A 128,477-nucleotide genomic window follows, 5' to 3' on the forward strand; every position below is an offset into this window, starting at 1 on the left:
CTGAGCCTTGCCCCTCTCCAAATGAGAAAAACAATGCTGGAGAGAGAATCAACCGGAATGTCGTGGACTGAAACCACTTTTCCCCAGGTAGGAAGAGGGGGCCACTGTTGCCAAGACATTTCAGAACCAGCTTCTCACATTTATCGAGGAGTCAGAAGCATTGAGCATAGTCCCCTCACTCGTCTCTGTTGTTACATACCCACTCTCTTGTTGCCGTGGCTCAAGGACATCACACGGCTGTGACTCACACTGGGAAATAAAGAAGTTGGCATCATTGATCCATAGAAGGAGATGGCAATGAGGATGAGAACACAGGGCTTATATGTGGCAGGGGCTTCAGTTAGCAGGAACAATGCCAGCTGTGCCTTAACGCTCCCATTGAGCTGAGGGTCACCGCACTTGGGGAAAGGACAGGCTGTGCCCCTCCCTCAGGATTGTCTTTCCCAGTGGTTGCAATGTCCTAACCACCAGTCCCTTTGTGCGTGATTCTCGGAGTACTAACTGTGGATTCATGGACCTGTGACTGGTTGTATTCTAAGTGCCTGTTCCTTCTGCCTATTCAGCTAGGTTAGAGATGGGGGAAAAGTGCAGGGATTCCCTGTGTCCTGAACTCGGGGCTTCCAGTGAGCTTAGGCATGTGTCATCCGGGTCTAGGCTAGAACTCTCAACTGCCTCACCCTGTGGTGATCTGATCTCAGCGCCCTTTGGGAACCCAGCACCTCTACAGTGGACCAAAGTGTGTGAGAAATTGTAGTACTCACAGAAAGCAGCCCAAATCAGGTTGAACCCGGCAGCAGAAGTGCTCATGGGCCCTGGCTTTGCATAGCAGCTCTGTGGGACAGGGCAATGGCCCTGGCATCTTCACCCAGGTCTTCATGGACTCTCCCCCAGCAAAGCACGGAATTCCATCCCCTGGCTCATTTCCGAGGCTCCCAGAAGGAGGCTTCACTTTGCAAGGCTGTGTGTAACCCCAATACATTGAGGACTTTCTCCTTCCATAGGATACAGGAGTAAATTCTAGCTCCTATGGGTCTCTGCTACCTGAGTCTTGTCTGGTGTTTCATGAACATCTGTGCAGGTGCCATAGTCACACCAAAAGCCAGTACTCTCCTGTGGAGCAGGTGTCAGTCTGAGACAGCAGAACATTGGTTCCAGATTTGTCCTCCTCAAATTGGAGCTACCATGTCCAACAAGAAACCGCCTTTCACCTTGTAAATGAGTCTCAGGGTTTTGGATTGCATTTCAATGATGATGGTTGCCCCCACCCGGCACTTACGAGTGATTTTGGATTCTGACCCTTGAAAGTAAGCTCAAGCCACTACATAGCTGTTCACTTCTGTGCTTTGAAAAGAAACTCACTCAAATCCAGCTGCAAATATCTGAAAACTCTCATTACCTCTTTCCACATTCACAGCCATTTGATTAAGGGACAAAACACTCCACTCCCATCCAATTGGTAAAACAAAAAGCATGTTGGCAACCCCAAGAGAAGGATCACAAGTTGTCTAATATCATGGTCCAGCACGAACTTTTCCGATGTCAGTTGTTGTGGTTCTCAGCGAGAACTGAGTGTGAGCTACGGCAGATCAAGGATTTCTGCAGGGAGAAGCAGTGCTGCGTGTCACGCCGAGTGCAGATGATCCTGCAGCCTCCACAGATGCCAGGCAGCAGGGAAGTCAAGGGCAGCAGGCCAGATTCCAGTGTTGGATGGAGGCATGTGGTAGAGGTGAGGGGACGGTCACTCCACTCGTGAATGTGCTGGGGGCTAGACTGAAAGATCTACACTTTGGTAGAGTCAGCTGTCAAGGAACAAATTGCAGGCAACATCCAAACTGTATTTGATTCTCACAGTCACCTTCTTGGGGTTAGCTTGTATATATTGGTCTCCACCAAGATCCTCTTTTAAATTTTCATCAGGGACACCCTGTGGAGTAGTGATGGGAAAAAATGAATTAATCAGATGGTCTGTCTTGGACTGAGAAGAAGGTGAAGAGTGCAGGCCCCAGAAGAATTACGACCCAGGGTTGTCTCCCAGCCCTGTCACTTACTAGCCAGGAGTCCGTGAGATATTCCCATGGGGGATTCGTCTGTCTTCTCTTGGCGTTCTCGCCTGGTTGACTGGAACCGCCTGGATTGGTGCTGCCTGCCTGCAGACTTGTGTCTGTTTCCCACTCACCAAGTATGTGAGTCCCAGAATCCCCTGACAGTGGCAGTTGGGATAGTAGGAGGCAGAGGCTGACAACCATGCTTACACTTTTGGTGCCCATCCATCCATCCATCCATCCATCCTGTAGGGTCTTTATTTTGGTGCCAGGAAGAGGCTGAGCCCCCAACCTCTGCCAACCTGTGTCTGATCCCCACAGACTGGGGCTCTGAATCTCACTGTCCCCTGACTTGGTCGTGGTGGGGAGAGGCATGGTGAGGCTCCCAGTGCTGCAAGGGCTCTCCCTGGCCTGAGGGAAGGGGCTGGGCTGAATCTTGTGGGGTGTTGTCTATTATTCAGTGGTGGGGGGTTCCCTCAGTCCTTAGCCACGAATGCTGGCATCTTACATCTGCCGTGTTGAGTAAATGACTTGCCCTTAATATCACTTCTGGCACCTCTTCTGTGTGCAGGCAATGGCTGTGGTCCCAGGTAGTTTGCTGGGTGAGGCACTGAAGTACCATGACCACGGTGCACTGCCCGGGAAGAAGGGTATCTCCCACGGGGTCTCTTCAGCAGCCAGATGTGGGCTTTGGAAACTTTGTGTTCTCAAAGACGTACATCACGTGGAAGAGATAGAGCCACAGCATCGAGTTTGGGTATTGGGGCTGATTTGAAGTAATTTAACTTTTCTTAATAGAGTGCTGGAATTTTCACATTTTATTCCTCACTACTAGTAAGAAATACATTTTACATCTCAAGCAAGTGTATGTTCAAACTATATAAAGTGTATGTGTGGATTATACTTATATTTGCTTATATACCTCAATGCACATATTAATATATTTGTATATTATGACTGTAACATGTATGTGTTTATGTGTATGTGTTTATGCATACCTTTTGAGCATTTGCACAATTATTTTATTAAGAATATCTAATGTGGACATTCCTGATTCACTCTTATTCTCATTCTGGTACATTTTGCATAGTCTATTAAGTGAGGTCCAGCCTCAGGTTTTACAATGAAGTGGGGGCAGAAGTTAAAACCGCCCCCCCCCCCAGCCAATCTGACACCTGTCATCTATGCAGGCCACAGACCTTCTCCACCTCCCCTGCCCAGCCCAACACCCCAAACTCCAGCCTCTCTTCTCCCCCAATGCTTTCTCATGTTTCTTGTTTAGACTTTCTTGCTGACATTCCTTCTTTTCCAAATCCCTTTCCCTTTCACTTCCTCTACAGTTGTCCAGGGTTGACGTGGCACCACAGGACACAGCCTGAACTTCATTGTTACTTTGGCCACTACAGGTGAGCTACTAAAACTATAAAGAATTTTGCAATAACTGGCATCTTTGTAATATCCTATTCCTCACCAATGAATATGGTGTTCTCCATTTATTTCTTTTTTCTTTTTCCCTGAATCTACCAGGAAACTCTTACGGTTTCCTCCATAATGATGTTGGATAATTTTCTTAGGTTTTCTTGTTAATTCAAATTTGGATTTCATTGCAGTTGTGAGCAGTACCACTTCTGGTTCATGTTCTCAGTTGCTTTTGTGTAGCTAGTCTCTTGATTTTTGTTATTTTGTTCTTAATTATGTTACCTTTTTCATTTGTATAGTATGTGCATTCCTTTATTGTCAATAATACTATTGTATTCTTTCATTTTTATTTATTTTCATATTATTTGAAATGCAGAAATACCGAGAAAGATAGGGGAAGTAGGAGAGGGAGGAGGGAGGGACGGGGGAGGGGGGGAGAGAAAGATATACATATATATATATATATACACACTCATATATATATATAAAGAGAGAGAGAGAGAGAGAGAGAGACTGACTGCTATCCGATGATTCCCTTCCCAAATATTTGCAACAACTGGGATGACTCCAGGCTGAAGTCTGTCCTGAAATTCAATCTGGGGCACCCATGTAGGAGGCAGGGACACAGGAATTTGAGCCTTCATCTACCATATCCCAGAATATGCACTAGCAGAATCCTGTGTTGGAAACATAGTAGGGAGCATTCGAACCAGCCACTCAGTTGTGGAATGGTGGTATCCCACAGTGACTAAACTACTACATCAAATGCCTGCCCCACTGCTGTCTTTTCAATGATCACATGTCTTTTTGTTATGCTTTCCAGTTATGACACTGGGTTACATTTCATACATGACCAGTAATGGTGATGGCATACAACAGTAACCAGTCCAAGACTTGAATGAGAATGATTCCAACATTTCAAAATCAGGCGTGTTTGCTGTTGATTTTATGAAATGGAAATCCCTCATCACATATACTTGAGAGACAGACAAAGACACACAGAGAGCTTCCATCATCTGGTTCACTTCTCAGTTGCCTGGTAGGGTTGGTGCCCAGAATCTGAAAATTCAGTCCAGGTTTCCCGTCTGAGTGGCAGGAATCCAGTGACTTGAACCATCATTGCTGCCCCTCAGGGTCTGCATTAGCAGGAAACTGGAGTCAGGAGCCATAACTGTGTTTTAAACCCAGGCAATATGAAACTGGACAAGCGGCAGTTAACAGGCATCCTAACTGCTATTCTGAAAACCTGTTCCCGGGGATGCTCATTGACTCTTAGTTTGCTTATTTAGGCTGAATTTCTAACAGAGGCATTTTATGCATCATAGATATGGGCAAATGCTTCTGCTACTCCATCTTGTATGTAGCGATTCCCAAATGAAAAATTTTTCTAAGGTTAAAGAATATATTGATTTCGTGCATGCAGGCTGGTATGTTAAACATGCCATTAAGTTGCTGAAGGCACTTGCTGCTGTACAGATGAACTTGTCTCAAACGTTCTTTTCATGAGTAATGGATCTTCCTGTGCTTTTGAATCCAGGAGAGCTTGCCTGGGAGAATGAGAGGAAAAGTTGCCTGTCATTGTGTGTGCTTTCAAAGACTGAGATCACACGGTGTCGAGTTTTCTCGGGACATTTCATAGAACTGGCCCCCACATCTGCCTGCCCTAGAGCATTGGTGGGTGGCATGCACGTTAAATGTGCATTCTGTTTCGGATGTGCCACTCTCTATTTGCCCATGCATCCGCTGAAGAAGGAGATTTGGAGATTTTGTCATCTACTATAAACAATCCTGTAAAATCTCGTGCATCTTTGAACCTATGTTTTCAATTTACTTGAGTAAAATTTGTGAGTATGCCAGCTGGATGTAAGGGTAAGACTGTATTTATCTATTGTAAATGTTTAAATATTTAGTCTGTTTCTTTGAAAGAGAGGAGGGATGGATGGAGGGCCAGGGAGAGGGTTAGAGGAGGGGAGAGGGAGGGAGACAGAAAGGGAGAGAGAGGAAGCGGGGGAGAAGGAGAGGGAGGGGGAGGGGAGAGGGAGGGGGAGGGGAGAGGGAGGGGGAAGGGGGCAGGGGGCAGAGGGAGAGGGAGAGGAGAGGGAGGGGATGGGGCAGGGGGGAGAGGGAGAGGGAGGGGGAGAGGGAGAGGGAGGGGGAGGGGAGGGGGAGGGGGAAGGGAGCAGGGGGCAGAGGGAGAGGAGAGGGAGGGGGAAGGGGGCAGGGGGGAGAGGGAGAGGGAGGGGGAGAGGGAGGGGGAGCAGGAGAGGGAGGGGCAAGGGGGAAGGGAGCAGGGGGGAGAGGGAGAGGGAGGGGAAGGGGGAGGGGGAGGGGGAGAGGGAGAGACTCTTCCATGTGCTAGTTGACTTCGCAATTACCACAACAGCTAGGGCTGGGCAGACTGAAGACAGAAGCTCCCAAATTCACTTGGGTAGGGAGGAAACCGCTTGAGAAATCACCTGCTGCCTCAGGGTTGCGTTAGCAGGAAGCAGGATTGGATGCAAAAATATCCAGGAATCCACCCAGGCACTGTGATATGGAATACAGGCATTCCATGGGGCAGCTTACCCAACTGTGCCACAACCTCTGTGTTTATAATGTGAGACTTTTAGAAAACTTGTAAAGCCTTTTCAGAGTTTCTGTATGCCTCATACTCAGTATCTTTAAAGTTGTGCAGTAATGCAACACCTTATTCACAGCTGGCAAGGCAGTATTCAGCCCCAGTGTCCTTTAAGTGTGCCATGATCACAAGAGGTTTCCTGAAATCTTCCACATTAATCCATTACCACAGACGTTTCTGGTGTGGTTTCTGTGTTTATACAGAAATGTGCTGTTCGACAGTGAGAAATCTGGCTGACATCATCTTCCAACCAGACTCTTAGTTTGTCCATGGCAATTAACATATACATGAGGGGATTTCAGCAAGTTCATAGAAATGCGTGTTATGGAAAAACTGTGCGTGGAATTCAAGGTTTCCCCACCACTATAAGCTCATCTTTTAATTACATTTTCTATGAAATTTTTAAAGTGCCCTCCAATATTGATCTCAGAATATTAACCCCAATCCCTGAAGGATCAGCTTTATCAACTAACTGCTAGTCGTTGAGTACAGTTGCTCTTGACCTTATTTCTATACATTCACTTCCAAAGTTACTCAGACCAGCACCATTTCTCCTGAGACCCATCACAGAGGTTGTCTCATACAATTGTCTCACAGCTACCGTGCTGTGTCATAGTTTCTGCTGCATCTGTCCTTTCTTGAAGTCCTGCATATTCCTAAAACGTGAACATCGTAAGGGTCACTTTTTCTTGAAGTCGCTACATATTTTGCAAAATGAATAGTGTCATGCAACTGCCAGTACACAACCATGCTGAGCAGTTTCATCACTTGACTAAGTTCCCTGTGCTTCTCCTATTCAAATTTCCATTCTAGCCCTCATCCCTGGAACGAACAGATATTGGTAGTGTCTCCATATTTTGATTTTCCAGAAGGTTAAGTAAGTAATTTAGCCAGCTAGACCAGAAGGGGAGGAGGTCTGTTAGGTGCCCGGGGTGCAGGGTCCATCCCTGGATTTCAGCATACCTTTCAGAGGGTCCGACCTGCAACATGTTCATTCAACTGGAAGCGACTCCAACCTTACAGACTCTTTTCTAAACACCCAGTGTCCTCCTGGGGACTTGGTGTCCATTGCAGTGGAGATGGTGACTCAGGGATTAGTTGGACAAAAGCTGCGTGGGCAGTGTGCCGAGAGATGCTCTCCCTGACTTCCCCACAGTTCTCAATGATGTGATCTGAGGAATCGAGCACTCAGTACCCGTGGGTGACAGATGCCACTCCCTGGTCATGTGGGCCACAGTGCTGGTCAGTGTAGGGACAGGGAATAGGACTTATAGGGGGCTCAGTTTAAGTATGATTCTTGTCCCTTCTAAGTAGAGCCCATCAGCTAAACCCCATGGCCTCCATTTCCTCATTTCTACATCGGGAATGTCGTAACACAGATGCAGAGAATTACAGTGACTTTATACCAGCTATCAGCTGCATGTAAAATGCCTGACCTAAATGAGGCGGCAAAGTGGAAGTGGCTTTTGTTATTCTATGCCTGAGACATAACTTACATCCACACTTTAATGTTTCTGAACCTGTATATGTCTTGTGATCCACATGTACATTGACGGGTACAGAATTTCGTTTTCCCTCAAAGCCTGTTATCAAGGAAGGTGCCTCTCTCACCTTAGTATTGTGCAGACCTGACACAAGTGGTTCTGTCGCTAGCTGGGAATACACTCAGGGCTAGTGCACCATTGGAAGGGATCAGGATGCTGGCCTGTGGGAGCTGGCCCTGGCAGAAGCTTCCAAGACATACATGCACCTGCAGAGAGGACAGAGGAAAGGCTGTGTTCCTCCCACAGCACTTTCCTCCATGGGGACTGGGGAGTCTATTGTGACCCAGAACCCGCTGTGCCTTTGTGATGAGTGTTCCAAGACATCAAGGACAGAGCAAGGGGTGCACTTTTTCTTCTATTTATCACAGCAAGAAGATGTGTAACACCTTAGAGAAAAGTACCCATGAAATGGGTCCAAATGAAGAGTGTGTGCCCCTATAGGCTCAACTGTCAGCTTTCCAGTGATCATTCCGCTGTGCCTTTCCCACCAATACCAGTCATGTGACTTGATACTTGCCCCTCTCCTAAGGAGGGAGCAGTGCAGGAAACAGAAGCCTTTGGAACGTCCTGCACTGAAGCACCCCTTTCCCCAGGTAGGAGGAGTGGACCACTGAGACCCGGACCATGAGCTGAACGTCAGAACCAACTTCTCCCATTCGTCCAGGGGCCAGCCCGCCTTCAGACTAGTCTCCTCACTGTGTCCGAAGCTTATATAATCACACTTCTGTCGCTGTGGCTCCAGGACATATCACTGGGGCCCCTCACACTGGCAAAAGAAGGAAGCTGGAATCACTGATCCACAAAAGGAGGTGGGTTGTGAGGATAAAAATGCAAGGCTTAGAGCCTGGCTTGAGACTCAGTCAGCAAGAACAATGTCAGCCACGCCTGGAGCACGCTCCTTGACCTGAGAACCACAGCCACGGGGGAAAGGAAAGACTGTGGCTGGGTGCTGTCTTTCTCAGTTCTCTCAAGGTCCGAATCACCAGTATCTGTGTGTGATCCCCAGAGTGCTCGCTGACGACTCAGGCCCTTATGACTGGCTGTATTCTAAGTACCTGTTCCTTCTGCCTGTTCAGCTGGGTTAACGACATAGGAGGAGAGCGCAGGAATGCCCTGGGGCCTGTCCTCAGCGGTTCCTGTGAGGGTAGGCATGTGTCTCAGCCAGGTCCTGGCTAGGTCCCTCAACTGCTTCACCCTATGGTGGCTTGAGCTCAGCTCCCTTTGGAACCCAAGCACCGTCATCAAGGTCCCAAGTGTGAGCAACGATCGTACTCACAGAAAGAAGCTCGGGCCAGGGTAAGACTCAGCAGGAGAGGGGCTCATGGACCACAGCTTTGCACAGGAGCCTGGTGGGACAGCACACTGCCCCTGGCATCTTCAGCCAGGTCTGCCTCATCCTGTCCTGCCAAAGCAGAGCATTCCATCCTCTGGCTTGTTTCTGAAGCTGCTACACTCTGATTGCTCCACTTTGCAAGGCTGTGTGCAACCCCAATAGCCTGAGGCATATCTCCTTCCATATGATGTAGGAGTATAATTTCTAGTCACCATGGATATCTGCTATCTGACTCGTGACTATTTTGCCTGAGCACCTGTGCAGGGGCCATTAGTCACACCAAAAGTCAGTACTTGCCTGCAGAGCAGATGTCAGCCTGAGACAGTCAAAGATCGGTTCAAGACTTGTGCTCATGAAACTGGAGCTACCATGCCTATCAAGAACCTGCCTGTCACACCGTGAGTCCCAGGGTTTTTGGATTGCATTTCAATAATGGCTGCCCACACCAACCATTCATGAGGGGTGTTCAGTTCTGATCCTAAAGATAAGCCCAATCCACTGTTTAGGTGTTCAGTTCCCAGTCATGAATTAGAAGCTCATTCAAATCTTACTGCAAATATCTGAGTGCACTCATCCCCTCTGTCTACTTTCAGTGCTGCATCCTCAGAGCCACTTGATTACAGGACCATTACATTCGACTTCCTGTCCACTGGGAAACAACAGGATGTTGGCAACCCCCAGGGAAGTACGACCAGGTGTCTATGATCATAGTCCAGAGTGCACTTTCCCAGTGTCAGGACGTTGGCTCTCAGATAGGACTGTGAGGGATGGGGGTTCAGGGACTCCTGCAGGCAGTAAGAATGCTACATGTGTCCAGGTGGCAGTTAAGGGCAAGGCAGCACGCTAGGTTCCAGGAGGCAGTTCTGGGACACCAAGGGGAGGGCGCTGCAGTGCCAGAACATGCTAGTACTGGACAGAAATGGCTACACCTTTGCAGAGTCAGCTCTCAAGGAACAAAGTGCAAGCAGTCTCTAAACTGTATTTGACTCTCACAGTCACCTTCACGAGGTCCACGTGAGAATGTTGGCCCCCTGCAGGTTCCTTTTTTTCATTGTGTAGTGGTGAGGGGAGAAATGAACTAGTCAGATGATTGGCCTTGGACTGAAAAGACTGAAGAATTCAGACCCAGGAATCTTCCCAGAAATTTCACTTAATAGTCAGGGGCCTGAGACATCACTGAGCCCTGGGTCCCAAACTTATGTTTTGGGTCTGTTCTGTTCTGGCCAGTAGCTCTATGGAACTTGTAACTGTACCTACAGCACCTGGCCCTGTGCCAGGCTTTCATGACTGACAGGTGGCTGTTACTGTAATATCGCTGAATCCAAGGGCTGGGCCCTCTGGGATGCTGCTGTTGCTGTCCTGTTCTCCAGGAGACATCAGGCAATATGCAGCTCAAAAGCAAATGGAATGATCAATCAGCCAAACAAGGAATCCTCGACAATACCAGGTAAAGATCCCCACTTAGAGGACACACTGCAATTTTCGCTTGTGGAGCAGCCTGCTGGAGCTTAAAGCTGTTAGATTTGGATCCAAGGACTTGATCCTTCCCTCCTTCACAGTTCCTTTTCCACCAAAATTAACATTTCCGCTCATTTTATTATCACTACAAATCTAATCAGTGCTTAAAATCGGCAAGGATTACTCACTACAGTAAATTTCTAACAAAATGAGCAACAGCACTTGCAGCCAGCCAGAGGAGTATCTGCCAGGGTCTTCAGGTCTCTCTCCCCAGAGAATCATCCTTATCCCTCAGGACAGCCTTGCAACTGAGGGGCATCAATTACAGGATTCTTGTTGTATTCAACCTCCCTGGGACAAGACCCCAGGGTACTTTCGGTACTTGTCCCAGGTGCAGATTCCTGTGGTTTACCCAGTATGGAGGAGCAACTGCACGGAGAATTATTTGATTGCAGACTTTTCTGAAAACAGAGCCAGACTCTCCGAGAGTCTGGCTGGCATCTGCTACCACCCAGCCTCTTCGCAGGGAACTCCCGATGAAGGAAGCGCACTTTCCCAACTCTACCACACCTGGATTCAGGAAGGTTACACTCCCACGGCCTCGCCTGGATCCGCAGATTCTCAGCCCTCCTTTCTTGGTTCTGTGGGTCTCAGAGGACATCTCTCTGTCTTCCTCCTATGATGGCTGCTGCTGGACTCTACCCTTCTCTACTAGGGTGGGTGTGGCCTATGCCTACATCCCCTCTCCAGCATAGAACCTTCCACACAGCAGATATACAACAGGTATGTGAAATATGGAGCTGTTAATTTGACATCACTGAGCCAAATTTACGGAAGAGGTAATCACTTGTGCATGTTCATGAAAGGAAGAGAACCTTTGAGTACATGTATATGTTCCAATGTTACAGGGCAGACTAAAAGGGAAAAGAAAATACAAGAGGTGTTATCTTTTGTCTAATTCGTTATCTATGCTACTGTTAATTTCTTTGCCGTTTCCGAGAACACAGCTGTTCCACTGCTATCATTTCTTGTTCCAGACATCAAAACAAGATACATTTCCCAATTTATTGATCACATGGCAACAGTCTCATAAAGCTCAAGTAGGTAACAGCAATAAATGTGTGACTACTGTCATTCAACAACCCCCATGATGAAGGCATTTGAAATTTTGTTTATCAGCCAAAATATTTGAGAAATACAAAGGTCAACGTTGACACCAAACAAATAAAACAAGATCACACAAATGGAATACCGCGTGTGTCCTCCAACCCTCCCCGCCCTTGCACTACTCAGAATGCTGACCACTCTCTCTTCAAACAAGCCTGGAAATTGGTTTAAAATGGGCGGGAGGAGCTGCTGGAAGTGAATCTGGCTCAGGCCCTGGCTCCCCCACCGGCCCCAACTGCATCTCCTGCTTGGACCCTTGCTTGCTCATCTCTTAGAGCCTCTTCATACAGAGATGCGAAGGACCTGGCATCAGTGTTACTGAACTTGGCCAAATACTCCAGGACTCTCATCTTGGTGGTTTCAGCATGGGCCCGTGGCCCCCACAAGAACACACAGCAAGCAAGATCACTGTGGGACACCTGCAAGTACTCCAGGTAACCTTCCCGCACCCATTCTTCAGTCAGGAGCTTCCTGGGCTCCCCGTAGATGTGGTGCTCCCTGTCAGCATACACCCCCATGACACTCAGAGATTCCCACAGCTCCTTCTCAAAGGCACAGTTGCCTTCTGAGAAGATCAGGCCCAGGATCATTATCAGGAGGCTAGTCTTGGGCATGCTCTGATCATCATCCAGCATCCCATCATAGGTGAGGCCCAGAGCAGTGTTAAGCTCATAGGAGTGACCCACGGGGTCTACTTCCTTCACATCAATGCCAAGGGCCAGCTGCATGCACCCACACACCTTACTGAAGATCGCAGGGAATTGGTCTTCATAATTTTTGCCGACACATGACAGCATTTCGACTTTGGTGATCGGCTCCTTCATTCGATACTTATGGAGCAGGAGCTGCAGCAACTCACCCATCTTCACTTCTAGTGTCCCCAGATGTGAGGATTCATGTGCTGTTGGGTCCTGGCAGGCACCTGTGCCATCATGGAATTCACTGCCTGTAGTGATGGAATGTCAGTCAGAGAGGAGGCTCTTGGAAAACTGAGGAGGACTCAGTATGCCAGCAGCAGACACCTCCCTTTGGGTGCCAGATACCGGACTAGAGAAGGAAGAGTTAGTGGACTCGTGTTTCCCAGCTATGGGAATCACTGTCCACAACCTGCCTGGTGCCTCTCCTTGGGCCTGGGGTTGTCCTTCAGGCCTGTAGAGCTGACTCCTCTGATCCTCATGCATCTTGGCTTTCCTGGGGGCAGCTGGCACAAGGGTGGGTAGCGGCTGGTCGATGGAGGCCACCAGCCTGGGGAAGAGAGGGAGAGCATGAGTAGCTCAGCTGAGTACCACAGCCTGGATGGTGGAGATAAAGGCCCACTTACAGGCCTTCTCATTGGGTCGTTAAGGAGCGTCTCATAGGGCTGGTGTCCTGCTGTCAGGACTGTCCCTTGAGAAGCAGAAGGTGCAATGGAGAGACATGTCTTCCCAAGGGTGCAGTGGGATTGGGTTCTTTGGGGTCACCTCTGTTCTGTGTCAGTATTCAAGGGATTCATCTCACCTTGACTCTTTGATGCTGCCTGGGCCTTTTCTTCTCTGTGATCTGAAGGCACTGCCTCAGACCAAGACTTTCATCAGTTGGTTCTTGAAGCTCCTGTAAGATGAATTGTGGGGACTCTCAGGCTGCAGACTGCAAGCAGCACGCTCAGAACCCCAGATCTGACAGCAGGATGGGCTAGACTGTAGTTTCCACTGTGCTGGAGTGCAGAGTCCCCTCTTTGCTCAACTCAGGTTTTTGAGTTCCGACAGGGTCTGCACTTCACCCTTCTGCCCGCTTGAGGCAATGAATCAAACTCACAGAGGGAACAAAAGGCTATGCGGGCCTCACATCTGGCCATGCCTGCCCTAGGGCAGCAGCAAAATGCGGCCATATTCCCTGGGTGCATGTATACAAGTGTGATGCTCTTGGTCAGTCCTCACCATGACAAACGGCAGGGCCTGAGACTCTGCCTCTGTTATCTGAAGCACCTGCGGGCCCCCATCAGTATTCTGAGCTGGGAGTACTCTCAGTATTCCCTCCTGAAACTACGTTTGACACTCAGCAGGTCATACTTTCTATAGAAAGCTTTCTTAAATTTCATAAGTACAACTTTTGGATTATACCGGTTCCTCCCACCCCAAACCATCCCACCTCCTACTCCCTCTCCCATCCCATTCTTCATTAAGATTCTTTTTTCATAATTTTTTAAAAAATTTATTTATTTGAAAGTCAGAGCTACAGAGAGAGGAGAGGCAGAGAGAGAGAGAGAGAGAGAGAGAGAGAGAGAGAGAGAGAGAGGTCTTCCATCCACTGGTTCACTCCCTAGATGGCCACAACATCTGGAGCTGCGTCGATCTGAAGCCAGGAGCCAGGAGCTTCTTCCCAGTCTCCCACATGGGTGCAGGGGCCCAAGCACTTGGGCCATCTTCTACTGCTTTCCCAGGCCATAGCAGAGAGCTGGATCAGAAGTGGAGCCACCGGGTCTCAAACCAGCGCCCATGTGGGATGCCGACGTTTCAGGCCTGGGCATTAACCTGCTGCGCCACAGTGTCGTCCCCCAAGATTCATTTTTAATTATCTTGATATACAGAAGATCAACTCTATACTAAGTAAAGATTTCAACAATTTGCACCGACAGAGACACACAAAGTATAATGTACTGTTTGAAAACTAGTTTTACCGTTAATTCTCATAGTACAACACATTAAGGACAGAGGTCCTACATGGGGAACACAGTGACTCTGCTGTTGATGTAACAATTGACACTCTTATTTAGCAGGTCATATTTTTTAAAGGTTTATTTTATTTATTTGAAGGGCAGAGTTACAAAGAGGGAGAGAGACCGCCTTGCGGCGCTGGCATCCCAAATGGGCACCGGGTTTTAGTCCCAGTTGCTCCTCTTCCAGTCCAGTTGTCTGCTGTGGCCTGGGAGGGCAGTGGAGGATGGCCCAGGTGCTTGGGCCCCTGCACCCGCATGGAAGACCAGGAAGAAGCACCTGGCTCCTGGTTTTGGATCAGCTCAGTGCCGGCCGCTGCGGCCATTTGGGGAGTGAACCAACAGAAGGAAGACCTTTCTCTCTGTCTCTCTCTCTCTGTCTATAACTCTACCTGTCAAGTAAACAAACAAACAAACAAAAAAAGAGGGAGAGAGAAAGTGAGAGAGAGGTCAGGGTTGGGTGAGGGCTGGGCCAGCCCATAGCCGGGAACCAGGAGCTTCATTCAGGTCTCCCACGTGGGCGCAGGGGCCCAGGGACTTGGGCTATTATCTGCTGCTTTCCCAGGCACATTACCAGGGAGCTGGATTAGAAGTGGATCAGACAGGACTTGAACTGGTGCCCATATGGGATGTCGGTGTTGCAGGCGATGGCTCAACCTATTATACAACTATGCTGGCCTTTTCAGCAGGTCACAAGACCATTTTGTCAGGACACCAGATCGTTCCCTGTGTTGACCTGATATCACCCACTCAAAACAAGTTCCTCACGTCCCTGGGTGCACACAGATGGAAGTGAGGTGCTAGCGCATTCTGTCTGCATGTGTGGGATTTCCAGGGATATCAGCAAAATGCAACTTTTTATGGACTAGGGGCTCCTTAGCTTCTCCTCTGCCCTATCCACCTGGTCTCCTGCCAGGGCCTGCCCGTCCTTACCCCTGCTGCTCCTGAGTTTAACTGACCTCTCCCTTTAGGCCAAGATCTCCACTCCCTGAGGACTCCCCACATGCCTGGCCCTTGCAGAAATCAGCATCCTGTGTAGGGTCACTCCTGAGCCAGACCCTCAGGATAGAGAACAGGAGGTTTTCAAACTCCGTAGGGTCCCATCCTTCTTGGCTGTGGGCCCATTCAGTGTTCACCAAGTGTCCATGCCTTGGCTTCTGGTAGATCCTGGGACTCCTCCCTCTGTTGATGGAGCGTGCTCCCCTGTGCTGACCTGATGCTTCCCTTCAGACCACAGATCTCAATTTCCTGATACTTGGGAGACACAGGTGAGTGTACATCAGCTCTGCACAAACCTGCATGAGGTTTCTCAAGGAAAGCAATTTCAGGGGAGCCTCCTCTCTCTGGGGTGTCATCCAAGTGTTCATCCTCGGTCCTCAGTGGGCCCAGGCCCTTTATGTCTATTCATGCTGCACAGGTCCTCACAGGGCCGATGGCAGGGGCAGGCTGCGGGGAGGGGGCCTTGTTCTGGAGCCTCAGCCCCCACCCCCGTTCTGGAGCCCGAGCCCCACCCCCACCCCCACCCCCACCCCGTTCTCCCTGTGCCCTTCCCTCGGTCCCTGACGGAGCGGGGCTCCCCTCCGAGGCCTCCACGGCAGGGACGTCCGTCGCAGCCTGCCTCCACGCGCAGGGCTTCCCGGGGCCGATGCAGGGAAAGCACGGGCTCTGGGGGTCCTTGGACTGGGCTGACGTGGGGAGCAAGCGCGGTGTGCCCCCTGGGCCCCTCAGCGCGGTGTCCCCCCTGGGCCCCTCAGCGCGGTGTCCCCCCTGGGCCCCTCAGCGCGGTGTCCCCCCTGGGCCCCTCAGCGCGGAGCCTCTCCGGGCCGTCCAGCTCTGCGCACCCGTCTTGCCCACGTCACTCTGAGGCTGCGCCTCCCAGAGTCCCCGGATGTGGAAGATGGGAGCCGGGATCTGCTCCACACGCGGGCCCCAGGAGGTGTGGCGCCGAGAGCAGGGGCAGGGCTGCGTCTTTGGGGCCCTCTGTGGGGGCTGGGGGCTTCCTAGCTACCCCTCGGGTCCAAGCTGGACTCCTCACAGAGCCTGGGCCCCGTGCCCCACGAAGAGTGGAACCACCCACCTCAGACGTTCCTCTTGCATCACCAGGCGGAAGTTGGGCGAGCTCACATCTTCCGGGTCGCTGGTGGGCAGAGGTCAGAGGGCATTGCTATCCCGGGGGCCTCGCGGTCCTCCCAGCGACTCCTCCCCTGGTGCTCGGCATAGCCCGGAGCCCTGGTCCTCTGCGGAATCTTCTCCCATCAGACCAAGGCGCCGACCGCCAGGGTCCCGTGACGCGGTAATGGTGAGAAGGGAGTGGTGTGGCTCCAGGGCGTCCTGGGGACCTGCAGGGCGGCAAGCAGGGCTGGGCTGAGTTGCGGGGGCGTCTTCTCTCTTCTCGGGTGGTTGGTCCCATCCTGGCTTCTGGATTAAGTGCTCCGTGGAAAGTGAGAGGTGTCCCTGCTACCCTGGAGCCTTTGTCCAGGGGCAGCCAGTGCACGAAGAGTCTGTGCGTGCCAGGCCAGACGCTTCATGGGGCCTGCGGTACCCATGGCCATGCCCATCGCTCAGAGAAGACACCCGTCTTCCACGGGTGCCTGAATCAGCCAGACACACCGGGGCACTTGAAAGGGTTCCTGCGAAGATTTGTATTGTTTATTTTATTCGCAGAAATAGAATAGTTTTCATTTATCTCAAAGATGCTATTCGAAGAACAAATCGATACCGCCATGCCCCACTACCCCTTCCTTTTTTGCTTTTAATTTTTCGATACTGTATTTTCAACGTACTTAATGATCACAGGCTTAAGACTCCATTAAGTATAGTGCTCAATTAGTGGAAAGTTGAAGGAGCACGTTTCCACCATATTCCAGAATATTGACCGATCTGTAAAAAATAATCAAATCATAAGAACTCAGTTTCACCCTTAAACATTCAGGTTCCAGATAGCTACATATAGCTGTATGTGATTTGTATTTATATCTACATCTATGTTCACAAAGACATATGTATACAGTGGGCCTTGAAATAGTCATGGCAAATGAACATCGTCTTTTCTTACCAGTAGTAGTATTTTTTCCAAAATTTTATTATTGTAAAATATACATAAGATAACGTTGACTAATCATTTCTGATTATCGATTTCAGAGGCATTAAGCATACTCACACTGTTGTGGCGCTATCACTACCAGCCACCTTCGAAATTTTTTCATCTTCACAAACTGAAAGTCTGTCCCCATTAAACACTCACTCCCTATCCTCATTTCCACAAGCCCCTGAAAATCACCATCGTACTCTCTGTCTATATGAATGTGATGCCTCTGAATATCCCTTGTAAGTGGACTACTACTGTATTTGTCCTTTAGTGACTGGCCTGTTCACTTAGCATAAGGTCCTCTGGTCTCACCCACATTGTAGTGTATATTGGCAAACCTTTCCTTTTTAAATGGTTGAGTAATATTGCATTTTGTGGATGTTAGACAACTATTTCCTCCCATTCTGTTGGTTACCTTGTGACTTTGCCGATTTTTTTGTAGTTCAGACTTCTCAGCTTGATGTAATCCCGTTGGACAATTTTGGCTTTGATTGCCTACACTTTTGGGTTTTCTCCAAAAAGTCCTTGCCTGTGCCAATGCCTTGCAGAGTTTCCCCAATGTTCCCTGGTAATTTGATGGTGTAGGTCGAAGATTTAGGTCCTTGTTCCATTTTGAGTGGATTTGGTGTAAGATGTGAGGCAATGTGTCCAGTCATCCAAGGACAGACCCTTGTTTGGTTTTAAACTTTGGGATATATTAGTCATGCTGCTATGAACATGAGTATACAATCATCTCTTTGAAACTGTGCTTTCAAGACTTTGGAATATGTATCCAGATGTGGAATGCTTGGGTCATACCATAATCCTACTTCTAATATTTTGAGGAGCTGCCAGATTTTCCATAGCAGCTGTACCGTTTTATATGCTAACAGTACACCAGTCCTCCAGTTTCTCCATCTGCCCTGCAACACTTGCTATTCTTTGCTTTTTTCATCGTAGCCCTCCACATGAATGGTTAAGTGTTTCTCATTGTGGGTGTGATTTGCATTTGCCTAATGATGGGTGAGTCACCTAATGATTAGTTGAACAGTTTTTCTTGTGCTTATTGACCACTTGTGTATCTTTGTTGAGGAATGTCTTTTGCCAATTTTTAATCAGGGCATTTGTTGTTGAGACATAAGGGTGCTTCACATTTCCTGGATAGTAACACCTCCACAGATATGATTCACAAATATTTTCTCCCATTCCATGTTCATCGAGGTGTGAAAAACTTGAACTCATGCAGAGATTTTATTCAAGAAAAGTGGGTGGAAAACACCAGTTATGAAACAATTATGTGTGGATTTCCAGTGTCTTTTACACCAAAATAACCTTGTCTTTTAAAAATTATTTATTTTTATTTCTTTGAATGAGAGAGAGACAGGCATAGAGAGGGAGTGAGTCTGAAGAGGGAGAGGGATAGAAAAAGGGAGAGGGAGAGTGAAGAGAGGGAGAGGGAGAGTGAAGAGAGGGAGAGGGACAGCAAGCGGGAGAGGGACAGGGAGCAGGAGAGGGAAAGGAAGATGAGGGAGAGAGAGAGAGGAAAAAGAGGGAGAGAGAGAGGGAAGAGGGAAGAGAGGGAGAGGGAGAGGGACAACGAGAGGCAGAGGGAAGATAGGGAGAGGGGAGAGGCAGAGATCCTCCAACCACTGGTTCACTCCCCAAATGCTTGCAAGAGTGGGTGCTATGCCAAGTTGAAGCTAGTACCCTGGAACTCAATCCAGGTCTTCCACATTGTAGTAGGGACCCACGTACTTGAGCCATCGCCTGCTGCCTTACAAGGTTCACATTAGTAGGGAGCTGGAATCCTAATGGAGGCAGAGGCTCAATCCAAGGTACTCTTGTGATTTTTTAACATCTGAAACAATGGTATATTGGCATTTACAAGGAAAGAGTCAGTGAATCCATACTTATCACTATGTACCAAATGATCAGACATCCACACATTTTCTATCCTCTATCTAATAGCTGCCCCAAATAAGAGAAAACATGTGATAACTTCCTTTTCTTGGCATGGCTTTCATCATTACCGTGATGGTCTCCATTGAATCCATCTCATTGCAGATGTCATGATTTCCTTTTTTATGTCTGAATAATATTCGATTGCACTTTCTTGATGCAGCCATGAGTTGGTAGGCATCTAGGTTGATTCCATATCTAAGATATTGTGAATTGTTGTGTGTTATAAACATAGGAGTGCAGATAAATCTTTCATATGCTACTTTCATTTCCTTTGGATGTATTTCCAGGTCGGGATAGCTGGGTCATATGATAGATCTATTTATAGTTTTCTGATGAATTTCCATACAATCTTCTGCAATGGTTTTACCATGCTACATTCCTGTTAATAGTGTATTAGAAGTACCCTTTTCTATACATCCTCACCATAACTTACTATTTTTCGATTTGAGGATGATAGTCATTCTTTTTTTTAAAAGATTTATGTTATTTATTTGAAAGACAGAGTTACACAGAGAGGTAGAGACAGAGCGAGAGGCCTTCCATCTGCTGGTTCACTTCCCAGATGGCCGCAACGGCCACAGCTGCGCCCATCTGAAGCCAGGAGCCAGGAGCTTCCTCTGGGTCTCCCACGCGGGTGCAGGGGCCCAAGGACCTGGGCCATCTTCTGCTGCTTTCCCAGGCCATAGCAGAGAGATGGACAGGAAGAGGAGCAGCTGGGACCGCGCTTCAGGCCAGGGCTTTACCCCGCTGCGCCACAGCGCCAGCCCCAAAGGGGATGATAGCCATTCTAACTGGGGTGAGGTGATGCCTCATTCTTGTTTTTGATGTCTAGTGACTCTGAGCATTCTGTCTTGTGTGTGTTAGCCACATGTGTGTCTTACTTTGAAAAATGCTTGTTCAAATCCCCTTTCCAATTCTTAACTGGATTGTTTTTTATGTTGTTGTTGAATTTCTCAATCTCATTTTATATTTTGGATTTTAATCCTTTATCCAATGTATAGTTTGCGAATACTTCCCATATTCTGTTGGTTTTCAGTTTGTTGACTGCTGTGCAGAAGCTTCTTAGTTTAATGCAATCAAATGTGTGTAGTTTTCCTTTTATTGCCTGTACTTCATGGTTATTTTATAAGAAGTCTTGGCCTAGGCCATTGTGTTGCAGCATTTTCCCTATGTGTTCCTCTAGTAATGTCATCATTTCAGGTCTTAGGTTTAGCTGCTTGATTCATTGTGAGTGGATTTTTGTAAAGGTTGCATGGCATGGGTCTTGTTTCAAAATTCCGTATGTGGAAATCTAATATTTCCATCATCATTTGTTGAAGAGACTGTCTTTTCTCCAGGGATCCATTGGTCAATGATTAGCTGCTGATACATGTGTGAATTAATTTCCAAGGATTCTATTCTGTTCCATTGTTCTATTAGTCTATTTTTGTGGCAATATCAGTCCATTTGATTATTATGGCCCTATAGTATGTCTTGAATTCTGGTATTTTGATACTTCTGTATTTTTTATTGCTTAAGATTGATTTGACTAGTAGAGGTAGTTTGTGTTTCCAAATAAATTTTAGGAATTTCTTTCCTATGTCTTTGAAGCATGTCTGATGTATTTTGGTTTGTATAGCATTGAGCCTGCAAATTGCTTTGGGTAACATGGACTTTTTGATGATATCAATTCTTCCAATCCATGAACATGAAAGTTTCTTTCATTTTTGGTGTGTTCTTTATTTCTTTCATTAATGTCTTGTAATTTTTTTGTAGAAATCTTTCCTGTCCCTGGTTAAAATTATCCCAAGGTTTTTAAATTTTTCATAGCTATGGCTGAGGATTTGCCATATATTGCCTTGATGCTGGGTATGGATTTGTAATACAGTGCCTTTACTTTGTTGAGATATCTTCTTTTTAAGAATTTTATTTAAGGTATACAAACTTCATGCATTTCATATATACAAATTCAGGAACATAGTGAACTTACCATCCTACCCTCCCACCTGCCCACATTCCTACCCTGTTTCCTCCTCCCTCTCCTATTCCCATTCTTAAATTTTTTTAACAAGGATCTGTTTTAAGTTAACTTTATGCTCATAAGGTTAACCCTACAGTAAGTAAAGTGTTCAGAAAATAGTCTTAATTTAAAAACTCCATTGCATTGTGATCAGTAAAAATACATGCTATGGCAGCTAAGGCCGGTGCGCGGTGCCATTCTGAAGCCAGGAGCCAGGTGCTTCCTCCTGGTCTCCCATATGGGTGCAGGGCCCAAGCACTTGGGCCATCCTCCACTGCCTCTCCAGGCCACAGCAGAGAGCTGGACTGGAAGAGGAGCAACCAGGACAGAATCCAGCGCCTCGACCAGGACTAGAACCCGGGGTGCCAGCACCGCAGGAGGAGGAATAGCCTAGTGAGCCACGGCGCCAGCTAGACCTTGTCTAAATAAGATCAGAGTTGGCGAACTCAAAAGACTTCCATAGCCTTGGCAACTCATGACAAGAGTCTAGGGTGATTACTGATGCCATAAATAAGAATGTCAATTTGTTAAGTTGACAACAGGAGTCACTGTGCACTTACTCCTCATGTGGGAACTCTATCCTTAATGTGTTATACATCATGATTTAATGCTATAACTAGTACTCAAATAGAATTTTTCACTTTGTGTTTCTGAGTGGGTGCATACTATTGAAAGCTTTACTTAAGATATGCTAAATTGATCTTCTCTACATAAAGAGAATTGAAAATGAATCTTGATGTGAATGGAAGGGGAGAGGGAACGGGAGAGGGGAGGGCTGAGTGGGGGAGGGAAGTTATGGGCGGGGGGAGCCATTGTAATCCATAAGCTGTACTTTGGAAATTTATATTCATTAAATAAAAGTTAAAAAAAATACATGCTATTGTTGCAGTTTATTTCTCAACAATGTTGCAGTGGGTTCCTTTCTAAGAGGAGGAGCATGGTGGGGGCAAGAGGCGTGGAGTCAGTACACAGACCCTGGGAGTCGGGTGAAAGTGGGCTTGAGGCAAGCAACCTGCAGACTTGTTTATTTCAGTTAGTACAACAGCTTATATAGCCAAGGCCAGCCAATCCGGTCAAGGGGCAGTCTATGCCCCAACCAGTCACAGCTTGTTGCCAGGCAGTTTCCAAAGCCATCCAATCACAGCCCGTTGCCAGTCAGGCTCTTGTTGCCAGGCAGTTTCCAAAGCCATCCAGTCACAGCCCGTTGCCAGGCAGGCTTCTTTTGCCATGTGAGTTTCAAAGCCATTCCTGAGTAACTGATGCTTGCTTGCCAGCGGCCATCTTGGCATGGCCTTCTCATTGCACCACATGCTATGATTTATTTTTTTTTATTTGTTGAGACTTCTTTTATGAAAAAGTTTATGGTTTATCCTGGAAAATGTCCCATGCACTGAAAAGGGAATGTCTATTCTGCAGCTATGCGATGAAATTTCCTGTATATTTCTGTTAGGTCCATTTGATATGGAGTGTAGATTACCTCTCTTGTTTCTTTTTTTATTTATTTTAAATTTATTTTTAAGGAATACAAATTTTATAAGTACAACTATAGGAATATAGTTATTCTTCCCGCCATACCCACACTCCCACCCCTCCTCCTCCTCCATCTCCCCTTGACAGTAACATTCTCCATTAAGATTCTTTTTCAATTAACTTTGTACATAGAAGTCTAAATCTATACTAAGTAAAGATTTTAACAGTTTGCACATGCACACACACACACAAAAAAAACTGAGAGCAAGTTTTACAGTACACTCTTAAATAATAAACTCATTGAGGACAGAGGTCCTGCATGAGGAGTTAGTGCATACTTATTCCTGCTGTTAATTTAACAATTAAGAGTCTTATGTATGTCATAGTTTCAGGTCTTAGGTTTAGTTGCTTGATTCACTGTGAGTGGTTTTTTGTAAAGGTTGCATGGTAAAGGTCTTGTTTCAAACACCTGTCTCCCATGGGTGCCTGAATCAGCCAGACACACCAGGGCACTTGAAAGGGTTCCTGTGAAGATTTTTATTGTTTATTTTATTCGTAGAAATAGAATCATTTTCATTTATGTCAAAGATGCTATTCTAAGAACAAATCAATACCGCTATGCCTCTCTCCTCCTTTCTTTCCTTTATTTTCTTCTAATTTTTGTGATAAGGTACTTTCAATTTACTTAATAATCACAGGCTCACGATGCCAGGAAATAAAGTGCTCAGCATGTAAAAATTTAAAAGACTCATTGTTCCACAAGAATATTGACAGTGTTATAAGCAAGAATCAAATCAGAAGATGTCAATTTCCCTCATGTACTTTCACACAGAAATATTGATAGGTGTATGTAATTTGCAGTTATATTTACATCCATATTCTAAAAATTTGTATATAACAGGTCTTCAAAAAGTCATTATAAATGCACTTTATCTTTTCTTCCCATAAACACTACTTTTTTTCCAAGCCTCTTTATTGTGGCAAAATATGCATAACAGAAAATTCACTAATCATTTATAAGTGTCTTGTTCAATGGCATTAATCATATTCACACTGTTGTACCACTATCACCATAACCCTATTTTTTTATTTTTTGAGGTACTGCCATATTATTTCCATAGCAGCTGTACTGTTTTATATGCTCACAGTACACCAGATCTCCAATTTCTCCACCTCCTCTCCAACACTTGTTACTTTCTGCATTTTTCATAGTAGCCATCCCAATGTATGTAGTGTCTCATTGTGGTTTTGATTTCCATTTCCCTAACAATTAGTAATCTTGAGTATCTTTTTCTGTGCTTATTGAACCACTTGTGTATATTCTTTGAAGAATGTCCTTTGCCAATTTTTAATCAAGTTATTTGATATTCTATTGTTAAGTCATATGGGTGCTTCACATATGCTGGACATTAATGCCATCTCAGACATATGATTTGCAAATATTTTGTCCCATTCTCTGTTCACTGAGGTGTAAAAATCTTAAGCTCTATGCAGAGATTTTTCCAAGAAATATGGGTAGAAATGCAGATTATGAAACAACTATGCATTGATTTCTTTTTTTAATATTTTTATTTTTTTATTTGAGAGGTAGAGTTACAGTGAGAGGGAGAGACAGAGAGAAACGTCTTCCATCTTGTTGTTCACTCCCCAAATGGCCACAATGGAGCTGAGCTGATCCAAAGCCAGGAGCCAGGAGCTTCTTCTGGGTCTCCCACGTGTGTGCAGGGGCCCATGCACTTGGGCCATCTTCTGCTGCCTTCCCAGGCCATAGCAGAGAGCTGGATCAGAAGAGGAGCAGCTGGGACTAGAACTGGTGCACATATGGGATGTCGGCACCGCAGGCGGAGGATTAACCTGTGCCACAGTGCTAGCCCCGCATGGATTTCATAAGTTTATTGTACCAGGCTAAACATATCTTTTAAAAAACACTTTATTTTTTGCTTTGAAATATAGACAGAGGGAATATGTGTGTGTGTGTGCTGTGTATGTGTGTGTGTGTTTGAGAGAGTGCCAGGTAGTGATAGCCAGCTTAATAGAGAATTACTCTAGAGAATTACTCTAACCTTTGGTTTACTCCCCAAATGCTTGCAAGACCTGGTGATATGCCAAGTTGAAGCCAGTGTCTTGGAACTCAATGCAGGTCTCCCACATGGTGGCAGGGACCCAAGTACTTGAGCCATCACCTGCTGCTCTGCAGGGTACCCATTAGCAGAGTGCTGGAATCCTAAATTGAGCAGAGGCACACACTCAGGCACTCTGATAAGAGATGCCAGTCTCCCAAGTGGCTGTCTTAACCACTGCAATAAACATTTGCCTACTCATAAATTTACCTGCTTTCCACAAGTTTTGAAGTACTCACATATATAAACCTATTTCATTAAGCAATTTCTAATCTTAGTATTGCTGCTTCAGACTTACACTGCTTGTTCTTTTTCTGATATACTCACTATATGCTGTGAAACAAGGTTTCAGAAGGGCCTGTGTTCAGTCAGGTGGCCACATGAGGTGCACACAGAGACACCCCGACCAACTGGTTTACTTCCTTCATAATAGCAACTTTTGGGGCTGGGTCAGAACAATGCTAGGAACCACAATTATACCCAACTCTCCGGTGTGGGTGGCACAGCTGAATTACTGTAGGGATCATCTAATGCCTCCCAGGATGGGTGCACATTAGCAAGAAGCCAGGATCAAGGCAGAGCCAAGGACTCAAACCCTGGCACTCAGATATGTGCTGCAGTTATCCTACTTGGTATCTGAACCACTATGTCAACTGCCTGCCATGTCTTTTGGTTTTCTTTTTCCCTTCTATAATTAACTAAGGCTGAATTTTTTTACAGAATTCACAGTCCAATCCTCACAGGGACTTTGCTACCTATAGATAACCCAGTAAATCTTCAATGAATTTAAACAGAATTGATATTTGTTGAATATCCTCTTTTTCAACAGTGAATGTGGCATACTGTTATGTTTATTTCACATTTTTCTGAATCTATTAGGAAACTCTTACAGTTGTCTCTACAAAGCTCTTGGATATTTTTTAAGGGTTTGTTCATTTAACTCCACAACAACAAAACAAACAACCCACTTAAGAGATGGGCCAAAGACCTCAATAGACATTTTTCAAAAGAGGAAATCCAAATGGCCAACAGGCACATGAAAAAATGTTCAAGATCACTAGCAATCAGGGAAATGCAAATCAAAACCACAATGAGGTTCCACCTCACCCCGGTGAGAATGGCTTACATTCAGAAATCTACCAACAACAGATGCTGGAGAGGATGTGGGGAAAAAGGGACACTAACCCACTGTTGGTGGGAAGGCAAACTGGTAAAGCCACTCTGGAAGTCTGTCTGGAGATTCCTCAGAAACCTGAATATAACCCTACCATTCAACCCAGCCATCCCATTCCTTGGAATTTACCAAAAGGAAATTAAATTGGGAAACAACAACAACAACAAAAAAATGGTCTGCACCTTAATGTTTATTGCAGCTCAATTCACAATAGCTAAGACCTGGAATCAACCTAAATGCCCATCAACAGTAGACTGGATAAAGAAATTATGGGATATGTACTGTAGAATACTATACAGCAGTAAAAAACAATGAAATCCAGTCATTTGCAATAAAATGGAGGAATCTGGAAAACATTATGCTGAATGAAATAAGCCAGTCCCAAAGGGACAAATATCCTATGTTCTCCCTGATCGGTGACAACTAACCGAGCACCAAAAAGGAAACCTGTTAAAGTGAAATGAACACTATGAGAAATGGTTACTTGATCAGCCCTTGCCCTGACTGTTGATGTATAACTTAATACATTATTCCTCTTAGTATTTTTTGTCTGTTCTACTTAATACTATTGATTGAATTCTGTAATTAATACACAGTTATTCTTAAGTGTTGAAACTTAACTGAAAAGTGATCCCTGTTAAATATAAGAGTGGGAATAAGAGAGGGAAGAGATGTACAATTTGGGACATGCTCAAGCTGACTTGCCCCAAATGGTAGAGTTAGAAACATACCAGGGGATTCCAATTCAATCCCATCAAGGTGGCATGTACCAATACCATCTCACTAGTCCAAGTGATCAATTTCTGTTCACAATTGATCATAGTGATAGGACTAAGAGCCAAAGGGATCACATAAACAAGAATAGTGTCTGCAAATACTAACTGATAGAATAAAAAAGGGAGAGAACGATTCAACATCTGAAGTGAGATACACAGCAGACTCATAGAATGGCAGATGTCCTAAACAGTACTCTGGCCTCAGGATCAGCCCTTAAGGCATGCTGATCTGGCTGAAAAGCCCATGAGAGTATTTCAGGCATGGAAAGCCAAGACACTCTGGCAAAAAAAAAAAATGACCTAAATGAAAGATCTCCACGAGTGAGATCCCAGTTGAAAGAACAGGTCATCAAAGAAGGAGGTACCTTTCTCTGAAGGGAGGAGAGAACTTCCACTTTTACTACGACCTTGTCTAAATATGATCAGAGTCGCTGAACTCAAAAGGCTTCCATAGACTTGGCAACTCATGACAAGAGCCTAGGGTGATTACTGATGCCATAAACAAGAGTGTCAATTTGTTAAGTCAACAACAGGAGTCACTGTGCACTTACTCCTCATGTAGGATCTCTGTCCTTAATGTGCTGTACATTGTGATTTAATGCTATAACTAGTACTCAAATAGAATTTTTCACTTTGTGTTTCTATGTGGGTGCAAACTGTTGAAATCTTTACTTAATATATGCTAAACTGATCTTCTGTATATAAAGAGAATTGAAAATGAATCTTGATGTAAATGGAAGGGGAGAGGGAGCGGGAGATGGGAGGGTTGCAGGTGGAAGGGAAGTTATGGAGGGGAAGCCATTGTAATCCATAAGCTGTACTTTGGAAATTTATATTCATTAAATAAAAGTTAAAAAAAAGGTTTGTTCATTTAAATTTGTAATTTATTTCACTTATGTGTGGTATTGTTTCTATTTCATGTTCTAAGTTACATTTGTGTAACAAATCTGTTGCCTTTGCTGTAGTGATCTTCCACATGGCTGTTTTTTGAAGTCTCTTATTCACTTGAACATTGGGTCTTTCAGTTTCTTTGAATTTTATTTAGAGATAATCATACAACAAATTCTATCATCATTTCCTTTTAATGTTCACACTTCCTTTTACCTTTCTATCTACAGATCTGACTCTGAGTTCCACTTGAACCTAGGACAAGTAGCAGTGAGTTTTTCCTTGACCTGAATGGGAATGCTTTCAACATTTCTTTTTTTTTTTTTTTAAGATTTTATTTATTGGAGTCTGCGCTGTAGCACGGCAGGTTAATGCCCTGGCCTGAAGCACCAGCATCCCATATGGGCCCCGGTTTGAGACCGGGCTTCTCTACTTCCAATCCAGCTCTCTGCTATGGCCTGGAAAAGTAGTAGAAGATGGCTCAAGTCCTTGGGCCCCTGCACCCACGTGGGAGGCCTGGAGAAGCTCCTGGCTCCTGGCTTGAGATTGTCACAGCTCTGGCCATTGTGGCCAATTGGGGGGTGAACCAGTGGATGGAAGAACTTTCTCTCTCTCTCTCTCTCTCTGCCTCTTCTCTCTCTGTGTAACTCTTTCAAATAAATAAATAAATCTTAAGAAAAGATTTTATTTATTTATTTGAGAGGTAGAGTTACATACAGTGAGAGGGAGAGACAGCAGTTTGAAGGGGCCCAGGTCCCGCCAGCAGTCAATAGGAAGTTGCAGTGTGAGAACTGAGGGAACCTGGGACACCAACAGAAGAGTACATCCACTCCTTCTCTCATGGTACTGGATGTGGTGGCAGAATTTCTTGAGTCTAAGACAAGTGACCAGGTCTGGCACTGTGGCATAGCAGGAAAAGCTGCCACCTGCAGTGCCAGCATCCCGTATGAGTGCCAGTTTGAGTCTTGGCTGCTCCACTTCTGATTCAGCTCTCTGCTATGGCCTGGGAAAGCAGCAGAAGATGGCCCAAGTGCTTGGGCCCCTGCACCCACGTGGGAGACCTGGAAGAAGCTCCTGGCTGCTGGCTCTGGATCGGTGCATTGTGGCCAATTGGGGAGTGAACCAGTGGATGGAAGACCTCTCTCTGTCTCTGTCTCTGTCTCTGTCTCTTGTTCTCTCTGTATGTAACTGTGACTTTCAAATAAATTTTAAAAATCTTTTTTAAAAAAGAGAATTTCTGAGAAGGTCAGTTTGCCTGGAAATTCTCTGTGTGCATACCTACCATGCAGTAACTGCTTCAGATACAGGATCATATTTAATTTTCAATTTATTCTAAAAATCTCAGCAGGGAAGATTAGCCTTCTTCCTCCAATAGCGCTTTTCTGCAATTCCCTTTGCAATAGTCTCTAATCTCAGTAGGCTGAAAATTTTCTCCTTTATGTTGAATCATGGTCAAAATCTCAACCTGTGAGTCTTTGCTGCCCTCCACATAATTGAGAATGCCTGAACACATGTACAAGTGCCATTAGATTATAAATCAGAATTTTCCTTGGGGAAATACACAATAAACAGTGGGAAGATGAATTTTTTTTACTATTAAAATCAGAGTCAGCTTATCCAACAAAGAAGCATTTTTTTCACTTAAGGGGGACTCCAAGGCTTGTGAATATAATAGTGATTTCTGTGGTCTTGCCTCATCTATAGTTTATGAGGCACTTTTTTTTTGTAATCAATAAGATCAAACATAAGCTCTTTCATGTGTATTATGTGTTCAGTGGCCTGTTTCTAATCAGACATTCCATTAAAAGCCTACTACAATATCAGCATGGTTTCAGAAACCATCCTAACATTGCATCCTAGGAAAAAGTAGATTACTTGCCAAATCAGACTATATTCATCAATCAGATGGAAAACTTTGTGCATTTGCATTCTTGGGCATGATTGTACATGTGTGTAATATAACCAAGTGTCTAAACATCACTGTTCAAAGTGAACTTTTATAGCAAAGGGGTGTTGCTATTAGAGATATTCTAACATGAATAATGAGGCATATGGACAACTTCAGGATGTAGGCATGCTTTATGATTCAGGTGGTGTCATGCTCTTCGGGGGAGGGCAGGTGATTCTGTGCTGTTCTATGAGGAGCAGGATGTAGATTTCAGAGAATCATTTTTTTACCTTCACATTTTAGGTGAGCTTTTAGTACCTTGGTCTCAGGGTCTTTCTTTCTGTTAACTGAGACACTATACAGTACTGAGTAAAGAAATATAGATAGATCTTTGCCTCAGGATGAAAAGGAATGGGAATAGTGCATGCTCCAGATAAATTCAGATCAGTAGTCTTTTTTCCAGCTCTGTCACTTACTAGTCAGTGTTCCTGGGAAACCCCAAGCTCTTGGAGCCTCATGGTCATCATCTTTAAAATGGGTTTGATAGACATTTTGTTTGTAGGACCACTGGAACATAGAACTATATTAAAATACCTAGTATAGTGCTATGCATCCAATGGCTCTTTAATGACTATCATGGAATGAGAATTAATCCAAGAATCCTGAAGACAATGAAATATGAGTAGACTCAGTCTTCATTACAGCATTTTCTTTTTAAAGTTTTCTTATTTATTTATTTATATTTGTTGGAAAATCAAAACAACAAAGAGAGAGAGAGAGAAAGAGAGAGAGAGAGAGAGAGAGAGAGATCACATCAGTTGGTTCATTCCCCAAATGTCCTCAGCAGCTGAGGGTGGGACATGCTGAAACCAGGAGCCAGAAACTCATTCCAGGGTCCCCATGTAGAGGGCAGGAACCCATGTACTTCAACCATTACCTACTACCTCTTAGGGTGTACATTAGCAGGAAGCTGGGCTTAGCAGTGGAGCAATAACCTGAACCCACGCACTCCAGTATAGGCTTTAGGTGTCTTAACCACTCTGTCAAAATATCCACCCCTCCCCCAGACTTTGATTAAACTGAGCCACATAACTGGATGGCTATGAGATTTTGTTCTCTGAGTTCAATCCAGAGAAGTGGCACAAAGGCATCCTGTCAGTCATTTACAGAGCCAGGAAGTACCCTGGTATCCCCACACATAAAGTTGAACAGGTTAAACGCTATAGCAGATTATTAAAGTGGAATGTGGGGGACAGGGACTACTCAATCCCCAAAACACCTCAGCTCATTGCAGAATTTGGAAAGGTGCTATGTGTGAGAGGGTCTTGGGGTCCTGAGGGATGTAGATTGTGATAACAATCAATGACTCCAGGAGAGACTGAGGATGTGCTCTCCCCATTAGACCTAAAAGTGCCCTGGGATGGCCAGGAAAGGACATGTTAACAGAATGAAATCAGCAGGGAACTGTTGCCATGGACAATGTCATTAACCCTGTGACCATGGAAAAGGCCCAGGGAGAACCCCTGTGTGGTAGTCCATCATGGAACCAAGGAAGCAACACTCTGCTAGAGACAAGGACATTGCATGACTATTCTTGGAGGGAGATGAAGGGTGTGGAGAGAGTTGGCCCAGAGAGGCCATGGATGGCAGGGCTGCAACAACCAGATGACCCAAGTAGCCCTATCATTTTCCTGGTGTAATTTCCAGGTTTAGCATCCCCTGAAACAACTCCTGTGTGGGATTTCAATACCCAGGTACTGAGCCAACACTGAGAAGAGCAGGACAGAGCATGCAGCAAGCTCACTATGCCCATGGAGACATCATGAGACTCTCTGAATGCTCCGAGGTTGTACCTGAGGCCTCTCAGCTATGGTTTTGCTCCTCTGAGATACCACTTTGTGTCACCTATTATGAATAAATCCCTGATATCAGTCCCTACTTATTTGGCAAGGGGATGGCCTCCTGCTTGTTTCTTACCAGCCTTACTCTGGCAATGACCCATGCCAGGTGTCCTTATGCCCTTCCTGAGTATGTGACAGATCTTAAGCCTCCTCATTTTTTTATTTACTTGACAGAGTTAAACAGTGTGAGAGAGAGATAGAAAGGTCTTCCTTCCGTTGGTTCACCCCTCAAATGGCCGCCACAGCCGGAGCTACACGTATCTGAAGCCAGGAGCCAGGTGCTTCCTCCTGATCTCCCATGTGGTTACAGGGGCCCAAGCACCCTTTCACACACTTGGGCCAACCTCCACTGACTTCCCGGGCCACAGCAGAGAGCTGGACTGGAAGAGGAGCAATTGGGACTAGAACCCAGTGCCCATATGGGATGCTGGTGCCGCAGGCGGAGGATTAACCAAGTGAGCCACGGTGCTGGCCTTAAACCTTCTCTTTACCTTTGATCCCAGAACTAAGATTGGGTGTAAAAATGAAAAGGACTGGTGGCAGGATGCATGGTGCACAGCCAAGGATAATGCACAAGACAGGATCTGGGGGCAATGCCAACATTATCTAGCATTTATCCTGTGGATCAATTCAAATGACTCCACAGACACTGACACCCATGTGGATGCAAGATTTCATATGTTCTATGGGCATATGCTCTGGCCTGTTTGCCCATTGAGTGCCTGACAGGAAATCTTCTCAGAGGAGTTGATCTACAGGGCAATATTAGGTCATTTAGCCAATAGGAAGAGAAGGGCAAAAGGCTGTGCATGTATATAGGAGTGTAGGGACAATCCATAGACATTAGTGTAGCCTTTACAGAGCTGTACCTGCAGCACCTAAGTCCAAGTGCAAGTAATGACCTTTCCTGGACAATTGTCCTTGAGCCCTTAGCTGAAAGGATGCTTGGCAATTTATACCAAATACTCCACCATTCTTCTCACCTGGTTTATTTATTCCTAGGCCTCCCTTGTCATTTTGTGTATAATGGATATTATCTTTCCATGTTACATGGCAAATTTTCCTTTCTGAATGAAAGAGGGTGAAACAGGGGAGCAAAATGTTGAGTGCAGGGGCCGGCATGGTGGCATAATGGGTGAAGACACCGCCTGCAGTGCCAGCATCAGGTTCGAGTCCCGGCTGCTCCTCTTCCAATCCAGCTCTCTGCTATGGCCTGAGAAAGCAGTAGAAGATGGCCCAAGTCCTTGGGCCCCTGCACTCATGTGGGAGACCTAGAAGAAACTCCTGGCTCCTGGCTTCGGGTTGGCTCTGCTCTGCACATTGTAGCCATCTAGGGGGTGAACTAGTAGATGGAAGACCTCTCTCTCTTCCCCTCTTCTCCTCTCCCCCTCTGCCCCTCTTCCCCTCTGCCCCTCTCCTTCTCTCCCTCTCTCTCTCTTTCTCTCCTGCTCCCTCTCTGCAACTTTGCCTTTCAAATAAATAAATAAATAAATATTTAAAAAATGTTGAGTGTACAACATGGATTAAAAATCTAAATCTACGACCTGACACCATCAAATTATTAGAGAACATTGAAGAAACCCTGCAGATATAGGCACAAAGACTTCTTGTAAAAGACCCCAGAGGCATAGGAAGTCAAAGCTAAAATTAACAACTGGGATTGCATCAAATTCAGAAGTTTCTGTACTTCAAAAGAAACAGTCAGGAGAGTGAAGAGGCAACCGACAGAATGGGAAAAAATATTTGCAAACTATGCAACAGATAAAGGGTTGATAACCAGCATCTAAAAAGAAATCAAGAAACTCCACAACATCAAAACAAACAACCCACTTAAGAGATGGGCCAAGGACCTCAATAGATATTTTTCAAAAGAGGAAATCCAAATGGCCAACAGACACATGAAAAAATGTTCAAGATCTCTAGCCATCAGGGAAATGCAATCAAAACCACAATGAGGTTTCACCTCACCCCGGTTAGAATGGCTCACATACAGAAATCTACCAACAATAGATGCTGGCGAGGATGTGGGGAAAAAGGCACACTAACCCACTGTTGGTGGGAATGCAAATTGGTTAAGCCACTATGGAAGTCAGTCTGGAGATTCCTCAGAAATCTGAATATAGCCCTACCACAAAACCCAGCCATCCCACTCCTTGGAATTTACCCAAAGGAAATTAAATTGGCAAATAAAAGAGCTATCTGTACCTCAAATTATATTGCAGCTCAATTCACAATTGCTAAGACAGTGGAATAAGCCTAAATGCCCATCAACAGAAGCCTGGATAAAGAAATTATGGGACATGTACTCTATGGAATACTACACAGCATTAAAAAATGAAATCCAGTCATTTGCAACAAAATGGAGGAATCTGGAAAGCATCATGCTGAGTGAAATAAGCCAGTCCCAAAGGGACAAATATCCTATGTTCTCCCTGATCGGTGACAACTAACCGAGCACCTAAAAGGAAACCTATAGAAGTGAAACTGACACTATGAGAAACAATGATTTGATCAGCCCTTGTCCTGACTTTCGAGGAACAACTTACTATTTTATTCTCTTTAGTATTTTCTTTTTCTACTTAATACCATAGGTTGAACTGTTTAATTAACACAGAATTATTCTTAGGTGTTTAAATCCAATTGAAAATTGATCCCTGTTAAAAATAAGAGTGGGAATAAGAGAGGGAGGAGATATACAGTTCAGCACACACTAAATGATCATAAAGATAGGATTAAGTGTCAATGAGATCACATAAATAAGAACAGTGTCTTTTAATAATAATTGATAGAATTAAAAAGGAGAGAATGACCCAACATGGGAAGTGGGATACACAGCAGACTCATAGAATGGCGAATGTCTTAAACAGCACTCTGGCCTCAGAATCAGTCCTTAAGGCATTCGGATCTTATTAAAAAGCCCATGAGAATTTCCCAGGCCTGGAAAGCCAAGACACTGTGGTAAAAAATGACCTAAATGAAAGACCTCTGAGTGAGATCCCAGTGGAAAAAAGGGCCATCAATGAAGGAGGTACTTTTCTCTGAAGGGAGGAGAGAACTTCCACTTTGATTATGGCCTTGTCTAAATAAGGTCAGAGTTTGTGAATTCAAGAGGCTTCCATAGCCTTGGCAGTTCATGACAAGAGCCTCGGGTGATTACTGACATCATAAATAAGAGCGTCAATTGTTAAATCAACAACAGGAGTCACTGTGCACTTACTCCCCATGTAGGACCTCTGTCTTTAATGTGTTGTACTATGAGAATTAACAGTAAAACTAGTCTCCAAACAGTACTCTATACTTTGTGTGTCTGTGTGGGTGCAAACTGTTGAAAGTTTTATTTAGTATAGAGTTGATCTTCTGTATATAGATAATTAAAAATGAATCTTAATGAAGAATGGGATGGGAGAGGGAGTAAGAGATGGGATGTTTTGCAGGTGGAGGGTGGTTATGGGGGGAAAATCGCTATAATCCAAAAAATGTACTTTAGAAATTCATATATATTAAATAAAATTTTCTATTAAAAATAGAAAAAATATTGAGTGCAGCCCCTTCCTATTTCCTCTATACCTCCTCATTGTTCCCTCCCAAACTGAGGGCCTCTGTGGAGCCCCAGAGTCCTGTTAATGCTGCCAAAGCTTTTTGTGGTGTTTCTGACCCACAGACCACATGGCACTCCCAACGTAGATGTCTGTTCTCACAGGCTTTGTTCTTAGTCTCATCTCTCTTCCAGGGCCTTCACTTCCATTTCACAAGAGTTTGTGAGCTGATAGGGATGACATATGATGTTAAACACTTTTTACGTTTTCATTTGCCATCTCTGAATATTTAGTGAGATGTGTTTTCATATCTTTTGCTGATTTTTAAAATTAGGCTTCTTATTTTCTTATTGTAGAGTTTCATATGTGTTCTTTATCAAATACATGTTTTACTAAGATTTACTTGCAGTCTGTTGCTTATTATTTCCATCTCTAAACAGTCTTTTTCACTGAGTGCTTTTTTTAATTTGGGTGGTCTAACTTATGAATTTTCTTTCTTATAGATTGTGTTTTTGGTGTTGTACCTATAAAGTCAAAACAAAACCCAAGGTCACCTGGATTTTCTTTGTTATTTTGTAAGGGTTTCATTATTTTGCTTTTTTATGATTAAGCTTTTGATCCATATTGAGTTAATCTTTGAAAGGCAATTAATTTTGAATAAAATATGCCAAGATTTGTTAGTTTTGTGAAGGTCTAAATTTTTTATACATGTACACATCCAGTTGTTCCAGCACCACTTGTTGAAAACACTATCTTTGCTCCATTGGACTGTCTTTGACATTGTCAAAATTCAGTTGACTAGATTTGTTTGGAACCATTTCTGTGTTCTCTATTCTGCTCCTTTGCTCTATTCTTTGATGGTACTACCCAGTTTTGATAACTGAAAGTTTATAGTAAGTCTGGAAATCAAAGAATGTCAAAGTTTGGTTTAGTTTTTGTTCAATTTTGTGTTGGCTATTTTGGGTGTTTTGCCTTTGCATATGAACTTGCAGTCAATTTGTCAACATCTACACAATAAATTTCTGGGATTTTGATTAAGAGTGTGTTGAATATGTAGATCTAGTTGGAAGAACTGATGTCTTGATAATATTGAGTCTTCTTATCCATGTACATTTTTTTTTTGGACAGGCAGAGTGGACAGTGAGAGAGAGAGAGACAGAGAGAAAGGTTTCCTTTTCCGTTGGTTCACCCCCCAATGGCTGCTGCAGCCAGCGCGCTGTGGCCGGTGTACCACGCTGATCCGAAGCCAGGAACCAGGTGCTTCTCCTGGTCTCCCATGGGGTGCAGGGCCCAATGATTTGGGCCATCCTTCAATGCACTCCCAGGCCATAGCAGAGAGTTGGACTGGAAGAGGAGCAACCGGGACAGAATCCGACACTCCGACCGGGACTAGAACCCAGTGTGCTGGCGCCGCAGGCAGAGGATTAGCCTATGGAGCCGCGGTGCTGGCCCCATGTACATTTGTTTTAAATGCCTCCATTTATTTGCTTTCATAATTCTAAACTTGTGTCTTTTGGTCCATGTGTGTATTGGTCTGTGCAGTTTCTTCCTCCTCAACAATTTGTTGTCATGAAAGTCCCCTCTGACATCTTGAGACTGTGAAGACGTGCTATAACTTATTCTGTCCCTGGCTTGAGTGACACTCAAGGTTACTGGCCCAGGGCAAGTGATCTATGGCAGTTCGCTGTTGGTGATGCTTCCAAGATATCCTCCAGTCCATATCCAATGCATCCTCCTCCACCCCATGTTTCAAAGCTCTGCCAGAGGGAGTCCTTCAGGTGGACATGTTAAATACTACAGAAAATACCCTTCATTGTGCCTGTCCTTAGCATCCCAGGTTCATGTCTCCTGGCAAATTCTCTCTGCCACAGCAGAGAATTGCAGGGTGGCCCACCACATGATTTTTAAAAAACTGTTCTTTTTCAGTCAGTCATTTTCAAGATTTGAAATAGCTTGCAGTTACCTTGTTGATGACTGCAAACTTCTGTTGTACAAATTTCATTTATTCCACTTCTCTCCTAGAGAATAGTCAGAAGAATTATGACACTGAGGAAATTATTATGTGTGCACAATTAAATGGAAGCTACCTCCCAGTAGTTTGGGTAAGACTCTAAAAGACTGGTATACCTGACTCTGCCTTTTCCATGCCAGAGCCCTAGTGATATGCTAGTGTCCTTGTGTGTATGGGGATAGAAAAAGTACAACCACAGAGCACTGATGTGCTATACTACTAGTTTCTTGGTGTTGTCATAACCTAGTACCACAAACTTGACATCTTTAAGTGAAATTTATTCTTTCATGATACTGGAGGTTCTAGGTCCAAAATTAAGGCATTGGCAGGACTATGCTGTCTCTGAAGGCTCTAGGGGAGGATCCTTCTTTTCCTCTTCAGCGTCTGGTAGCACCAGGTGTTCCTTAATTTCTGGCAGCATCACTGCAGTCACTGCCTTCATTTTCATACTGCTGTCTGCCCTCTGTGTCTGTGTCCAAATTTCTGTTTTCCTATAATGGTATCAGTCTTATTGGATCAAGGACCCACTCTAATGACCTCATCTTAACTCAATTATACCCACAAAGTCCCTCAAATGAAATAAGTTCAACTTCATGGGCATTAGGGATTGGAACTTTAACATATATTTTAGAGGATGCAATTAAATCCATAACAAAGATTAGATACGATGATCCAAAGTGTGCAGTCTGGGTGGTAGCAGTGGTGACGCCAGTGTGAACTAAGTTATTGCTACATGAATTTATAACATATCCTTATTGTGTTTTTTTCCAAGTGTATAATGTTGGTGTGGAATTTTCATGACAGAATATACATAGTTTATAAATGTGTACTTTTAAAAAATATTGGTTTTCTTTTTTAATTGTTTAGATTTTAAATGGGAGAAAAGCATTTAATTTTTTATATGTAAGTATTACATGTAAAGCTGTTAAAATTATAACTTCAGAGCAAGACACTTTGCCACTCATTTCCTTATCTGTGCAGGCAAAGTTAACAAATCTCTTTCTAGCTCTCCATCAATTGATAGTTTCATTTCCAATTTCAAAAGAACATACTTACATTTTTATCAAGAAAGTCTTCAAATTTTATTCTAAATACTAGTTATAATCTCCATCTTTATTTTGAATGTGTCTTTACTAGTTTTAACTGAATAATTACTGACATAACTTGTTTGATTCTGTCCAACTCTGTATTTAGGCTACTTGTTACAGCTTTTCTACATGTTACTTACTGTTAAACTATGCTTTCAGCAATTCCACAATTGATAACACTACTATGATGAGAGCATAGATGCAACTTATTTTGCTACCTTAAAAGCTTTTTGATTAATGAAACAAAATCTGTGCCCTCCCTTCAGTGTTAGCAATGAATTGGTTACACTGGTTTGAGCAATGCAGATATTTTGAATGCATCTTACCATAATTTAAATATTTGAAAACTACCTTGCCATAATGCATATCTGTTTATTCTGGGAAAATGTTTTAACAGCAGGGTCCGCTGAGTTGCTTTCTCTTGTGGAGATGCTTTTATCTCCTAAGCGGTATAGTTTACTAGATAAAGTTAAAACACTTTATTGTAGAAAGCTGATACAAAGCTCTTATGCCTTCAAATAGCATGGAAAATAGAAAATACACAGGTAACTTCTGTTGACAAAAAAGGACCAAAGTGGATGGTCTATAAAATGAGCTATTATTGCTGAATGTCTAAGGTGCACCATCTTCTCTACATTTTTAATATTTTCAAATCAATATAAATCTTATGATTCATATGCACATGAACTGATGCAGTTTTTTTCCCTTGAAAATGTATTATTAATTGGATGGCTCATTTCACATCTTAGAACTGGGAAAACATGCTATAAATTGTTCTATGATAAGAATCAAAAAACCTCAGTGTGTCAATGACCTCAAAAAATCTGGTGGGACAAGGGAATATGGGTGCCCCCAGATAATGCCTGCAGCTCCTAGAAACTTAGGAAGAAAAGATCATTGTTCCAGCAGACATGAGTTGCCCAGTTTGAGGCAGGGAGGAAGAAGAACTGCTTATATGTGGGGGCCTTGTGACTGCTAAACAGTAGCATTCACTGCAGGAGCACTCCTTGAGCACCTACTGTTTAACAGGCTCCAGGGACACAGAGAGATGTCTGGCAGCATCAAGGTGACCTGAGCTTAGTCCTCATGCATAGAAACTTAGGAAAGCCCATGCATGAGTGCACATGGGCCACAGTGGGGAAGAGTATGCTGGTTAAAAGGGATGGAAGGAAAAAAAGTCACTTTAGGAGATTGCAAGATCCAAATATGTACAGAATGAAGATTGTGACAAGAAAACAATCTACCTGTATTAAAAATATGTGTTTGGGGCCAGTGTTATGGTACAGTGGATTAAGCAGCCAGTTGCTATGCCAGCATCCCATATGAGTGCTGCTCTGTTTCTGATACAGTTCCCTGCTCATGTGCCTGGGAATGCAACAGAAAATGGATCAAGAACTAGGGCCTCTGCTACTCATGAAGGGGATCTGGATGAAGTTCCAGGCTCCTGGCTTCAATCTGGACCAGCCCTGGCCATTGCAGCTATTTAGGGAGTGAACCAGCAGTTGGAAGATCTTTCTGTCTCTCTGTCTCTCTCTCCATTTGAAATAAGCTTTTTTTAAAAAAAATGCATTGCTGTTTGTACACATAACTTAATACAATTTCAGTTGAGTCCTATCTTAACCCAGGATTCAGCTGAGGTAAAACGATTTTGTGTTGAGCTCTCAGAGCCCAAATTAGAGAATCTATAAAAGGAGGGTACCTCAGATACTCCATAGAGAATTTACTCAAGGTTGGATAGAAGGTATTCGAGCCCTTGGCTGGAGTCCATGGCTCAATAAATTTACCCTGGTCATGTGATCCTTTTAAGCAAGTCTGGACAAGTCTGGATGAAAGACTGGTCTGCAGGAGGAAGGAAAGCTAAAGGTGCCTGTAGTTAATATTTTTCTTCCAGAAGTCCATCTGCTTCCACCTTCCGACTTCTGCACCTTTAAAGTGTTTCCTCTGCCTTAAATACCATTTTTCTGTTCTCAGCCTGAAATCTTACTTCTCCTTTCAGATTCAGTGCAAATCCTATAATTGTATTGTGCACAATGTTGTGTTTTGATTATTCATGAGTGTGTGTGTGTGTGTGTGTGTGTGTGCGTATTCTCAGTGCTTCCTACAGTGCCTGGCACAAAGCAAATACTTTAGAAAACACAGGTTTGATGAAAGCAACAGAAGGCCTGAAAGCTAAGGCTGCCCTGGTATAATGGTATATTAGAGGAAGGTGAAAGGCTGAAGAGGGCATTTGATTAGTTAGGGCCCAGAGGAACGTGACAGAATTCTGTGAAAGCACACAATGGGCAAAACAAGCAGTAAGTGAAGACTCAGGAATGAGAGCAGAATCATGACAAGAATAAAAGCTGGTTGGTGATCTCTGGCAGATACATTCCTTCTTGTCTGCTCTACATTACCAATCACACACACTTGACCTAGGCGTTTCTCCCTGTGTCCCTGGTGCCCGTTAAACAGTAGGTGCTGAGGGAGTGCTCCTGCAGTGAATGCTACTAAATTTAGCTGTCACAGGGGCCCTAAATATATGTTCTTCTTCCTTCCTGCCTCAAACTGGGCACCTCATGTCTGCTGGACGAAGAGGTCCAAGGAGCTTCCCCTTCCACCTGGGAACACTTCCTGGAAACCATGGTGGCAGAAGAAGTACAAGGGGGAAAAGATAGGTTATACAACAGTAGCTCTACAGGCCCTAGGCACAGACTCCCCACTCTGCTTTCCAACAGGAAATGGCCCCTGCCCCTCACCCTTCAGTGGGAAGCTGCTTCATAAGCAAAGATGACTCACCCCCTCCCTGTTGTATGGGAAAACTAGGCAGGAAGATCAGGTAGGAATATGTCAGCTGGAAGATGTTGCTAATAATTTCTGCCAGCACTGCCTTGTAACTCCTCCACCCTGTCAATCCAGTACGCCCACTTTCCCATGAGGCACCTCTGTCTCATCTGGGACTAAGAAGGAGGAGATGCCATTATGGCCATGTGGAAGTTAAGCTCCAAGTGGAGGTGCCATATAACTCCCCAAAAATCTTACACACACTAAATCCTGCCTAGATTCCATCCCATTTGTATTCAATTAGGGCACTACTCCTTACCCCATAAAAGTGACTGTAACATGTGGGAATGCCCCTTTTTGCATTTTGGCTTTTGAACGTTTCTTATGGGTCCTTCTCTGGCCTCCTCCCATGCTCTTTGCTCGTAAACAATTCTCTGGCTCACTCATGTGGCTCACTCATGTCTTCCTGTGGGGTTGCCCATGCTGTCATGTGAATATATATTCATTCTCTCACTTTAAAGATAAATCCTACTCTCACTTATACAATATATAAGAATTAAAAGTCCTTGATTTGAATTCTTGTCTACATGGGGGTAAGAACTTGTAATAAAAATTGAGATATATATGCCCATAAAAACTGGGCCATACTGTGTTAGCAGGAGGGCCACTGGGACCTCCGTGAAGGGAGTGGCTCTTTATGGACTCTGGAAGAAGACTGTAGGGCAGCTGCAAATCCAGCAGAACCATAGTTATCATTTCCTTAGCCATTGTTCTGCCCCTCCCAACTTCTTTCCTAGTTCTTCAAGTTTCCAAATCCAGCCTTGAATCCTATAAAACCCATGTCTGGATTCCAAGCCCAGCCACTACCTAGGAAGATCGCAGGATCAGAAAGCCCACATGTTTATCTAAGTTAAGCTAAAGTTGTTAGAAACAAGGACCTTCTTGGGAAAGGGGATTGCATTTTGCAAACAGATTAAGCCCCAGGGTCTCCAGCAATTTTCTAATTGGTGGCATTCAGGATGTGGACTTTAGGGAATGCAGGGTGGGAGCTTTCAGGCTGAGAGGATCAGCCTTGGTGGCTGGCACCTTCACGTTTTCTGCATAAAGAACTTGCCAATCTGATCTCCCTAGAGCTCTTTAGTAAGCCCACCAGCCTTTCCCAGGATTGGATTCCAACTGCTTTTCCCTCATTGGAGCAGTGGTAAAGCTGAAGCCCAGGGGAGAGGCCCTGGTGATGCAGAAAGTCAAGTCTCTGCCACTTTCTTCTAACTCAGGCCAGCATTAAAAGTTTCAGATTACACAAAGATTCTCTCCTGCAAGACCCTTATCTTTAGAAGTCTGCCCTTCAGACCATCACTTTAGGGATAATAAGTTATCAAAAGGGGGATAGGAAACCAAGATAGTCTTTAAAACCATGGTGCATATATACTGCTTCTGGAACAATATGACATGTGTTCATTCACAAATCATTTCTATCTTCCCAAATCATTTCTATCTTATTTAGGGTCATGGTTTTTCAATCCAGAGCCATTTCTTGTCCTTAGGTGGAAAAATGTAGAGAACCTCTTGTAAGATGGCCTTGGAATTCGGTGCCAAGTTAAGGAAAAGCCGAAATAAAGTCATTTCTTGCTGTTTGTTTCCATGGCAGTGCCAGGGGAGTACAGCGTTGGGCCTCCAGTGAGTTGAGGCACACCTGGTAATATGTTTCATTAATACTGGGAACATGACTGCTTAAGAGAGTCCAATTTTTCCTGTATGTACACACAGACAGGTTCATATTCTCCCTTTGGTAACTTAGCTTATCAGAGCAAATGAGTATATCAACAAGTGGTTTGTGTGTTCATGTCCTGTTACCCAGGCTAGGTAGTCCCTATGGCCTTGCTTTCTTTGGGGAAAGTGATAAAATGGAATATGTGGGCCTACAAAGCCAGTTCTAGGACTCCCTGGAATCTCATGAAAGTAGTTTCTGTCTCTGAGTTCCTGGACGCTGAGCAGCGTACATGGCCACTCTGTGCAGTTCTTGAGTTATGATGCCTGCTACTCAAGTGTCTGAACTGACAAGTATCCTCCCTCTCAATGCCTGTTTGGGTCAAGATCACTGGTAATTAAGATGGTGTTAATCAGTCTGACCATAGGTAGGTATCTCTAACAGAGTGAGGCCTGTGGGTTCAGCCAAATGCTGAGTTGCATCTTCACACCTCCACCATTACTAGTTGAGTGACTCAGGGCATGTTATACAGGTTTCTCTGTATCTTAGTTCCTCTTCTGTATTTGAATGTTCATTGGGAACCAACTCAGTGCTAGATGTCAGACTTAACCAAGAGGTTGGGCAGGGGAGCTGCACCAGTCTCTGACAGGGTCCTGGCACTCCAGCAGCTGAAAAGTTGATTCTGGTTACTCATCCTTGAAAGCAGCTCATATAATAATGTCCACTCCCCAGTGGGTGTTGGAAAGCCTAATTACCACTTGTTAAATGTTTTCAAGTGCTCAGAAGAAGGGTGATACATCATAGCAAAATATACCTCTCCCAACTGCGATCCTCTCAAGCTGCCCCTGGGGGCAGCTAGTATAAGACTGCCATGAAAATCTGCTATTGTAACAAACTATGACTATTATCCATAATGATACTAGACTAGTATTTAAGGCATTGCTGTGCTGATGAAAAACTCTTAAATCAGCAGGAAGTGGAGACAGTAGACTAGGTCACCTGCTATGAGCTTATTCTGCTATTGGACTCCAAAAGCAAATGAAATCCTTAAAGAGGCTGGCGTCCAAGATTACCAGATAAGAACAGCATTCTTTGAACATGTAGAATACACCAGGAAGTGCATTATGTAGACTATATCACTGGATCTTTCCTGAAAACTTGGAAAACTGTTTTTTACCGTTTTTATTTGCAGAAGAGAAAAATGAAACTCAGAGATGTTTATGTTGTCAAAAAAAAAAAAAAATAGACCTGACTTATAGGTAGGATAACTTGGAGTAGAAAAAGAGGACAGAGTGAGGTTATCACAAAGCCTTGGAAGAAGCCAAGGAATCCTTCACTAGTTTAGATAAGTGAGGATGGATTCTACATCTCTACTTTAGGCATCCTCTATAAATCCCCCTGCTGCCAACAGAGGGAACCAAATAGGGGAACTCGACTAGGAGGGGAGAAATGACAGTGTGAGTTTGGATGGCCAACATAGCTTGATGTACTGGCTCAGGGCTTGAAGAGGAAGTTGAGAGGCAAACTTTGTAGTCATTGACAGATCTGACATGAGAAGCCTGGGATGAGATTACCAAAAGGCAATGTCTCACCCCTTGCCACTATTCTCCGCCCTCCCCCTCCTGTCCCTCCCCTCCCTTGGGGTCAGTAGTCTTTGGGGGAAATCTCCAGAAGCCAGGGCAGGCCCAGGTGACAGGTGTTTGTGAAGAACTCTGCAGGACTCCTGGGTAGCATGTTCCCCACTGTAGGCCTTCACCAAGTCAGCGTACTCACGCAGTCGTCTGCCTTCTCCCTCGGGGTTACCCTTCTCTTTACTAGCCTCCATCGCCCAGCTGTCTCCTCTGCAGATGGAGTGGAGACCCAGGGCCAGGGAAGCTCCCGAGCTCAGGGAGCGCGGGGCGGGACTCAGGGCGCATGCGCGGCCACTGTACGGAAGCCCGGAAGGAGGAGGGGAGGTGGCGGAGGCTCCGGTTTCTCGGGGCGGCGGCGGTTGGGATCATGAACCCGCTGTAAGGCGCAGGCTTCGCGGCACGAGGGGAGGGAGGAGGAGAAGGACGCCGCGTTGAAGTTCTCCGCCATGAACCTGAGGGGCCTTTTCCAGGACTTCAACCCGAGGTGAGGCGGCGGCATTGGCGGCACCCCCCAGGAGTCCGCACCGCGGGCTCCGGCACGGACTAGGGTGCGGACTCCGCGGAGGCGCAGCGGTCATGATGCTGCAGCCCGAGAACCAGGGCGCCTACCCGAGCCTCTGTGCGGATGTGAGCGGTTCTCTGATAAAGCAGTCGGCCTCGGTGCCTGCCTGGTTCCTTCTGCTCCGGGTGCCTTCAGCTTCCCGCCCGGCTGCGCCAACTATAACTGCCTCGCCACGGCCCAAGAAGCCCGGCCCGGAGCCTTGTCCGGCCCCCAGGGGAACCCCATTCCTCCCAGCTTGCCCTCCCTCATTGATGTCCCAACTTTCCCCTCTTGATTCTATCTTTTCCCACTCAGCTGCCTGTCCTCCATTCTCTATGCCAAGGCCATCTCACTTGACCAGACACCCTCAGCCTCCACCCCAGCTGTTTCCTCCAGTTCCTCTCAGCCCTTGAGGTTTTCCTGGATTTATGCCCACCTCTTGCTTGTTTGTTTCTTTGTTGAACTGGTATCTGAAACATTGTTGAATTCTTGGAGTCAGTGTCAGGGTATGACAATACCTTACATAATGCCTTTGAGGTTGAACCTGAGCATTTTTCATACGCATTTTCTCTTCACTGTAAGTTTTTTTGCAGGAAGTAGATATTACCGTTTTTTATTTCCCAGATGGGAACACCCAGTGGACAGTGTGTCGGAAACACTGGCTAAGGAATCAAGTATCTGTCCTTGTACTTGCCCACATGTTCTCTAACTGTGTTCCCTCCCCTATATGGTGAACTCCCTGAAACAGAGATCAGCCCCTGTTCTTCTTGCTATCCCCATTACCTCTCACATACTGTGTCTAGCACATAGTAGGCACTTGTAAAACGTGTATGGAACTAAATTAAGCCAAAAGACCTGGATTGGAGACCAGGCCACATATAACTGGGTGATTCTCTGCCCTTTGGCCATTTCTTAAACTAAGAGGTTGACCTAACTCAGGGGTTGGGAACTTTTTTTTTATGTCAAGGGCCATTTGGATATTTATTATATCATTCAGGAGCCTCACAGAATTATCAGCTTAAAAATTAGCCCACTATAGACTTGTTGAATTTTTTTTATTTGGCAGATAGAGTTAGACAGTGAGAGAGAGAGACAGAGAGAAAGGTCTTTCTTCCGTTGCTTCACCCCCCAAATGGCTGCCACGGCCGGAGCTACGCCGAACCGAAGCCAGGAGCCAGGTGCTTCTTCCTGGTCTTCCACGTGGGTGCAGGCGTCCAAGCACTTGGGCCATCCTCCACTGCCTTCCTGGGTCACAGCAGAGAGCTGGACTGGAAGAGGAGCAACTGGGACTAGAACCCAGCGCCCATATGGGATGCTGGCACCACGGGTGGAGAATTAACCAAGTGAGCCACGGTGCCGGCCCCGACTTGTTGAATTTTGAGTCCCACCTGGGGTTGCCTCGCAGGGACCAGACCAAATGATTTCATAGTTCTTATAAAGCTTGCGGGCTGGACATTCCCCATTCCTGACCTAAGTGATCTCTTAAGTTCACTGCTCTATGGAGGTAGTGTTTATTTCCCTCACTTACTAGTGGGAAGTCATGCACTTAATAAACCCTTTATTTGTACACTAGGTCCTATGCTAGGTACTTTAGGTGCTGCATGGTCCCAGCTTGGAGATGTAGAAGGTCATGTAAATAGATGGCTTATAGTACCATGCAAGGCTTGGGCTCTGGGAGGCCAGTGCAGATCATTATCTTGATTACTTGTTTGGGAATGAAAGTAAGTCTTGGGGACTGTGTTGGGAGTACAGTCTCCTTAGTGATGGTGAAATTTTAAGCTGTGGACCATTGTGACTGTGAATGTACTGTCATTTCTCCTCTTTCAGTTAATATTCTGTACTCTAATGCCAACATCCCTATCACAGTGCAGTCATTACCGTTATTGGCCTTGAAGGCACTCTCCATAGAGGAGCTTGTTTACAGTAGGTATCAGAGAACTAACTGCAGTACTTTCCTCTGCTTTTCCTGGGGTTAGGATTGGTTTGTCCAACTGTAAGGTTTGTGCTGAAGCTGGGCATGCCTTGTGTGTCTTCATTGTTTGTAGAGGGTGATAAGTAAAAGCTGAATTGTTTTGTGTCCTTGGGCAACCCACTTATCTGTTTTATCTGCAGAATGATAGGGAGGTTGAATTAATGATTGATTGCAAAGTGCTTTACAAATATAAAGTTTCATGAATTATTTACTATATGACAGATAATTTGCAAGCCACAAGGAACTGCTTCAAGTGACCTATCAGGCAAACAGAGTTGCCAAAGGAAAATAGTGCTGCACTGATAACACCCTTAACCATTTTTTCCTTTAACTACTTACCCCCCTAAAAAAAAGTGTGTGGAAATTATAACACTATTTATCTAAGTAGATTTTTAATAATCGTTAGCATCTTTATTAATACCTTAATTCTCCATGGATTAAAATGCATCTACCTGAAAAGTACAAAGGTGCTTTTTGTTGGGCTGTTTTCCTGATTTCAGTGTTGTCAGTTGGGAGTGAGCAGTGGTAAGTTACAGATATTTCAGAAAGACATTGGTCAGGTAATATTGGTAAATTAGGTATCTTTTATTAAAAAGATTTTTATTTATTTATTTGAAAGGCAGAGTCACAGATAGGCAGAGGCAGAGAGAGAGAGAGAGAGGTCCTCCATCAGCTGGTTCACTCCCCCAGATGACCACAACAGCCTGAGCTGGGCTGATCCAAAGCCAGGAGCCAGGAGCCTCTTTCAGGTCTCCCATGTGGGTGCAGGGGCCCATAGACTTGGTCCATCTTCTGCTGCTTTCCCAGGCCATAGCAGAGAGCTGGATCAGGAGTGGAGCAGTCAGGACTCAAACCAGTGCCCATATGGGATGTCGATACCACAAGCAGCAGCTTCACCTGCTATACCACAGTGCCAGCTCCTAGATATCTTTTTTAAAACTGATAATGTTTCACGTCTTATGGGCATACTGTATGTTTTACATTGTGCTTTTATCTTGTAGCATGCCAAGGAGAGTCTTCAAGATAGCTAGAGAGAAAACTGAATGGTATAGACAGGAAGATACCTTGTGCTGGGGTCTCAAATCTCAGTGCTACTACTTTGCTCCTTACCTCTAATTCTGAGCCAACATTATTTTAGCTTGCATACTTGGAATAGTAGCTGACTCAATAAATATTTGTGGAGTGAATAAGTGAGTAACTCTCAGGCCTGCAAGGGAAATCTAGAACTGCTGCATTTAATCACAGCTTTCTTTGTGATCTTCAGCTTAGTTCTCTTTCCCTTAAGCCTCTGTTTTCAAAGATCAGCCATTCCATTGGAGGGGAAGGCAAAATGTGGCTGCCTTTACTTTGCAGATGATGTCTATGTCACGGAAATAGTCACTACCATAGTTTGGTGGGTATAAAGGCATGGACTGTGGGTCCAGATCTCCTTCCTTACTTTTTGGATCTTGGTGAGTCTGAACCCACTGCTATATTGCCAAGGTTCTGGAAACTAGCGATAAGAATGATTCACAGGTGTCAACATTCAGACATGCAGGGCTACCAGCTGACCCTCTGCCTATTTCCATCTGGCACAAAACTGATTGATCCTGAACTTCTTTTTCTTTCTTCTTTTTCTTTTAAGATTTATTTATTTATTTGAAAGTGAGAATTAGAGAGAGAGACAGAGTGATCCTTCATCTGCAGGTTCACTCCCCAGCGGGCTGCAAAGGCCAGGGATGTGCCAGGCCGAAGCCAGAATCCTCATTCATGTCCCCCATGTGGGTGCCAGGGGCCCACACACTTGATCTGTCTTGTACTGCTTTCCCCAGGCCATTAGCAGAGAGCTGGATAGGAAGTCGATCAACCAGAACATGAACCAGCTTCCAAATGGTATGTGCTGGTGATGCCTTTAACACTACACCGTAACATTGGTCCTGAACTTCTTTTTCTTTTTTCTTAAATATTTTATGTATTTATTTGAGAGGCAGAGTTACAGACAGTAAGGGAGAGACAGAGAGAAAGGTCTTCCTTCCGTTGGTTCACTCCCCAGATGGCCACAACAGCCGGAGCTGCACTGATCCGAAGCCAGGAGCCAGGTGCTTCCTCCTGGTCTCCCATACAGGTGCAGGGGCCTTAGCACTTGGGCCATCTTCTACTGCTTTCCCAGGCCATAGCAGAGAGCTGGATTGGAAGAAGAACAGCCAGGACTAGAACTGGTGCCCATATGGGATGCCGGCACTGCAGGCGGAGGATTAACCTACTGCACCAAGGCGCCGGCCCCGGAACTTCTTTTTCATAATTGCTTTTCTGTTTTACAGGGTAAGACTTGCTGAAATAGACATACTTGACCCTCCAAGAAGTCCTTCCTTGAAGGCCTGACACTTTCCAACACCTATGGAACCTTATTCAGAGAATAGGCAAATTGTTAGAACTATATAGAAATAGCAAACTCTGATTCTGAGGCATTCCTTGGAGGTAGAGACCCAGGAATAGTTGGCATTAAGTGGGTAGCCTGCCCACACCAAAGATCCTTGAGATTTTCTGCTACCTTGGTGGAGTTGCTGCTTCAAAGGAGGACCTTCAGCTTGGTAGCCAGGTAGCACAGGTATTGGAAGCTGTGAGAACTCTGCTGGGTTGTATATTGGCCTGGAACAAAAGGCAGAGAAATGTCTCTCTGGGGATTCTGGCATATGAGCATGAGGATTGATGAAGTAATTGTCATTTTAGGAACTTGTATATGCTGCATTTTCTAAAGCCATTCAATGTAAGTTGTCTTTTTTTTTTAATATCTATTAAGAAGAGTTACAGAGAGAGTAAGAGAGATCTTCCATCCACTAGTTTACTTCCCAGATGGCTGCAATGGCCCTTGCTGGGGCAGGCCTAAGACAAGAACCAGGAGCTTTACCTGGATCTCCCACATGCGTGGCAGAGGCCCAAACACTTAGGCCATCTTCCACTGCTTTTCCAGGCCATTAGCAAAGAGCTGGATTGGAAGTGGAGCAGATGGGGCCCAAAACCAGTACCCGTATGGGATGCTGGCATCACAGGTAGTATCTATACCTGCTACACTATAAGGTTGGCCCAGTAAGCTGTCGTTTATTTGAAATTGGGAAAAATGAATGTCATTGCTAGTAATAGTTCACAGAAGACAGCCACCTGACTTTTATCAGTCATTTTGCAGAATATTTTTAAAAGCATTAACTCACCAAATGTCTTTTGCCTTTCTATCATGTGCCAGGAGATGTGCTAGGTGCTTTAAGTGCCAAAATAAATGAGTCCCTCTCTCAGGTCCCAAGCCTAGTGAAAGGAACAGAAATGGAAAGAGAAATTAAAGTTCAACAGTCTGAGGCATTACAAAGCCGAATACCAAATGCTATGGGAGTACAAAGGGTAGAGCCACTAATTCTGTTTACAGTAGGTGGGAAATATTCTGTCATAGAAGCGACTTTTTTTGGTAACCTCTTAGTTTCTTAGGATCAAGATTTTTTAAAAAAAATATTTGTTTTTGTTTTTATTTATTTGAAAGGCAGAGTTACAGAGAACAGGAGAGAGAGAGAGAGAATGAATGAAAGAATGAATGAATATCTTCCATCTGCTGGTTCATCCCCTAAATGGCTACAATGGCTGGGGCTGGGCCAGGCCAAAGCTAGGAGCCAGGAGCTTCTTCCAGGTCTCCCTTGTGGGTGTAGGAGCCCAAGCACTTGGGCCATCTTCTACTGCTTCCCCAGGCACATTAGCAGGGAGCTGGATCAGAAGTGGAACAGCTGGGACATGAACCTGCGCCCATATGGGATGTGAGCATTGCAGGTGGAGGCTTAACCTGCTGTGCCACAGCGCTGGTCCCTAGAAGTGTCATTTATGCTATATTTTGAAAGGTAATTGTAGGATTTTGTCAGAGCAGAGAGCAGGAATGGCGTTTTAGAAGGGACTTAGAAATGTATGAAGACCTGGCATCATGAGAGAGCCTGAGATGTTCTGAGAGTAGTGAGCAGGTAAGTGTGGTAGGAGCACTGCACATGACATGGGACTTAAAAAATACATAGTGTTAATTTCTGCAAGTATTCCTTACACATCATTGTTACGAAAGCATCTCCTAATGCGTCAGTGTGAACAGATTGTTAGTACTTAGCAGTCAGGGAACTACTCACTACCAGAGTGACTCTTTATCGGTCTGCCCTATTAAGCTACCTACAGTTAGATAATTGTTTTGATGTTACTGAGATTATTATTAATAATAGCTGTGACCTAGTGAGTAGCTTTCATGTGCCAGGTACAATATACATGCTTTGTATCCATTATCCCTGATCTTTACAACAGCCCTTCAAGTTACATTTCAGCCTTATTTTATTTATTTTTAAACTTCATCCAGGTCTTCCACACGAGTGTCAGGGCCAGAGGCACTTCAGTCATTATCTGCTGCTTCCCAGCATGCATTAACAGGAAGCTGAATCAGTAGGGTACCTGGGACTCAAACCAGGCACTCCGATGGGATGTGAATGTCCCAAGTAGGGGCTGAACCTATTGCACCACAATACCTACACCTCAACCTTATTTTAGAGAGTCTTAGAGAGTTTGTGACTTCTCTAAAGTTGCAAAGGCACTAAGGGACCCAGTTAGGATTCTAATCCTGATCAGTCTTCTTCTGAAGTCTGTGTTCTTTTTATCATGCTGCCTCACTAATTTAGTGACAACCCTTTTCTCTCATGACACAGTAGGTCCAATATACTAAGGAACTTTATATTTATAAAGCTGTGATTAAATAAAGCAGACTTTATATTGGAGCTTATAGTATTGGTATTTAAACAAATTACATGGAGAAACAATATGTATACCTATTCCAGTGCTCATACTCCTTGCCACCATCTGGGATTCCTTTTAGTGTCAGTTTATAAATCATAAGAAAATCCATCTCATTACTTTATAATCATATATCATTTTTAATCAAAATAGTCCTACCTGGTTTGATCACACATCGTATTCACTAAACTTGGCTCTGGCTGAGTCTTGACTATTTCCAAAAATCAAATACATTATTAGTGAAGATTTGGCACCACTTAGAATATTCGAAAGAACAGACTGTAGGCTATCAAGGCACTTCCAGGAAGAAGGCTCAAAAGATAGTTTGAGCAATGAAGTGTCATGGGAATTAGTGGATTGCCTTCCAAGGGAACTGGTTAAAGGAGACAAGTCTAATTTGAATGCATATTTTCTGATTTTAAAAATATAATTCCCATTATTTGGTAATTACATGCACACTTCCTTGACAGAGTTCACCAAAGGTCAAGATTTTTTTTTTTTTGACAGGCAGAGTTAGACAGTGAGAGAGAGACAGAGAAAGGTCTTCCTTCTGTTCGTTCACCCCCCAAATGGCCGCTACGGCTGGCACTGCGCCGATCCGAAGCCAGGAGCCAGGTGCTTCCTCCTGGTCTCCCATGCGGGTGCAGGGCCCAAGCACTTGGGCCATCCTCCACTGCCTTTCCGGGCCACAGCAGAGAGCTGGACTGGAAGAGGAGCAACTGGGACAGAACTGGCACCCCAACTGGGACTAGAACCTGGAGTGCCGGCGCTGCAGGCAGAGGATTAGCCTAGTGAACTGCAGCGCCGGCCGAAGATCAAGATTTTGAGGTGCTGAATAAATATGCTGAATACTCGAGTAAATGCTCAATATAAAATGGACATATATCACCGGAAAACTCATTGTAGAGGAGAAATGATGGTTGGGAGGAGTATTTGATAGTTTCCTGGAACTCTAGGAGTTAAGTTTCCTAATGTTGGGGTTTCTAATTCCTTGCCCAGTGATAGGCTATCCCTGTACAAGACCCTTAGAATTTAAAACAAAGCCTTGAATTAAACTCTGATGATGGATTCTGTATAACCGATGGTTCATCATTTGTCAGCTCTGTCCCAATAGTAAAAAAAAAAAAAATGATTGCTAAATGAAACTGTTATGCCAGTGTGGCAGAACTTTTCTCTTTCATAATAATGTTAGAGCTAAAATAGGTAAATTGTATCATTTTCACAGAGCCTTCACATACCTTTTGGCTTAGTGAATCAGTATATGAGACATTAGATGAGAAGACAGACTTAGGGAAAATTAACTCACCCAAGACTGCACAACTGATAAATGACAGATGGGGAACTTTAATGCAGATCTTTTTATCAGCCTATGCTCTTTTTTATCCTCTCTTAAGAGTGATTTGTTTTCAGTTGGCTTTTTGTGCTTTTTTATAAATGGTTAAATGCTCTTAAAAATATTTCATCTTGGTAAATCCAGTTAAAATAGCCACTAAGATTTTAAATGTGGTTAATATGATTCTTTTCAGTGTAAGAGGTGCAATCCCTTTAATAGTTTTTGAGAATGTCAGTTAGCAATTTGTCAGTTGGAGCTATTATCTGAAGCTGTAGACAGGAATATGCCACCCAAAGTGAGTGTGTGTTTGTGTACGGGTACATGCTCCAGTTAAGCCAGAAATTTCCACTGGAGGAAATGGATGGTTCTTAAGATTCCACTTCATTATTTGGATTTGCAGAAAACAGAACTAGAAGTTTTATCAGCACAGTCATCCCTTTGCTATATATCTACATCTATATCTATATCTACATCTCTATCTACATCTCTATCTATCTATCTATCTATCTATATCTATTTTCCCTCTCTGTTGTCATTCTTCCCTTTGTCCCTGTTCCCTCTACCAGTAGTGAAGAGATGAAATTTGAGCCTGAGCAGAAAACTCCATACACCTATGTGGGAGACCTGAGTGGAATTCTAGGTTCCCGGCTTTTGCCTGGCCCAGCCCTGGCTCTTGTGTCCATTTGGGGAATGAACCAGTAAATGGAAGATCAGTTCATTCTCCCTCCCTCCCTCCCTTCTCTGCCTTTCAAATAAATAAGTAAATCTTTAAAAAACTAATAGTAACTCAAAATAGTTTACAATTTGTGCCTTTTTAAAAAACTTAGGTTTTCTTATCACCATATTATTGCTACAAGTACATTGTCTTGCCAATCTTAATATTTTCTATTTGATATGCAGTCATCTTTTGGAATTGGCTCCCAAATGTATTGGTATTATTGAAATATTATTGCTTCTTCCTCTAATTAAAAGAATGTGTATAAATTTCATCTTTCAAATTTTCTGCTTATATCAATTTGTTTTATTTGTAGTTTAATTTTTTCAAAGAACAAGCTGTTGGTATTACTTGTCAGCTCTATTTTTACATCTATTTCTACTTTTAGTTTTTTCCCCCACTTTTAACTTTATTATTTTCATATTTTGGCTTTTTTAGATAGAAACTTACTTAGTTTGCATCTTTTTTCCTCTTTGCTTTTATTTAAACTTTTGGAGTATATACCTTTTCTCTGAGTTCTACTTTGGCAGAAGTCTAGCTTTTTTGACATTTATAGTTGTGTTAAAGTGTATTTTAAATATTCTGTAATAATGATAATGTTCTGTTTAATCCTTGATTTTGTTTTTAAGGAAAGAAACTAACATTTATTGAGTGTTATCTGCTTGGTGCAAGCCATGTAACAAGTACTTTTTTTTTTAAAGATTTTATTTATTTATTTCACAGGTAGAGTTACAGACAGTGAGAGAGAGAGACAGAGAGAAAGGTCTTCCTTTTCTGTTGGTTCATCCCCCAAATGGCCGCCATGGCCAGAACTATGCCGATCTGAAGCCAGGAGCCAGGTACCTCCTCCTGGTCTCCCATGCGGGTGCAGGCGCCCAAGCACTTGGGCCATCCTCCACTGCCTTCCCAGGCCAGAGCAGAGAGCTGGACTGGAAGAGAAGCAGCTGGGACTAGAACCTGACACCCATATGGGATGCTGGCGCTGCAGGCGGAGGATTAACCCAGTGAGCCATGGAGCCAGCCCCAACAAGTACTTTCAAATCAACTATTTAATCCTTACCTTAGTACTGTCTGCTAGAGTTGATGTTATCTATGTTATCTGCATTTTGTGAGGTAATAAATAAATAATATAACAATAAACAACTAAATTATGAATCTGTTGCATTCAAAAGGCGCAGTTGAAAACCAGTGTCAAAAAGTCAAACCAAGGGGCTGGCAGCATGGCACAGTGGGTTAAAAGCAGGGGCTTTTTTTTTTTCTTTTTTTTTTAACTTTTATTTAATGAATATAAATTTCCAAAGTATGGCTGATGGATTACAATGGCTTCCCCCCCATATCGTCTCTCCCACCCGCATCTCTCCCCTTTCCCACTCCCTCTCCCCTTCCATTCACATGAGGATTCATTTTCGATTCTCTTTATATACAGAAGATCAGTTTAGCATACATTAAGTAAAGATTTCAACAGTTTGCTCCCACACAAACATAAAGTGAAAAATAATAGATGATGTTTTAAATGATGATGAAATCAGATCAGACCTATTGTCATGTTTAATCCCAGTGAGAGTCAAGTTGGGAATTGATAATTTCTTCTTTTTTTTTTTTTACAGAAGATCAGTTTAGTATACATTAAGTAAAGATTTCAACAGTTTGCACCCCCATAGAAACACAAAGTGAAATATACTGTTTGAGTACTCATTATAGCATTAAGTCTCACTGTACAGCACATTAAGGACAGAGATCCTACATGAGGAGTAAGTGCACAGTGACTCCTGTTGTTGACTTTACAAATTGACACTCCTGTTTATGGCATCGGTAATCTCCCTATGCACCAGTCATGAGTTTCCAAGGCTATGGAAGCCTTTTGAGTTCACCGACTCTTATCTTGTGTAGACAAGGTCATATTCAAAGTGGAGGTTCTCTCCTCCCTTCAGAGAAAGGTACCTCCTTCTTTGAAGACCTGTTCTTTCCACTGGGATCTCACTCACAGAGATCTTTTTGCCAGAGTGTCTTGGCTTTCCATGCCTGAAATACTCTCATGGGCTTTTCAGCCAGATCTGAATGCCTTTAGGGCTGATTCTGAGGCCAGAGTGCTGTTTAGGACATCCACCATTCTATGAGTCAAAAGCAGGGGCTTTTATTAGAGAGAGAGAGAGAAGAAAAAAAACCTCCTATCTGCTGTGCTGGTATACTCCCCAAATGCCTACAATAGCCTGGGACTGGGACAGGAGCTGGGAGCCTGGAACTCAATCCAGGTCTTCTAGGTGGATGGCAGGAACTTGAGCCATGACTGCTGGCTCTCATGGTCTGCATTAGTAGGAAAGTGGAGTAAGAGCAAAGTGTTGAACCTAAGCATTTCAATATGGGACATAGATATCCTAACCTGTGTCTTAACTCCTAGGCTGAACAGTCACCTCTGGATTTTTAGTCTACTACATGACCTTTCTTCTTGTAGAGCTACGGTAGGCAGAATAAATATGTTTACATTCTAATCCTTGGAACCTGGGAATATGTTCCAGTTCATGGCAAAGAGGAATGGAAGTATGAAAGTTTTCTAAAGATCTCACCTTAAAATAAGGAGACTATTTTAGAAAATATGAGGGTGCTTCAAAAATTCATAGAAAATGGAATTTAAAAAGTAATTTTATTTTAATACGTAAATTTTGAAATATTTATCTAGTTTTTTCATAATGCACATTTCCCATACATTTTTGAAAAACCCCTGTATCTGTGAATTTCAAATATTCTTTGCAACAATATCTTTTAATCCTAAATGTAGAAAGGGGGGACAAAAGAGGAGGTCAGGGTAATTCAAGATGAGAACAAATGGGCTCTCCATTGCTAACTTTGAAGATGGAGGAGGAGGGCTGCAGAAGCTGGGAAAAGCAAGGAAACATTCTTCCCAAGACTCTCTGGAAGGAATATAGCCTGCTGACACCTTGAGTTAGCCCTGTGTGGCTCAAATTAGACATCTGGCCACCAGAACTGTAAGATAATGATGTTTCTTTTTAAGTCACTAAGTTTGTGGTAATTTGGTATGGCAGCAAAATGGAAATTAATACACAGGGCAGTCAATCCATCATATTTTCTAACCCCAGTATTTGAATTATATGTTTGTACTATTACTTGTCTTCTTATGAATTTATATTTCTTTCTATTTTCAAAAATTTTAATTTAATAGACAAACTTTTTTTTAAAAAACAATTATTTATTTGCAGGTCAGGGTTACAGAGAGAGAGAGAGAGAGAGAAAGAGAGAGAGAGAGAGAGAGAAGGCACTTCCATCTGCTGATTCACTCCTCAGTTGGCCACAATGGCTAGTACTGTGCCAGGCTAAAGCCAGGTGCCAGGAAATTCTCCCACATTGGTGACAGGGGCCCAGACACTTGGACCATCTTCCACTCTTTCTCCAGCCCATTAGCAGGAATCTGGATTAGATGTGGAACAGCCAGGACATGAACTATTATCCATAGGGTATGCACAGAGGATGGCTTTACCCACTAAGCTGCAACACCAGCCCTGACATAATCTCTTAATTTCTGAGTTGGCATTCCCACATCCCATATTGGAGTGCCAGTTCAAGTCCTGGTTACCCTGCTTATGGTGCCTCTTCTTGCTGATACATACTGGGAGGCAGCAGGTGATGGCCTAGTAATTGGGTTCCTGCCCCCTATGTGGGAGAAGCAGATTGAGTTCTGGGCACCCGACTTAAGCCTGACCCAGCCCTGGCTGTTGTGGACATTTGGGGAGTGAATCAGCAGATAGAAGATCAATCTCTCGCTCTTGCTCTTGCTCTTGCTCTTGGCTCTGCCTTTTGAGTAGATGAAAATAAACATTAAAAAAAAAAACTCTTCATTTCCCTTTAAATTAGGTAAAGAAAATCACTTTCTGACATTTAGAATATTTTAGTACTTCTGTTTTCATTAGTTCCAATATTCTTATATAAATAAAACACTTTTTTATGGACGATAATGAATTTAGCTTACAGCATGTTTACCCTATCATCTACTTTTTGTTTATAGTCTGAAATTCCTTTAGAAAATAATTACCTCTACATAGTATCTTACCTGTGAATCCTGTGTCTATCGTTATCTTTACATTTGTGAATGTTATAGTTCACTGATTTCTTTCTTTTATTTTTTTTTATTTTTTTTTTTATTTTTGACAGGCAGAGTGGACAGTGAGAGAGAGAGACAGAGAGAAAGGTCTTCCTTTGCCGTTGGTTCACCCTCCAATGGCCGCCGCTGCAGCCGGCGCACCGCGCTGATCCGATGGCAGGAGCCAGGATCCAGGTGCTTTTCCTGGTCTCCCATGGGGTGCAGGGCCCAAGCACCTGGGCCATCCTCCACTGCACTCCCTGGCCATAGCAGAGAGCTGGCCTGGAAGAGGGGCAACCGGGACAGAATCCGGCGCCCTGACCGGGACTAGAACCCGGTGTGCCTGCGCCGCAAGGTGGAGGATTAGCCTATTGAGCCACGCGCCGGCCGATTTCTTTCTTTTTTTAAAAAAGATTTTATTTATTTATTTGAGAGGTAGAGTTACAGACAGTGAGAGGGAGAGACAGAGAGAAAGGTCTTTTGTCTGTTGGTTCACTCCCCAGATAGCCACAGTGGCCGGAGCTGCACCGATCTGAAGCCAGGAGCCAGGAGCTTCTTCTGCGTCTCCCACGCAGGTGCAGGGGCCCAAGGACTTGGCCATCTTCCACTGCTTCCCAGGCCATAGCAGAGAGCTGAATTGGAAGTGGAGCAGCCAGGACTAGAACCTGCACCCATATGGGATGCCAGTGCTGCAGGCAGAGGATTAACCTATTGTGCCATGGCGCCAGCCCCCACTGATTTCTTTCAAATAATTTGTTTTCAAGGCCATCATTTTTGACAATGATATTTGTAGCCATAGACTTTGGTTGAAAGCTTGATTTTTATTTTCTAGATTTTACAATAGTCTCTGCTTTTTATTTTTTAAGATTTATTTATTTGAGAGGCAGAGCTACAGACAGAGAAGGACAGAGAGAGAGGTCTTCCATCCACTACTTCACTCCCCATATGGCTACAATGGCCAGAGCTGGACCCATCCGAAGCCAGGAGCCAGGAGCTTCTTTCAGGTCTCTCACATGGAGGTAGGGGCCCAAGCACTTGGGCCATCTTCCACTGCTTTCCTGGCCATTATCAGAGAGCTGGATTGGAAGAGGAGCAGCCAGGACAGAAACCGGTGCCCATTTGGGATGGTGACTCCTCAGGCAGAGGCTTAACATACTACAACACAGCATCAGCTCCATCATCTCTGCTTTAAGAGATGAAAAAGGTTGTCTCTGCTGGTTACTTTTTATATTTGTGGTGATGATTCCATTTCTATTAACTTGTGAATCCTTCCCTCCCACCCCACCACCATGAGCCCTTTTCTTTGCAAAAGTCTAAAGGATGAAGTCATTATTGTCTTGGCATGTTTCAACATTAGCTTTCTTTTTCTTTGTGGTAGCTTTTAAAATGTCTTTGTTTTTTAGTATTAATAATAATGACTAACATATATTTAGTACAGCAATTATTAGACATTTACACAGAGCTCTAGAGGGTTTTGAGATACTTTACAGTAGTCTGCAAGGTCAAAATTACTTTCATAATAATACTGAGAAATATTTTGTTTCTTTTGTTTCATAATAATACTGAGAAGTATTTTGTTTCAGCATTGGTACTGGTGGTGTAGATGCAGTGGGGATGTGTGTCAAACAGCAGGTGCCTGAGCACAAATCAGGACAATGGCACCAGCTGCACGGCACTAGTTGTCTTTGGTTTCCTCACCTCCATAGACTTGCAGTTTAAAAATATGACTGCATCACTTAGGAATGTCCTTGATAAAGCAGAAGAAATATTAATCTCATTTAATCTTGAGTCCTGAGTGGGCATCTGTTTTAACATTCCATGTGATGAAATGGGGTTTATGCATAAAGGCTTTCTGCTGTAGACTGAAGTGCAACAGTTGAATCAAAGCAATGTGTGTCTGAGTTGTAAGCTGCTCTTTTCATGGAACACCATTTTCATTTGGAAGGACAACTAAGAGATAAGATAGGTCATTTGCATAAGGATATTTGGCAGACATTGTCTCAAGAATGCAAAAATTGAACTTGCTTCTTCAAGGAAAACAACTTGTAGTATTTGGTGCAAATGGTAAAATTTGAAATGAAGCATGGGAAAATCAGAATTTTTAGAAACTTCTTTCCACTACGATGGCTTGGCAGTGTGTCAGTACCTAAAATGTTTCCAACTGAGTGGTCATAACAACTACTGTGATTTTTATTTTTTGCTATTCATTTAGTGAAATAAGTCAACATTTGAAAGATCAATGATCAGTGAACCAGTATTTTTCAGTCAACTTACATGGAATTACACAGTCATGCAGGGATAAAAGATGTCAAAGGGATCACATAAATAAGACCAGTATCTGCTAATAATAATTGATAGAATTAAAAAGGAGAGAATGACCCAACATGGGAATTGAGATATATGGCAGACTCATAGAATGGCAAATGCCCTAAACAGCACCCTGGCCTCAGAATCAGCCCTTAAGACATTCAGATCTGGCTAAAAAGCCTATGAGAGTTTCCCAGGCCTGGAAAGCCAAGACACTGCAGCAAAAAACAAACAAACAAACAAAACAAAACCTAAATGAAAGATCTCTGTGAGTGATATCCCAGTGGTAAGAAGGGGCCATCAAAGAAGGAGGTAACTTTCTCTGAAGGGAGGAGAGAACTTCCACTTTGATTATGGCCTTGTCTAAATAAGGTCGGAGTTGGTGAATTCAGGAGGCTTCCAAAACCTTGGCAGCTTATGTCAAGAGCCCTGGGTGATTACTGATGTCATAAACAAGAGTGTCAATTGTTAAATCAACAACAGGAGTCACTCTGCACTTGCTCCCCATGTAGGACCTCTGTCCTTAATGTGTTGTACTATGAGAATTAATGGAAAAACTAGTCTTCAAACAATACTTTATACTTTGTGTGTCTATGTGGGTACAAACTGTTGAAATCTTTACTTAGTATAGAGTTGATCTTCTGTATATATACATAATTAAAAATGAATCTTAAAGAATGGGATGGGAGAGGGAATAGGAGTTGGGATGGTTTGTGGATGGGAGGGTGATTATGCAGGGAAAAACCGCTATAATCCCAAAGTTGTACTTTCGAAATTTATATTGTATTAAATAAAAATTTTCTTAAAAGATTCAAAGTGCAGGAGAGACTAGTGCATTTTAATGTTGCAGTGTTCAAAAGTTCATTGATAGGATTTCCAATTCTACATTACAGTTAACATTTTTAAAGGTTTTTATTTATTTGAAAGTCAGAGTTACACATAGAGAGGAGAGGCAGAGGGGGAGGGGGTCTTCCATCCAATGGTTCACTCCCCAATTGGCCGCAATGGCTGGAGCTGTGCTGATCTGAAGCCAGGAGCCAGGAGCTTCTTCTGGGTCTCCCACGTAGGTGCAGAAGCCCAAGGACTTGGACCATCTTCTATGCTTTCCCAGGCCACAGCAGCGAGCTGGATCAGAAGTGGACCAGCCGGGACTCCAACCTGTACCCATATGGGATGCCAACGCTTCAGGCCCGCGCTTTAACCCGCTGTGCCACAGCGCCGGCCCCCATTACAGTTAACATTTAAGAAACTTCCACTTGGGACTGGTAATGTGGTGCAGTAGCTTAAATGGCTGTTTGGGACACCTGCATCCAAGATGATATTGCCAGGTTCAAGTCCTGGCTACTTCATGCCTCTGATCTAACTTCCTGCTAATGTGTCTGTGAGGCAGCAAAAGATGGCCCAAGTACTTGAGATCCTATCACCCATGTGATGGACCTAGGTGGAACTCCTGGTGCCTGGCTTCAACCTGGACTAGCCCTGGGATTTGTGAGCATTTGGGAAGTGAACTCCAATAGAAGGACAATCTTTCCCCCTCCTCTATCTCTCCCTCTCTCTCCCTCCCTGCCTTTATATCTGTGTCTCCAACCTTTCCTTTCTACCTCCCTCCTTCTACGTTTCAAATAAATAATAAAAAAAATCTTTTAAAAAAGGAAACTTCTACTTGTTGAATTTTGTGACTTATTGAAGGAAATATCTACCATTATCTTAAAAAGCTGTTAAAATACTTTTTTTTTCTGGTTTTGGCATTGTGGCACTGAAGGTTTAAGCCATGGCCTGCAGCATCGGCATCCCATATGAGCACCAATTCAATTCCCAGCTGCTCCATTTCTGATCCAGCTCCCTGCTAATGTGCCTGGGAAAGTAGCACAGGATGGCCCAAGTCCTTGGGCCCCTGCACCTGCGTGGAAGACCCAGAAGAAGCTCCTGGCCCTGGTCCTTGCAGGCATTTGGGGGGAGGGGGGTGAACTAGCAAGTGGAAGATCTTTCTCTCTCTCCTTCTCTCTCTGTGACTCTGCCATTCAAACAAATAAATAAATCCTTTAAGAAAAGTTCTTTTCTAAATGTGTATCTCTATAAGGCCAGATTATGTTTGAATCAAAATAATACATTGCAACAGAATGAGTGCAAGTGTCTTCTGTGAAGCCAGAAATTCAAAGCTTTGTAAAACTATAGAAACAATGCCACTCTTTTCACTAAATTTATATTGGTTTTGGAAAATAGTTTTTTTCATATAATTATGTTAATATGTAATATGTTTATTGTTACTTTTAAATAGTAAATATCTTAAAATAACCATTTTATTGTATGGTACAGGAGATATTAATAGAGGTAATCCATATCAATAGAAGCCCTTAGAGGAAATCAGTAATTTTTTAAAAAATATTGACATGTAATATTTGTATTTATTTATGGGGTACAAGGTGGGGTTTTGATGTATGTACACATTATGTGATGATGAAATCAGAGTAATTAGCACACCTAGCACCTTAAATATTTGCCATCTCTTTGTTGTGAGGCCATTCAAGGATTCTCAATAATTTTTACGTTTGTCAGGAGCTAGCATTGTGGCATAGCTGGTAAAACTTCCACCTGTGACACCAGCATACCATATGGGCAAGGGTCCCACCTCCAAATTTTATCACTTTAGGGATTAGGTTTCAACAAATGGATTTTGAGGAAACACAAACATTCAATCCATAATAACTGACAGGAAAAATTCAATATCCAAATAAATATAAGTTAAAACTACAATGAGATAAAATTACTAACTCACTAGAATGACAAAAATGAAAATGATTAACCATAGCATGTGTTGCCAAGGAGGTACTGCAGTTGGAACTCTCATATATGTTGGTGAGAATGTCAAACAATACAACCACTTTAGAAAACACACTGGCAATGTTTCAGGTACATACTTATTTTATGACCCACTAACCACACATCTAGATGTTTACTTAAGAAAAAGGGAGTCACTGGAAACAACCCAAATGTCCATAAATTTATGAAAGGTTAAACCATTTGAAGTAAATTCATTCAATGGAATACAAATTAGCAGTGAAAATGAACATACTATAGATCCAGACAAAAACATGGATGAAAATGAGGTGTATTTTGCTAAGTAATTTAGACTGAATATACAACATATTGTATAGTGAGCTCTAAAGTGTTTGATATTCTGTAAAAGGAAAACTGTAGACATAGAAAACAAATCAGCAGTTACTAGTGGCTATGTTAGGGGAAGAGGCTGACTATATAAGGATGTGAGGGAATATTATGCAGTGATGAAACTGGTCTTTATATGTTTGAGTGGTAGTTAATGGAAGCATATGGATGTGTCAAAACTCACAATTTACATTAAAAGTCTAAATTTTAATTTATAAACTATACATTTAACAAGCATTTGCTAATTGGAATATACTAGGAACTCAATAGCAAAAAAACAATCCAGTTTTAAAATCGCAATACTTGTAAACCTGTAAGTAGATGTTTTTCAAAGGAAGACACACAAATGGCTTTCAGGTACATAAAAAAAAAAAACTGCTCAACATCGCTAGTCCTCATGAAGATGCAAATCAAAATCACAATGAGATATCACTTAATACTATTTATAGTTACTTATTAAAAAGACAAAAGGGGGTGGGCATTTGGCATAGTGTTTAAGACACCACTTGGGATGCCCAGAACATACACTGGAATGCCTGGGTTCATGTCCTGCCTTTGTTTCAGATTCTAGCTTCCTGCTGATGCACAGCAGCAGGTCACAGCTCAAGTAGTTGGGTCATTACCACCATGTGAGAGACCTGGACTGAACTGAGTTCCTGGCTCCTGGCTTTAGCCTGGCCCAGTACCAATTGTGGGCATTTGGATAGTGAACCAGCAGGTAGCAACTCTCTCAGTGTTTCTCTATGTTTCTTTCTCTCTCTCTCTCTGTCTCTCTGCCTTTCAAATAAATCAATAAATAAAAGATGTAAGAAAAAGAGCAACAAATGCTGGTGAGGATGTGGAAAAAGAGGAGCTCTTATACACTGTTGATAGGAATGTAAGTTAGTGCAGTCATTGAAGAAAACAGTATGGATTTAAAAAAAAAAAAACTAGAAATAGAACTGCCATAGGATCCAGCATTCCCTCTACTGAGTATATGTCAAAAAGATGTGAATTCATGGTATCAAGAGATACCTGTTCATAGCAGCACTGTTCACAATACCCAAAATATGGAATCAAAGTATCCATTATCAGATGAACAGAAAAAAAGAAAATGTGGTATATACACATAATGGAATATTGTTCAGCTATAAAGCAAAAATGAAATTCTATCATTTGCAGCAAAATGATTGGAACAGGAGAACATCATGTTCAGTGAAATAACCCAGACACAGAAAGACAAATAATTCATGTTCTCCCTTATATGTGGGAGCTAAAATTCAAAAAAAAAAAAAAGAAGAAAAGCCCACATGTATTAGTTTTGCTAAAAAGTATAGTTTTAGAAACTGGGAAAGGCCAATAGTAGATTCTCCCTTGGAGTACCCAGAAGGAGTAGGGCCCTGCTCATATCTTTATTTTAGCCCATTGAGACTCATTTTGGACCAGTGGCCTCCAAAGAATAAATGTGTGTTGTTTTAAGATACCACAATTGTGTTAATTTATTATGGCAACATTAGGAAATGAATACATGTAAGATGTAAATCTTAATAATATTGAATTTACTAATCTATGAACATTGTATATCTCTCCATTTATTTGGATAGTGTTTTTTTCCTGTCAATTATTATGGATTGAATGTTTGTGTTTCCTCAAAATTAATTTGTTGAAACCTAATCCCTAAAGTGATAGAATTTGGAGGTGGGACCTTTGGGGAGATGATTATGTCATGAGTGTGGGCCCCTCATAATTAAGATTAGTACCTTAAAAGAAGAGGTCAGGGAGCCATATGAGGCTCACTGTTTTTATACCATCTTCACCAGAACCTGACCGTGATGGCACTCTGATCTCATGCTTCCAGCCTCTTGATCTGTGAGAAATAAGTTCCTATTGTTTATAAATCACCCCATCTGTGGCATTTTGTTATTGCAGACTGAATGGTGTAAGGCTACAGTGGTAGACTTCAATGCACAAATCTTACACACATTTTATCATATTTTCCCAAGCCTCATATTCCTATATAAATGATAGTTCTCATATAAACTTTTGTTTTTAGACCAATCTTAGACTTATAGGAGGGGTACAGTGTAATTTTTTTCCTATTTCTATTTCCAGTGTGTCATTGCTACTATATGCAGCATTTTCTTTTAATTTTAGAATAGTTTTAGATTTATAATAGGGTTGTGGTATAGTTTCTTTTTTTTTCCAATTTACATTTCCAGTGTGTTACTACTATATAGAAATGCAGTATTTTTGGCATATTTACCTGTGTCCTGTAATTTTGTTATATTCACTTATTAGATTTAGTAGTGTTTTTGTAGATTCCCCAGCATTCTCTGCATAGACAATGATGACTCTGAATAAAGACAAGTTTACTCCTGTCTTTCAAATTTGTGTGACTTTTATTACTTTTTCTTTTACTGTTTTGTGGCTCTGTCCTCTAGTGCAATGTTAAATAGGTGTGTTGAAGTAGATATACTTGCCTTGTTTCCTCTCTTGGGGGGAAAGTAGTTAGTCGTTCACTATCAAACATTATAACTATAAGTTTTGCATAGATGCTCTTCTATTTCTAATTTCTTTACAATGTTTATCTTGAACAGGTAGTGTATTATGCCAGATGCTTTTTTCTGCCAACTGTTGTTTTTTTTTAATTTTTCAGTCTACTATTACAGTGAAGCACAGTAACTGATTTTCAGATATTAAGCCAGGTTGTAGTCATCCTTAAACTCCAGTTGATCATAATGTAATGTCCTTTTTATACATTACTGGATTTGGTTAGCTAATTTTTTTCATCTATGTCATTAAGGTTATTGGTTTATAGTTTTCTTTTTTGATCAGATTTTGGTATCAGTATAATACTGGCCTCATTTTTTAAAAAAAAAAAAGGCCTGTGCTGTGGCGCAGTGGGCTAACGCCCTGGCCTGAAGCACCAGCATTCGATATGGGCGCTGTTTCAAGACCTGGCTGCTTCACTTCTGATCCAGCTCTCAGCTATGGGCTGGGAAAGCAGTACAAGATCGCCAAAGTCCTTGGGCCCCTACACCCGTGTGGGAGACCTGGAGGAAGCTCCTGGCTCCTGGCTTTCGATCAGCACAGCTCCGGCTATTGTGGCCAATTGGGGAGTGAACCAGCGGATGGAAGACCTCTCTTTCTCTATCTCTTCTCTCTCTGTGTAACTCAGACTTTCAAATAAATAAATAAATCTATTTATTTATTTATTTAGACAGGCAGAGTGGACAGTGAGAGAAAGAGAGACAGAGAGAAAGGTCTTCCTTTGCCGTTGGTTCACCCTCCAATGGCCGCCGTGGCCAGCACGCTGCGGCTGGCGCACCGCGCCGATCCGATGGCGGCAGCCAGGTGCTTCTCCTGGCCTCCCATGGGGTGCAGGGCCCAAGTACTTGGGCCATCCTCCACTGCACTCCCTGGCCACAGCAGAGAGCTGGCCTGGAAGAGGGGCAACCGGGACAGAATCCAGTGCCACGACCAGGACTAGAACCCGGTGTGCCGGTGCTGCAAGGCGGAGGATTAGCCTAGTGAGCCGCGGCGCCAGCCATAAATAAATAAATCTTTTTAAAAAAGTGTTCACTCCCTATTCTTTGTCTTCCAGAGTTTCTGAACAATTGATGCTATTTCTTCCTTAAATGTAAAATGAATTTTACCATGGCCTGGTATTTTCTGTGGAAAGGATTTTAACTAGAATTTTAGTTTCCATAATAGATACATGGATAAGCGAGCACCTATTTCTTCCTATGTGAACTTTGATATTTTCTTTCTTTCAAGACAGTTATTGGCATAAAGTTGTTCATAATATATTTTTAGCTCTTATGCCTCAAATGTAGGACTTGTAGTGATAATCCTCACTTTCATCCTTTTTTTTTAAAAAAAAAAAAAACTCTTTTTATATACTTGAAAGGTAGAGCGACAGAGAGAAAGATACAGAGAGGGTGAGACATTGTCCATCTGCTGATTCACTCCCCAAATGTCCACGACAGTGAGAGCTAGGTGAGGCTGAAGCCAGGAGCTCAGAACTGCATCTGGTCTCCCATGTGGGAGGTAGGGTCCCAAGCATTTGAGTCATCATGTGCTGCCTCCCAGGATGTGTTAGCAGGAAGCTGGGTCACAACCTAAGTTGCCAGGACTTGAACCAGCACTCTAGGAGGTGCAGTTATACAGAGGTGCAGTTATGCAAAGTTGCAGCTTAACCTACTGTGCTCAATGTCTACCTCATCATTTTCATTCTTGATATGGATAATTTATGTCAGCTGTTTTTTTTTTTCCTGATCACTCTGGCTGTAGATTTATCATTTTAATATATTTTCAAGGAACTAGCTTTTGCTCTCATGAGTTTTTCTCTCATATCTTTCTACTGTTATTTCATAACTTTGTGTTTATATGTATTTCCTTTGTTTTGTTTACTTTTAAAAGATATCCTCTTCCTAGTTTCTTAAGCTGAAATCTTAGATTGTTGACTTCAAATCTTCTCTTTTACAAGCACTTGATGATATTCATTTATTAAATGCTGCTTTAGCTGTGTTTCACAAAATTTTAGTAGGTTGCATTTTTACTTTTAGTCCAAAATATTTTTAAACTTTCCTTATTTTTTTAACCTATGGATTATTTTAAAGTATGGCATTTAATTTTCAAATATTTCTGGATATCATTTTGCTGTTGATTGCTAGTTTGATTCCTGTGTGTTTAGATATTTGATTTATGTGATTGTAATCATTTTAAAGTTAGTCATTCTTATTTTATGACCCATAATCCAGCCTGCCTTGGTGAATGTTCCATGTGAACTATAAAAGAATTGGTATTCTGCTGGTGTTGGGGGGAACTTTTTTATCAATTAGATCAACCTTGTTGATAGTGTTGTTACAGTCTTGTATTCCCTTAGTAATTGTGTTTGTACATTCTGTCAGTTACTGAGTAAGGAGTATTCATTTCCATTTATAATTATGAGTTTTTATATTTCTTCTTTTAATGACTTTACATATATTTAAAAGCTTTGTTATAAAGTACATAAATATTTAAAATTATTCCTTCCTCTGACAGATTGTCCCTTTTATCATTATGAATTGCCCCTACCTTGTCCCTAGTAATATTCCTTATTCAAAAATATACTGTGATTTATATTGTGGTAATCACAATGACCCCTGAAACATAGCCAGGCCCTGAACACTTGAACTTGTGAATATATCATATGACATAGCAAAGGGGAACATACAGATGTAGTTAAGGTTACAGTGTTAATTTCTATTGTTACTGTGACATATTACCAAAAACTCACTGACTTAAAACTACATAAACTTTATTCATGGTTTTTGTTTGTTTGTTTTAGGTTAGAAATATGGGTACAACATGACTCAGTTGGGTCTTCTGCTTAGAGTTTCACAAGGTTGAAATGAAAATGTTAGTGATATATTCCTTTCTGGAGGCTCGGGATTCCAGGCTCATGTGGGCTGTTGTCAGAATTTAGATCCTTAGTGTTGTAGGGATAAGATTTCCATTTCCTTACTTGCTTTTAGCTGCAAGTCACTGTTAGCTTCTAGAGGCTGCCTATATTCCTGGGATTTCTGCATTTCTCCATCTTCCAAGCTATCAATGTCAGCTCAAGTCCTCATGTTTGGAATCTCTCTGATGTCCCCTTCTACCTCATCTCTCCTATTTCAAACCATCTCTTTGAATTACTCTTCAGCCTACCTGTTCTTTTTAAAGGTTCATACAGTTACATTGGGTCCAACAGGATAATCTAGGATAATCTATCTATTTTAGGATTAGCTGATAAGTAACCTTAATTCCATCTGCAAAGTTACTTCACATTATTACCCAGATTAGCATTTTTTAAAGATTTATTTATTTGAAAGTCAGAGTTACACAGAGAGAGGAAATGCAGAGAGAGAGGTCTTCCATCCACTGGTTCACTCCCCAATTGGCCGCAAAGGCTGGAGCTGAGCCGATCCGAAGCCAGGAGCCAGGAGCCAGGAGCTTCTTCTGAGTCTCTTACCTGGGTGCAGGGGCCCAAGGAGTCGGGCCATCTTGTACTGCTGTCCCAGCCCATAGCAGAGAGCTGGATCAGAAGAGGAGCAGCCGGGTCTTGAACCAGTGCCCATATGGGATTCCAGCACTTCAGGCCAGGGCATTAACCCACTGCGCCGGCCCCTAGATTACCATTTAATTGGACAGAAATCAGGAAACATGTTTAGAATTTTGCCTAACATAACTACGCATTCCTTTTTTTTAACTTTTATTTAGTAAATATAAATTTCCAAAGTACAGCTTATGGATTACAATGCCCACCCCCTAATTTCCCTCCCACTCGCACCCCTCCCATCTCCCGCTCCCTCTCCCATTCCATTCACATCAAGATTCATTTTCAATTATCTTTATATACAGAAGATCAGTTTAGCATATATTAAGTAAAGGTTTCATCAGTTTGCACCCACACAGAAATACAAAGTGTAAAATACTGTTTCAGTACTAGTTATAGCATTATTTCACATTGGACAACACATTAAGGACAGATGCCACATAAGAAGTAAGTACACAGTGACTCCTGTTGTTGACTTAACAATTTGACACTCTTGTTTATGGCGTCAGTAATCTCCCTAGGCTCTAGTCATGAGTTGCCAAGGCTATGGAAGCCTTTTGAGTTTGCGGACTTCAATCTTATTCCGACAGGGTCATAGTCAAAGTGGAAGTTCCCTCCTCCCTTCAGAGAAAGGTACCTCCTTCTTTGATGGCCCCGTTCTTTCCACTGGGATCTCACTCGCAGAGATCTTTCATTTAGGTCGTCTTCTTTCTTTCTTTCTTTTTTTCTTTCTTTCTTTCTTTCTTTCTTTCTTTCTTTCTTTCTTTCTTTCTCTCTCTCTCTCTCTCTTTCTCTTTCTCTTTCTCTCTTTCTCTCTTTCTCTCTTTCTCTCTTTCTCTCTTTCTTTCTCTCTTTCTCTTTCTTTCTCTTTCTCTCTCTTTCTCTCTTTCTTTCTCTCCTTCTTTCCTTCTTTCTCTTCTTTCTCTCCTTCCTTCCTTCCTTCCTTCCTTCCTTCCTTCCTTCCTTCCTTCCTTTTCTTTCCCTCCCTCCCTCCCTTCCTTCCTTCCTTCCTTCCTTCCTTCCTTTTCTCTCTCCCTCCCTCCCTCCCTTCCTTCCTTTTTCTTTCTCTCTCTTTCTCTCTTTCTTTCCCTCCCTCCCTCCCTCCCTTCCTTCCTTTCTTCCTTTCTTCTTTTCTTCTTTTCTTTTCTTTTTTTTTTTTTTTGACAGGCAGAGTGGACAGTGAGAGAGAGAGACAGAGAGAGAAAGGTCTTCCTTTGCCGCTGGTTCACCCTCCAATGGCCGCCGCTGCAGCCGGCGCACCGCGCTGATCCTGGCAGGAGCCAGGAGCCAGGTGCTTTTCCTGGTCTCCCATGGGGTGCAGGGCCCAAGCACCTGGGCCATCCTCCACTGCACTCCCTGGCCATAGCAGAGAGCTGGCCTGGAAGAGGGGCAACCGGGACAGAATCCGGCGCCCCAACCGGGACTAGAACCCGGTTTGCCGGCGCCGCAAGGTGGAGGATTAGCCTATTGAGCCACGGCGCCGGCTCTCTTTTCTTCCTTTCTTCCTTTCTTCCTTTCTCTCTCTCCCTCCCTCCCTCTTTCTTTTGTTTTGTTTTGTTTCTGCTAGAGTGACTTGGCTTTCCATGCCTAAAATACTCTCATGGGCTCTTCAGCCAGATCAGCATGCCTTAAGGGCTGATTCTGAGGCCAGAGTGCTGTTTAGGACATCTGCCATTCCATGAATTTGTTGTGTATCCCGCTTCCCATGTTGGATCGTTCTCTCCCTTTTTTATTCAAAATATGGAAACTAGCCTGGCTTATCAAGGTAGATTAAATTTAATCACATGAACACTTGAAAGCACAGAATTTTCTCTGGAAACAAGAGAGATATGGCAGAATACATCAGAAAAAATTGAAGCACAAGAAGGGTTCAATATGCTGTTGCTAGCTTTAAAATGTGGAGCCCTCTAATATCTAAGGGTGGCTCCCAGCTGACAGCCAGCAGAGAAACAGGGACTTTAGTCCTATAATCACTGTGAACAACCTAAGGAGCTTGGAAGTTGCTTCTACCCAGTATCCCAATAAGAGCTCTACCAGCAGACATTGGATTTGGCCTTGTGAGTCTCTGAGCAGAGTAAGCAAACAAGCCCATTGGCCTTTTGTCATGCAGAGCTGTGAGATAATAAATCTGTTTTGTTTTAAGCATCTAAATTTGTGGTAAATTGTTATCGTCACAATAGAAGACCAAAACATATTAATATAGTCACTCCAGCTCTTTCTGTTAGTAGGGTTTTTTAAGGGGGAGTATAACATTTTTCATCCCATTTCTTTTAATCTGTTACTTTACAGATAGGTTGAGTTACTCATAGAGAGCATACAACTGCCTTGCTTATTTAGCTGATCTGAACAACTTTGTCTTCAAATTATTACTTAGGCCGGTGCCACGGCTCGCTAGGCTAATCCTCCACCTAGCGGCGCCGGCACACCGGGTTCTAGTCCCGGTCGGGGTGCCGGATTCTGTCCCAGTTGCCCCTCTTCCAGGCCAGCTCTCTGCTGTGTCCTGGGAGTGCAGTGGAGGATGGCCCAAGTGCTTGGGTCCTGCACCCCATTGGAGACCAGGAGAAGCACCTGGCTCCTGCCTTCGGATCGGCGCGGTGCGCCGGCCGCAGCGCGCTGGCCACAGCGGCCATTGGAGGGTGAACCAACGGCAAAAGGAAGACCTTTCTCTCTGTCTCTCTCTCACTGTCCACTCTGCCTGTAAAAAATAAATAAATAAATAAATAAATAAATAAATAAATAAATAAATTGTTACTTAGACCATTTACATTTAATGTAATTAATGACAAGGTTTGTTTGTTTTTAAGATTTTTGTACTTATTTGCAAGAATTAGAGGGGGAGAGGCAGAGAGGGAGGTCTTCCATCTGTAGATTCATTCCCCAAGTGTCTGCAACAGCCAGGACAGAGCCAAGCCAAAGCCAGGAGCCCCATCTGGGTCTCCCACATGGGTGACAAGGGCCCAAGCACTTAGCCATCCTTCACCACCTTTCCCAGACTGCCATCAGGGAATCAGATCAAACTGGAGCAGCCAGGACAAAAACCAGTGCCCAAATGGGATGCCAGCTTTCCAAGTGTTGGCTATACTCACTAAGCCTCAATGCTGGCCTTAAGGGTTGGTTTTTAACTACATCCTTGTTGCAGCCTGGAAACTACCTTATCTCCTTTGTTTCCCCCCTCCCTCCCTGTTCTTCACGACCTATCATCCAGTGTCTGCAAGCTGTTATATCACATATTTTGTCCATTCTTTCTTTGAGTGAGGAAGATAAACTCTATTGGTATGTTAATGGTGGTAGTAGAAGTCCTCAACTCTATTGGTATGCTATTGCTGGAAGTGGAAGTCCTCAATAAAATTTCTAATTAATACTTCAAGGACATCCTCTACAGCAATTCCTTTTATGTGAATTATGAAAGTATGTGTGTGTATAATTCAGTCATGGAAAATATAGGTATATTAAAATGTATATAACTTATGAACATGGTAAATGGTTGCCTTTAAAACAAAACTTTAACCCAGTAATCAGTTAGTGACAGAACTTGACCATATCCTGAACATATACAACCTTTTCCAGTCTCCATGTGTTGATATAGCTAGTTTCCATTCTCTTCTGCCTGGAATGCTTCCTCATTTCACTAGGATTGTCACCTTTCTGCTTCACAGTGCCTTAGATTCCACAGTTCTTCTTGCTGGCTCCCGTCACGCCCTGCCCTGGAAAACAGGGAACTTACTTTAGTCACCTTTATGTTTCTCTTGCCTCCAGCACTGTAAGAATATATGTAATTCATGAAACTGTTCAGTAAATGTTTATTGAATTAGTGACTACTTTTATGTTTTGAAAAATATTGAAAAAAATTATGTACTGAAAAATCTCTACATTTCAGTATCACATGTTTATCACAATGAATCCTATTTAATCATTTTACTTTTCTCCTAGTAAATTCCTCATCTATGCCTGCCTGCTGCTATTTTCTGTACTGCTGGCCCTTCGTCTGGATGGCATTATTCAGTGGAGTTACTGGGCTGTCTTTGCTCCAATATGGCTGTGGAAGTTAATGGTCATTGTTGGAGCCTCAGTTGGAACTGGAGTCTGGGCACGAAATCCTCAATATCGGTAATATTGCCTTACAGAATTTTTCAGTATCTATCCTGAGGGAACAAGTTCTTAGTTTTTCTCACTTGTGATAAAGAACATTTCCTTTTCTACCTGTCTGTGGTTTTATAAGAACTGTAATACAGATAAACTGAGATTCTTTCTATGTTTTTAAAAATTATGTGCTTTGATATATATTTTCTTAGAAAAACAATGTTGTTTTGGGTGATTAAATACCTATGCAGCCCACAAATCTCTGTAATCCAAACTGTGATGTCATACTAGATTACGAAGCATAAAACCAGCCTATGTTCAGAAGGCATTCATAATTCTAGCTTTGATTATCAAGGATCTGTGTTTCCCCACTTCAGATTTGGAACTGGGGCTGCCATTTTCTCCATCTCCTAGTCCTGGGATTAAGAGGGTGGAGCTGGTAGCTTGGCCAGGAGACTCTGAGTTCCTGGGATAGACAGGAGAAGAGGACAATTTGAGGACCAGATGCTAAGAAGCCTGTGGAGGCAGGGAAGATAGGGTACAGACTTGTGTCACTGGACCCTGTCTTTCAGAGACTAAAACATACAAGGAAAAGAGGAGGCTGAGGAATAGGGGCTATGCTAAACCTCACCAGGAAGATGGGGACTAAAGGAATACCCAGTAGGGAGGAAAGAGGGAGCTGTGAGATACAGGAAAACTGTAGAGGTTGAGTCCATCTTAGCTTTTAAAATTCTTGGTTACTGACTTAAAAATAGGTTCAGATTTAGATCATGTAAATTACATATCACATACATTTTGAAAAACGTTAAAAGAGCTACTCACAAGTAACCTTCATTTGCCATGGCTGTTCATGTAACTATTTTAAAGTTTTTAGATTTTTTTTGAAAGCTTGTTACCTGTGTAGCCACACATCTTTTCTCTTTTATGTTTTCAGATATCTGATGCTTGTTCTGCAAAGAATGAAAAGTAAAATAACATTTTCAGTTGCACTAGTTATGTTTGAACTGTCTTCTGTAGTTTAAGATCAGGCAAGGCAAAGAATTGGTGGTTAAATGTATAGGCATGGTTGTTCCAGTGTTAACATTAACCAATGGAATGCTTTGGGTCCCACAGTAATAACTGTGACCTCATTTTCTCTGTGTCCTAAGCGCAGGTATATTTATCCCCAACAACATAATGTGTATCATAGTTGTTCATCTGTATTTTGAATAAACATTATAGACCTTTCAGATGCTTCATATTTTCCTGATAAGTGGCCTTGTCATGTTTCAATGTTAATTTATTAATTTATGCATGATGCTTCAACAGCTAATTAAATTGATACTTTTTCTGAGAACAATTTTTAATTCCTTTGTTCTTATTTCTTTTTCATCTGCAGGTGTTAATTCATCCTAATGGAATAGAAAGGGGGAAACAAGACATTTACACTTTTTATTTACATTCTAAAATAGTACCTAATGTAGCCCATACTTGTTCATAAAGCTGGTTATTTTTAAAGTGTTATATGAAATATTTATATGATTTTTGATTTAATGAGAGATTAGGATCATGAGCATTAAGAGATATTTGTCAGTTTTTAATAATAGAAGCAATCAGTTTAAATAACTTTGAAAGTAATTCTTGGAAATTGATGTAAAGTTATGAACAAAAGTGTTTATGCCAGGGAAATAATGAGTATTTCTTCTGAGAATATCTGTGAACTGTTAAAATATTAAAATCTTTTTTGGTTATCATGTTAATTCCTTGTCCTGTAGTTGTTCTTTAATATTTGAAAGATTGCCTATTAATTAGGTTTGAGGCAGGCATTTGGCCTAGCCTTCTAAATGCACACATCTCACACTGAGTGCCTGGGTTTGCTACCTGGCTCCAGCTGCTGATTCTAGTTTCCTCGTGATGCAGACCCTAGGAGGTACAATGATGGCTAGAGTGATTGTGTTCCTTATACTCACATGGGAAATGTGGATTGCGTTCCTGGCTCCTGGATTTGGCCCAGGCCAACTCCAGCTATTGTGAAGTTAATCAGTAAACATGAGCACTTGCATTCAAGCTTACACTCATGCTGTCTGTGTGTCTGTCTGTCTCTCTTTCTTTCTCAAATAATTTTTTAAAAGGTTAGATTTAAGTTGATTTGTTAGCTTTCTACCTCATGTCTGTTTAGTTTTTTGTCAGATTTACAAAGAAAATTCAAAGTGTCAACATAAGCTGGTGTTCACTTTACTTGTTTATAATGGAGATGCTGAACTGAGGGTGATGTTCTTGTTCATCTTCTGTCCTTTTTTAGAGCAGAAGGAGAAACATGTGTGGAGTTTAAAGCCATGTTAATTGCAGTGGGCATCCACTTGCTCCTGTTGATGTTTGAAGTTCTGGTCTGTGACAGGATCGAGAGAGGAAGCCATTTCTGGCTTCTGGTCTTCATGCCGCTGTTCTTTGTTTCCCCGGTGTCTGTTGCAGCTTGTGTATGGGGCTTTCGACATGACAGGTCACTGGAGGTGAGAATTCATTATTTAAAAGTAAAATCTTTGGGTCAGTTGTTCTAATGTCAATTTCTTGTCCTTTGGTAGGAAGAGATTGTTCATTAACTCTAGTACATGGCATATAAAGGGAACTAAAATCAATGTAAATATTAATTTCTCTTTCTTGACTTAGAATGGTAGCTTACCCCTTACACCATCAGCTTTCTCTCTGCTTCCCATCTTTCTCATCCCACCTGCATTGCTCAGACTTCTCCAGAGAAACAGAAATAATAATATAGATAGAGAAACAGATTTAAAGAGATGGATTTTAGGGGCTGGCTCACATGATTCTGGGAGATGGCAAGTGTGAATTCTGTAGGACAAATAGCCAGGCTGGAGACTCGACAGGAATTGATGCCATAGTCCTGAGGCTGAATTTCTTCCTTTCCAAGAAACTCTGGTCTTTGTTCTTAAGGCCTTCAACTGATTGAACAAGGCATTCCACATTGCTGAGGACAGTCTTCTTTATCTGAAGTAAATAGTTTCACTGCAGCCCCTAGCTTAGTGTTTTAAGAAATTGTAGCCCAGCCAAGTTGACAGATAAAATTTACCATCCCACTACCTCAGACCCCACAATCTAGCACCTTCACTGCTTTCTGGTTGGCTTATCCTGCTTTGCCCATATGTATATTTGTTCACTCAGCTAACACTGATCAAAGATTCACTTTTTGCCAGGCCCTTTTTGCCTATGCCTATAAGATACTGGTACTAGCAACACTAATACTAGTAATGAAATAATTGTGCATAACATTTTTTAAGCACTTACTAAGTGTCAGGCACCGTATTAGACACTTGACATATACTACTATCTTATTAGTCACAACATCTCTGTTAGATAGGTCAAGTTGTTTTCCAGAGAGAGTGAGTAAGTAAGGGGCAGGGCTAGAATTCCATCTCTGTTGGCCTGTCTACAAAATCCCAGGAACTTAGCTGCACAGAAACTAAAAGCCACGTACTAATGGGATGTGGGGAAAACTAGAGGATCTCAGTAGCACCCTACCTTTTCCACAGTTTTGCTTTCCAAGGTTTCAGTTGTCTATGGTCAACTATGGTCTGAAACTACAGAACGATATAATAAGATATATTAAAAGTCAGCGACACAACACAGTAGATTGTTATAATCATTCCACTTTACTATTAGTTGTTGTTCATCTCTTACTGTGTCTAATTTATAAATTAAACTTTACCATGGGTATGTATGTATAGGAAAAAACAAAAGAAACATGGTGTACATAGGGTTCAGTATCATCCATGATTTCAGGCATCTCCTGGAAGTCTTAACATATTCCCTGAGGAGAAGTGGAGGACAGCTGTAGATTCCTAGTTTCTTCTGAGCTATGCACATAAGAGTGAGGGGAAAGACTATGGTTGTGTTGGAAAGGAACATAGGAGCCAGAAGATGGGTCTGGCATGTGATCCTTGATGCCAGATATAGATTTAATGAAAAGAAATCTGTAAGAGCGGGACCATAATGGAACCAAGCCCTAGGGGACCCATAACACCAGGAAGGGTTTGATCTTGAACGAGGGAATGATTTTTGACTTGTACTGGTAGAAGGACCATAGCATGGGTGTGGCTAGTAGGTAAGGATAGACTTTAGGTAGAAGGAGTGGACCAAGGAGTTTACCGGCTGATGGCTGGTCCACTCTTACCCTCCCTATAGTTCCCTGAGTCTTTAACAATCCATCCACTTCTCTTCTGTACTGCCGTTCCCTGGCTGCATGCTTGTGACTGCAGAAGGAAGTCCTGTGACCTGTAGACTGAACCACCATACCATTATGGTCTCCAACTTCAATCAGGTCATGTTTTATCAACCGTCCATAGTACCTGGCACCCACTAGGGGGTGGATTGGTTTGGTGTGAGTAGTAGGAAAAAATTATTTTTATGAATAAAGCACAGATATACCTTATTGTAAATTCTATACAAAATATCTGTGGTGTTAAAATGTCATGGTGGGGGTTCCATTAGGAAACAAATGTCCAACAAGGATTATGGGGCAGGGGTGCAGTAATGACGACAAAGTTGATAAGCACTGAAGTAGCTCTTGGATGTGCCTGTGCTAACCCTTAAGCACCATCTGAATATGGTGCCCATATTCTCCAGGGGCCATTTGTAGCCTCTGCCACTTTTTAAGACCTCTCTGTTCTCCACCTTCTCTCCTGTCTTCCCTCTAGAGAAAGGCTGTTCACACTTGTGCTACAGACCCTGTTCTATCTTAACATTTGTTCCTGAACTTGGCCAGGCTTTCTCTAGTTAATTTGTTATCTCTCATCTAAACCATTCATAAAGCTGTTCATAAACTAGCTTCTGGAAAGAGTGCTAGTCCATCTTCACTTCCTTACTCCTTGCTTCTCAGTCTGCTCAGCTCCTGCTTTCCCCAAAACCTGGAATGAGCACCCATGGCCAAGTGCAGTGGGCCTCTTTCAGTCCTCATCTTTTCATACCATTTTCCACTTAAGAAATCCTGGCTCTGTTAGGTATTTCTTGACATGAGAGAGACTGCCCTCAGCTCTGGCCACATCTGCCTTTATCTTCTTTGCTGAGTTCTTCTTTTACCTACTGCTTTTAAGTTGTCATTTCTTTGGAATCATATCTTGGGCATTTTATCTTCTCACTATACATATGTAGCCTTTAGAAAGTTCATGGGAAAATGGAAGTAAATGATAACGCACATTTCCATGAGATTTTTGAAGTTCTCTCATACTTACTCTGAACCATATTGTTAACATTCCTGTTTTCCCTGTTACTTATGTGCTGTGGCTTCCTGAAGTCCTCTTTCTGACCTCATATTTCTGCTCCAGACTCCTTATCCAGCTTTACCCCAATATCTTCCCTCTGTTGGGTAAAGGCAGCATTCCACCTAGACATCTACATGTTTCTACTTTATGCCTCTGTTATTTTGCATGCTTTTTTAATTACCTGTGCAAATGAAGTAAAACTAACTTTTGAAAATCTTTACAAAAGCTTACATTAAACAAAACCACAGAAATTAAAATATTCAAGCTAGTACCTGTTTGGTTCAGCATTTCTCCATGCAGAAGGGAGGTGTGCCATTGGCATTTTGTATAGGAAACTTTTTTTTCGCATGGGATTGTCCCATGTGTTGTAAGACACTTATCCCTGATCTCACCCTCTAAATACAGTGGAGATACTGTCCTTCCAATCCTATGAGACATCCAAAAGCACTTCTGCCCATATCCTAGCCCCCTTCCCCAATGTGGTGAATAGCATTGTCCCCACTGAGAAACACTGATAGTTATCTAAAGACTGTTGGACAGTAGGTGAGAGGAAAATTTAAGAAACCCGTAAAAATGTGGAACTTTGGTTTTTGAATGCAAAAGTGTGTCCCAGGTATAGAACTGCATGGGACATGAGTTGCTACAAGTATGTCTTTCATGTACTCACTCTCTTGGCATTCCCACCTAAGAAGAAACAGGATGCCAGGAAGTGAGCTCTTGGCTCTGATAGCACAGAAAGAGGAGTGCCTATGCTGGTGAGGGCAGATAGGGGTAGGCTTCTGTGGAAATGTGGAGAAGTCAGGATCTGCTGGGGAGCCCTAGCCCTAGGTGGAACTGGGTGGTAGTTTTCAGGCACACTAAGGCACAGAGGAAGGAGAAACCCGTTAGCCAAGTGGACTAAATGTAGTTCAATTGTGGCTAGAACAAAGGCAGAAAGGATGGAAGCGTGCGAGTTGAGGGAAAGGGAGCTTCTATCAAAGGGGTTGGGACACCTTAGTGAATTCCTTGGGCACCAAAGGATAGTGTACACTTTGAGGAAAACAGTTATACCTGACATTTGTTGAGATATCATACCAACTACTAGATGGAAATAGCTTACAGGTTTATTGTTGAGTCACACGTTTCTTTCAATGACATTGTATCTTTAAAAAGCTGGATTTGTAGCACTGGCTGTAAATAAAGCTAGCACTGTGTCAGAATCCAAATAAAGAACAGGTAATGGGAGTGAAAGTACCTTTGTTAATTCCAAAGTTTGGAGAACGTGTACTAACTGACAGGCACACACATCTCAGTATGAAATAGTGGTGGGTTTTTTAAAATGAAATTTTTAAAATAATATTTTTCTTGCACTTCATGTGAATTATTTCTTTCAATGACTACTTAGGACAGAAATACTAAAGTTAGATCTATTTACTTAAACCCAGTGGTATTGGTAGATATTTCTTTTGGCCTGGAGGTCTGTGGAAGAATTAAGAGTCACTAAATGCTTGTGAACTGAAAACTTTTGGCATACTCCAGACCCAAACACAGATTTTCATTTTGCAGGTGACATGAGGACTGTACCACAATGAAGAGCAGCCTGAAGGGCCTTTGGGAGCAGGGGACCATCAAGACTGGAGGCAGGGAAGCAGGCAGTAGTTGCCTGGCTATGGAGTAAAGATTAGCGATGCAAAAATTTTCTTGAGGTAGTCACTATTGGATTCAGGCGAAATTTAGCTGACAGAATAGACAGGCTTTGGTGACTGAACACAAGAGTGTGGACAGAAGAATAGAGGGTACTTCCCAGGTATATGCTTTGGACATTTAAATTTCTGTAGTCCCTTCCAGTGAGATAGGAATGTGTAGGAAGGAGACAGAGTTCAAGATGCAAAGGATAGTGAATTCCACCAGGGACTGGCTTCAGTTAAGGTGTCCCTAGGAGAGAGAGCCAAGAGTGGCATGTGCACAGCAGGGTCTGGTACATAGCAGGAGGGCTGGGTCAGAGAAGATGAGAAACAACCTCTAAGAAGTAAAGCAAGCCAGGAATGTGGCTGAAATTTTTGTATCCCACCCTCAGGATGGAATGAGTTAGTGAATGTGTGTGTGTATACATTTCCCTAGTGGTGACAGCAGACTAAGTTCAAGGCTCTGGGGAGCATCCCTATTTAAAGAGAGGGAAGGAGCTAGAGAAGGAATTGTCAGACACCTGTAAGACACAAAGACTACATGGTGAGCTCCTAGAAGGCCAGAAAGTAAGGTTTGAGAAGGAAGTAGTGACTAGTCAACAATATGAGATGCTGCAAAGGCACCCACGAGGATAGGAATTGAAATATTATGCTGCATCCCAGTTATCAAGTGATCCTGGTGAAAGCAGTTTCCTGGTGGTGCCTTAGGTAACCATTACAGTTCTCAAAGCTTGGCTGCAGCAGAGAGAGAGCGAGCCAAGGCTAAGGGGTGCTAGATCATCAGAGGGGTGGATTTCTTTGGTTTGGGAGTTCCTATCTTTAATCAGAAGGAGTTGTTATTTTTGTGCTGCTGCTAGAAAGAATCAGTGGAGTAGATAAGGTGAAAGATGCAACAAAGAATCAATAATGATGACTTGATGTAACAGGGTCCTCAAGAAACCCAAAAGGAAGACCCAACCCTGGGTACAAGAAGAAGGAAGCACAAGGAGGGTTATGAAGAAAAGTGAGCATTAGTAATGGCAGAAGGAAGACTGTGGGCCCTATTGCAGATGGCCTTTGTTCCTGGTGCTCCTGCAAATGAGGTCATGCTCTGGGCAAGTAGTGATCAAGCCTTGAGCCACAGAGGGTGAGGCCACCACCGAGCAGGCAGGTGAAGCTGAAAGCCATGCACGTTTTCCTCAACGTAGTGCTGCTGCTCTGCTCTGGTACTGCAGTTCAGGAGTTTCTAGTGTAACATAATAAAGCTTTTACTGTATTATAATTTGCATTGACTTTTAGTGTGCTAGCCAGGTAACTGTGGTATTGACTATGACTTTAACTTATTCTTCTCTTAATTTTCAGTTAGAAATCCTGTGTTCTGTCAACATTCTTCAGTTCATATTCATTGCCTTACGACTGGACAAGATCATCCACTGGCCCTGGCTTGTATGTAACTTCTTAAATCCTTAAATAAACTTTTCTTATTTTATTATAAAATAATTTGTGTTCATTGTAGAAAACTTGTAAAAGACAGACAAGCATAGGTAACAGACTGATCCATAATACAACTAGCAGACAATAAACTGGTAGTATTTTTCAATTTTTTAATTGATTCATTTATTCGAACGGCAGAGTGAGAGAGAAGGGGAGAGAGGGAGAGAGATTGATTGATTGATTGATTGATTGATTCCATTCCACTTTTCACTCTCCAAATGACTGCAATGGCTAGGGTTGTGCCAGGCTGAAGCCAGGAGCTCAGAGCTTCTTCTGGGTCTACCATGTGGGTGCAGGGGCCCAAGCACTTCGGCCATCTTCTGTTGCTTTCCCAGGCATGTTAGCAGGGAGCTGGATCAGAAGTGGAGCAGCTGAGACTGGAACCAGTACCCATTTGGGATGCTGGCATTGCAGGCGGCTGCTTAACCTGCTATGCAACAACATTGGCCCCGGTAGTATTTTTTATGTGCTTGTTATATACAAATAGTTGTGATCATACTATGTGTATAATTTCGTGTCCTGATTGTTCATTTTGATGTTGTATCATAAACATTTGCCTATGTCAATAAAAGGTCTTTATGAACATGTCTTAAAGTTTAATTCATGCAAAATATTCTTAAAATACATCCCTTTATTTCTGAATATTTTGGTTATTTCCAGTGTTTTGCAGTTTTAAATCATGCTGCATTGTATATTTTTGTGCATAAAAATATTTGCCTGATTATATGTTATTGCTTTCTTAGGAAACACACTAGAAATAATATTATTAGGCTAGAGATTGGGAACTTTTTTTGAAATTCTTAAACAGCTTATGAAAAAAGAGAATTTGAAGTATGAGTATGAGTGTATTTTGGTGCTAAAAAGTATTTTTGTAAAAGATGTGTATTATGAAAAAATTATACATAAATTTCAAATAATTTTAGAGTACTCTCAATACTACATTTGGTTTTCCAAAAAGCTGTACCAATTTAAACTCTTAGCAAGGATGGGTCTAAGTCATGCTTCTAAACTGTGGCTGAATTAGTGAGTGTTTGGTTAAAATTGACAATGGATGGTTAAATGGATGGCTGGACAGAAGGCCAGATAGATAGATAAATGACAGGCTGTGAAGTAGGCAATGCCATATTGTTTCATCTAGCAAATGCACAGAAAGAAGATTGTAACAAAGGCAGAAGACTTATACTGCCATTTCCTGTATTAAATATAATTTACCTTTTAAAAACCAGTAAACGTTATAGCAAAAAAAAAGAACATACTCACTTGGGGACAGGGAAGAAAATTAGGAAAACTAAGTACTCCAGAATTAAAGTGTAGGTGAGACTAATCACTTCTGCTGAAATTCTTTCATGAAACATTCATAATAAAAGACATTGTTTAGGTTCCCATCCAGTATCTTCAGGGTGCTATATCTGTTTCTGTTGTGACGTGGAGGAAACAAGGCCAGATAAGGCCAAATTTTTAGTATAGGCACAATTGGGGGGAAATAGTTCGAGTGCTTTCTGCAAGTAAGTATAGGAGTTTTTTCTACCCTTCATCCTGTTCAGATCTCAGTGGATGAAGCAATGTTATTGTGCAACAGACAGCAAGTGAGTCTGTTAAGGTCACTAACATTCCACCTCTGAAGGGAACTCCAATAAATTAGTCTCATGACAGATATGCATTACAAAAGGGAAAATAGGCTGTGCATAAATTCTGCAGAAAATCCCACAATCAAAGCCTGCAAGCTAGTTAAGAGAATTTACGATCATATATCAACACAAATCCTATGAACAATATTGAATCTGTTATACACTTTAAAATTTTTAAAAAGAGAGAAAAAAGAATTGTATCTATGAATTATATTGAATCTGTAAAAACTAAATAAAAATGTAAAAAGGAGAAAAAACCCTTAAAAAGAATTGTATCTACACACTACATTGAATGTTAAAAACTAAAAATTTTAAAAAAGAAACAAAAGTCATTAAAAAATAAAAGTGAAGTGCAAAACAATACAAGTAGAAGAAAACATAGGATAAAATTTTGGCAACATCTGTTTAGGTGAAGGATTCTTAAAAATGGCACAGATAATATGGTTCATAAAAGAAATTTATAAATTCAGACTCCCTCAAAATTAAGATGAAATAAACAAAAAGGCTATACAGGCTGGGAGAAAATATTTGCAAATTATGTATCAATGCATTGACTTGTATTCCAAACATATAAAGAACACTTAAAAACCTCAAAATAGGCCGGTGCCTTGGCTCTCTTGGTTAGTCCTCCGCCTGTGGTGCCAGCATCCCATATGGGCACCAGTTCTAGTCCCGGTTGCTCCTCTTCCAGTCCAGCTCTCTGCTGTGGCCTGGGAGGGCAGTGGAGGATGGCCCCAGTGCTTGGGCCCCTGTACCCGCATGAGAGACCAGGAAGAAGCACCTGGCTCCTGGCTTTGGATCAGCGCAGTGCCAGCCATAGCGGCCATTTGGGGACTGAACCAACGAAAGGAAGACCTTTCTCTCTGTCTTTCTCACTGTCTATAACTCTGTCAAATAAATAAATTAAAAAAACTCAAAATAAGAAAACATACCTAATTTAAAAATTGGCAGAAAATTTAAGTAGACAATATACACAAGGATAAACACATAGCAGATAAGCACAAGAAAAGATGCTCAGTATCATTGTCCTTTAGGGAAAGGCCAACTAAAGGATGACATCCTGTATAACATTTACTGGAATGTACACATGAAAACCATCGGCAATGCCAAGTGCTGGGGAAGGTGCAGAGGAACTGGTATACTTCCACATGGCTGGAGTTAAGGCAGACTTGTAGGGACAGTGGGAGAGTTTGGCAACTTCTTCCACAGTTAAACCTGCACTTGCTTGAGTCCCAGCAGTCCCACTCCTGGCTTTATTTTTATCCTAGAGAAATGAAAATGTGCCACCCCATAAAAACCAGAACACAAGTTGTTATACTGGGTTGTTGGTAAAAGCCTAGAGCTGGAAACCACCTTCAGTGGGTGGCAGGATAAAGACAGTGTGGTCTTCTAAGCAGTGGACTTCTGCTTAGTGAAGGGGAGAGACTGTGGATACAGAAAATGACTGGGGCAAATCTCAAAGGGATGATGCTGACAGAAGCCACTCTCTAAAGGTTACTTGCTGTATGAACATTTTTACAAAGGCAAAGACATAGTAACAAAGAACAGATCTTATGCTTGCTAGAAGTTACAATGGAGTGATGGTGTGACAGTGAAGGGACAGCACAAGTGATTTGTACTGGATGACTGATAACCCTGGCTGTTGCTATGTGAATCTGTATATGTTAAAACTCATAGAGAGAAAAGGATCAGTTTTGCTACATGATAACTAGTAAAAGAAAAAGAGATAACTGAGAGGGCAGGGGTAGGAGGGAGGAAAGATGGCACATAGGAACCTGGCCAGGTGATACCCTAGGGGTTATCCTGTAGGCTTGTGTGTAGGTGAGAAAAGGTCTTTTGGCCATGACAGCAATATCCTCAGAATGCACCTGATCATGGTGGTGGAGACAGGGTAGCCTCACCTACCCAACATCAGTCTGCCAAGTTCACTGATAGGGTGGGGATTGAGAGACATTTTCCAGGGTCATGTTCCCAAATTTGTTGACTGAGTATTTCCAGCAGGTTGTGCAAGTATTGCCTGTGAAAAGTATGTCAGGGTGAGAGCTTATGTATGTGCATAGGAGTAACAGCACTGCTGTGTTCTGTCTGGAAACTCTGAGGTCTGCAGAGCCTTCGTGAGTGACTGCAGAATATGAGACACCAAATAACTAGGAGTGAGACAGTGAGTGATTAGGGGTAGCGGTATGAATGTGTGAGGGGGTGAGTTAATGAGTAACTGGATGTGTCAATTGCGTGTGAGTTTCTGAGTGAGTGAATGTGTGAACTTTGAATGAGAATGAGGTATGTGAGTGAATGAGTATGTAAGTGAGTGAGTGAATATGAGGGTGAATAAGTGAATGAGTATGTAAGCAAATGTGAGAGTTCCTGAGTGAGAATTAGTGAATTTGTAACTTCCTGAATGAGTATGTAAATGAGTAAGTTTATGAGTCAATAAGTGAGGGAATGTGTGGGTAATGGAGTGAGTGTGTGAGCTGTGTGAGTGTGTATAAGCAAGTGTGTGTGTGAGGTGACTGTGAGCACATGATTGTGTGAGTGTGTATGTGTGTGTGTGTGTGTGTGTGTGAGTACATAACTGTGTGAATGGATGAATGTGTGAGTAACAGTGAGAGAATGTATGGGGTACTTCCTGAGTGAATGTGTGAGTGAGTGTGAATGAATTCTGTGTGTATGAGTAGGTTAGTTGAGTGAATGAGTGAATAAGTAACAGTAACTTTCTGAGTGTATATGAGTGTATTGAATGTGAGTCAGTGTGTGAGTGAATATGCAAATAAGTATGAGTGAGGAAGTGTGAGAGTTGAGTAACTGAATGAGGAAGTGACTGTTTCACTGAATAAGTGAATGAGTGAGTGAGGATGTGAATGAATGTGTAATTATGAGTAAATGAGCAAGTGACTTGTGAGGATGTGTGAGTGTGGGACTATAAGTGAGTGACTGTGTGAGTGGGTGATTGTATGATTTAGTCAATGGGAGTATATGTGTGAGTCCCTGAGTGTCTGAGAAAGTGTGAGTGACTATGACTGAATGGCCCACTGAGTGAGAGAGCAAGATGTGAGTGTGTGAAAGAGTTAGTTCCTAAGTGTGGGACAAAGTTTGTGAATGCAAATGAGTGAATAAATGAATGTGTATGAAAGTGAGGTGTGAGTGAATGAATATGTGAGGGACAGACTGAAGTGTGAGTTTGATTATGAGTGACAGAGTGAGGTGTAACAGTAAAAGAGAGATGAGTGACAGAATGAAGTGTGGGAAGCACTGAGGTATGAATGAATAATAAGTGTGAGTATGTGAGTGACAGGTATAACTGAGTAAGAGTGAAGTGAATGTGAGTGACAGAGTTAAGTGTGGGTGAGTGGCAGGTGTGACTGAATGGCAGACTGAGGTGTGAGCAAATGGAGTGAAAGTGAGGTGTGTCACAGTGAGGTATGAGTTTTTCAGTAACACATTTATGAGCAAATGAGTCAAAGTGAGGTATGGGTGAGTGTGACAGTGAGGTGAGAGTGAGTGATAGTGAGGTGTGAATGAGTGACACAGTGAGGTGTGAGTGAATGAGTGACAGGTGTGAGTACCACAGTGAGGTGTGACTGAGTTTGTGACAGTGAGACATGAGTGACTCACTAAATGAGGTATGTGTGAGTGACAGAGTGTGAGTGTGTGACACAATGAGGTGTGTGTGATTTTGACTGAGGTGGGGGAGACCGATAGATGTGAGTGAGTGACACATTTAGGTGTGAGCACCAGGTGAGAGTGATGGAGTGAGTCAGAGCAAGGTGTATGTGAGTGAAAGGGTGAGGTGTGACTGAGTTATGCAGGTGAGAACGAGACACAGAATGAGGTATGAAACTGACAGATTTGAGAGTGAGGTGAGTGATACATTGAAGTGTGAAATAGTGAGGTGTGAGTGAATGACACAATGTAGTGTGTGAGTTTGTGAGTGATGTGTGGAAGTGGGAGAGTGATACTGAGATGTGAGTGACTGACACATTGAGATGCAAGTGACAGAGTAAGGTGAGAGTGAGTGAGAGTTGTAAGCCAGAGTCACAAAGTATGTGAGAGTGATAAGGTGAGGTGTGAGTGAGTGCAGTCCTAACAGAAAATAAGGACACTGAGATTGGATGCAAGGCTGGCACAGAAGGGCAAAGAGGGACTGGTGACTGAGGGTGTCCCTGAGACAGGCCCCTGGTGGATAAGCTTCTGTTCAAGGCCATCCTCGCAGCAGTCCTAGGAGGCAGGACTGTCCTAACTTGAGAGGACCAGCAGGGTGAAAACAACGCCTGCATCAAAAGCTCTAAATAGATGGCCTCTCTGCTCCTTCCTTCAGGTGGTGTGTGTCCCTTTGTGGATTCTCATGTCCTTTCTGTGCCTCGTGGTCCTCTATTACATCGTGTGGTCTGTCTTGTTCTTGCGCTCTATGGATGTGATTGCAGAGCAGCGAAGGACTCACATAACCATGGCATTGAGCTGGATGACCATTGTCGTGCCTCTCCTGACTTTTGAGGTAAGCTTCTACAGGACCCCTCCTCAACCTCGGAATGCTACTCTCCCTGCCACAATACCCTGCATGTCTAGAAAGGCTGCCTGCTACCTTGGAAATGGCGATGATCCCCTCTGGGAGAACAGGCTGAGAACACACTTCAGGAAAATGAGAAACCCTTTCTCTCTTGTTGGAGAAGGGCAAATCTGGCAGTGGGATGTGTGCCTTGCTACTCAGGATGCATATGTGTATGTTGACTTTCTACTTTTCAAAAGAGAAGGTTTGGGTATCATATTTTCATGTTTATGTCCTGTGGAGAATTCTAGAATGGGCACTGATGTCTCCTTAGGACAAACACCAGAAGGAATTTCCCCTAAAACTTGTGCTGAAACTTTCGTAGTAGAAGGACTTTTGCTTGGTCCTGAGGAGTAATGTGAAGGCTTGTTTTACTCTATCTCCAAAAGACAGGCAGCTTTCTGCAGGTCCTTGGGTGCAGACATTCCCCTGTGAGGCCTGATGGGCTGGGCAGCCTACTGAAGTCACTTGAGATGCTGTGTTTTCAGATGTTGTATCCATAGGACCTGGACTGTCTCGTTCTGTAGATTCTGCTGGTTCACAAGCTGGACGGCCACAACGCATTCTCGTGTATTCCAATATTTGTCCCACTGTGGCTCTCGCTGATCACTCTGATGGCAACCACATTTGGACAGAAAGGAGGAAACCACTGTATGTACTCAGCACTCCAGAGCCCTTGACTTGTGTGTGAGTGTGTGTTGGTGGTGGTGGTGGTGGTGGTGGGGAGTCCCAATTTAGGCATGTGTATGGGAAAAGCAGGGCTAAAGAAGGTCAAGGACCTTCCAAGCACAAGGCTTGCATGCTGTCCCCCTGGCTTTGTGCTGCCCTGCACTATGGCTGTCCTGCAGTGCATGCTACAGCCTGAGGCAGGACCCAACAAGACAAGCAGCTTCTCTGAGCTCCTGTAACACCTGCTGCAGAATGGGGATCAAGATTTCTCCTTCCAGCACTCATGAGTATGGGATGAGAAATCAACATCTCCCATCAGAACCCATGAAATCATCCCCACCCCCTGTCCCTTTTTGTCCTTCTCCCTCCCCATGTCACTCCTGACATCACTGAGTCTTATCAGGTGTACCTTGCTGGCTCTCTTCCTTTCCAAAATGCATGCTGTGGCAGTTTTTTAAAAAAGATCTATTTATTTATATAGAAAGAGTTACAGAGCAGGGGATAGGAGGCGGGATAGATCTTCTTTCCACTGATTCACTCCCCAGATGGCCACAACAGCCAGTGCTGGGCAAGGCCAAAACCAGGAGCCAGGAGCGTCATCAGGTCTCCCATGTGGGTGGCAGTGCCCCTCTTACTTGGGCCATCTTCTACTGATTTCCCAGGCCATTAGTAAGGATCTGGATCCAAAGTGGAGCAGCCAGGATATAAACCAGCACCGATATGGAATGCTGATGTTGCAGGTGGTGCCTTTACCTGCTGTTCCACAACACCATTTTGAATTTATCTGAGAGGAAGGTCACTTTCTCATGAGGCTGTCAGCTCCACTGCATGTAACCCCAGAACACTGCTCTTCTGGAAGTCAATACGGGTAGGGGCAGTGCTGAGCCTGCAGCCCAGGCTATACTTGCTGCTTGTATCCCGGGAAAACTGGCACTGAGCTGATGGTCCTCTGGTACCCAGAGAGGGCAATAGGCACCAGGACTCCTGTTGTCCCCAGAGAGGGGAACAAGCCTCAGGAGGACCCATGGTATACAGAGAAGATAGTGGGCATTGGAGATACACCTGTGAAGTGGCTCCATGAGCTCCAACTGCTTCCTGGCTTGGAGCAGTACATGCCTCATGTCCTCCTGGATGCCAAATGAGACATAAATCCTCTTGGAAGACATTCATTGTCATCCATGAGTTTATCTAGTGCAGAGTACTGAGAGGCAGACAATAGAATCTATGCCCCACAGGCACTGGACACTCAACTAGGGTAGTAATTCTCAAACATGAGCACCCCCAGAATCCCTGCAGGCCAGGCTAAGGGGATTTCTTGGCCCTACCTCACCCCACAGTTTCTGATTTGGAAGTTGTGAACCTGAGGTGCTGTCACTACAGGACCAGAAATTCTACCTAGGGAACCCTGGAGCTATAGGTCATACATACTTCTTCTCTATATTGGGCATTCAGGCCCTGGGCTGTCTTCATTTCTGAGGAATCTGGGTGAAGTAAAATTTCCAACAGGTAAGTGAAATTTATCATTCAGAAGAGAAAGCCCAAAAACCAGTGGAGTCTACCATGTGAAAAAGTACATTCTTGTTTTTCAGGGTGGTTTGGAATTCGCAAAGATTTCTGCCAATTTCTGCTAGAAATCTTCCCATTTCTGAGAGAATATGGAAACATTTCATATGACCTCCATCATGAAGACAATGAAGAAACAGAAGAAACCCCAGTTCCAGAACCCCCTAAAATTGCTCCTATGTTTCGAAAGAAGGCCAGAGTGGTTATTACCCAGAGCCCTGGAAAGTATGTCCTGCCTCCTCCCAAACTGAATATAGAAATGCCAGATTAAATGCCACTCTCAGGGACAGAGTGTAAGTGGACTGGGACGTACCCTCTCTCCACCTTTCTCTGCCTCTTGTTCACCCCCCAACTCAGACCCAGAACTGGAGCTGGGCCTCCAGGGAAGTCCATCTCATGCCTTGTTTGCATTCAGTGCCAATCAGCTACTCACCATGATGGGATGCGGACATGGCAGGGGACTGGGTCAGGTGTCCATGCGACGTGGATGCCAGGAAGAACATGAAAGGTGAGGCCAGCCTCACCCTGGTGGATACCAGAGGCACTTGCTGGGCTCCATCATCCCCACTGTGGCACAGCTACCTTAATAGGCCCACAGAAGGAGAAGCTAATCTACATGGGAGTTTTCCAAAGTATTAAATTCCCATCCAAAGTGTTTAAAAATGTTTTCAACAGGGCCTGCCTGCACATGTAGCTCAGAGTGTCCTGTTGTGGGTGGTCAGTAGGAACTATAAGATGTCTTGGATGCATCATGTGACGTGTGTAGACACAGTACAGACATCCTTTACCCTGTTCCTACTTTGGAGTAGTTTGCTCTGGGAGTATCCACAGCAGCTTTCAATGCCTTCATCGGTGAGCCCATTCCAGTGGAGTGACTCCATGCCTGTACAGTATTTATACAAATATTTTAGCTTTGTAATATACAGTGTCAGATCCTAGTTCTGTATAGTATATCCTGTTAAAGTATTTTTTTACAAGCTTGTGCCAGGGATGGACATGTTCTGCTGCAGAAGAAGGTGGCAGCGCTCCGGCGCTGCCCCAAGGAAATGCCACACCAGCAGGGGACATGCCATGGATACCCTGGAATTCCCCTGTGCACGTAGTCACTGCCTCTGCCAGAGCTGCTGCAAGGAGCAAGAGATGGCCTGTGCTTCTCTAACATGTGATGAACACCAGCTAGCAACACCCCCTCAAAAGCATTACCTGAGGCAGGACACTCTGGAGCAGTGCAGAGTAGTAATGGCTATGGAGTGGGGTCTGTGTTCAGGTCCAGAGCTTTGTCTGCCAGCAACTGTAGCACTTTGGAGCAGGCTTGAGGCTGTCACATGTGATCACAGTTCCTCTGGGCACTTCTAGTTCTAGCTCTGGATCCAGTCCTGCAAGTGGGCTATCCTTCTGCAAGAAAGCACATAGTTCACTTTTAAAGGAGGATGAGGAGTGTGGATATTCTCACCCTAAAGGAAATGTGGGATTTTAACATGGACAACTGCTAGATGGCCTATATCAGGCATAATTTAAGCCCCACACATACCTGAATCTGCCCCTGGAACTGGCCTTTTATGAATGGAGGGAAAAGGAGAACAGAATGGTGTAGTATTTCCTGCTCTGTGTGTAAAAATCAAAATAGCTAAATCCACTATTTTTGCTCCCCTTAGCTGTTCAATAAACAGTTTCCTCATTTTACAGGTGCACTGTATGTATCTTATATCACAAAAGATCAGGGAAACCTCAATGGTTCTTAGCTAGCATGAATGGCAGCCTCTAGTCACCCCAAGCTTCTGAGGCTGGTGGGGCTAGCTGCACATCCTGAAGGGTATATGGAGGGAAAAAAGGAATGTCATTGAGGTCCTTCCACTGGCCAGGGAATGCCAAACCATCATGGTTACACCTGAGGAGGCTTTCTAGAGCATTCCTGGTATTCCAAGATAGTCTACAGTGGAAATCGCCTTGGCAGTGTTCCCGAGGCATTGTCTGGACATGCAACAACTGAGAATTGCAGATTAACAATGTTCTTTTTGATTTCTGTCTAACTTGCCCTAGCTACACTTTACTAAGATATTAACTCAGGCGGTGTAGCAGCTCATGGTTCACAAACATTAAAACAAAATCCACCACTTGCTGTTGACTGAAGGGTCTCATGAAGGTATCCAAAGGGCACAGATGGGGCCTTTCTGTAGTCATTAGGCATGACACTTGACGTTCCAGAAAACACCATCTTAAGTAACAGCAAGTATCCATGACAACGTAAGGGGCCTTGGTCCTGCCTATAAATCCCATTGAGTCTTCACAACTCCAGAAAGCAGGTGGGACTGCTTTTGTTCCCATAAGGAAATGGGAGCTAAGAGAAGTGAAGTAACCTGCTTAAAGCTAGGAAATAACCAATTTGAGACACTAATGTTGGCTATCTGCCTGCAGGCCCCTGACCCTTACCTGTGATGCCAGAGGGCCTTGGGATCATGATGTCTCAAATATAGATGATGCCTTATTGGTGCATGAAAATCTCTAAAATATCATTGAGCTCCATATCCAGAATCACATAGGGCTAATGTGTGGAGGGCTGGCCCTGTGTATGGGGACAATGTGACACCATCTTCTTTGGATAAATGCCTCCCTCCTGACCTAGCACCACACCCCAAAGGAACAACTGTAGAGATCAAATACCAGGCACAAACCCACACATATCTCTCTGGAGACATCTGTCAAAGAAAATAAGACGTGAAGGCCAGTAGCCAAACTCCCTGTCACAGCGTGACCATATAGACCCAGAGAAGGCTCTCTTTGCTTGGATGGAGACACAGGCAGGCTGAGGAGAGGCAAGATAGGTGGCAACTTCTATTCCCCACCAGGCCACAAAGTCAACAGTGACTTGACCCATTGACCTAACATGATTTGCCATTTGCCTCATCCTAACCAATGGTATGAGTACCTTACATGGTCTATAGGGAGCACACTGCCACCCCAGCTGTGACAGTGTTCAAAGGATGATGTGTGACTGCAGCCCATGGACACTGTACTGGACTTGGCTGTCTGTTTAAAGGCCTAGACCTTGTGTGGCAGCACCTGGCCTTTGGGCTCCCACAAGCATTTCTGAACTTCTTTAGTCAGGGTTTTAATGTAGCTCTGCCATTTCCTGAAATCTCAAGAATAAGAAGGCAGCTCATGGCTTATGCCTGAGTTTTGACAGGCTGCCTTCAGCACAGACAGGCACTGTGGTCATCTTCTCATGGAGATGGCTGCACGTGGACCAGATGTTGATGCATTGACAGGTCCTTTGACTAGCTGAGGTCTTTTATGTTGACCATTGGCTGGATATGTTGTGATTCCACTCCCAAGCAACCTGACTCCTTTTGTGATGTCCTGGAGCTGCTTATTATAAAGGGATTCTTACTGGCCATGCTACTCTCAGATTTATGTGAACCATGGACGAACCATCACATATGGTTACAAGTGAGGAAAGTAGTCCTGGGGGCCAGAAGCACAGCTTTGAAATGGTGCATTTTCCAGCCGGCGCCGTGGCTCAGTAGGCTAATCCTCTGCCTTGCGGCACCGGTGCACCAGGTTCTAGTCCTGGTCGGGGTGCCGGATTCTGTCCAGGTTGCCCCTCTTCCAGACCAGCTCTCTGCTGTGGCCAGGGAGTGCAGTGGAGGATGGCCCAAGTGCTTGGGCCCTGCACCCCATGGGAGACCAGGAGAAGCACCTGGCTCCAGGCTTTGGATCAGCGCAGTGCACTGGTTGCAGCGCACTGGCCACGGCGGCCATTGGAGGGTGAACCAATGGCAAAGGAAGACCTTTCTCTCTCTCTCTCTCTCACTGTCCACTCTGCCTGTCAAAAAAGAAAAGAAAAGAAAAGAAATGGTGTATTTTCCTCTGGATATAGGAGTTCCCTCAGTGTGTGCAAAGAGCGACCTTCCTTGAGCAGAGAAAGACCCTTGTCTGGCAGAAATAGACCTTCATTCTTTTTTGTTTTTTTTTTTTTTAAGATTTATTTATTTATTTGAAAAAGTTATGCAGAGAGAGAAGGAGAGGCAGAGAGAGAGGTCTTCCATCTGCCAGTTCTCTCCCCAGATGACCACAATGGCCGGAGCTGTGCCGATCCAAAGCCAGGAGCCTCCTACGGGTCTTCCCACATGGGTGCAGGGGCCCAAAGACTTGGGTCATCTTCCACCACTTTCCAGGTCATAGCAGAGAGCTGGATTGGAAGTAGAGCAGCCGAGACTCGAACTGGCACCCATATAGGAAGCCAGCACTGCAGGCGGTGGCTTTACCTGCTACTCCACAGCACCAGCCCTGAAACCTTCATTCAATAGGTGACCCCTACCCAACACAGAGTGACCCACAGAATGTCCATCTTATGCCGTAGATGTCCCACATGTCTTCTGAGCCCCCTGACTTAAGGCTGCTGCTTGAAGGATCCACTCTCCAAGCTCTCATATAAGAGCCTTCCCTGAAAAAGCCACACCTTGCTTCTGAGATACCTTCAGAGGGAAGGGAGGTATCTCTTCTTACTTCCCTTTCCTAAAAACTTTGGACCAGCATCAGCAGCAATTAGTGTGCATCCGTCTGGTGGGATGACTGTGGAATCATACAGGGATCAATGCAAAATTGTTTCAGGAGATTCTGGAAAGGAGCAGCCCCAACCAAGTGTTGGAAAGGGAATGCAGGAAGAGCTTCATGCCCAGTTAAACCTCTGTAGCTTCAGCAAAATGTGGCAGTATGTCCACACATTTTAATGCCTCACCAAGCTTTTCTTCCAAGACAGACTAGTCTATTCCCTGAACAAAGTATGGGATTGCAAGCCTTTTGAGGGGCAACACGTCTGAGGCACTGGCTTCAGTTGGGTAGATGTTCCCAGACTACTATCTGGTGCAAATTGGGTGGCCTCAGATGGGGGATGGTTGGGTATGGAGCTGTTTATTGGGTCTGTACCCCTCTCCAGGTCGTGATGACCTTGGCTGAGGGATAATATGGAGAATGTTCTGAGAATGGGGCCAGCTGGTTTCCAGTGTGCAAATTATTATAGCCATTGGGTCACTGGAGCTGGAGTCTTCCTCAAGGACCAATGTCACCTAGTGGTGGATGTTCTTCTGTGTCTCCATATCACTTTAAATTATAATAGGAGTAGGTAGGGGATTGTTTCTTAGTAAAATAGTGTCCTCCCAGCCCATATTTGGATATTAGCTACACCAATGCTTGAGGGTATCCAATGAAGGTGACACAAACCTGCTGGTCTTGTCATAGCCCCTAGCACAAAGGGCCTGTGACCAAGGACTCCGCACCAGGGTTGATTCTATTGCTGCTGACACTGCATTGTGAAGGCACCAAATCCTTGCCCTGATCTTCTACTTCACAGTCCCTCTTCACTGGCCTGGTGTGCTTCCTAATATGCCAATTTCAAGCATTTTCCCAGGTTGAAATGCTTGCATAAGTTGGTGAATGCTGAGTCTGCAGCTTCCTTCTGGGACTGTTACATTTCCTATGATGTCCTTCCAGGAGCACTGGAATCCTATTGCATGGGGACACAGGTTGATAACAAGTGCAGGCAATCCTCATGACTGGATTTTTTCTTTTTTTTAACTGGGAATGATGGTGGCAGTTCTACTGAAGTCTCTTTAGATGATATTCCGCTCAACTCTTTGTGAGGATTAAGAGGAGAGTGGTTATGATATCTGCACTAAGGAAATGTGAAGGGTGAGCCAGAGGACCTCAAGTCTCCTCCAGGCACTAAGCAAGTAGAAGATGAAGCGTCTCCAAGTGTGGGACACCAGGACTCACCAAGCCACTCACGGCATGATAGACCCACCCCCTAAACCAGAAGTGGTATGGCAGAGGTCCTCTCTGAGTTCCTGAAGGTATGGGTAAAAACAATGGCTTATAAAACTTATTCAGTGAAATAATATCAGAAAATTTCCCAATCTTGGAGAAACATATAAATATCTAAATACAGTAAGCACATAGAACCCCAAATACGTATGATCAGAAAAGTTCTTCACCACGACACATTATAGTCAAACTTTCAAAAGTAAAACACAAGGGCCAGTGTTGTGGCATACTGGATAAAGACTCTTTCTGTAATGCCAGCATCCCATATCCACTTCTGTTCCAGCTCCCTACTAATGCCCTAGGAAAGCAGCGGAATATGCCCTAGGTGCTTGGATCCCTGCTACTCGCATGGAAGACCTGGAAGAAGCTCCTAGCTACTGGCTTCAGCCTGGCCCAGTCCTGGCCCTTGTGATCATCTGGGGAGTGAACCATCAGATGGAAGATTCTCTCTCTCTCTCTCTCTCTCTCTCCCCTCTCACCTCTCCCCTCTCCCCTCCCTCCTCCCCTACCTCCCTTTGTAATTCTGACTTTCAAACAAATCAGCTAACCTTTAAAAAAAGCAAAATTTGAAGAGAATATCCTAACACTTACAATACAGAAATGCCATCAATACAGAATTTCCATCAGATTGGAAGCAGATTGATCAATAGAAACACTACAGGCCAGGAGAGAAAGGACAGATATAGTCCAAGGCCTAAAACAAAAACAAAATAAAAATCTCTACAAACCCAAAATACTTTACCCAGAAAAATTCTTACTCATAAATTACATTGAAATAAAAACCTTCCAAGACAAGCAAAAATTGAAAGAATTTGTCACCACCCAGCCAGCCTAGACACATAAGGATATACTAGACACATAAACAGGAATACAATCAGCATATGAAAGAATGTGAAGGCAGAAAACTTTATAAAAGAACAAAAAGACTGAAAACAAACAATAGGAATACTTACGGAAAAATGGCTAGACAAAGCCATTACTTATCTATAATAACCTTGATTGCAAATGGACTAAATACTCCAGTTAAAACATACATTTTGGTGAATAGATTTTAAAAAAAAGACCTAGCTGTATGCTGCCTACAAGAAACGTACCTCACCATTAAAGATACATACAAACTGAAAGTGAAAGGATGGAAAAAAGATATTCCATGCAATGGAAATCAAAAATGTACAGGAATAGGTATATCAGAAAAAATGGACTTTGAATAACGGATCAATTCAACAAGATGTGACTACTATAAATGTATATGCATCCAATGCCAGGGCACCCAGTTGTTTTTTTTTTTGTTTTTTTTTTTTGACAGGCAAAGTTAGAGACAGAGAGACAGAGAGAAAAGTCTTCCTTCCATTGGTTCACCCCCCAAATGGCCACTACAGCTGGTGCACTGCGCCAATCCGAAGCCAGGAGCCAGGTGCTTCCTCCTTGTCTCCCATGTGGGTGCTGGGCCCAAGCACTTGGGCCATCCTCCACTGCCTTCCCAGGCCACAGCATAGAGCTGGACTGGACGAGGGGCAACCGTGACAGAATCCAGCGCACCAACTGGGATTAGAACCCAGGGTGCCGGCGCCGCAGGCTGAGGGTTAGCCAAGTGAGCCGTGGCGCCTGCCAGGGCACACAGTTTTATAAAACAAATGTTAATGGACTGAAAGGGAGACATAAGCTCCAGTACGGTAATAATGGGGAAATTCAACACTCCACTTTCATCAATGGATAGATTAACCAGATGAAAAATCATAAAAAAACACAGTTAATCTACAATATATAACAAATGGACCTAATAAATATCTACAGAACATTCCATCCCACATCTACAGAATACACATTCCTTTCATCCGTTCAGGGAATATTCTCTAAGATAGACAATATACAAGGCTATAAAACAAGTCTCAACAAATACAAAAAAATGATATCATATCATGTATCTTCTCTGGCCACAATGAAATGAAGCTGGAAATTAACAAAAGAAACTCTAGGAAATATAATGACACATGAAGACTGAACAACATGCTCCTGAATAAATAATGGGTGATAGAAGAAATTAAAATGGAAATGAAAAAAATAATTGAAATGAATGAAAATGAAAACACAACATATCAAAGCTCAGGAGATACAACAAAAACAGTGTTAGGAGGAAAGTTTATAGCAAAAAGTGCCTACATCAAAAAATTGGAAAATTATCAAATAACTGATCTAACATCTCAAGGATCTAGACAGACTACAAGAAACTAAACACAAAGTTAGTAGGAATAATGAAATAATAAAAAACTAGAGAATAAGCAAATTAGAAATTTAAAACTATACAATCAGTGAAATTAAGAGCTGTATTTTTTGAAAAATAAACATAATTGGTAATTCATTGGCACAACTAACCAAACACGTGAGAAAACACAAATTAATAGCATTACAGATTAAAGATATGTTACAACTGAAATCACAGCCATAAAAATAAGAAGAAGATATGGTTACAAAGAGATATATGCCAACAAATTTAAAAATCTAGAAGAAATTAGGCCGGCGCTGTGGCTCAATAGGCTAATCCTCCACCTTGCGGCGCCGGCACACCGGGTTCTAGTCCCGGTCAGGGCGCCGGATTCTGTCCCGGTTGCCCCTCTTCCAGGCCAGCTCTCTGCTATGGCCAGGGAGTGCAGTGGAGGATGGCCCAGGTGCTTGGGCCCTGCACCCCATGGGAGACCAGGAAAAAGCACCTGGATCCTGGCTCCTGCCATCGGATCAGCGCGGTGCGCCGGCTGCAGCGGCGGCCATTGGAGGGTGAACCAACGGCAAAAGGAAGACCTTTCTCTCTCTGTCTCTCTCTGTCACTGTCCACTCTGCCTGTCAAAAAAAAAAAAAAGAAATTGATAGGTTTTTGGACACAAATAATTTACCAAAATTGAGGCACAAAGGAATAGAAAAACTGAATAGACCAACAACCAATACTAAGATTGGATCAATAAAAAGAGCCTCCTAACAGGAAAGCCCAGGACCAGATGGATTCATTACTGAATTATACCAAAGTTTTAAGGAGGAACTAATCCAGAGTCTTCTTAAATTATTCAAAATGATTGAAAGGGAGGGAACACTTCCAAATTCAGTTTATGAGGCCATCAGTACCCCAATTCCAAAACCAGAAAAAAGACACAACAACAAAAAAAAAGAACTATAGACCAATATCTCTAATAAATATAGATGCATAAATAATCAGCAAAAATATTAGCAAATTAACTCCAACAACACATCCAAAAGGTCATCCATCTAGACCAAGTGGGAATTATTGAATTGCATATGTTGAACCATATGCAAATCAATAAACATGGTATATCACATAAAGAAAATGAAAGATAAAAAACAATATGATTATCTCAATAGATGCAGGGAAAGCATTTGATAAAATATAGCATTTTCTTTTTTTAAACTTTAATAAATATAAATTTTTAAAGTACAACTTTCGGATTGTAGTGGCTTTTCCCCCAATAACCTCCCTGCCACCCGCAACCATCCCATCTCCCACTCCCTCTCCCATCCCATTCTTCACCAAGATTCATTTTCAATTATCTTTATGTACATTTTCAATTTATATTCATTTTCAATTATCTTTATATATCTTTACTAATTAAAGATTTCAACAGTTTGCACCCATCACAGATACTCAAAGTAAAAAGTACTGTTTGAGTAGTAGTTTTACCATTAATTCACTTAGTACAACACATTAAGGACAGAGATCCTACATGGGGAGAAAGTGTACAGTGACTCCCGTTGTTGAATTAACAATTGACACTCTTATTAATGACATCAGTAATCACCCAAGGCTCTTGTCATGAGCTGCAAAGGCTATGGAAGCCTCTTATTTTTTTTTACAAGCAGAGTGGACAGTGAGAGAGACAGAGAGAAAGGTCTTCCTTTGCCATTGGTTCACCCTCCAATGGCCGCCGTGGCCGGCGCGCTGTGGCCGGCGCACAGCGCTGATCCGATGGCAGGAGCCAGGTACTTATCCTGGCCTCCCATGGGATGCAGGGCCCAAGCACTTGGGCCATCCTCCACTGCACTCCCTGGCCACAGCAGAGAGCTGGCCTGGAAGAGGGACAACTGGGACAGCATCCGGCGCCCCAACTGGGACTAGAACCCGGTGTGCTGGCGCCGCAAGGCAGAGGATTAGCCTAGTGAGCTGTGGCACCGGCCTTGAAGCCTCTTGAGTTCACAAACTCCGACCTTACTTAGACAAGGCCATAATCAAAGTCGAAGTTCTCCCTTCAGAGAAAGCTACCTCCTTCTTTGATGGCACGTTCTTTCCGCTGGGATCTCACTCACAGAGATCTTTCATTTAGGTCACTTTTTTTTGCCACAGTGTCTTGGCTTTCCATGCCTGAAATACTCTCATGGGCTTTTTAGCCAGATCTGAATGCCTTAAGGGCTGATTCTGAGGCCAGAGTGCTGTTTAGGACAACTGCCATTCTATGAGTATGTTGTGTATCCTGCTTCCCATGTTGGATCGTTCCCTACTTTTTAATTCTATTAGCTATTATTAGCAGACACCAGTCTTGTTTATGTGATCCCTTTGACATTTAATACTATCATTATGATCAATTATGAACTGAAACTGATCACTTTGACTAGTAAGATGGCATTCATTTGGAATCCCCTAGCATGTTTCTAGCTCTACTATTAGGGGTAAGTCTGAGTTAGCATGTGCCAAACTGTACATCTCCACCCTCAATTTATAATAGCTAAGATATGGAATCAACCTAGATGTCTATCAACTGATGATTGGATGAAAAAAGTTGTAAATATACACAACCAAATAGTACTTATTGCAAAAAAAAAAAGAGAGAGAGAATGAAATCCTGACATTTGCAACAAAATAGATGCAAATGTCAGATCATGATGATGAATGAAATAAGCCAGATTCTAAAAGACAAATATTACAAATTTTCTCATTTGTGATATTTAACATATACAGTTTAAAATTGTGTGTATGTCATATCATTTGGTATATAGTTATAAATATTTCTTAATTGAATCTTACCATGTAAATGAAAATAGACTCTTGTTACACACAAAAGTAAGAAATGTGGGATATGACTTGCAGAGATCTTTCATTTAGGTCATTTCAATTTTTTTTTTGGAAAAGTGTCTTGGCATTTCATGCCTAAAATGCTCTCATGGGCTTTTTAGCCAGATCTGAATGCCTTAAGGGCTGATTCTGAGGCCAGAGTGCTGTTTAGGACATTTGCCATTCTATGAGTCTGCTGTGTATCCCGTTTCCCATGTTGGATCATTCTCTCCCTTTTTTATTCTATCAGTATTTGCAGACACTAGTCTTGTTTATGTGATCCATTTGACTCTTAGACCTATCATTATGATCAATTGTGAACTGAAATTGATCACTTGGACTAGTGAGATGGCATTGGTACACGCCACCTTGATGGGTTGAACTGGAATCCCCTGGCACGTTTCTAACTCTACCATGTGGGGCAACTCAGATTGAGCATATCCCAAATTATACATCTCTTCCCTCCCTTATTTCCACTCGTATATTTAACAAGGATCACTTTTCAGTTAAGTTTCAACACCTAAGAATAATTGTGTATTAATTACAGGAGTTCAACCAAGAGTATTAAGTAGAACAAAAAAATTCTAAAAGGAATAAAGTAGTAAATTGTTCATCAACAGTCAGGGCAAGGGCTGATCAAGTCACTGTTTCTCACAGTGTCCATTTCACTTCAACAGGTTTCCTTTTTGGTGCTCGGTTAGTTGTCACCCATCAGGGAGAACATAGGATATTTGTCCCTTTGGGAATGGCTTATTTCACTCAGCATGATGTTTTCCAGATTCCTCCATCTTGTTGCAAATGACCGGGTTTCATTGTTTTTTACTACTGTATAGTATTCTATAGAGTACATGTCCCATAATTTCTTTATCCAGGCTTCTGTTGATGGGCATTTAGGTTGGTTCCAGATCTTAGCTATTGTGAATTGAGTTGCAATAAACATTGAGGTGCAGACAGCTCTTTTGTTTGCCAATTTAATTTCCTTTGGGTAAATTCCAAGGAGTGGGATGGCTGGGTTTTGTGGTAGGGCTATATTCAGATTTCTGAGGAATCTCCAGACTGACTTCCAGAGTGGCTTAACCAGTTTGCATTCCCACCAACAGTGGGTTAGTGTGCCTTTTTCCCCATATCCTCGCCAGCATCTATTGTTGGTAGATTTCTGAATGTGAGCCATTCTAACTGGGGTGAGGTGAAACCTCACTGTAGTTTTGATTTGCATTTCCCTGACTGCTAGTGATCCTGAACATTTTTTCATGTGTCTGTTGGCCATTTGGATTTCCTCTTTTGAAAAATGTCTATTGAGGTCCTTGGCCCATCTCTTAAGTGGGTTGTTTGTTTTGTTGTTGTGGAGTTTCTTGATCTCTTTGTAGCTTCTGGTTATTAACCCTTTATCTGTTGAATAGCTTGCAAATATATTTTCCCATTCTCTTGGTTGCCTCTTCACTTTCCTGTTCCTTTTGCCATACAGAAAATTCTCAATTTGATGCAATCCCAATTGTTAATTTTGGCTTTGACTGCCTGTGCTTCCGGGGTCTTTTCAAGAAGTCTTTGCTGGTACCTATATCTTGCAGGGTTTCTCCAATGTTCTCTAATAATTTGTTGGTGTCGGGTCATAGATTTAGGTCTTTAATCCATGTTGAGTGGATTTTTGTGTAAGGTGAATGGTAGGGGTCTTGCTTCATGCTTCTGCATGTGGAAATTCAGTTTTCCCAGCACCATTTATTGAATAGACTGTTCTTTCTCCAGAATTGGTTTTAGATCCTTGACCAAATATAAGTTGGCTGTAGATGTTTGGATTGATTTCTGGTGTTTCTATTCTGTTCCTTTGGTCTATGCATCTGTTTCTGTACCAGTAACATGCTGTTTTGATTATAATACAATCAAAGCAATTTAGGAAAAAACCATGGCCAGCATCCTATTTATGGGGAAAAGTTGGAAGCATTTCCACTGAGATCTGGTATCAGACAGGGATGCCCACTCTCACCACTGCTATTCAATATACTACTGGAAGTTTTAGCCAGAGCCATTATGCAAGAAAAAGAAATTAAAGGAATACACATTGGGAAGGAAGAAGTCAAACTATCCCTCTTTGCAGATGCTATGATTCTCCATTTAGAGGATCCAAAGAACTCTACTAAGAGACTATTGGAACTCATAGAAGAGTTTGGCAAAGTAGCAGGATCTAAAATCAGTGCACAAAAATCAACAGCCTTTGTATACACAGGCAATGCCATGGCTGAGAAAGAACTTCCAAGATCAATCCCATTCACAATAGCCACAAAAACAATCAAATACCTTGGAATAAGCTTAACCAAGGACGATAAAGATACTACGATGAGAATTACAAAATCATAAAGAAATAGAAGAGAATACCAAAAAATGGAAAAATCCTCCATGCTCATGGATTGCAAGAATCAATATCATCAAAATGTCCATTCTCCCAAAAGCTATTTATAGATTCAATGGGATACCAACAAAATACAAAGACATTCTTCTCATATCTGGAAAAAGCGATGCTGAAATTCATATGGAGACACAGGAGACCTTGAATAGCTAAAGCAATCTTGTACAACAAAAACAAAGCCGGAGGCATCACAATACCAGATTTCAGGACATATTACAGGGCAGTTGTAATTAAAATATTTGTTTTATTTATTTGAAAGGCAGAGTTACAGAGAGAGGGCCAGATGGAGATAAAGAGATCTTTGTTTAGTCTGCAAATGGCTCTAACAGCCAGGGCTGAACCAGATCAAAGCCAGGAGCCAGGAACTCCACCCAGGTTTCCCAGGTAGAAGGAAGGACCAGAATTAGTTGGAACATCTTCTGCTGACTTCCCAGGTACAACAACAGGGAGCTGCTTCAGAAGCAGAGCATCTGGGACTTGAACCAAAGCTCTGATATGGGATGCCACCATCACAAGTCACAGCTTACCACACTGAGCCACGATGCTAGCCCCAAATTCTTAAACTCTTAAAATCCTCATTCTCCAAATAAATTGAAAAACTTATCTTCCAGTAAAACATTGCATATTTTACCAAACTTAGTAATAGCACATTATTTTGACTGCTTCAGCCATCCTGTCACTAAAATAAAATGCCTTACACAGGCTAGTTATGAAGAAGAGGTATAATCATCTTCTAATTGTAGAGACTTGAAGGCATGGCCCTGACATCAGCTCAGTTCTGGTGAGGGCCCTCTCTCTAGGCTGCACCACACCATGCCACATGGCACATAGCACACAGTAGAAGTGCACGTCAGAGGAAGCAGTCATGACTGAAACAAGAGGCAGAGAGAGAATTCAAGAGATTTGATGATAGTTTTGCTTTTTATATAATGGCCTTTGCTATTCAATGCAAGGAGTCATACAAGAATTACCTTACCAGAGCATGCCCAAGAGAATGACTCCTGTGACCCAAGGACCTCCCGCAAAGCTGCATTACTCAAAGTTTCCAAAGCATGTACTGAGACAGTCAACCTTGGGGCAAAGCCTACAATCACAAGAGACCCTTGGGGACACTTAATCCTCAACCAAACCACAGCACCAACCCTCTGTATAGTTTGCTGAGCAATCTGTAAAGAAAACAAAGCTGGGGTTGCCAGGAGCTTTCATGAGGAAAGGTCTAAAAACGAATTAGAGCTCTATCAACTGTCAAGTTCAGGCTGAAGGGAAGCTACTGCCTGGGTTGTTTCTAAACACAACCCACTGACTCCAAAACTACCAGGTTCAGTGGTCTCAGGGCAAGATAGACAGACTGGGCCCAAGTTCACAGCACTTATACTGGGGGAGCCTCAGAAAAAGACTAGGGTAGTAGGAGACCACAGACTGGCAGAGAGTGACCACCCTAGAACAGGCCCCAGTAACTAGGTTCAGTGTAGTGTCCCAGAGGGCTTCTGTGCAAAGCCCTGGCCCATGAACCCCTTCCCTGCTGTGGCTACCCTGGTCTGAACTATGTTCCTGAAAAGCCACCATTTCTAACTCACATATGACCTCTGTGATGTCACTGGGTTCTCAAAGGGAGATGGGACCCAACCAACACAATCTGAGGCAGTTGTGGGTCCATCAGGTCCTGGGTGAGACACATACCTAGATGCTCAAGAACCCTTGAGGACAGGTCCCAGGGCATCCCTGAGCTCTCCTCCTATGTTACTAATCCAGCTGAACAGACAGAAAGAACAGGCACTTGGAATCTATCCAGACACATGTCCTTGAATCCACATAGAGCACCCTGAGGATCATGCACAAAGGGACTGGTGGTTAGGACCTGAAAGACAGCACTGGGGGAGGGAAACAGCCTTTTCTTTTGCCCAGCACAGTATCCTTCAGCTAAACAAAAGTGTTCTAGGCCTGGCCGTCATTGTTCTTGCTGACTGAGGTCCATGTTAGGCTCTAAGCCTTGTACTCTCATCCTCACCACCCACCTTATTCTATGGAATGATGATGCCAATTTCCTTCTTTCCTGAGTGTAAGGCACACCAGTGAGATGTCCTAACGATATAGCAACATGAAGGTGACTATATAATCTTGAGACACAGTGAGGAGACTAATTTGAAGGCATGCTGACCCCTGGAAAAATGTGAGAAGTTGGTCTTGAAATGTCCAGCATGTCTCCTGGTGACAGTAGACCCCTTCTCTTACCTGGGGAAAAGGAGACTTTAGTCCAGGATGTTGCAGTTGCTTCTCTTTCCAGCACTGTTTGCTCATTAGGAGAAGGGCAAGTCTTAGGTCACATCATCAGCATTCTTAGGTAACACAGAGATGAATACTTACTGGAAGGCTGACAATTGAGGCTATAGGGGCACAAACTCTTCATCTGGATGCTTTTCATGGGTAATTTTCTCTAACATGTTACACATGTTCTTGTAGTCATAAATAGAACACAAAATGCACACCTTGATCTGTCTTTGATGTTATGAAGCGCTCACCACAAAGGCACAGTGGGATCTGGGACAAAATAGAACCCCCCCAGACCTTTGGGGAGGAAAGTGCTCTAGGAGGGATACAGACTTCCTTTAATACTCTGCAGGTGCATGTGACTTGGAAGCTTATACCAGGACCAACTCCCACAAGCCAGCATACTGATTCCTGCCCATAGTGCATTATTCCTATTACCCCAGCTGGTGCTAGAACAACGTATACCAGGTCTGCAGTCCTAAGATGAGAGAGGACCCTTTACTGAATAGCAGGCTTTTAGGGCCAAAGAAATTTTGTACCCACCCATCAATGTACATGTAGATCACAAGACAAATACAGGTTTAGAAACATTAAAATATGGAGGTAAGATATGTCTCAGACATAATAATAAAAGGTGCTTCCACTTTGTCTCTTCATTTGGGTCACACATTTCCCAATTCTCAGCATGCCTACTATCATATTCCAAATATCAAGATAAGCAAATTGAGGCCCAGGGCAGTTGGGCAATAGGCTGTACCTGGAAGCCACAAGAGTTGTGGGGAGCAACTCGGACTAGACTAAGTTACTGGAATTAAGACTTATTCTATGCATCTGCTCTCCCACAATATGGCGCTGAGAAGGGAGAAACAGCTTCTACACAGCTGCCTCCAGTTCAACCAATAAACTGTAGGACTTACTCCTGATTGGAGGAGAGCAGCGTACTCGGCGTGTGGGTAGCAGAGTTGGGATTGGTGGAAGAGGACTATAAAGGAGGAGAGAGACAACATGCACCAGGAACATCTAGCTGAAGGAACACCTGTGCAGCCCCCGAGAGAGCCGGCCGGCGGTGTGCCGCTCCCCCGCGGAAGTGGGGAAAGTGGCTAGGGGGAACCGCCCTTCCACGGAGGTGGAAGGGTCGGTAGCCAACCCGGGAAGAACCAGCAGCAAACCCGGGGAGGGCCGAGCAGACAAAAGAACAGCACAGGGTCCTGTGTCGTTCCTCCATGAAGAGGGGGAGCGACAAAGAGTCATATTTAAATTGAGCCTCTTGTAAGTCCCAATCCTTATCCCTGCATTGACCAGGGCTATGGCCTACATAAACCAAGGAGTGGCAGCCATCACCCACAGTTACTGAATACCTGATGCCTCAGGCTACATGGTTGAGAACTGCATGGAATCCAGGGAGGGACTCACTCTGGAAACTGCCCATTCAGCCTCTTCCTAGCCCCCATGAAGTCACCATCTCCACTACAGTGTAGATGAGGATCCCAGGAGGACACTTGGAGTTTAGGAAAGAGGGTCTAATATTGGAGTCTCTTCCAATCGAATGAACATGTTGCAGGTCAGACCCTTTAGAAGGTACATTAAAGTCCAGGGATGAACCCTGCACCCCATGTACCTGCCAGACCTCATCCTCTTCTGGTCTAGCTGGCTGAATTACTTAACCTTCTAGAAAATCAAAATATAGAGGGTGCAAACTGTTGAAATCTTTACTTAGTAAATACTAAGTTGATCTTCTGTATATAAAGATAATTAAAAATGAATATTAATGAAGAATGGGATGGGAGAGGGAGTAGGAGGTGGAATGGTTTGTGGGTGGGAGGGTGGTTAAGGGGGAAAGAACCGCTATAATCCAAAACTTTCACTTTCAAAATTTGTATTTATTAAAAAAAAGTTTTCTTAAAAAGAAAATAAAAGCCATCAGATAAGGGGACAGCACTGTGGTGTAGTAGGCTAAGCCTCCATTTGTGGTACCGGCATTTCATATGTGTGCCAGTTCATGTCCTGACTGCTCCTCTTCCAATCCAGCTCTCTCCTACGGCCTGGGAAAGCAGAAGATGGCCCAAGCATCTGTGTAGGAGACCCAGAAGAAACTCCTGGCTCCTGGCTTCGAGTCAGTCCAACTCCCATCATTGCAACCATTTAGGGTGTGAACCAGCAGATAGAAGAACTTTTTCTCTGTATCTCTATCTCTGTGTCTGTAACTCTATGTCCAAATAAGTAAACAAAATCTTTAAAAATAAAGCCATCAGAGGAAAAAACCAAAAAGTGGTTCCAACATTCAAATGTAAACAAAAATCATAAAATCTACATGAGAGAAATGTCAGATTACCTTCAGAAGATCTACAAGAAGACTGGAAGCTGATTTCTCATCAGAAACCCTACAGGCTAGGAAAGAATGGAGAAAGATAATCCAAGTTTTAAAAGAAAAAAACTGTCAACCCAGACTACTGTACCCTGAAAAGCTCTCATTTATGAATGAAGGTCAAAGACATTCCAAAACAAACTAAAATTGAAAGAATTTGTCACCACTCATACAGCATGACAAATGATGATTAAGGATGTGAGACACATAAAAACACAGGTAGATTATCATCTGTAAGAATGAATGTGAAGGCAGAAAATCTCATAGTAAAAGTACAAAGCAAATCTAAAGCAAAAAACAACAGGGGTGTTTATGTAAAAATGGCAGGCCAAGTTGTTATTTAGCAATAATAACCATGGATGTAAATGACTTAAATTCTCCATTTAAAAGTAACAACCTGGCTGAATGGACTAATAAACACAAGATCCATCTATTTGCTGACTGTCATAAGCACATCAAAGATACACACATTCTGAAAATGAAAGGATAGGAAAAGATATCCCATACTAATCAAAGGCAAAAACAAGCAGAAGTAGCCATCCTAATATCAGACAAAAAAGGCTTTAAAACTAAAACTGTTAAAAGAGACAAAGAAGGGCACTATGAAATGATTAAGGGATCAATTCAACAGGAAGATGTGAGTATATCCAATACCAGGGCACATGGCTACTTAAAAAGTAATGTTGGCCGGCGCCGTGCCTCACTAGGCTAATCCTCCACCTTGTGGCGCTGGCACATGGGGTTCTAGTCCCAGTTGGGGTGCTACATTCTGTCCTGGTTGCCTCTCTTCCAGGCCAGCTTTCTGCTGTGGCCAGGGAGTGCAGTGGAGGATGGCCCAAGTGCTTGGGCCCTGCACCCCATGGGAGACCAGGATAAGTACCTGGCTCCTGCCATCGGATCAGCATGGTGCGCCAGCCGCAGCGCGCTGGCCGCGGCGGCCATTGGAAGGTGAACCAACGGCAAAAGAAGACCTTTCTCTCTGTCTCTCTCTCTCACTGTCCACTCTGCTTGTCAAAAAATAAAAATAAAAAAAAAATTTAAAAAGTAATGTTAATGGATTTAAAGAGAGAGACAAATCCCAATACATTAATAGTAGCAGACTTCAACACCCTACTTACATCAATCAACAGAACAACTAGACAAAAATCAACAAAGGAAAAGCAGAGCTAGTCTACACAAAGAACCAAATGAACCTTATTCATATCTACAAAACATTTAATCCCACAGATGCAGAATACTCATTCTTTTCAATAGTGCATGGAAGTTTCTCTAGGATAGACCATATGCTAAGCCATAAAGCAAGTCTCAATAAATGGCACATCCAAAAACAGAATGCTCATTTAAATTGCATGCTACCCACCAAAGCTCTAAGGCAGGCAGATGTGGGGGCCAGTTCTATGAAATGTCCTGAGAAAACTCGACACCGTGTGATCTCAGTCTTTGAAAGCACACACAATGACAGGCAACTTTTCCCCTCATTCTCCCAGGCAAGCTCTCCTGGATTCAAAATCACAGGAAGATCCAAACCCTATGAAAAGAATGTTTGAGACAAGCATATTTAACATATCACCCTGCATCCAAGAAAGGTTTTTTAACTCTAGAACAATACTAATTATATATCCCAATATAAACATAGAATAGTAAATTTGGCTGTGTCTATGGGTGATTGGGCCTCTGCACCCATGTGGGAGATCTGAAAGAAATTCCTGCCTCCTGACTTTGGCCTGGCCCAGCCCTGGCCACTGCAGAGATTTGGGGAGTGAAACAACAGATGGAAGATCTCTCTCTCTCTCTCTCTCTCTCTGTGTGTGTGTGTGTGTGTGTGTATGTGTGTATTTTTCCACATGCAGAATTTTGAAACAAGACCCATGCCATGCAACCTCTACAAAAATCCACTCACAGATAATCAGGCAACTAAACCTAAGACCTGAAACGATGACAGTACTAGAGGAACACATAGGGAAAATGCTGCAACACATTGGCCTAAGCCAAGACTTCTTTTCTTTATTTTTTTAAATTTTATTTAATGAATATAAATTTCCAAAGTACCCCTTATGGATTACAATGGCTTCCCCCCCCATAATTTCCCTCCCACCCACAACCCTCCCCTTTCCCACTCCCTCCCACCTACCATTCACATCAACATTCATTTTCAATTCTCTTTATATACAGAAGATCAGTTTAGCATATATTAAGTAAATATTTCAACAGTTTGCACCCACATAGAAACACAAAGTGAAAAATACTGTTTAAGTACTAGTTATAGCATTAAATCACAATGAACAGCACATTAAGGACAGAGATCCTACATAAGGAGTAAGTGCACAGTGACTCCTGTTGTTGAATTAACAAATTGACACTCTTGTTTATGGCATCAGTAATCACCCTAGGCTCTTGTCAGGAGTTGCCAAGGCTATGGAAGCCTTTTGAGTTCACCAACTCTGATCATATTTAGACAAGGTCGTAGTCAAAGTGGAAGTTCTCTCCTCCATTCAGAGAAAGGTACCTCCTTCCAAGACTTCTTTCTTATAAAAGAACCATGAAGTGCAGGCAATAAAAGGAAAACTACACACATTTGATTGCATTAAACTAAGAAGCTTCTGCACAGCAGTCAACAAACTGAAAACCAACAGAATATGGGAAGTATTCGCAAACTATACATTGGATAAAGGATTAAAATCCAAAATATAAAATGAGATTGAGAAATTCAACAACAACATAAAAAACAATCCAGTTAAGAATTGGAAAGGGGATTTGAACAAGCATTTTTCAAAGTAAGACACACATGTGGCTAACACACACAAGACAGAATGCTCAGAGTCACTAGACATCAAAAACAAGAATGAGGCATCACCTCACCCCAGTTAGAATGGCTATCATCCCCTTTGGGGCTGGCGCTGTGGCGCAGCGGGGTAAAGCCCTGGCCTGAAGCGCGGTCCCAGCTGCTCCTCTTCCTGTCCATCTCTCTGCTATGGCCTGGGAAAGCAGCAGAAGATGGCCCAGGTCCTTGGGCCCCTGCACCCGCGTGGGAGACCCAGAGGAAGCTCCTGGCTCCTGGCTTCAGATGGGCGCAGCTGTGGCCATTGCGGCCATCTGGGAAGTGAACCAGCAGATGGAAGGCCTCTCGCTCTGTCTCTACCTCTCTGTGTAACTCTGTCTTTCAAATAAATAACATAAATCTTTTAAAAAAAAGAATGACTATCATCCTCAAATCGAAAAATAGTAAGTTATGGTGAGGATGTATAGAAAAGGGTACTTCTAATACACTATTAACAGGAATGTAGCATGGTAAAACCATTGCAGAAGATTGTATGGAAATTCATCAGAAAACTATAAATAGATCTATCATATGACCCAGCTATCCCGACCTGGAAATACATCCAAAGGAAATGAAAGTAGCATATGAAAGATTTATCTGCACTCCTATGTTTATAACACATAACAATTCACAATATCTTAGATATGGAATCAACCTAGATGCCTACCAACTCATGGCTGCATCAAGAAAGTGCAATCGAATATTATTCAGACATAAAAAAGGAAATCATGACATCTGCAATGAGATGGATTCAATGGAGACCATCACGGTAATGACGAAAGCCATGCCAAGAAAAGGAAGTTATCACATGTTTTCTCTTATTTGGGGCAGCTATTAGATAGAGGATAGAAAATGTGTGGATGTCTGATCATTTGGTACATAGTGATAAGTATGGATTCACTGACTCTTTCCTTGTAAATGCCAATATACCATTGTTTCAGATGTTAAAAAATCACAAGAGTACCTTGGATTGAGCCTCTGCCTCCATTAGGATTCCAGCTCCCTACTAATGTGAACCTTGTAAGGCAGCAGGCGATGGCTCAAGTACGTGGGTCCCTACTACAATGTGGAAGACCTGGATTGAGTTCCAGGGTACTAGCTTCAACTTGGCATAGCACCCACTCTTGCAAGCATTTGGGGAGTGAACCAGTGGTTGGAGGATCTCTGCCTCTCCCCTCTCCCTATCTTCCCTCTGCCTCTCGTTGTCCCTCTCCCTCTCCCTCTCTTCCCTCTTCCCTCTCTCTCTCCCTCTTTTTCCTCTCTCTCTCTCCCTCATCTTCCTTTCCCTCTCCTGCTCGCTGTCCCTCTCCCGCTTGCTGTCCCTCTCCCTCTCTTCACTCTCCCTCTCCCTCTCTTCACTCTCCCTCTCCCTCCTTTTTCTATCCCTCTCCCTCTTCAGACTCACTCCCTCTCTATGCCTGTCTCTCTCTCATTCAAAGAAATAAAAATAAATAATTTTTAAAAGACAAGGTTATTGTGGTGTAAAAGACACTGGAAATCCACACATAATTGTTTCATAACTGGTGTTTTCCACCCACTTTTCTTGAATAAAATCTCTGCATGAGTTCAAGTTTTTCACACCTCGATGAACATGGAATGGGAGAAAATATTTGTGAATCATATCTGTGGAGGTGTTACTATCCAGGAAATGTGAAGCACCCTTATGTCTCAACAACAAATGCCCTGATTAAAAATTGGCAAAAGACATTCCTCAACAAAGATACACAAGTGGTCAATAAGCACAAGAAAAACTGTTCAACTAATCATTAGGTGACTCACCCATCATTAGGCAAATGCAAATCACACCCACAATGAGAAACACTTAACCATTCACGTGGAGGGCTACGATGAAAAAAGCAAAGAATAGCAAGTGTTGCAGGGCAGATGGAGAAACTGGAGGACTGGTGTACTGTTAGCATATAAAACGGTACAGCTGCTATGGAAAATCTGGCAGCTCCTCAAAATATTAGAAGCAGGATTATGGTATGACCCAAGCATTCCACATCTGGATACATATTCCAAAGTCTTGAAAGCACAGTTTCAAAGAGATGATTGTATACTCATGTTCATAGCAGCATGACTAATATATCCCAAAGTTTAAAACCAAACAAGGGTCTGTCCTTGGATGACTGGACACATTGCCTCACATCTTACACCAAATCCACTCAAAATGGAACAAGGACCTAAATCTTCGACCTACACCATCAAATTACCAGGGAACATTGGGGAAACTCTGCAAGGCATTGGCACAGGCAAGGACTTTTTGGAGAAAACCCAAAAGTGTAGGCAATCAAAGCCAAAATTGTCCAACGGGATTACATCAAGCTGAGAAGTCTGAACTACAAAAAAATCGGCAAAGTCACAAGGTAACCAACAGAATGGGAGGAAATAGTTGTCTAACATCCACAAAATGCAATATTACTCAACCATTTAAAAAGGAAAGGTTTGCCAATATACACTACAATGTGGGTGAGACCAGAGGACCTTATGCTAAGTGAACAGGCCAGTCACTAAAGGACAAATACAGTAGTAGTCCACTTACAAGGGATATTCAGAGGCATCACATTCATATAGACAGAGAGTACGATGGTGATTTTCAGGGGCTTGTGGAAATGAGGATAGGGAGTGAGTGTTTAATGGGGACAGACTTTCAGTTTGTGAAGATGAAAAAATTTCGAAGGTGGCTGGTAGTGATAGCGCCACAACAGTGTGAGTATGCTTAATGCCTCTGAAATCGATAATCAGAAATGATTAGTCAACGTTATCTTATGTATATTTTACAATAATAAAATTTTGGAAAAAATACTACTACTGGTAAGAAAAGACGATGTTCATTTGCCATGACTATTTCAAGGCCCACTGTATACATATGTCTTTGTGAACATAGATGTAGATATAAATACAAATCACATACAGCTATATGTAGCTATCTGGAACCTGAATGTTTAAGGGTGAAACTGAGTTCTTATGATTTGATTATTCTTTACAGATCGGTCAATATTCTGGAATATGGTGGAAACGTGCTCCTTCAACTTTCCACTAATTGAGCACTATACTTAATGGAGTCTTAAGCCTGTGATCATTAAGTACGTTGAAAATACAGTATCGAAAAATTAAAAGCAAAAAAGGAAGGGGTAGTGGGGCATGGCGGTATCGATTTGTTCTTCGAATAGCATCTTTGAGATAAATGAAAACTATTCTATTTCTGCGAATAAAATAAACAATACAAATCTTCGCAGGAACCCTTTCAAGTGCCCCGGTGTGTCTGGCTGATTCAGGCACCCGTGGAAGACGGGTGTCTTCTCTGAGCGATGGGCATGGCCATGGGTACCGCAGGCCCCATGAAGCGTCTGGCCTGGCACGCACAGACTCTTCGTGCACTGGCTGCCCCTGGACAAAGGCTCCAGGGTAGCAGGGACACCTCTCACTTTCCACGGAGCACTTAATCCAGAAGCCAGGATGGGACCAACCACCCGAGAAGAGAGAAGACGCCCCCCGCAACTCAGCCCAGCCCTGCTTGCCGCCCTGCAGGTCCCCAGGACGCCCTGGAGCCACACCACTCCCTTCTCACCATTACCGCGTCACGGGACCCTGGCGGTTGGCGCCTTGGTCTGATGGGAGAAGATTCCGCAGAGGACCAGGGCTCCGGGCTATGCCGAGCACCAGGGGAGGAGTCGCTGGGAGGACCGCGAGGCCCCCGGGATAGCAATGCCCTCTGACCTCTGCCCACCAGCGACCCGGAAGATGTGAGCTCGCCCAACTTCCGCCTGGTGATGCAAGAGGAACGTCTGAGGTGGGTGGTTCCACTCTTCGGGGGGCACGGGGCCCAGGCTCTGTGAGGAGTCCAGCTTGGACCCGAGGGGTAGCTAGGAAGCCCCCAGCCCCCACAGAGGGCCCCAAAGACGCAGCCCTGCCCCTGCTCTCGGCGCCACACCTCCTGGGGCCCGCGTGTGGAGCAGATCCCGGCTCCCATCTTCCACATCCGGGGACTCTGGGAGGCGCAGCCTCAGAGTGACGTGGGCAAGACGGGTGCGCAGAGCTGGACGGCCCGGAGAGGCTCCGCGCTGAGGGGCCCAGGGGGGACACCGCGCTGAGGGGCCCAGGGGGGACACCGCGCGGAGGGGCCCAGGGGGGACAGCGCGCTGAGGGGCCCAGGGGGCACACCGCGCTTGCTCCCCACGTCAGCCCAGTCCAAGGACCCCCAGAGCCCGTGCTTTCCCTGCATCGGCCCCGGGAAGCCCTGCGCGTGGAGGCAGGCTGCGACGGACGTCCCTGCCGTGGAGGCCTCGGAGGGGAGAGGGCCTGAGTATGAGGGGAGGGGAGCCCCGCTCCGTCAGGGACCGAGGGAAGGGCACAGGGAGAACGGGGTGGGGGTGGGGGTGGGGGTGGGGCTCGGGCTCCAGAACGGGGGTGGGGGCTGAGGCTCCAGAACAAGGCCCCCTCCCCGCAGCCTGCCCCTGCCATCGGCCCTGTGAGGACCTGTGCAGCATGAATAGACATAAAGGGCCTGGGCCCACTGAGGACCGAGGATGAACACTTGGATGACACCCCAGAGAGAGGAGGCTCCCCTGAAATTGCTTTCCTTGAGAAACCTCATGCAGGTTTGTGCAGAGCTGATGTACACTCACCTGTGTCTCCCAAGTATCAGGAAATTGAGATCTGTGGTCTGAAGGGAAGCATCAGGTCAGCACAGGGGAGCACGCTCCATCAACAGAGGGAGGAGTCCCAGGATCTACCAGAAGCCAAGGCATGGACACTTGGTGAACACTGAATGGGCCCACAGCCAAGAAGGATGGGACCCTACGGAGTTTGAAAACCTCCTGTTCTCTATCCTGAGGGTCTGGCTCAGGAGTGACCCTACACAGGATGCTGATTTCTGCAAGGGCCAGGCATGTGGGGAGTCCTCAGGGAGTGGAGATCTTGGCCTAAAGGGAGAGGTCAGTTAAACTCAGGAGCAGCAGGGGTAAGGACGGGCAGGCCCTGGCAGGAGACCAGGTGGATAGGGCAGAGGAGAAGCTAAGGAGCCCCTAGTCCATAAAAAGTTGCATTTTGCTGATATCCCTGGAAATCCCACACATGCAGACAGAATGCGCTAGCACCTCACTTCCATCTGTGTGCACCCAGGGACGTGAGGAACTTGTTTTGAGTGGGTGATATCAGGTCAACACAGGGAACGATCTGGTGTCCTGACAAAATGGTCTTGTGACCTGCTGAAAAGGCCAGCATAGTTGTATAATAGGTTGAGCCATCGCCTGCAACACCGACATCCCATATGGGCACCAGTTCAAGTCCTGTCTGATCCACTTCTAATCCAGCTCCCTGGTAATGTGCCTGGGAAAGCAGCAGATAATAGCCCAAGTCCCTGGGCCCCTGCGCCCACGTGGGAGACCTGAATGAAGCTCCTGGTTCCCGGCTATGGGCTGGCCCAGCCCTCACCCAACCCTGACCCCTCTCTCACTTTCTCTCTCCCTCTTTTTTTGTTTGTTTGTTTACTTGACAGGTAGAGTTATAGACAGTGAGAGAGAGAGAGACAGAGAGAAAGCTCTTCCTTCTGTTGGTTCACTCCCCAAATGGCCGCAGCGGCCGGCACTGAGCTGATCCAAAACCAGGAGCCAGGTGCTTCTTCCTGGTCTTCCATGCGGGTGCAGGGGCCCAAGCACCTGGGCCATCCTCCACTGCCCTCCCAGGCCACAGCAGACAACTGGACTGGAAGAGGAGCAACTGGGACTAAAACCCGGTGCCCATTTGGGATGCCAGCGCCGCAAGGCGGTCTCTCTCCCTCTTTGTAACTCTGCCCTTCAAATAAATAAAATAAACCTTTAAAAAATATGACCTGCTAAATAAGAGTGTCAATTGTTACATCAACAGCAGAGTCACTGTGTTCCCCATGTAGGACCTCTGTCCTTAATGTGTTGTACTATGAGAATTAACGGTAAAACTAGTTTTCAAACAGTACATTATACTTTGTGTGTCTCTGTCGGTGCAAATTGTTGAAATCTTTACTTAGTATAGAGTTGATCTTCTGTATATCAAGATAATTAAAAATGAATCTTGGGGGACGACACTGTGGCGCAGCAGGTTAATGCCCAGGCCTGAAACGTCGGCATCCCACATGGGCGCTGGTTTGAGACCCGGTGGCTCCACTTCTGATCCAGCTCTCTGCTATGGCCTGGGAAAGCAGTAGAAGATGGCCCAAGTGCTTGGGCCCCTGCACCCATGTGGGAGACTGGGAAGAAGCTCCTGGCTCCTGGCTTCAGATCGACGCAGCTCCAGATGTTGTGGCCATCTAGGGAGTGAACCAGTGGATGGAAGACCTCTCTCTCTCTCTCTCTCTCTCTCTCTCTCTCTCTCTCTTCCTCTCCTCTCTCTGTAGCTCTGACTTTCAAATAAATAAATTTTTTAAAAAATTATGAAAAAAGAATCTTAATGAAGAATGGGATGGGAGAGGGAGTAGGAGGTGGGATGGTTTGGGGTGGGAGGAACCGGTATAATCCAAAAGTTGTACTTATGAAATTTAAGAAAGCTTTCTATAGAAAGTATGACCTGCTGAGTGTCAAACGTAGTTTCAGGAGGGAATACTGAGAGTACTCCCAGCTCAGAATACTGATGGGGGCCCGCAGGTGCTTCAGATAACAGAGGCAGAGTCTCAGGCCCTGCCGTTTGTCATGGTGAGGACTGACCAAGAGCATCACACTTGTATACATGCACCCAGGGAATATGGCCGCATTTTGCTGCTGCCCTAGGGCAGGCATGGCCAGATGTGAGGCCCGCATAGCCTTTTGTTCCCTCTGTGAGTTTGATTCATTGCCTCAAGCGGGCAGAAGGGTGAAGTGCAGACCCTGTCGGAACTCAAAAACCTGAGTTGAGCAAAGAGGGGACTCTGCACTCCAGCACAGTGGAAACTACAGTCTAGCCCATCCTGCTGTCAGATCTGGGGTTCTGAGCGTGCTGCTTGCAGTCTGCAGCCTGAGAGTCCCCACAATTCATCTTACAGGAGCTTCAAGAACCAACTGATGAAAGTCTTGGTCTGAGGCAGTGCCTTCAGATCACAGAGAAGAAAAGGCCCAGGCAGCATCAAAGAGTCAAGGTGAGATGAATCCCTTGAATACTGACACAGAACAGAGGTGACCCCAAAGAACCCAATCCCACTGCACCCTTGGGAAGACATGTCTCTCCATTGCACCTTCTGCTTCTCAAGGGACAGTCCTGACAGCAGGACACCAGCCCTATGAGACGCTCCTTAACGACCCAATGAGAAGGCCTGTAAGTGGGCCTTTATCTCCACCATCCAGGCTGTGGTACTCAGCTGAGCTACTCATGCTCTCCCTCTCTTCCCCAGGCTGGTGGCCTCCATCGACCAGCCGCTACCCACCCTTGTGCCAGCTGCCCCCAGGAAAGCCAAGATGCATGAGGATCAGAGGAGTCAGCTCTACAGGCCTGAAGGACAACCCCAGGCCCAAGGAGAGGCACCAGGCAGGTTGTGGACAGTGATTCCCATAGCTGGGAAACACGAGTCCACTAACTCTTCCTTCTCTAGTCCGGTATCTGGCACCCAAAGGGAGGTGTCTGCTGCTGGCATACTGAGTCCTCCTCAGTTTTCCAAGAGCCTCCTCTCTGACTGACATTCCATCACTACAGGCAGTGAATTCCATGATGGCACAGGTGCCTGCCAGGACCCAACAGCACATGAATCCTCACATCTGGGGACACTAGAAGTGAAGATGGGTGAGTTGCTGCAGCTCCTGCTCCATAAGTATCGAATGAAGGAGCCGATCACCAAAGTCGAAATGCTGTCATGTGTCGGCAAAAATTATGAAGACCAATTCCCTGCGATCTTCAGTAAGGTGTGTGGGTGCATGCAGCTGGCCCTTGGCATTGATGTGAAGGAAGTAGACCCCGTGGGTCACTCCTATGAGCTTAACACTGCTCTGGGCCTCACCTATGATGGGATGCTGGATGATGATCAGAGCATGCCCAAGACTAGCCTCCTGATAATGATCCTGGGCCTGATCTTCTCAGAAGGCAACTGTGCCTTTGAGAAGGAGCTGTGGGAATCTCTGAGTGTCATGGGGGTGTATGCTGACAGGGAGCACCACATCTACGGGGAGCCCAGGAAGCTCCTGACTGAAGAATGGGTGCGGGAAGGTTACCTGGAGTACTTGCAGGTGTCCCACAGTGATCTTGCTTGCTGTGTGTTCTTGTGGGGGCCACGGGCCCATGCTGAAACCACCAAGATGAGAGTCCTGGAGTATTTGGCCAAGTTCAGTAACACTGATGCCAGGTCCTTCGCATCTCTGTATGAAGAGGCTCTAAGAGATGAGCAAGCAAGGGTCCAAGCAGGAGATGCAGTTGGGGCCGGTGGGGGAGCCAGGGCCTGAGCCAGATTCACTTCCAGCAGCTCCTCCCGCCCATTTTAAACCAATTTCCAGGCTTGTTTGAAGAGAGAGTGGTCAGCATTCTGAGTAGTGCAAGGGCGGGGAGGGTTGGAGGACACACGCGGTATTCCATTTGTGTGATCTTGTTTTATTTGTTTGGTGTCAACGTTGACCTTTGTATTTCTCAAATATTTTGGCTGATAAACAAAATTTCAAATGCCTTCATCATGGGGGTTGTTGAATGACAGTAGTCACACATTTATTGCTGTTACCTACTTGAGCTTTATGAGACTGTTGCCATGTGATCAATAAATTGGGAAATGTATCTTGTTTTGATGTCTGGAACAAGAAATGATAGCAGTGGAACAGCTGTGTTCTCGGAAACGGCAAAGAAATTAACAGTAGCATAGATAACGAATTAGACAAAAGATAACACCTCTTGTATTTTCTTTTCCCTTTTAGTCTGCCCTGTAACATTGGAACATATACATGTACTCAAAGGTTCTCTTCCTTTCATGAACATGCACAAGTGATTACCTCTTCCGTAAATTTGGCTCAGTGATGTCAAATTAACAGCTCCATATTTCACATACCTGTTGTATATCTGCTGTGTGGAAGGTTCTATGCTGGAGAGGGGATGTAGGCATAGGCCACACCCACCCTAGTAGAGAAGGGTAGAGTCCAGCAGCAGCCATCATAGGAGGAAGACAGAGAGATGTCCTCTGAGACCCACAGAACCAAGAAAGGAGGGCTGAGAATCTGCGGATCCAGGCGAGGCCGTGGGAGTGTAACCTTCCTGAATCCAGGTGTGGTAGAGTTGGGAAAGTGCGCTTCCTTCATCGGGAGTTCCCTGCGAAGAGGCTGGGTGGTAGCAGATGCCAGCCAGACTCTCGGAGAGTCTGGCTCTGTTTTCAGAAAAGTCTGCAATCAAATAATTCTCCGTGCAGTTGCTCCTCCATACTGGGTAAACCACAGGAATCTGCACCTGGGACAAGTACCGAAAGTACCCTGGGGTCTTGTCCCAGGGAGGTTGAATACAACAAGAATCCTGTAATTGATGCCCCTCAGTTGCAAGGCTGTCCTGAGGGATAAGGATGATTCTCTGGGGAGAGAGACCTGAAGACCCTGGCAGATACTCCTCTGGCTGGCTGCAAGTGCTGTTGCTCATTTTGTTAGAAATTTACTGTAGTGAGTAATCCTTGCCGATTTTAAGCACTGATTAGATTTGTAGTGATAATAAAATGAGCGGAAATGTTAATTTTGGTGGAAAAGGAACTGGGAAGGAGGGAAGGATCAAGTCCTTGGATCCAAATCTAACAGCTTTAAGCTCCAGCAGGCTGCTCCACAAGCGAAAATTGCAGTGTGTCCTCTAAGTGGGGATCTTTACCTGGTATTGTCGAGGATTCCTTGTTTGGCTGATTGATCATTCCATTTGCTTTTGAGCTGCATATTGCCTGATGTCTCCTGGAGAACAGGACAGCAACAGCAGCATCCCAGAGGGCCCAGCCCTTGGATTCAGCGATATTACAGTAACAGCCACCTGTCAGTCATGAAAGCCTGGCACAGGGCCAGGTGCTGTAGGTACAGTTACAAGTTCCATAGAGCTACTGGCCAGAACAGAACAGACCCAAAACATAAGTTTGGGACCCAGGGCTCAGTGATGTCTCAGGCCCCTGACTATTAAGTGAAATTTCTGGGAAGATTCCTGGGTCTGAATTCTTCAGTCTTTTCAGTCCAAGGCCAATCATCTGACTAGTTCATTTCTCCCCTCACCACTACACAATGAAAAAAAGGAACCTGCAGGGGGCCAACATTCTCACGTGGACCTCGTGAAGGTGACTGTGAGAGTCAAATACAGTTTAGAGACTGCTTGCACTTTGTTCCTTGAGAGCTGACTCTGCAAAGGTGTAGCCATTTCTGTCCAGTACTAGCATGTTCTGGCACTGCAGCGCCCTCCCCTTGGTGTCCCAGAACTGCCTCCTGGAACCTAGCGTGCTGCCTTGCCCTTAACTGCCACCTGGACACACGTAGCATTCTTACTGCCTGCAGGAGTCCCTGAACCCCCATCCCTCACAGTCCTATCTGAGAGCCAACGTCCTGACACTGGGAAAGTGCACTCTGGACTATGATCATAGACACCTGGTCGTACTTCCCTGGGGGTTGCCAACATCCTGTTGTTTCCCAGTGGACAGGAAGTCGAATGTAATGGTCCTGTAATCAAGTGGCTCTGAGGATGCAGCACTGAAAGTAGACAGAGGGGATGAGTGCACTCAGATATTTGCAGTAAGATTTGAATGAGCTTCTAATTCATGACTGGGAACTGAACACCTAAACAGTGGATTGGGCTTATCTTTAGGATCAGAACTGAACACCCCTCATGAATGGTTGGTGTGGGCAGCCATTATTGAAATGCAATCCAAAAACCCTGGGACTCACGGTGTGACAGGCAGGTTCTTGATAGGCATGGTAGCTCCAGTTTCATGAGCACAAGTCTTGAACCGATCTTTGACTGTCTCAGGCTGACATCTGCTCTGCAGGCAAGTACTGACTTTTGGTGTGACTAATGGCCCCTGCACAGGTGCTCAGGCAAAATAGTCACAAGTCAGATAGCAGATATCCATGGTGACTAGAAATTATACTCCTACATCATATGGAAGGAGATATGCCTCAGGCTATTGGGGTTGCACACAGCCTTGCAAAGTGGAGCAATCAGAGTGTAGCAGCTTCAGAAACAAGCCAGAGGATGGAATGCTCTGCTTTGGCAGGACAGGATGAGGCAGACCTGGCTGAAGATGCCAGGGGCAGTGTGCTGTCCCACCAGGCTCCTGTGCAAAGCTGTGGTCCATGAGCCCCTCTCCTGCTGAGTCTTACCCTGGCCCGAGCTTCTTTCTGTGAGTACGATCGTTGCTCACACTTGGGACCTTGATGACGGTGCTTGGGTTCCAAAGGGAGCTGAGCTCAAGCCACCATAGGGTGAAGCAGTTGAGGGACCTAGCCAGGACCTGGCTGAGACACATGCCTACCCTCACAGGAACCGCTGAGGACAGGCCCCAGGGCATTCCTGCGCTCTCCTCCTATGTCGTTAACCCAGCTGAACAGGCAGAAGGAACAGGTACTTAGAATACAGCCAGTCATAAGGGCCTGAGTCGTCAGCGAGCACTCTGGGGATCACACACAGATACTGGTGATTCGGACCTTGAGAGAACTGAGAAAGACAGCACCCAGCCACAGTCTTTCCTTTCCCCCGTGGCTGTGGTTCTCAGGTCAAGGAGCGTGCTCCAGGCGTGGCTGACATTGTTCTTGCTGACTGAGTCTCAAGCCAGGCTCTAAGCCTTGCATTTTTATCCTCACAACCCACCTCCTTTTGTGGATCAGTGATTCCAGCTTCCTTCTTTTGCCAGTGTGAGGGGCCCCAGTGATATGTCCTGGAGCCACAGCGACAGAAGTGTGATTATATAAGCTTCGGACACAGTGAGGAGACTAGTCTGAAGGCGGGCTGGCCCCTGGACGAATGGGAGAAGTTGGTTCTGACGTTCAGCTCATGGTCCGGGTCTCAGTGGTCCACTCCTCCTACCTGGGGAAAGGGGTGCTTCAGTGCAGGACGTTCCAAAGGCTTCTGTTTCCAGCACTGCTCCCTCCTTAGGAGAGGGGCAAGTATCAAGTCACATGACTGGTATTGGTGGGAAAGGCACAGCGGAATGATCACTGGAAAGCTGACAGTTGAGCCTATAGGGGCACACACTCTTCATTTGGACCCATTTCATGGGTACTTTTCTCTAAGGTGTTACACATCTTCTTGCTGTGATAAATAGAAGAAAAAGTGCACCCCTTGCTCTGTCCTTGATGTCTTGGAACACTCATCACAAAGGCACAGCGGGTTCTGGGTCACAATAGACTCCCCAGTCCCCATGGAGGAAAGTGCTGTGGGAGGAACACAGCCTTTCCTCTGTCCTCTCTGCAGGTGCATGTATGTCTTGGAAGCTTCTGCCAGGGCCAGCTCCCACAGGCCAGCATCCTGATCCCTTCCAATGGTGCACTAGCCCTGAGTGTATTCCCAGCTAGCGACAGAACCACTTGTGTCAGGTCTGCACAATACCAAGGTGAGAGAGGCACCTTCCTTGATAACAGGCTTTGAGGGAAAACGAAATTCTGTACCCGTCAATGTACATGTGGATCACAAGACATATACAGGTTCAGAAACATTAAAGTGTGGATGTAAGTTATGTCTCAGGCATAGAATAACAAAAGCCACTTCCACTTTGCCTCCTCATTTAGGTCAGGCATTTTACATGCAGCTGATAGCTGGTATAAAGTCACTGTAATTCTCTGCATCTGTGTTACGACATTCCCGATGTAGAAATGAGGAAATGGAGGCCATGGGGTTTAGCTGATGGGCTCTACTTAGAAGGGACAAGAATCATACTTAAACTGAGCCCCCTATAAGTCCTATTCCCTGTCCCTACACTGACCAGCACTGTGGCCCACATGACCAGGGAGTGGCATCTGTCACCCACGGGTACTGAGTGCTCGATTCCTCAGATCACATCATTGAGAACTGTGGGGAAGTCAGGGAGAGCATCTCTCGGCACACTGCCCACGCAGCTTTTGTCCAACTAATCCCTGAGTCACCATCTCCACTGCAATGGACACCAAGTCCCCAGGAGGACACTGGGTGTTTAGAAAAGAGTCTGTAAGGTTGGAGTCGCTTCCAGTTGAATGAACATGTTGCAGGTCGGACCCTCTGAAAGGTATGCTGAAATCCAGAGATGGACCCTGCACCCCGGGCACCTAACAGACCTCCTCCCCTTCTGGTCTAGCTGGCTAAATTACTTACTTAACCTTCTGGAAAATCAAAATATGGAGACACTACCAATATCTGTTCGTTCCAGGGATGAGGGCTAGAATGGAAATTTGAATAGGAGAAGCACAGGGAACTTAGTCAAGTGATGAAACTGCTCAGCATGGTTGTGTACTGGCAGTTGCATGACACTATTCATTTTGCAAAATATGTAGCGACTTCAAGAAAAAGTGACCCTTACGATGTTCACGTTTTAGGAATATGCAGGACTTCAAGAAAGGACAGATGCAGCAGAAACTATGACACAGCACGGTAGCTGTGAGACAATTGTATGAGACAACCTCTGTGATGGGTCTCAGGAGAAATGGTGCTGGTCTGAGTAACTTTGGAAGTGAATGTATAGAAATAAGGTCAAGAGCAACTGTACTCAACGACTAGCAGTTAGTTGATAAAGCTGATCCTTCAGGGATTGGGGTTAATATTCTGAGATCAATATTGGAGGGCACTTTAAAAATTTCATAGAAAATGTAATTAAAAGATGAGCTTATAGTGGTGGGGAAACCTTGAATTCCACGCACAGTTTTTCCATAACACGCATTTCTATGAACTTTCTGAAATCCCCTCATGTATATGTTAATTGCCATGGACAAACTAAGAGTCTGGTTGGAAGATGATGTCAGCCAGATTTCTCACTGTCGAACAGCACATTTCTGTATAAACACAGAAACCACACCAGAAACGTCTGTGGTAATGGATTAATGTGGAAGATTTCAGGAAACCTCTTGTGATCATGGCACACTTAAAGGACACTGGGGCTGAATACTGCCTTGCCAGCTGTGAATAAGGTGTTGCATTACTGCACAACTTTAAAGATACTGAGTATGAGGCATACAGAAACTCTGAAAAGGCTTTACAAGTTTTCTAAAAGTCTCACATTATAAACACAGAGGTTGTGGCACAGTTGGGTAAGCTGCCCCATGGAATGCCTGTATTCCATATCACAGTGCCTGGGTGGATTCCTGGATATTTTTGCATCCAATCCTGCTTCCTGCTAACGCAACCCTGAGGCAGCAGGTGATTTCTCAAGCGGTTTCCTCCCTACCCAAGTGAATTTGGGAGCTTCTGTCTTCAGTCTGCCCAGCCCTAGCTGTTGTGGTAATTGCGAAGTCAACTAGCACATGGAAGATTCTCTCCCTCTCCCCCTCCCCCTCCCCCTTCCCCTCCCTCTCCCTCTCCCCCCTGCTCCCTTCCCCCTTGCCCCTCCCTCTCCTGCTCCCCCTCCCTCTCCCCCTCCCTCTCCCTCTCCCCCCTGCCCCCTTCCCCCTCCCTCTCCTCTCCCTCTGCCCCCTGCTCCCTTCCCCCTCCCCCTCCCCTCCCCCTCCCCTCCCCCTCCCTCTCCCTCTCCCCCTCCCTCTCCCTCTCCCCCCTGCCCCATCCCCTCCCTCTCCTCTCCCTCTCCCTCTGCCCCCTGCCCCCTTCCCCCTCCCTCTCCCCTCCCCCTCCCTCTCCCCTCCCCCTCCCTCTCCTTCTCCCCCGCTTCCTCTCTCTCCCTTTCTGTCTCCCTCCCTCTCCCCTCCTCTAACCCTCTCCCTGGCCCTCCATCCATCCCTCCTCTCTTTCAAATAAACAGACTAAATATTTAAACATTTACAATAGATAAATACAGTCTTACCCTTACATCCAGCTGGCATACTCACAAATTTTACTCAAGTAAATTGAAAACATAGGTTCAAAGATGCACGAGATTTTACAGGATTGTTTATAGTAGATGACAAAATCTCCAGATCTCCTTCTTCAGCGGATGCATGGGCAAATAGAGAGTGGCACATCCGAAACAGAATGCACATTTAACGTGCATGCCACCCACCAATGCTCTAGGGCAGGCAGATGTGGGGGCCAGTTCTATGAAATGTCCCGAGAAAACTCGACACCGTGTGATCTCAGTCTTTGAAAGCACACACAATGACAGGCAACTTTTCCTCTCATTCTCCCAGGCAAGCTCTCCTGGATTCAAAAGCACAGGAAGATCCATTACTCATGAAAAGAACGTTTGAGACAAGTTCATCTGTACAGCAGCAAGTGCCTTCAGCAACTTAATGGCATGTTTAACATACCAGCCTGCATGCACGAAATCAATATATTCTTTAACCTTAGAAAAAATTTTCATTTGGGAATCGCTACATACAAGATGGAGTAGCAGAAGCATTTGCCCATATCTATGATGCATAAAATGCCTCTGTTAGAAATTCAGCCTAAATAAGCAAACTAAGAGTCAATGAGCATCCCCGGGAACAGGTTTTCAGAATAGCAGTTAGGATGCCTGTTAACTGCCGCTTGTCCAGTTTCATATTGCCTGGGTTTAAAACACAGTTATGGCTCCTGACTCCAGTTTCCTGCTAATGCAGACCCTGAGGGGCAGCAATGATGGTTCAAGTCACTGGATTCCTGCCACTCAGACGGGAAACCTGGACTGAATTTTCAGATTCTGGGCACCAACCCTACCAGGCAACTGAGAAGTGAACCAGATGATGGAAGCTCTCTGTGTGTCTTTGTCTGTCTCTCAAGTATATGTGATGAGGGATTTCCATTTCATAAAATCAACAGCAAACACGCCTGATTTTGAAATGTTGGAATCATTCTCATTCAAGTCTTGGACTGGTTACTGTTGTATGCCATCACCATTACTGGTCATGTATGAAATGTAACCCAGTGTCATAACTGGAAAGCATAACAAAAAGACATGTGATCATTGAAAAGACAGCAGTGGGGCAGGCATTTGATGTAGTAGTTTAGTCACTGTGGGATACCACCATTCCACAACTGAGTGGCTGGTTCGAATGCTCCCTACTATGTTTCCAACACAGGATTCTGCTAGTGCATATTCTGGGATATGGTAGATGAAGGCTCAAATTCCTGTGTCCCTGCCTCCTACATGGGTGCCCCAGATTGAATTTCAGGACAGACTTCAGCCTGGAGTCATCCCAGTTGTTGCAAATATTTGGGAAGGGAATCATCGGATAGCAGTCAGTCTCTCTCTCTCTCTCTCTCTCTCTTTATATATATATATATGAGTGTATATATATATATATATATGTATATCTTTCTCTCCCCCCCTCCCCCGTCCCTCCCTCCTCCCTCTCCTACTTCCCCTATCTTTCTCGGTATTTCTGCATTTCAAATAATATGAAAATAAATAAAAATGAAAGAATACAATAGTATTATTGACAATAAAGGAATGCACATACTATACAAATGAAAAAGGTAACATAATTAAGAACAAAATAACAAAAATCAAGAGACTAGCTACACAAAAGCAACTGAGAACATGAACCAGAAGTGGTACTGCTCACAACTGCAATGAAATCCAAATTTGAATTAACAAGAAAACCTAAGAAAATTATCCAACATCATTATGGAGGAAACCATAAGAGTTTCCTGGTAGATTCAGGGAAAAAGAAAAAAGAAATAAATGGAGAACACCATATTCATTGGTGAGGAATAGGATATTACAAAGATGCCAGTTATTGCAAAATTCTTTATAGTTTTAGTAGCTCACCTGTAGTGGCCAAAGTAACAATGAAGTTCAGGCTGTGTCCTGTGGTGCCACGTCAACCCTGGACAACTGTAGAGGAAGTGAAAGGGAAAGGGATTTGGAAAAGAAGGAATGTCAGCAAGAAAGTCTAAACAAGAAACATGAGAAAGCATTGGGGGAGAAGAGAGGCTGGAGTTTGGGGTGTTGGGCTGGGCAGGGGAGGTGGAGAAGGTCTGTGGCCTGCATAGATGACAGGTGTCAGATTGGCTGGGGGGGGGGCGGTTTTAACTTCTGCCCCCACTTCATTGTAAAACCTGAGGCTGGACCTCACTTAATAGACTATGCAAAATGTACCAGAATGAGAATAAGAGTGAATCAGGAATGTCCACATTAGATATTCTTAATAAAATAATTGTGCAAATGCTCAAAAGGTATGCATAAACACATACACATAAACACATACATGTTACAGTCATAATATACAAATATATTAATATGTGCATTGAGGTATATAAGCAAATATAAGTATAATCCACACATACACTTTATATAGTTTGAACATACACTTGCTTGAGATGTAAAATGTATTTCTTACTAGTAGTGAGGAATAAAATGTGAAAATTCCAGCACTCTATTAAGAAAAGTTAAATTACTTCAAATCAGCCCCAATACCCAAACTCGATGCTGTGGCTCTATCTCTTCCACGTGATGTACGTCTTTGAGAACACAAAGTTTCCAAAGCCCACATCTGGCTGCTGAAGAGACCCCGTGGGAGATACCCTTCTTCCCGGGCAGTGCACCGTGGTCATGGTACTTCAGTGCCTCACCCAGCAAACTACCTGGGACCACAGCCATTGCCTGCACACAGAAGAGGTGCCAGAAGTGATATTAAGGGCAAGTCATTTACTCAACACGGCAGATGTAAGATGCCAGCATTCGTGGCTAAGGACTGAGGGAACCC

At 43.8% G+C, this 128,477-nt stretch overlaps 3 protein-coding genes and 1 long non-coding RNA gene across 11 annotated transcripts; 2 read left to right on the forward strand and 2 right to left on the reverse strand.

Annotated features, from left to right (window-relative positions):
- Positions 1-11,328: 11,328 nt before the first annotated feature.
- LOC103352053 (melanoma-associated antigen 10) lies at positions 11,329-16,477 on the reverse strand. The gene is made up of 4 exons (XM_051831613.3): positions 16,350-16,477; positions 13,078-13,170; positions 12,688-12,825; positions 11,329-12,522 (listed from the first exon to the last, which is right to left on the reverse strand). The coding sequence occupies exons 3-4, from the start codon at positions 12,759-12,761 to the stop codon at positions 11,787-11,789; spliced, it is 810 nt and encodes a 269-aa protein (XP_051687573.1). The 5' UTR covers positions 12,762-12,825; positions 13,078-13,170; positions 16,350-16,477; the 3' UTR covers positions 11,329-11,786.
- Positions 16,429-91,772, forward strand: TMEM185A (transmembrane protein 185A). 8 transcript variants are annotated; one of them, XM_089323712.1, is made up of 7 exons: positions 16,432-16,571; positions 73,148-73,324; positions 75,579-75,786; positions 81,555-81,638; positions 87,630-87,806; positions 88,385-88,508; positions 90,116-91,772. In XM_089323712.1, the coding sequence occupies exons 2-7, from the start codon at positions 73,266-73,268 to the stop codon at positions 90,358-90,360; spliced, it is 897 nt and encodes a 298-aa protein (XP_089179838.1). In that variant the 5' UTR covers positions 16,432-16,571; positions 73,148-73,265; the 3' UTR covers positions 90,361-91,772. The 8 variants fall into 8 exon arrangements, with proteins under 8 accessions (XP_089179843.1, XP_089179838.1, XP_089179842.1 ...); XM_051831611.3 differs by lacking the exon at positions 16,432-16,571 and adding an exon at positions 44,534-44,735 and having other exon boundaries at positions 88,385-88,544; XM_008273468.5 differs by lacking the exon at positions 16,432-16,571 and adding an exon at positions 44,534-44,735.
- On the reverse strand, positions 68,607-74,669 carry LOC149119752 (uncharacterized). The gene is made up of 3 exons (XR_016227596.1): positions 74,194-74,669; positions 72,776-72,921; positions 68,607-69,288 (listed from the first exon to the last, which is right to left on the reverse strand). It is a non-coding gene; the product is annotated as an uncharacterized LOC149119752 (long non-coding RNA).
- Positions 91,773-114,348: 22,576 nt separating the features above from the next.
- On the forward strand, positions 114,349-119,647 carry LOC138847592 (melanoma-associated antigen 10-like). The gene is made up of 4 exons (XM_089323687.1): positions 114,349-114,604; positions 117,806-117,898; positions 118,151-118,288; positions 118,454-119,647. The coding sequence occupies exons 3-4, from the start codon at positions 118,215-118,217 to the stop codon at positions 119,187-119,189; spliced, it is 810 nt and encodes a 269-aa protein (XP_089179813.1). The 5' UTR covers positions 114,349-114,604; positions 117,806-117,898; positions 118,151-118,214; the 3' UTR covers positions 119,190-119,647.
- The last annotated feature ends 8,830 nt before the right edge of the window (positions 119,648-128,477 follow it).

Source organism: Oryctolagus cuniculus, chromosome X, assembly GCF_051225735.1.
Source record: "Oryctolagus cuniculus isolate XC-2025 breed Fujian yellow rabbit chromosome X, ASM5122573v1, whole genome shotgun sequence".
In the NCBI taxonomy this organism is placed as follows: Eukaryota; Metazoa; Chordata; class Mammalia; order Lagomorpha; family Leporidae; genus Oryctolagus; species Oryctolagus cuniculus.

What these genes read in the sequence shown, in the direction of transcription:
- LOC103352053 (XM_051831613.3), bottom strand. Translation starts at nt 12,761, where the DNA reads ATGCATGAGGATCAGAGGAGTCAGCTCTACAGGCCTGAAGGACAACCC. An exon ending in CAAGGAGAGGCACCAGGCAG is followed by an intron (nt 12,523 to 12,687) that starts GTTGTGGACAGT and finishes CACTACAGGCAG; the next exon opens with TGAATTCCATGATGGCACAG.
- TMEM185A (XM_008273468.5), top strand. Translation starts at nt 44,698, where the DNA reads ATGAACCTGAGGGGCCTTTTCCAGGACTTCAACCCGAG. An exon ending in TTCCAGGACTTCAACCCGAG is followed by an intron (nt 44,736 to 73,147) that starts GTGAGGCGGCGG and finishes CTTTTCTCCTAG; the next exon opens with TAAATTCCTCATCTATGCCT. An exon ending in ACAGAAAGGAGGAAACCACT is followed by an intron (nt 88,509 to 90,115) that starts GTATGTACTCAG and finishes CTTGTTTTTCAG; the next exon opens with GGTGGTTTGGAATTCGCAAA.
- LOC138847592 (XM_089323687.1), top strand. Translation starts at nt 118,215, where the DNA reads ATGCATGAGGATCAGAGGAGTCAGCTCTACAGGCCTGAAGGACAACCC. An exon ending in CAAGGAGAGGCACCAGGCAG is followed by an intron (nt 118,289 to 118,453) that starts GTTGTGGACAGT and finishes CACTACAGGCAG; the next exon opens with TGAATTCCATGATGGCACAG.